At 37.5% G+C, this 144,179-nt stretch overlaps 1 protein-coding gene and 1 long non-coding RNA gene across 2 annotated transcripts; one reads left to right on the top strand and one right to left on the bottom strand.

The window, feature by feature from the left end:
• Positions 1-5,392: 5,392 nt before the first annotated feature.
• Positions 5,393-9,766, bottom strand: LOC125256733. Its single transcript, XR_007182171.1, has 3 exons — positions 9,725-9,766; positions 6,075-6,241; positions 5,393-5,945 (listed from the first exon to the last, which is right to left on the bottom strand). It is a non-coding gene; the product is annotated as an uncharacterized LOC125256733 (long non-coding RNA).
• Positions 9,767-47,657: 37,891 nt separating this feature from the next.
• pcdh17 (protocadherin 17) lies at positions 47,658-131,446 on the top strand. Its single transcript, XM_048172764.1, has 5 exons — positions 47,658-48,333; positions 49,058-51,851; positions 82,434-82,492; positions 82,621-82,793; positions 129,446-131,446. Exons 2-5 carry the CDS (start codon positions 49,371-49,373, stop codon positions 130,144-130,146), a joined length of 3,414 nt encoding a protein of 1,137 aa, XP_048028721.1. The 5' UTR covers positions 47,658-48,333; positions 49,058-49,370; the 3' UTR covers positions 130,147-131,446.
• The last annotated feature ends 12,733 nt before the right edge of the window (positions 131,447-144,179 follow it).

The following is a 144,179-nucleotide window of genomic DNA, read 5'->3' as shown; positions in this document are numbered from 1 at the left end:
ATCAAAATGCTGTGAAAAAACCATTCAGTTATCATCTGTGTCGTTAATGTTGTCATCATGTTAATGCCCAGATTAGCTCTAACATTTGTATGTCTCTGGTAGACATAGTAGAATTGTAATAGCAATGGTAGGCCTGTAACATAGCAAAATGTGGCCAATGATTTAAAAAAAAGAAGAAAAAAAGTGAACAGAGAGAGATACTGTACATTTTTATGTATACATTCTAATACATTTTAGAAATGGATATTTTTGCATACATCTTTACAAACTTTATGCAGTACAACAAAGTGAAATTATTTCAAGATTTCAAATTTTTTTTTTTCAAATTTTGAAATTGAGGAATGGGAAGATTATTTCAAAGCAACAAAAGAAGGACAAAGGGTAAGAGTGTAGGCTATATGGAGACTTGAGTTGTTTGAAGGATATACAGACAGTTTGGCGAGAAACAGTGACTGTAAGGACAGTTGAGGAACAGTCAGGGAAAAATCGGAGAAGGCCCGAGGCCTCTGTCGTCCTGGTTTAGTCTGTCCATCCGGTCAGAGTGGCGTCTGTTGGGAGGACAGTGATTGACATGTCCCTTTGCCTGTTCCACAGAGACTGTCTAAATGGTCACAGAAATTCAGATGAATGGCTGTTGTTATGTGGTTACGCTACACTACCATTTAAAAGTTTGTGGTAAGTAAGATTTATTTATTTATTTATTTATTTTTTGAAAGAAATTACACTTTCATTCTACATTAAATTGATCAAAAGTGACAGTAAAGACATTTATAATGTTACAAAAGATTTATATCTCAAATAAATGCTGTTTTTTACATTTATATCAATCAACGCACCCTGAAAAAAATGTTTCCACAAAAATATTAAGCGACACAACTGTTTTCAACATTTATAATAATAAGACGTTTTTTGAGCAGCAAATTAGAATATTAGAATCTTGTGACATTGAAGACTAGAGAAATGGCTTTGCCATCACTGGAATAAGTTACATTTTAAAATATATATTTAAATAAATAATAATAATGCTTCACAATATTTCCATTTCATTGTATTCTTGATCAAATAAATGCAGCTTGAATTTTTTTTTTAAAGGGTTAGTTCGCCCAAAAATGTCATTAATTACTCACCCTCATGTTGTTCCACACCCGTAAGACCTTTGGAACACAAATTAAGATATTTTTCATAAAATCCGATGGCTCAGTGAGGCCTGAAGCTTTACGAATCTTTTTTTTTCGAATCAGTGGTTCAGAGCGTGGATCAAACTGCCAAAGTCACGTGCTTTCAGTAAACGAGGCTTTGTTACATAAGTGTTTTGAAATTTCAATGGTTCACCACTGGGGGGCGTGACTTTGGCAGTTTGATCCACGCTCCAAACCACTGATTCGAAACAAAAGATTCGTAAAGCTTCATGAAGCAGTGTTTTGAAATCGCCCATCACTAGATATTGTTGAATAAAGTCGTTATTTTTTATTTTATTTTTTTGGCACACAAAAAGTATTCTCGTCGCTTCATAACATTAAGGTTGCAGTCACATGAACTGTTTTAAATACGTCTAGCTTTCTGGGCATTGAAAGTGTTAATTGAACTGTTGGCAATGCAGGCCTCACTGAGCCATTGGATATTATGAAAAATATCTTAATTTGTGTTCCTAAGACGAACGAAGGTCTTATGGGTGTGGAACGACATGAGGGTGAGTAATTAATGACAGAATTTTCATTTTTGGGAGAACTAACCCTTTAACATCTTCAGATTTTTTGAACAATAGTGTATGTCTGTGGTTCCTTCTTTTTCCATCCATTTTAGTGTCCACGAGGTGAAAATTATAAGTCTGGTCCCACTAAAAATAATAGCACAGCTCTCCTTGACAAGTCGCACAATCTGAAGTGTTAATCAAGTTCACGACACAAACAATGTGGAGTTTATTACTTAGATTTATTCAAATCCCTAACCTTAACTACAGTTTGAGCAGTAGTGTTAGCGAAGCTCGCTAATAATCTTCATCTTTCTCTCTCTTTTGTTCTCAGTGCTGGTGTTTTTTTCCTCTCGAAGTAACGGTTGCCAGGTTACGGCTTCTTGAAATGCACAGTCATAATTATTTTGAATAAATAACGAGAGGTCTATTCAGAATGGACTTGAAGGAAGATTGGGATTCAGCTCATGGAAGAATGCAGAGGTAGCCATGCTCCGGTGCCTGCTGTGTCTTTGTGTGTGTGTGTGTGTGTGTGTGTGTGTGTGTGTGTGTTACAGAGTCTATATCAGGATCCATTAATCATATCACCTCATTAAAACACAAGCGCAGGCAGGTCGGCAAGCGTGCGAGTGTGTATTTTACACGTGACTGCATATTACCTTAAATTTAAATCTTAATTTGTTTAGTGCAACAGCTTAATATGTGTGAACGGCTGTAAATCCCACCAACCTCCATTTGAGTAGCAGTGCAAAAAAGGTCATTGGGAGTGTATGAGTGTGTGTCCTTGTTTCAGATGAGTGCTCGAAGTGAACGATATTGGTAAACACATTGTCTATTAGAAGTCCTCCTCTGGACGGGGACGTGCTTGCAGATAATGTTCATTTGCAGCCTGCCAGTCCATAAACTCCAGCCATATCGCCACTGAAAGAGCTTTTCTTTTTCCAGATGGTCAGCTCCACTATTGAGTCCCACAGGCGTGCATATACAAACACAATCTGAAAAGCACTGTGTAAGCTTGCCCAGGCGTGGCCATTTTTCTGTGAAACAGAACAATTCAATTAGGAACAGAGAGCTCCCCTCCAAATTACTGATGGAGGATAAACAGGGTATTTAAAGGTCTCTCTTTTTCTCGGTGTGTATTTGTGTGTTTCCATAAAATCAGCTGTAATCTCTCTCCAACCTGCCCCCAACTGACTTTTTCTAATTATGTTATAACTTATTTTAACAAAGAAAAGGTCTCGTCTTCTGCTGTTTTGATTAATATTGTGTCATGCTGAGAGAGTAAAATGCCGCCGCCTGTGACAATTTAGGTCACTGCATAAATGAATACATTCCCACCAAAGTTTGAGCGGAGTTTGTTCATATAATTCATATCTTTTCCTGATGTTTTCTTTTCAATCCAATATCTTCATTTATGTTTCACATAAAAGTAAGTCACACCTATTTGGAATGACATGAGAGTGAGTAAATTGACTGTTTTTGTTTGTTTGTTTTTGGTGGGGTGGGTTGGGTTGGGTTGGGGTGGGGACTGTCCCTTTAAGATCCATAATTTATGTGAGAAGTGATCCTCTTCATACAACACAAACAGTGTCAATACTTCAGGATCAATCTGCCCATTCCCAGTATTCCTCCTACACCTGAAATTTTTCCTTTATTTTCTTGTAGGACAAAGATGTTTTTAATATTTCAGTTCTGTCATAGAACAGGATAATAAGCAGAGACTCTTGCTGAAGTTTGTCTTGTTTGTCTGAAGCTGTCTCCTGAGAAAAGATCCTAATAATCTCACTCGCGTCTCACTAGTTTAAAGAGAAATCTTAACAATGTCACCAAACAATGTTCATATTTGCCAAGATACTTGATTCACCTAATTTGGAATATTAATCATTATAATAGTATAAAAATAAAATAACAATAAAATAACACCATTTGACATTATACAATGATAATTCCAATGTTTTTGGACATGTATGAAAATGACAGTATAGTAAAGAATTTTTATATTAAAGGGGTCCTTGATTATGATTTCACTATTTTAACTTTAGTTAGTGTGTAATGTTGCTGTTTGAGCATAAACAACATCTGCAAAGTTACGATGCTGAAAGTTCAATGCAAATGGAGTTATTTTCTTTTACAGAAAACGCTTTTTAAGGACTACAACAAATGGCTGGTAAGGACTACAATAAGCTTCTTCCTGGGTTAAGGACATCACAAACCCCAACATTTACATAAACCCTGCCCCTGAGAACACGCAACAAAGGAGGTGAGGCCATGTTGGGCTGCTTCAGAGAAGAGGGTCAATTCAACGCTGGATTTGCACAAAAGATTAACATGACGGCACACACTAGTCGATGAGTTGAATCAACTCCACAGCAACTACATAAATTTATCCACTAACCATTCAGAAACATCCAGATGCATTCTAAAAGTTGTAACTTCTTACTGAGTCTCTCCGTCAGTGTCCAACTCCGGTTTGAACAATGTAAGGCTGAACATGTTAATGACAATCGTCATTTTGGCTGTGTGAGATTCTCCAGTTTTGTTGTTGTTGTTGAGCGACCGAAGTGCGAGCTGTTAAAGCTCCGCCTTCTTCTGGAAAGGGGGCCGGGAGCAGCAGCTCATTTACATTTAAAGGGCTCATTTACATTTATTTTGAGCTAAAACTTCATAGACACATTCTGGGGACACCAGAGACTTATATTACATCTTGTAAAAGGGGCATTATAGGTCCCCTTTAAAGTGGAATCAACTCTAGGGAAGCTTGTTTCAGCCACTGAATTAAACAATTTAAAAGATAATTGCGACATTTCATCTCAAAATTCTGACTTTTTTTCTTAGAATTCCGAGAAAGTTGCAATTGCGAGTTATAAAATGCAAATTCCGAGATATAAACTCGCAATTTAGAGAGTTTACATCTCGCAATTCTGACTTTTTTTCTCAGAATTGCGAGATATAAACTCAGTTCTGAATTTTTTTCTTGCAACTGTGAGTTTATATTTTTCCATTCTGACTTCTTTACTTGCAAAAAGTCAGAGATAAGAGTCATAGATAAAAAGTAGCAATTACCTTTTTTTTGTTTTTGTTTTGTTTTTTTAATTCAGTGGTGGAAAAAAGCTTCCATACTATCCGATACCATGACTGTACAATAGTAATTTTTTTGGAAGTTTTCTGTATTACAGGTAGCAGACCAAACCTGTGTACCTTCCACATCCCTTTTATACTCATGTTTAATCAAATATCATTGAGTGTAATAACAGAACCTGTCAGTTTTACACGAGTTGCATTCATAAAACTGATGTCAATATGACAGTTTGCATCTTGTATCATCTCATAACTCATACAGATCAGCTGAGGTCTTTAGGCCAGTTCTTTTTAGTTGTAGTTGTTCTTTTCATACTGTTGATTTTTGTCTGTGTGAGTGTTTACAAGTGTCTGAACACATGCACACATACAGTAGAGAGACAAATGTGTTTTGTTCAACTCAAGGTCAAGCATTAGGGTCAAAAGTTCCACTAGCAAGGTGCTAATCTGCTCAAAATGGAAACGTAGCAAGTGTACTTAGTTGCCACAAGGTCATAACCTTACTATTCAATAAAAAATGAGGTTACTGCTAGCAATAAGTTACAATCAGCATCATAATAAGTATTCAGGTGCCATGGGCTGCAAAAAAAGCAAATGTTATGCTCTCATTAAAGCACTAGAAGTACTTTATTCATCTCTACAATGGCTTTAAAAGAATAAAGCGCTTTAGAAATCCAGTAGTTTTCAGAAGCATATTGGCAACCTGTTATGTATTTATTTGTGCAAAAAAGAAAAAGACTTTGATTGTTGGATGAACGTAATATTTAAACAGGTAAAATTATAACGATGATGTTTCTCTATCATTTCAAAGAGACATAATGTTGGCAGATGGTGTTCGTTTTGAGATTATCAAAAATTCTCATGCTTATGTGTGCATACACAAATATCCCATCATGTTCACATTGATGTTTTTAACTAATTAAAAATCTCATTAGTAGAACTGTAATAATGATTTAATGATCCCTCCATTGGCATTTACTGTAAATCCGGTCATAGGGTCAATCAGATTTGCACTGATTATGACTCATTTCAATGTGAAGCAGGTCATAAACAAAGGATTCTTGATTTTTTTTTTAAACCTGGACATTTAATTTTATTATTTATCTTTCTGAATGCCATCTCAAATCCCTGTTTGACTTTTTCAACTTTTTCAAGATGCTGTCGGTCATGGCTTTTCCTTGGAGAGAGGGAGAGATGTGAGTGAGTATAATCCAGGATAAAGTTTAAAAGTCATTTTTTCAATTTTCTGGGCCAAGATTGTCTGCTAATCACAAATCCGAGATCCAATCTGGAATCTGTGGCTTACCCTGGTACGGTCTTGATGGATGCCGTTGCTACGGATTGTTCTAAAGCTCCCACGGCAACAGCCTCCATGCAACCTGCATGCAACCGGCCTGAGCAGAATTCCAAATTGACCTTGGAGCGAAGAGATTGCCATAGGCGTTTTTATCCCCCACCTGGCCAGAATTGGGCCTATAACAGGGCAGAGTGAGAAAATGCTTTGCTTTTGATCCACTGACACTGTCTGCCATGGCTTTGATCTCACTGTAATAATCTCATTGTTTATGGAGATGGAATTTTGTTTTCCAGGAAAGTTGTCACTGTGCTTTCAAATGAACTGCACAGAGAATGTGTGTCCTGGAGGTGCATGTACCGTATGCATGCGTGTTCTGAGAACAAACATTGGCTTGAATCTCATTACATTTGATTTTACATGAATTGACAAGGGTAATGCATAAGCTATGGGAATTACAACAAATAGAAATCTTGACAACGGAATCAATATAGTTCATAAATGAATTAGATTATTCCCCCTCAGCCATAGTTTCGGATACTGTACGATTCTACAGTCAACATCTGATTCAAGATAAGGCCTGATTTACCCACAATCCCGAGCAGATATTGACTGCTCACTGTTGTGTGATGAGTCATTCTTAACATATGGCGACAAACATGTCACCATATGTCCCCTGTCTTTTCAGTCACAGAAATTATTCAAGTGTTCAAATACCATGAACATTTTATTAAAAAATAATTCACAGGTATTTATTCATTTATTTTTATTTACTCATTTTCTGAGTTTAACAGGACTATATGTACAAATTTTCATGCATTAATCATTTTTTTATTGCCAATGTTTGAACAACTTATAACGAAACCTAAAAAAAACAAGACCTTCCCAGACTTACTAGGTTGTCTATTGAATACTGTAGACTAATTTTCATGTGAAGGACTTGGGATCAAAATCAAAAGGATGTGATGATTCAATGGCACATAAAATGAATGCTTATACAATGTTCAGGATAATGTTATCGGGTTTATCGATGACTTTAAACATTCATTTTGCAGTAATCCGATGACTTTAAACATTCAGCACATTCAGTCACATGTACGTGTGCACGAGGGCGAGCATGAGCAATAATGCCAGCTGCAGTTCACCGAACGGCCACCGGTGTCGCTAATAACAAGAATTTCTGATTTCTACATATGTAGCTCTTTTAAAGCCCAAAGTATATTTCGCTTTTTACGCGAAGGTCAGCATATAGTGCGTGACATGAATTCCGCCATCAGAAGAGTACCCGCGTACTTTACGCGCACCGCCAGATTTTTGTAACCGTGTGTGCTTTGTACGCGCATGTCGCACATGCGCATTTAAATTTTTTTGCAGTAATACGTTTATCCACAAGGTGGCAACCGTTCACAAGGTATTCGAAGAAAAACTGCATAAACAAAACAGACCGGAAAGCATGCAAGCTACAGCGACATATAGACGACAGATTGCGCAAAGATTGTGCATGAGTCAAGTGTGCAAATATCCATGAAGTACACCCAGAGTTTAAGTGTCCTTGCAAGGTGTACAATAGCAAAACAAAGTAACTATTATAATAATCTTATATAATTTTAAATTATTTTTTAAAAATGATGTGTTTTTCCCTTTATTTCAATGTTATTAAAATTGTATTTAAATGTGTCAGTGTTGAATGGATTTTTATTTTAAATAATTTAATAGTAGTGAATTTGAAACATGTCACATATTTTTTTTTTATTTTTTTTTTAAATAATAGATACTGCAACAGGAATAACTTCAGCGTGTGAATATAGATTTGAGAACATTTGAAATGCACAAATGATTCAGTCTATTATTTCACTTGACCTCTAAGGACAGGGCTGTAGTAATGTATTGAATATATGTTTACTAAGCGCCAACATGTTCTCAACAAAAGAATACTTTATTTATAAATGAGCATTGTTAACAGGCAGAAAGGAGAGAACTTGTTGATGCAGCTTTAACAAGCTTCAGGCTATTTAACAGTTCATCCTCTGAGGACTGGGCTGTTGTTACTTAGAATGCATGGAAATATTGTCAACAACACGATTTATTTATTTTATTTCTAAATTAACACTGTCAACAGGAAGAAAAGTTAAAGAAATTGACTAAACAAATTGCCTATGAAGGCTTTCAAGCATCTAGGTCACTGCAGAATGTCAGAAAAACATTATTAGAGCATTTTAATTTTCCATTTGTTGACAATGTTTTTGACACTCACGACTAGAGAATTTTTTAAAAAGTTTGTCAAAGGTCTACTCTGCGCACTGGAGCTATTGCTAGGACACTTTCTATGTTAATGGCCTCTTATACTGAGGGTAAAAATAGAACTTAAACTTCGTTAGTTTATGGGTTTATGTAGTGAATGTAAGCGCAAAAAGGCTTCATGTCAGCGTCAAAGCGCAAGATTAGCTCCAATCAGACAGAGAAGACACCTAAATAAAGCACGTCTGTTACTATAGCAAACTGAGGCGCCCAGTGAAGAAGTCATGCAGTGAAGTCCGCTGAAACGGTGACGCGCGAAGGAAGCGCGTCTCACACTCCTTGAGTGACGGATCCCCTGGAGCGCGCAAAACCGGCCAGAGAGCGCGTATGGCGGCGTGCGGAAGTGCGGTGACAGTTCCCCCGCTGGGTTAAAAGATGACAGAATGAAAGGAACACACATGCTGGGACATCTTGTGTGAAAGGCTCACCAAACTACTTAGACCATTTTTAAGGAAAAAAAGATAAAGAAGTGAAAATGGTGTTTTTCTTAAGCTCCCCAAGGATCTAAAAAGGACCCATGTGGCTCCTTGTTGTTCTTGCCTTTAATTTGAAATTGATCGCTTTGACATTTTAAATGCTGTTGCGTTTGCCAATAAGCCTGTGCCAAAAAACAAAGAAATAGAAATAAGCTGCAAACCATAGACCAAAGCATGTCGTTTTCCCCCACACGTTCTTTTTAGTCTGCATGTTACTATGACTTTTCTCCTCATTTTTGTCATTCTAAGTATGTTTAACTGCTCCTTAAAAAGTATTATATGGAGCCAAGTCCATTTTAGATGTTAAGTTTAAAACTTGAGGTTTTGTCCTGCTTCATATGCCGTTGACAGCATTCTCATGTTTCAGTATGCAAATACACCTGCCCGTTTCGGATAGACATAATACTGCATAATGCATAGACACTGACACTGGCGAATTTTAACGCGAGTGTCTTTTGGGACGTGCGCGATCCCGAGCTCACTGGGGTGAGACCTGTCAATCAAACACCACGCGAATCAGCATTCCTCTGTCCTCGCGACCTTGTCAAACGGCGGTTGATATCTCCCCGAGGAGTAGCGTTATTATCGTTACTCATTATCTCCCTGGTTTCGGAGTCGTTTGTTATGATGACTGATGGACCTTTTAATCAGAGGAACGAGAGGAAGTTGTTGGAAACAAACTGTGCAGGGTTTCTCTGAGGAAAAGCGGTATGTTAGCACGTATATATATGTACCCTGTCTCACACATCAACACATGATTATGATGTGAAGGGGCGCCGCTTACTCGATAATGTCAACCAGAGGACAACTGGCCTTATTCGTAGACCCAAAACCATAGTTAAAGGGTTAGCTCACCCAAAAATGAAATTTATGTCATTAAGTACTCACCCTCATGTCGTCCCATACCCGTAAGACCTTCGTTTGTCTTCGGAACACAAATTATGGTCTACTCACGTGACCAGAGCCGGCCAATACTGAGCCGCCATACGGACGTAAATTCTGCAACGAAAATAGCGTAGCAGTATGACAGGGGACAGACGAATTTGATGAATAAAAGTCGTTATTTTTTTGTTTGTTTGTTTGTTTGTTTGGTTTTTTTTTGCACAAAAAGTATTCTTGTCATTCATAATATTAAGGTTGAACCACTGTAGTCACATTGACGGTTTTAACACTGTCTTTAGTAGCCTAACAGTTACCTTTCTGGACCTCAAAAGATGCAATGTCGTTGCTGCCTATGTGTGGATCAGATACCCCTGGATTTCATCAAAAATATCTTATTTTGTGTTCCGAAGATAAACGAAGGTCTTATGGGTTTGGGACAACATGAGGGTGAGCACTTATAGAAATGTTTTTTGTAGCAAAGCCGTGGTTAATTTGTGGTTACCGTGGAATAACTACAAGAACCATGTTTTGTTTTTTTTTGTTTTTTTATTCGTAGTTATAGCCATGGTTATTTTTCATAAGGGTGTTTGACTAGTTCTATAGGCTACATAAAATGGCTAATTTTAACAGTCTTTTACTGTTAAAATTAAGATCTTTTTTTTACCGTGTTGCACTACTGCTTTACAAAATGACTAATAAATAATGAATTGCCTGTAAATGTCATGGAAGCTGTCCTAAAACAGGCATCTCTTCAATTTCATTTGATTTTGGGATGAAATATGACCTGAACCTGGTGAGATATGGGTGTATGCATTATCTTTTTGACATGACTTGGGGACAAAGTGCATTATTTATCTCTGTCCAAATCAGTCCGTCTGCTCAGGTTAAGAGGAGGGATGAGACAGGAGAAAGGGGGAGAGGCCAGTGGCCCATCTTAAGGTGTTACAGAGCTGCCATGATCCAATTAGGAGATGATTGTGTGTAAGCTTCTAATCCTGACTTAAGAGTGCTGAGCATGAGGGTGTGCTTAAACCAGCGTGAAAAACAAACATTACCCCATCACCAAAATCATGAGGTGGAAATTCCTTGTCTGTTACGCTGCTGTTGCACATCGTTCAGAACAACCTAACCAATCAGATCCCATTCTGTCTGAGCACAAAATGTAAGCAGTTCATCTACAGACTTTGCTCAAAGCAGCACACACACACACACACACACACAGATACCTTGATGCTGGCAGATGTTCCATTCGCTGGATGGTAGTTTGAAATCCTTGAAACAGCAGAGAGTAATGATGTCTAAAGATAGAAAGACACTATAGGCAGCTATTATCACCACACACACACACACACACACACACACACACACACACACACACACACACACACACACACACACACACACAGGTAGCTGTACTTAAATTTGCAGGATCTTTATGTGTCTATGTCATTTTAAATAGAAACAATTTTCACTCAAAAATTGATAGTAAACTTCACAAATTTTATTTACAGTTTCGATAAATCATTTTACAATACATTATTTTCTTTTAGTTTTAATAGTCTTATTTATGGCAATTATAGGAGGCTTAATTGATGAATCAACCAACCAATCAATCAATCAATCAATCAATCAAGTGAATAAATGAAAGTAACAAACCCATAATTTTCCAAGTACAAATATGAAGTTTTAATTTTTTTGGAAAAATGTCTCCTTGCTCTGTTCTGCTCATTTTTCGATTTGTTCCAGAACACTTCATTTCCAAAGAAAATGTTTGGAGCGTCCAGATATTTCCAAACAGCGCTCGTATGAGAATTGAATAATGGGTATACATAGAAAAGTGTGTGCGAGCGTGGTGTGTGTTTATGTGGCTTTGTGAGAGTTCTGTTTACCGTTAACTTGAATTAATTGTGTTGTTCTCGCTTGTGTTTGCTCATTCACACACTCACTCACTCAAACACACACACAGCCTCCCGAGAGCCATGTACCCAAACAGAAATGCATTTTTAATAAAACCACCTTGTGTGTCAGTCTGCATGTACATTGTCTGGAAAGAAAGTACTTCAGTTATAGTGTATATGTGCTTTCACAGGAAGTGCATGAGTGATTTATTTTAAGCTCTCCTACCAGCAATGTAGTTTTTGCAGCGAAGCAGCCACAAGCCAGACTCTTTAACCTGCGAGGTCCATATGGAACAATGCCTAATTAAGAGGGACTTTTTCCAAAGCATAGTTCAAAGACCAGCGGTCATGCTTAGCCATCTTATGTGCATTCTAAATGCCTAGAATAAGCAAGTAAGAGCACCTTTGGCATGCTTCAGGCAGGTATATCATACGCCTGTGTTCTTAGACACCATGTAAGCTCCTAAGCGGGTCCACTGAGTCCTAAACGCAGTGTTGTGCGCCACTGAGTATTGAATTTAGAATGCTTTTTAAATTCCAGTTCAGTCCCTGAATTTGAGTTTAATTTGAATTGAAAAGAATGCAAAAAATTGTAATTTAAATATACGGAAGTTCAAATGAAATTAAATTAAAAAAATAAGTTAAAGGGGTCCTTGATTATGATTTCACTTTTTTAACTTTAGTTAGTGTGTAATGTTGCTTTTTGAGCATAAAAAACATCTGAAAAGTTACGATGCTCAAAGTTCAATGCAAAGGGAGATATTTTCCTTTACAGAAATCGCTTTTTAAGAACTACAACAAACGGCTGGGAGGGACTGCAATGAGCTTCTTCCTGGGTTGGTGAAATCATAAAACCCAACATTTACATAAATCCTGCCCCCGGGAACACGCAACAAAGGGGCCATGTTGGGCTGCTTTATAGTTGTTGTAGTAGAGTGTTGTTACCATGCTGTCATTTTATGCCGGACTGCTTCACAAACGAGGGTCAGTTCAATGCTGGATTTGCACAAAAGATTAACATGACGGCACATGCTAGTCGATGAGTTAAATCAACTCCACAGCAACTACATAAATTTATCCACTACCCATTCAGAAATGTCTAGTTGCTTTCTAAATGTTGTAACTTCTTCCTGAGTCTCTCCATCAGTGTCGACTCAGGTTTGAACAATGTAAGGCTGAACACCATTACTGACAATCGTCATTTTGGCTGTGTGAGATTCTCCAGCTTTGTTGTTGTTGAGCAACCGAAGCGTGAGCTGACAGGGCACAAACAGGGCAGGGTGTGTCCAATTCAATTCAAATTCACAGTGAATTTAAAAGGAACCAGTTCACCAGGTCTGAATTTGGCCCAGCCCTGCTAACCGTAGAGGAACTTTCAACAGACCGCCATCCAATATGGCTGCCCCCTGTGACCACAGCGAAGCAGAACGGACACATCAGACTGGTCCATCTGAGAGATCATTTTAGATCTGCCACCTGTACTGCTGCTGAAACCGCCAGCAGACACAATGCCCTGTGAAGGACAGGCTCAAGGCGACCTGTCAGCCTCTGCTTACACCTCCTAGACGTCACACCTGACTGGCTTAGGGCCAGACAGAGGGTGCAATGGACTCGTCTGCAGTGGCATCGGGTCTTCTTCATAAATGAGTCACTCTTCAGCCAGCTCCCGAGAGGTGGAAGGGGAATGAGAGGTATGTTAATGCCTCTGTCTAGGAGACTAACCCCTGGGGTGGACCCATAAGAAACAATGGGTTGGTGTCTACCATACAGATGGGATGGGATGCAAGAGACATGCCACCCTAACCCATCATGCCAGGCCAGAAATAGATTCCTTAATCACAATAGAGAAAACAGTTTGCAGAAGTTAAATAGTTCCATTCAGCTTCACCATCTTTAAACAAAAATATTATTTAAATATCTGAATTCTTGGTGAAAACTACACAATGCCCATCTGATGCATATTGCGTACAGAAAGGGCAAGATTTTTCTCAATATGACAAGCTCTAATCTGATTGGCTGGCTTGGCTTCCTTCTTGATTGATTGATTGATTGATTGATTGACCAAGTCTTTCTTGCTCTATTTTTTGTTAAAAAATACAGTAAAAACAATAAATTTTGAAATTCTATTACAATTTAAAATAATTGATTCTATATTAAAGGTGCCCTAGAATCAAAAATTGAATTTACCTTGGCATAGTTAAATAACAAGAGTTCAGTACATGGAAAAGACATACATTGAGTTACAAACTCCATTGCTTCCTCCTTCTTTTATAAATCTAATTTGTTTAAAAGACCTCCGAAGAACAGGCGAATCTCAACATAACACAGACTGTTACATAACAGTCAGGATCATTAATATGTATGCCCCCGATATTTGCATATGCCAGCCCATGTTCAAGGCATTAGACAAGGGCAGCCAGTATTAACGTCTGGATCTGTGCACAGCTGAATCATCAGACTAGGTAAGCAAGCAAGGACAATAGCGAAAAATGGCAGATGGAGCAATAATAACTGACATGATCCATGATATCATGATATTTTTAGTGATATTTGTAAATTGTCTTTCTAAATTTTCGTTAGCATGTTGCTAATGTACTGTTAAAGGTGGTACAGAGGATGTTTTCGTCGACTGAGTTTTTGAAATGAGCGCATGCGGAAGAACAATCCACCTCCTTCACAGCTCATTTCAAGTGAACGCCTTCCAAAACTCGTGCACGAGTGTTTGTTTACCACCGGTATTAGCTGTGTTATTAAGTCGGGCACACATTTTACGACTAGCTAAAACATTCTGACTATGCTCAACATACAGCGATAGTTTCCTGCTCCTGAAGCAGATTTATATACTTTCACATGGAATTTGAACACCGACTGTAATCGCAGACTAAACGCAACTGGCACTGACTGGACGCGTTTGAGCGCGATCAGTCATAAGTATCAATTTACATTCATAATCGGCCTTACAATCGTTAAGCCGCGCACACACTTAGTGGATTCATTATGTCGGACTCACCGCAGGTGACTCATAATCTGCAGTTGTTACTCCTGTCTCCCGACAAAAACATTGCATGTGGCGCCTGTAGAGTGTGGAAAGTTACTAGAGCCGCGCGTCTCTCACAAGGAACGTCATGGCAGTGATTGACAAGCCAGAGGGCCAATCCGCGCACATCTCTCACAATGGCAGTGATTGACAAGCCAGAGGGCCAATCGTTTACGCGATGATCGCGTAAACGATTGGCTGATGTTTTTAAGGCCCTACCTCGTGCACAGATGATTTATATTAATAATATTCCTTTCAGTGCACCTAATAAATAGTCTTTTATCACTTAGTAAAGACAATTTCAAGTAATATTGTAAAAATGTATAAATCAAAACATCCTCTTTACCACCTTTAAACGTGGTTAAAGTTACCATCGTGTATAACTGTATTCGCGGTGACAAAAGCCGTTGCTATTTTCATTTTTAAACACTTGCAGTCTGTATAATTCATAAACACAACTTCATTCTTTATAAATCTCTTCAACAGTGTAGCATTAGCCCGTTAGCCATGGAGCACTATCAAACTCATTCAGAATCAAATGTAAACATACAAATAAATACTATACTCGAGAGCTCGGGAGGGCAGGAAGCGAGAGATTTAAAGGGGCCGCGCAGCCTGAATTGGTGCATAGTTAATGATGCCCGAAAATAGGCAGTTAAAAAAATTAATTAAAAAAAATCTATGGGGTATTTTGAGCTGAAACTTCACAGACACATTCAGGGGACATCTTAGACGTATATTAGATCTTTTGAAAAGATGTTCTAAGGCACCTTTAATATATTTTAAAATGTAATTTATTACTGTGATGCAACGATGAATTTTCAGCATCATTACTCCTGTCTTCATTGTCAAATGTCCTTCAGAAATCATTCTAATATGCTGATTTGGTGTCTGTTTGATAATCCCACCCCTAAATGTCTCTTACAAACAAAACAGGATGTCATTGGCTGCTTTAAATGTCAGTCAATCTCTTCCTGTTTAAGTTGGCAGTTCTTGGCCAGAATAAGCTATTAATCAAAACTCTGGCTCTACCAGAATTGTGTAGCAATGAGAGGCAGTCACAAAAGATAGTTAAAGTCTAATGCACTTTTTTTTCTGTTGTTTTCAGAGTTGTGTTTGTTAATTATCATTGCCAGCAACGAAGGCTGAAATTTCAGTCAGACAATGAGCATTGCATTTCTTTTATTCCATCAATATTTGCGTCTGTGTGTATATTATGGGTGTGTGTATCTTTGTTCAGACTGAAATTCCTTTCAGGTCAAGGGCTTGGTCCATTGATCTGGATATTTAATTTCATTCAGGAAAGCCCATTTGCAGAGGGATTCCATCTCTCTCTTTCTTTTTTCATTCAGCAGTGTTTAGCTCCTTAGTGTTGTTTTCAGAGGGGAGAATAGGCTGGTCTTCTCAATGACGATAAAGGGAAAATGAAAAAGAGAAGGAACAATGGAGAAAATAAGAGTGTGTGAAATGGCTTGAGTCAGTCTCTAGTGGATAGAGTTGCATCAGTAGGGTACCTGTCACTCAAGAAGGAGACACAGGAAGACTGTGAGAAAAACTAGCCTTTCTGAAAGCAGAAACCAATCAAAACTTCAGCACTATTATAGTGGACTCATTCTAGGAAACACTGCCCTATTCACATGCAAATGAGTTACTAATACAATTATCAAGAATTAACAGTTGACTAACAGAACTTAGTCAACTGTTTAGCATGTGTTGCAAAAGAAATGTATAACATAAAACATTTTCTGTTTAAATGTTTTTTTTTTTCTAAATAGCTGCCAAATAATAGTGCATTTTAATAGGTTATAATATAAATAAATAATTATACCTCTTAGTTTAAATTAAAATGGCATACTTGTATTTTTTTGTTTTCTAGGATGCTTTATGTATTCAGTGTTATTTTAGTATGATTTATTTACCACTAAATTGGCTTTTATTTTTATATTTTGTTATTTCAGTGTGATTTATTTACCATTATAGTAGTTCTTAATCTTTTGAATTAGCTTTTATATTCATATTTTAGTTTTCATTTTAATTTAAGTTTTACTAATTTTGTTATGTGCCATTTTCATTTGCCTCTTTTTATATTTCTATTTAGCCTTATTTTTTCAGTTTTAGTTGGCACCATTTATAATATTTGTTGTAGTATTTCAGCTTTATTTCAATCATCGATAATGATTTTAATAGTTACCAATAACAACACTGCATGCATTTTGTGAGAAAATTTCTGCTATGTTTACACTTGATAAGCTCAAAATTTATTTGGTAAATAATGAATATGCTAACTAAATTATTATATTAAATAATAAAATAATAAACTTCTTAAAAAAAAAAAAAATTAGAGATTTTTTTGGGCACGAAGTACAAAAAAAGTGTGAATGTATTGTGTGATTGTTAGTTATTTGTTTTTGCACTTTGCATCACTTTAACTTTGTAACATTCGGCACTGATGTGCGACAAATCCGTTTGTTTGTAGAAAATTGACAAACCTGGTGAGATTACAATGATTAATTTATGTATTTCAACAAAGCTGTAAATTGGTGAGAGCCATGGGTTTGTGCCGAGTGTTTACATGTTATCAAGCATCAGTGCAACTGGCAAGACAAGCTCAACCTTTCCAAACACTTCTGCTTGTCACAACATTCTCTGCTCTTATTTGTCTCAGCTAATGCTAATAAGCCTCATGTCTCACCTCTGTTCTAAACAAGGAACTGCAGAAAATACTCCGCTTGGTTTGTTGCCCGCTTTGCTGAAATCATGTGAAACCCACACATTTCATCTTGGCTGGTGCTCACTGACCTGTTTGCGAGTTGTAGCCCCAGACAGAAGCCAGTGCTAAAAGCTTTGGCCCTGCGGTGTTACGGGAGAGAGATTGTGGGGGAGTGCGTGTGAGATTGAGGTGTCTCGTCTCAGTTTAATTATGGCCTGGGATGTAATCCAGTGCAGAGTTTCTCTGCAAACTGCACTGCCCTCTGCCTCCTTGATTGACACTGGGGTTAAAATGAGTCTCATTCAGAGATAAAGATAGAAGGACTGAAATTGAGGGAAGGCAGGAGAGAGAAGAGTGCAAATTGTAGATGTTCACAAATCAGTGGCGTCTTTAGTGGCCACTTATGGACAGTGTTGGGGGTAATGCATTACAAGTATCAGATTACTTTTTCAAGCAACGAGTAAAGTAATGCATTACTCTTAAATTTGCAACAAAATATCAGTTATTTTTTCAAATGAGTAACGCAAGTAACTTTGTTTTCTCATTTACTGACATCTCTCCTGTCCCCATGTTGATAGAAATCGGGAGTAAATGCAGAGGCGTGGTTTGTATTATGCAAGAATATTATGCAAACATGCAATAATTAAATATGGTAACACAAATATACTTTATGTATTTAATCTCACTTTAACCAACGTCTTTGCTGCTGATCTTTGATGATCCGATTCAACCATAGGAACAAGCAAAATGGCTTTAGTTAAACATCTCTTTTGTGTTTATTTTTTTGAGCTGCACCCTCTACTGTACAGGTGTGGATTTGCACTTTCTTCAGTCAGAGACTTATTTCACTTTTGTCCTGAATGGGCCTTTACAGTGGGCAAAAATAGAACTTAGGTTTTTTTTGTTTGTTTTTTGTTATTAAACAAACAAACAAGCAAGCCCAGCCCAGGTGAGAAGTAACACAAAAATAACGTAAATTACTTCCCAAAAAAGTAACTAAGTAATGCAATTAGTTACTTTTTTAGGGAGTAACGCGATGTTGTAATGCATTACTTTTAAAAGTAACTTTCCCTAACGCTGCTTATGGATGTGTTTTGCTTCTTGTTAACATGATAAGCACCCTTTTAAGGGGTGTAATACTGTAAATAACCACAAATGTATTTGTTTTGTAGAGTAGAAACCAGAAGTCAAGTTGTTGCAGACTTTCTGGTAACAAACCCTTGTAACTGGTGAACTCTCAGGCGATACAGTGCCTTTTAGTGTATACTGTGAAGTTTACATGTGAATATAAAAAAGATTTACAGACATATTTCATCAAATTATTTCATCAAATAATAAAACTGAAAAAAAAAAAAAAAAATCACAAATGTAATTCAACACTGTTCAACAGCCTTCAAATTTAATCTGCAGGGTGTAATTTACCTTCATAAGTACTGGAGAGTTTACATTTACAGTCACTGCAAAACAATTAATTTGCATTTTAATTGCACTTTTTATTGCTAAGTATGTTTAGAAACATGTGTCGGTGACAGAAGCTTCCAGTTCATGGAATAACAACAGGACACAGTAAAAAAAAATAAATTAATAAATACATTTAAGTGAATTGTATTGGCAAATCAACTTAAAAGAGCAAACATGTCCTTCTCAGCAAATGATGCCAGAGTATGTGTGTGTGTGTATATATATATATATATATATATATATATATATATATATATATATATATATATATATATATATATAAATTCAGAAACCACTTAGGAGAAGTAGGCAGGCAATAAAAAAGTAATAAATAAATAAATGAAAATGAGCGGGCCATGAGGAAATCGCTAGCCCACTGAGATTTCTTCCTGTGCTCCCGATTTCAATCCAGGCCTGGTGATCTGCCTAAATTTGTGGATGAATGGGTCTGTCTGGATCACAAAATGAAAAACAAATACTGTGCAATTTATCGTCTTTTAGAAGCCATTATCACAAAAGAAGAAGATCAACAGGCTGAACTTTCTTCTTCTCTCACTGCTTCCGTGCTCTGTTTTACTATAAATGTCACTTATTCTGTTGGGATTCTGCCATTTGTCTTCTCAAGGTGAGAACAGGACACACATCCTCTTTCTTCCTCTCTCTCTCTCTCTCTCTCTCTCTCTCTCACACACACACACACACACACACACACACACACACACATGCTAACCTTCAGCAGTCCTCCTGTACTTTGGAATAGAATACTAACATACTATTCTTACTATGTCTGTAGTATATAGTAGTAGTATACTGTACACTGACCTTCCATTTTCAGTGTGATGAATGAATCAGATGTATTTATAGCTGCTATATATTAGATATCTCTCTCTCTCTGTCTGTCTTTTTTCTTTGAAATAACAGTTTTTATTTCCTAGAAACAATTCTGGAAGCCATTCACAAGCTTAAAGACTTCAAGCAACAACGATGCAGCATACTACTATTCGAAGTTTATCTTGGAATAATGCCTACTGTGCCTACTGCCTAATGCCTATCATGTCGAATACTGTTTATAAAAACACTATGCAGTGTTTACCACAGTAATCAGTAAGTATTAAAGGTCCCGTTTTTCGTGTTTTTTTTTTAAGCTTTGATTGTGTTTATAGTGTGCAATATAACATGTGTTCATGTTTCGCGTGTAAAAAAACACAGTATTTTTCACATAATTTACTTATCTGTATACCGCTGTTTCCACTGTCATAAAAACGGGCTGATGACTTCCTTGTTCTATGAAGTCCCTCCTTCAGAAATACGTAACGAGTTCTGATTGTGCCAGCGGTTCCTGTGTTGTGATTCGACAGCAGCTTAGCGAACCTTGCCCGGAAAGGTCACGCCTCTTACCATAACGTGGAGATGCATGTGCTCAGTGTTATTGTAAACATGTCTTTAATTTTACCCTATCAATTTGAGCCGGAATCAGACCCGGTGATTGGACTGCGGGATGAAAATAACAGCGTTTCGACGACATGGCGACAAACACACTCTACAAACGCAACTCTTGTGTATTCCTGTGGGCGGAGGTTAGTCAAAAAACTGTTTTAGTGACGTCATTAAAGAAGGAAGTAGAGGGATGTAGTCCAAACTGGCCGTTCGATGTAGGCGACTTCTGTTAAATAAAATATCTCGCTTGGCATTGAACTTTGAGCTTTAAAATTTTACAGATTTTATTTATACTCTAACAACAACATTACACACTAACTAAAGTTTGAAACATGGGATCACGAAGAACGGGACCTTTAAGGTAGTATTCCATTCTGAACATAGCTATGCAGTTTATATAGTTTTCTTTCCTGATGATGTTTTTCATGTTAAAATAAGAAGTTGGGGAGCTATATACTGAAGGGTTAAAAAAAAAGCTTAAAACACAAACACTAGCTAATTGTCTTTAGTACTTTCAAAATAGGTATGTTTTCTTTCTACTTCAGAATCTCATGTTTAATTCAATGTGTTACTTGGTTTTCTTTGTAATTATTTTTGACATTTACCAGCAATTTCTGAGTGAAAATAATTGTTATAACCTTTTTTTTTTTCTGAGTATGGAACAAGTTAAATTAAGAGCACAATTTTGCTATAGCCCCAAAAGTAACAGGCAGGACTAAAAGCCATTTTAAGTTGTCTTTAAAGTGCAGAGACAACTCTGAAAGTTGATTTCTGAAATAGTCTGAAAGAAATTGTAAGTGTTTAGGGCAAAATTTTTATTTTTTTCATTCTCTTTGCTGCTGCAGAAATTCAGGTCTCCATCTTTAAGCACTGTCCTTTTAGCAGACGAATGATATCATTCAGCCACCAAACAGCAGTGTCATGATCACACCATATTGCAGGTCTTCTAAAACGACCCTTAGCTGCAAAAAGAGACCGAGACACACCTAAAGATGATGAAGTGCTTCCACAGGCCCCGCTGATGGACTGGGGGTCAAAGGTTAGGCAGTAATGTGCTGTTTTCCCTCCTCTCTCCCTCCTGCCTTTCTCTCTCTTTCAAATTGTTACTCTCTGTACATCCCCACATCAAAGAGGACTGATAATTCTATCAATTCCAACCTGGGGAAATACCAAGATACAACAGAGCGAGCAAAGGAGATGAGAGAGCAAGAGGGAAACAGAGAGATGAGTGTGTTTGGTTGCTAAGGAACTGCTTGGTCGAGCTCAGATAGTACTGTCTGGTGTGTGTCAAAGTGATGGTGTGGAAACAGGAGGAACATGAAACCACTTTCTCTCCTTATTTTCATCTCCTGAAAAGAGAGATAACCTCCAATCAGACCACACACATCAGGTCCGAGACCTCTCTTTAAGGGGTTAGATTGTAGCCGGGCCGCTTTACCTCGCGGCTGTACCTCATCAAACTTTATGGTTAACCTCCCATCTCTGACTCAGCACACTACTGTTAACCTTGCATCTGTATCGGAGCGAACTTTACCGTTAACCTCTCATCTCCACCTTGGCAAGCTTTATTATTCATCTGTGTAGCAGACTGAAGCACGTGTTTCAAAGTGAATAAAAGTCATAAACGGAGAAAGTATGAGGAGGACTAGATATAGCGACTTGCAGAAAAGAAGGAAAGATATTCCCACCTTTCAGTTAAAAGAGCCAATCAGTTTATTGGTAGAGCGTGTTTGTGCATTAGCAGAGCCAGCCTGAAAACTAATTTTTTCCTGATTTTAGTTAAAGTCAAATTATAACATTTGGCCCAGATTTTATTGGTGATTCAAAATATGTCATTGGAGATTTCAGTCTATTCAAGTAGATAGGAGCCTGCATGTTTTTCAAAAATCGAACACAGAAATAGCTGCCAGGGACTTTGCTAAGATGGCCACCAAGACAAGTGAACTGACTTGCTTTAAATGGAACTAAATCAGTCTAATCTGATAAAGCAAGAAGCGTTTAAAGCTATAAAGTCCATGTAAATCTAACATTTTTTCCCCTAACCAGATACGGCAAGACATTTAGTCTTCTTCTTGGTAGTGCTTCATTGAATGACGTATTTTTAGCATCACCCAGATTCCCTCAACATAAAGACAACAGAATTTTTCCATTGGCTTTTGAATTAGTACAGAAAATAAGCTCTGCGTCCAACAAAAGTTTTTGATTCTTACATGTTTTATTCACAAATTAAAGCTAGGGTAGGCAATGTTTTTCATAAACACTTTTTTCTTATACTGGTTGAAATTCTCTTCACATCCTGATAGCAATCCATAATAGTAGAGCATGGTCTAAATATATATATATATAAAAAAAAATGTACATATATCCTCTGTGGAAGTCTCAGGACCAAAAATATTCACCCAATTATTGTATACAGTCCAGCCTGTCAACCTATTTCCATACCTCAGCGCACCCTACTCACGCAGACATCACAAGTCAGCAGCGCGTTCTGTAAGGCTATTCAGATTTGTAGACAGACAGTCGCAGAATGCCACAAACAAACAGCAGCCATCTTTTACAGTTCCTCCTGAACCAAAACAATGAGCTTTTGCTGTGTTCATCCCATATCATAACCGGAATTAACAGATGGCAAACCGTGATGTTTTGTTCATGTCCTTAGACTCAGAATTATGCCGTTCTACCAGAAAGACTCGGGAGGCAAGATAACTTAACAGCGATATGTACTAACAATCAGCAAGCAAAATATTGTAAGATAAAGTTCTTTGGCGTAGGCTCTGTCCGTAGCTCACATCCTAAAGGGTTGAGGATTCTGCATTTCCTGCTTGAAGATGAAGGCAGGGGCATAGCTGACCCCCTGGGAGGTATGGACAGGGACCATCCTGGTGGTGGTGGGGAGGATGGAGGTAAAGGTTGGCGTTAGCAGGTGGTACAACTAAAGCTCTAAGTTGTTTACGTTCATTATTATTGCAATGTTATGTGCTTTGAGACATGACGTCATTTAATGCTGTCTCTCGTGACACTTTGCAGACTCTGCTCAGGCTGTATGTATTTTTAAGGAGGCGTGGCATTGGAGAGCGCTCCGAAGGGAGGGTGGGATCTTATGCTTTCAAAGCTAGCTTGCTATTGCAAGCCCCTCTGAAATTGCCTACCCTACCTTTAATGAGTTTTGAAGCCTATATGCAGTCGGCAGAAATAAAAACCTAAAGTTTGGCTATAAACATTAGTGTCACCACCATTAACTCTTTCAATCTTTATTTAAAATCTACAAGTTGGAAAGTCTTGAGTTGGAATAGTTTGCACAATGAGACTTATGAGTAGATGACTTTGATACCGTTTAATGTCCCCGAGAACCTCTGTAGTTTTAGCCACTTATACACTCTAAAAAATGCTGGGTTAAAAACAACCCAAGTTGGGTTGAAAATGGACAAACCCAGCGATTGGGTTGTTTTAACCCAGCGGTTGGGTTAAATGTTTGCCCAACCTGCTGGGTAGTTTTATTTAAACCAACTATTGTTTAAAAATTGCTATATGGCTAGCTTAAAATGAACCCAAAATAGTTGGGAAATTAAAAACCAGATGCAATTAGAGGCAACAATAATAGACAAAAGGTGAATGTTTATTAATAAGCTTTAATATTTTATTAATATAAATTTAATAGTTTAATAGTTTATTAATATAAATTTATTAATAAGCAATTTAATAAATGTTTATTGTTTAATAATTATTCATTGAACATTAATAAATGTTCATTTCCAACATACTGGGGGTTCATTTTAATTTAGCAATACAGTAATTTTTAAACAATAGTTGAGTTAAATAAAACTACCCAGCAGGTTGGGCAAACATTTAACCCTACCGCTGGGTTAAAACAACCCAATTGCTGGGTTTGTCCTTTTTCAACCCAACTTGGGTTGTTTTTAACCCAGCATTTAGAGTGTAAGCATTCACCTTTTTCAAAACATAAGGTAAAATCTTTACAAAACAAAAAATGTCATTCCTTAAAACGTGAAAATATTTTGAGCTTACACTAACTACAAGACCTTATTTTAGGCATTTAACCAAAAGTCCACTGACATCAACAAAGACAAAATTGCAAAAAAATGCTTTCGGGCTTTAGGATTCATTCCTGCAGCTCTCATTAGTACCCTAATCCAAATAATGTAATTAATGGAATAGTTCTCCCAAAAAACGAAAATTCTGCCGTTATTGCGTCATTTTTGTAACTTTTATTATGCAAAACATTGTCTTTTGTGGGTCCCACTTTATATTAAGTGGCCTTAACTACTATGTACTTACATTTAAATTAATCATTTGATACAGTGCACTTATTGTGTACATACATGTTTTTACTTTGTACTTATATTTTAAAAATACCAGCATGTAATTACATCTGTAATTACATTTATAATTACACTGTTGACCCATCCCTTACACCTTACCCCTACCCTTAAGCCTACCCATACCACCAAAGCTTTCCACCTTACCCGTATCCACCTCAATAGCAGCAAAAGTGTTTTGCAATTCAATATGAACCCAGTAAATACATTGTACTTATTTTTTGATGTAAGTACATAGTAGTTAAGGCCACTTAATATAAAGTGGGACCCTTTTGTGTTCCACAGAAGAAAGTCATACAGGTTTGAAACGAGTAAATGATGACACAATCAAATATGTTCAGATTGGCTGCGATTGTGGTTTTGCACAGCGTTTTCAGTGTGGACAGACAAATGACTTGTTGCTGGAAGCCTGTAGAATCACACCTAGTTAGGATCTTCATAGGCTTTGAGAGCGACAGAAATACATTTGAACAGATTCAGCTAACTATATGCAATGTAAGGGCTTGAGGCCAGTGAGCTCTATGGATGTAATTATGGAGTAGGCGTGGTGGAGGGATGCCAAAAGAATTTTGTTAGGAGTGAGTTGAGAAGCCATGTATACAGTAATACATCCTTAGAGATGTGATTGGCAGAATTAGATGAACATACTTCTATGAACCTTTTTTTATTATTATTATTATTATTATTCTCAATTTTTCATGCCCCGGGATAAGAGTGAATAATTTTTTGGTATCGTTGTCCACATTCATTGTAGAGACTTCATTCATTTTTTACGGTACATGATGTCCATGAACATGTACAACACCATTCAAGTAATTATGTAATTCCTGTTCTTTTTTTCTTTCTTTTTTCCCCGCGCATGAATTCACACCTGGTTCCACGAGAGGCCAAAGCAAATAACAGCAATTACAATAATCACATTCACGCAAAATAACTGTGTTTATACCTGCTCCTTCTGGGCCGCACATACACACGCTCTGTTTGAGTTTGTGTGTGTATGAAAAGGCAGAAAGTTGGGGACCAGCAGAGAGGCCACTGGTTAAAATGGATAAATAAAAAGAATATGAACATGACAGAGTCAAGGTTGAGGGCAGAAGAAATAAATGACAAAAGGTTATAAATCATTTTTCACTGAAGAGGAATAAAATTAAGACCTTGTCGTTTGAGGTCAGCTCTCAGGCACCAAAATCTCCAAAAACTTAAATTTAAATTTCTACCAGGCTTGTTTATCTTTTAGACTGCCTTGTGAAAGAGGAAGTCATTGCAACGCTACATAAACAACAATATTGTGTTACAGACTTCATTTGCCTAATGCTTACTGATGAGATTTCATGTCCTTCATGCACAAACACTTTCACAGTGTCCTGGTCTTTGTCCTTAGTCTGTTAATAAGATCATGTTTTATTCCTTTTTTTTTTTTAATCTCAAAAACATACTTAGCATTGAAGTTTCAGATTAATACTTGACGATTTTTCTAATCTTATGAGAGCTGATTATGCATTTAGTTGACAGGCATTCTGTTCCTATGTATGATGTGTTGCACAGCAGCTTCAGATAGCCTATTTTCCCTTTACACATCCTCATGTCATTCCTAACCTCTATGACTTTCTTTCTTCCACAAAACACAAAAGATACTTTGTCTTGTTTAGACACCACTGACATTCAAAATAACTTATTTTGTGTTTCACAGGAGGGAAAAAAAGTCATACAGGTTTGTAATGAACACTGGTAGTGCAGATGACTAAATGCCATGCTTTTTTACATGCTGATTGAACTGTTGCATTTCACTCTAGATTTGTTTTATTCTATTTTTCTGCAAAGTTTTTTTGCTTACAATATTGGATAACAGCCAGATCTCTGAAAAGATCAAGTCTTTTTGATACCACAGAGGGTTAAAGTTTAAAGTTTTGAAGCAAACATAATATGTTGATTTTTAAATTATTGTTATTACTTAAACAGAATCATCTCAGTCTCTGAGACCCTAAATATAGAGACAGTAAAGTCAATCTAAAGTGAATATGAGTGTTAAATTATGCACAAGTGCACTGCCCTAAAACTCTTCTGTTCAAACACTCATTTGTTTTTCCACAATCTCTCAGACTGTTTAAAATGAGTGAGCAAGCTTTGAATATTTCATTACTTCACACGTATGAGTGCTCGAAATATCTAAAGTTAAGGTGCAATTAGTGCTGAGGCAATTTTGGAGGCACCACTAGGTGGGGCAAAAGAGCATATGAGAAGTGATTCATGTTGAACATAAATCATTACATTCACTGTCCCAGGACTATTAGCATTGAAATTGATTTTAAAATGAGCTATAATAGAAATAATTAAACCTAAATGGGGATAGGATGTAGGGCAAAAGAACAGTTTGCCCAGATGTCTGTTCAATTGTATGCAGGGCAACTACTAGGTCCAGTATAGGCAAGATGGGCTTTAAATTAACCTTATTTACTCTCTCAAAACATATTTTTCAAACATTTTCCTAGTTTTATTGTGATTTCAGTTTATGTTACACAAAAGCTTTATAATATTTTATCAAAATGTGATCTGTTCTTTCTTATATTTTTATGATCAAGTCAGGTGGCTCCCTACATCCTACTTCATTTGGAAATGTCACATTACTTTAAAAAGGACCTATTATACTCTTTAACAAAGTTTTTTTTTTTTTTTAAATCTATAGTAGGTTTTCATGTTTGAATGTTCAAAAAACACATTTATTTTTTTTTTTACATATTTTACATTGTTGCACCACCTCTCTTCCCAGTCTGTCGGTAACGCTTTGTTTAGTTCCTGTCTTTATGAAGCCTCTCCCTCCGGAAAGCAAAATTTGCTCTGATCGGTCGGCTAGACCAGTGAGTTGTGAATAGTCAGCCACTTCGAGCATGCTTTGGAAATGTCAGGCCCCTTACCACAACTGCAAGTTTCAACACACATTACTATAGCACTTCAACCAGGCCTTGTTCATTTTTTTGCGTATATGCCTTTGGCGGGAATTATTTAAAGGTGCCCTAGATTATGTTTTTAAAAGATGTAATATAAGTCTAAGGTGTCCCCTGAATGTGTCTGTGAAGTTTCAGATCAAAATACCCCATAGATTTTTTTTATTAATTTTTTTAACTGCCTATTTTGGGGCATCATTATAAACGCGCCGATTTTATGCTGCGGCCCCTTTAAATCCCGTGCTCTCCGCCCACAGAGCTCGCGCTTGCCTTGAACAGTGCCTTAACAAAGTTTACACAGCTAATATAACCCTCAAAATGGATCTTTACAAAGTGTTCGTCATGCATGCGGCATGCATGCGTCGGATTATGTGAGTATTGTATACTGTTATATTGTTTACTTCTGATTTTGAATGAGTTTGATAGTGCTCCGTGGCTAACGGCTAATGCTACACTGTTGGAGAGATTTATAAAGAATGAAGTTGTGTTTATGAATTATACAGACTGCAAGTGTTTAAAAATGAAAATAGCGATGGCTCTCTTGTCTCCGTGAATACAGTAATAACCGATGGTAACTTTAACCACATTTAACAGTACATTAGCAACATGCTAATGAAACATTTAGAAAGACAGTTTACAAATATCACTAAAAATATCATGTTATCATGGATCATGTCAGTTATTATTGCTCCATCTGCCATTTTTCGCTATTGTTCTTGCTTGCTTACCTAGTCTGATGATTTGGTTGTGCACATCTAGACGTTAATACTGGCTGCCCTTGTCTAATGCCTTTTATAATGTTGGAAACGTGGGCTGGCATATGCAAATATTGGTGGCGTACACCCCGTTAACTGTTACGTAACAGTCGGTGTTATGTTGAGATTCGCCTGTTCTTCGGAGGTCTTTTAAACAAATGAGATTTATATAAAAAGGAGGAAACAATTGAGTTTGAGACTCACTGTATGTCATTTCCATGTACTGAACTCTTGTTATTTAACAATGCCAAGATAAATTAAATTTTTCATTCGAGGGCACCTTTAAATGAGGAAATGCTGTGAAGTATACATTTCCGGAAGACACTGCAAGATCTGCTTGTCCATTTTTAAGAAGATATTTGGAAGAATGATTGTAACCAAGCAGATCTCACCCCCCATTGACTACCATAGTATTTTTTTCCCCTACTATGATAGTCAATGAGCGGCGAGATCTGCTTGGCTACAAACATTCTTCCAAATATCTTCCTTTGTGTACAGCAGAACAGAGAAATTTACACAGGTTTGGAACAACTTGAGGGTGAGTAAATGATGACAGAATTTTCATTTTTGGGTGAACTATCCCTTTAAGACTACAGTTGAGGAATTTGAGGGAGTTCAGAAACAATGCTTACTGATATAGAGAATAAATCCGCTTTAGAGTGGACTTTGTAACTTTGCAGACCCTTTTCATGCTTAAAAAGCAACATTACACACTTAAGAAAGTTGAAAATGTAAAAAAAGCAACCTGTGCCTAATTGTCTCTGTATTAAAAACTATACTAGTTCATACCGCTCATAAATACATACATACTCACCGCAAGCAATCTGACATGTTGCAACCTTACTGAGATACAACACGCTGTGAGGTAATGGGTAAATTTAAGTCGTCCTTGTATTTCCCGAGGGAATTAAAACACTGCTAAACATCCTTAACCACATAACACAGCTGACACTCAACAGTCATAAATAATAGAGACGGTAGAGTTTTGCTCTTTATAGACAGAACATTGGGTATGGAGGAATGGTGCGTCAGTAAGGAATACTGTTTATTTTACTCCACCTTGGCATAAAAGAGTGCAGAGCGATGGGAAGAGAGAGAGAGAGAGAGAGCACATGTGAGCGGGCAGAAAGAGTGAACGCAGCTCATGCATGAGGGGACACGACACTTCAAATGGGTTACATGCCTGACTTGGCTTTGTAGCTGAAGATAATAGCAGGAACCAGCTGTGAATTGCTGGTTCGATACCTGCACAAGCACGCTTCCATTTATACACTGCAGAAACACAAGCCGGCGCGTTGAACGAGGGAGAGCGAGGCAGAAGGAGAGCGAGAAAGAACAAACACTTAACAGCTATTTAGGGAGAGGATGAGAAGAGGAGAGAGGAAGGAGGGGGCAGAGAAAGTCAGAGAGAGAGTAAGAGTGATTTGTTTTATCTCAGTGGTGAGAAGCATCAATCTCTAATCATTGTCTCTTCGCTGGAGCATCAGTGGGACATAGATCCGTCTGACAGCTATTTAAATAGGTGCTATTTTAAGGGGCGGAAATACATCAAGAAAGATTGATCAATATGTTTGGATGCAGGCAAATTTGCCTTTGAAATCTTCCCAACAGCTGAATTCAAACAAATGTTTCTATATTCTATAATATTTTGACCAAACAGCATCCAGAACTGAAATTATCTGTTTTATAGTTAGCGATTGACTGATTAAGATTTGGGGCATTGGTTTTGTGTCAGTTCCAAAATCTGTTGGTAGCATATTGGAAGTCAGTGGGGTCCAAAACAACCATTGACTTTCATTGTATGGACAATCTTATTTCTTCAAAATATCTTTTATGTTCCACAGGGGGAAAAAAAAAAGAAGTCATACAGGTTTGGAATGACTTGAGGCATGGCAGAATGTTTTATTTATCAAATATGTCCTATAAGACCTCAGATGATAAATTTCTGCAGGGAATCCTGATGTATCTTCCTATTGAAAGTGTGCTGGGCTGAGTGGTATGTAAACCCCACCCTGTTAACTAACGTTGTCAACCCTTATTTCCATATCAAAGTGTGCGAGAAGGCATTGTGAGATCATAAGAGGCTGCTCTTAACGGAAAAGCACTGGCAAAAATACGAGTCAAGACGAGTTAGATGTGACTGAGTGTCTTATTCTCAAAGCTCCCTTTCCTCAGAAGTATTTTGGACAGGTTTATAACGTGATCCAGCAGTGCCTCAATGGAATTATGGCCTGGTTTTCATGGATTTCTGCCACTTCAGTCAGAAAAGCAGTGTGCACTTTGCTGATGCTCAATTCGTCCCTTCATAATATGAATCCAAGTTTTTTTCTAAATTCACAAAGAAATAGGTAACACTTTACTTAAAGCCTTTAGATGGTATGAAGGTATTTTTAATGCACTAATTATGCCCTGTAATGCACCTTATAATACATTGTATGTTCTGAATAATTGTAACCACAGTTATAATATACTTATCTATTCATAGTTACAATATTAGAAATCATGTTTTAAAACACCTTACAAACAACCAACTTCAATAGTATACTGCATTTTAACTTTGGTTACAATTATTTATAAAAAGATCAAATGTATTATAACATACATTATGAATATCTTTATAATGCATTATACATAAGGCTTTAAGTAAAGTGTTACAAAAAAATAACATAAAAAAAAAGGTCATGTTTCTTCCCATAATCAAAAGATGTAAATAATACATTTTAGTTTGCTTAAAGAAAATTTAGGCTATTTTAGGACAATGTATTTTTTACCGTATTTTTGTTACTCGTCAAATTCTCATTACTGTAATGTGAAAAAAAAAGATATTTTTAACCTGTGTTAGGGAAAGTTACTTTTAAAAGTAATGCATTACAATATTGCGTTACTCCCTAAAAAGTAACTAAATGTTACTTAGTTACTTTTTATGGAAAGTAATGTTACATTACTTTTGCTTTACTTTTTTAATAATAATAATAATAATTTGTTATATTTATAAAGCACTTTACATATGGAGGGGGGGAATCTCCTCAACCTTCACCAATGTGCAGCATCCACCTGGATGATGCGACGGCAGCCATATTGCGCCAGAACGCCCACCACACACCAGCTTATTGGTGGAGAGAAGATAGAGTGATGAAGACAATCAGTATATATGGTGATGATTAGGAGGCCGTGATGATGGACAGAAGCCAATAACAAATTTGGCCAGGATGCTGGGGTTACACCCCTACTCTTTTTCGTAGGACATTGTGACATTTTTAGAGCCAGGACCTCTGGACCTTTAATGTCTCATCAGAAAGACGGTGGCTTTTTCTCACCTGGCCTGGGCTTGCTTGCTTGTTTTTTAACAACAAAAAAGGTCTATTTTTGGCAAATGTAAAGGTCCTTTCACACTAAAAGGAAATGAATAAGCGTCAGGCTGACGAAAGTACAAATTCAAGCCTGTACAGTAGTAGGCGTAGCTCAAACAAACTTTTCAGCTGTGCTGACATTCTGGATTGCAGAAGAATAAGAAGAAAGTTCAATGCTCTTACTTCAGCAATACAAACAAAAAAAATGAAACACAAATGTGATGTTTATCCAAAGTCATTTTTGCTTATTGGTGTATTGAATTGGATCATCGAAGGTCAGCAGCAAAGACTTTGGTTAATAAAGTGAGATTAAATACATAAAGTATTAAATATTGCAGGTTTGCATAATATTCTGAGTTTGCATTTCAATGCTTTTATTCATTTTGAGGAATACTGAATCTGTTTTTGAGATGAGTAAATGCATTCTCACATTTAGTCTAGAGATACAATAACCATCATGTTTACACAGCGAATACAACACCTCTGCACTTACTCACGATTTCTATCAATATGGGGACAGGAGAGGTGTCAGTCAATAAATAGGAAAGCAAAGTAACTTGTATTACTTTTATATAAAAAAGCAACTCAGTTATTTTGTTGTAAATTTAAAAGTAATGCAGTATTTTACTAGTTACTTGGAAAAAGTAATCCGATTACTTGCATTACTTGTAATGCGTTTCCTTCAACACTGTTTGTAAAATATGTTTATGTAGTATTAATATAAAAATGTATTTAAATAATAATAATATTGAGAATAAATGGAATTAAAAAAAAATGATTCTAGTAATGATTCTTTTGGGCACAATTTTACTTAAAGGATTAGTCCACTTTTAAATACACTTTTCCTGATAAATTTACTCACCCCCATGTCATCCAAGATGTTCATGTCTTTCTTTCGTCAGTCGAAAAGAAATGAAGGTTTTTGAGGAAAACATTCCAGGATTATTCTCCTTACAGTGGATTTCAATGGCTACCAACAGATTGAAGGTCAAAATTACAGTTATGAATTACGTTAATTCAAAAGTACGTTATGAAGAATGCTGAAGCGGAAAGTACGTTCAAGGCGATATTTTGTTTATAAAGCATAAACGGTTGTATTTTTTTCGAAAATGACCGATCGATTCGCTAGATAAGACCCTTATTACTCCTCTGGTATCGTTTAAAGCCCTTGAAGTTGCACTGAAACTGTAATTTTGACCTTCAACCTGTTGGTAGCCATTGAAATCCACTGTAAGGAGAAAAATCCTGGAATGTTTTCCTCAAAAACCTTCATTTCTTTTCGACTGATGAAAGAAAGACATGAACATCTTGGATGACATGGGGGTGAGTAAATTTATCAGGAAAAGTGTATTTAAAAGTGGACTAATCCTTTAATTGTAATCAAAATAATAAAATAAAGTTTATTTTCTTTTTGCAAAATACAACTTATTTTTTAATCTGTACATATTGGAATGAAATGGTCCTTTTGCCCCAAATTTATCCTAAATTTGTTTCTTTAAAAATAAAAATAAAAATGTTTATAAGGCTTTTATATGAAAAGGTCTGTAATGGACTATAAACAAAAACCCATTTGAACAAAGATGATGTATCATTTTATTATTTTTCAATCTTCCAAAGTAACCAAAGATAAATAAATGGAGAAACCCAATAAATTGTTCTCCTCCACACTTCCTGCTCAGTCTCTTTCCTCCAAAATGACCCCTTGTCCTCGTCTCTTTCATTGGGTGAATAATAACAATAATTGGGGGCTAAATTGCAGCTTGAAAACAGAGTCGCCTGACAGTAGCTTCCTCAGGCACGATTCAGCCTCATCCTGGCCCTGTAATAGTCTCCAAATAGCCATCTAAAACATGTATACACATATACCTTTCATTGTTCAGTCTTTGATACTTTTTTTTAAAAATGCATGACTCTATCAGCCATAACTGGTTCTCTCATTTGATAGATGTACTGTAAAGACTCCAAGCAAAAAAACTCAAATAAAGAGTAATTGAAAGGACAAAAAAGTGAACTAGCTTGCGTGAATTAGTCAAGGACAAACTAAATTAAGAGCTAAGAAAAGAATTTCATCCTTGATAGAGTCTTTGACCTTGTTATAATTACTTTGTTGGTTGGAACGAAGAAAGAAGTGAATGTTTGGTTCTGTAGAGTAACCTGTGGGCCTGACGGAATATGGAACAAAATAATTTTAACCTCATTCATTTCGATTTTTGACACCAATAATTGCAATGTTACATTGAGAAATCATGGCATTCTCTGGGAGCGGATAGATTTTTCTGATTAAACGATGGATTTATTATAGATTTTGTGTTGATTCTGATTCACATTATTAATTCATGAGTCAGGCTGTCAGTCATGTGAAAACACTGCTGTGAGCTCTCAGCAGTCACTGACACACACACACACACACACTTGTCATACAGTAGATGTGAGAGCAGGGGATTTATTTACTGTGGATATGATGCTTCATCTACAAATATGCAACGAAGAGCATAAAAGGGATGAAAATATGAATAAAAGAGTGACTTTTTTTAAACGCTCTGCCTGATATTCTTTTGCAACTGGTAAAATATGAAACTAGCAACACCAAGGTTTGATTCCCTGCAGGGAAAACACAAACTGATCAAATCTATACATGCAGGTAAAGCCTCTGTTTATTTCATGACTCATGACTGCATTCATCACTTATCTATCAGTATTTTTCTGCATGTTGATAAAACAGAAAAGATGATCCACTGTTGCTTAGTGTTTCCAGCTGAATGCTATTATCAAGTCATTTATTATGAAGGCACCATAAACTCAGTGCATTTTGAGTATATATACATATACATATATATGTACATTCTTATTTTTATGGGATATTGCCGTATTAATTATAAACAATTCCTGTGCACATAATTTTTTTTATTATTATTCATGTGCTCTTGTAATCTTTAAGGGCACAATATGTAATTTTCGCGATTAGAGGTCGCCTATTTAAAACAAAGGCATAGCCTGATAATGCCGAGATTGAGCGCAGAATCATGGGAGGTGTTGTCTTCACCTCATAGCCAGCGGAAAAGAATCCGACTGGACTCGGACAGAAATCATGTTAAAGGATGAGATTATTAGCATTACTGCATTATGAAGCAGAGCAGGGTGAGATCTGTTGGAGCGATTGCTAATGAGAAACGAGCAAGAGACACGGCTCGAGAGCAGTGGAACTTTTATTATGCCGCAGTCGCTGCTTCCACTTCTTCCGGTCAAGCGTATATGGGGTAAAGCAGCACTGTTTTATCATATTAGATACATTTGTGTGTTGAAAATGGTTGAAAATGATGTCATTACATTACTCTGAGCGTATCTGCTATGAGACACAATATTAGAAAATAATTTTAATAAATGCTGGATGGCTTGTGTTGTTATCTCGTCACTTTGTAATATTAAGGTTGAACCACTGTAGTCACATGAACTGTTTTAAATATGTTTTTAGTACCTTTCTGGGTATCTGAAAGTGTTAATAACTTGCTGGTAATGGAGGCCTCACTGAGCCATCGGATTTAATCAAAAATATCTTAATTTGTGTTCCGAAGATGAACGAAGGTCTTACGGATGGAGAGGGTGAGTAATAAATGACATAATTTTCATTTTTTGGTGAACCCTTTAACATGGCATGAGCTAAAAAGGAAAATTTATATTGACAATTAAATTTTATATTATCTGAGGTTTGTTTTTGTTTTGTTTTTTCAAATCTCACTTGAATGAATTTTGATGAATATTTTCAGCAGCCACTAATTCACTACACAAAACACACTGTGGCTCAATGTTTATCCTCCTGGCAAGCAAACCTATATTTACTTTAGTCTGGGATGTACAGGTGCTGGTCATATAATTAGAATATCATCAAAAAGTTGATTTATTTCACTAATTCCATTCAAAAAGTGAAACTTGTATATTATATTTATTCATTACACACAGACTAATATATTTCAAATGTTTATTTCTTTTAATTTTGATGATTATAACTGACAACTAAGGAAAATCCCAAATTCAGTATCTCAGAAAATTTGAATATTGTGAAAAGGTTCAATATTGAAGACACCTGGTGCCACACTCTAATCAGCTAATTAACTCAAAACACCTGCAAATGCCTTTAAATGGTCTCTCAGTCTAGTTCTGTAGGCTACACAATCATGGGGAAGACTGCTGACTTGACAGTTGTACAAAAGACGACCATTGACACCTTGCACAAGGAGGGCAAGACACAAAAGGTCATTGCAAAAGAGGCTGGCTGTTCACAGAGCTCTGTGTCCAAGCACATTAATAGAGAGGCAAAGGGAAGCAAAAGATGTGGTAGAAAAAAAGTGTACAAGCAATAGGGATAACCGCACACTGGAGAGGATTGTGAAACAAAACCAATTCAAAAATGTGGAGGAGATTCACAAAGAGTGGACTGCAGCTGGAGTCAGTGCTTCAAGAACCACTACGTACAGACGTATGCAAGGCATGGGTTTCAGCTGTCGCATTCCTTGTGTCAAGCCACTCTTGAACAACAGACAGCGTCAGAAGCGTCTCGCCTGGGCTAACGACAAAAAGGACTGGACTGCTGCTGAGTGGTCCAAAGTTATGTTCTCTGATGAAAGTAAATTTAGCAGTTTTAGAGCACTTCATGCTTCCTGCTGCTGACCAACTTTATTGAGATGCGGATTTCATTTTCCAACAGGACTTGGCACCTGCACACAGTGCCAAAGCTACCAGAACCTTGTTTAAGGACCATGGTATCCCTGTTCTTAATTGGCCAGCAAACTCGCCTGAACTTAACCCCATAGAAAATCTATGGGGTATTGTGAAGAGGAAGATGCGATATGCCAGACCCAACAACGCAGAAGAGCTGAAGGCCACTATCAGAGCAACCTGGGCTCTCATAACACCTGAGCAGTGCCACAGACCGATCGACTCCATGCCACGCCGCATTGCTGCAGTAATTCAGGCAAAAGGAGCCCCAACTAAGTATTGAGTGCTGTACATGCTCATACTTTTCATGTTCATACTTTTCAGTTGGCCAAGATTTCTAAAAAGCCTTTCTTTGTATTAGTCTTAAGTAATATTCTAATTTTCTGAGATACTGAATTTGGGATTTTCTTCCCAGTTATAATCATCAAAAAGAAATAAACATTTGAAATATATCAGTCTGTGTGTAATGAATGAATATAATATACAAGTTTCACTTTTTGAATGGACTTAACTTTTTGATGATATTCTAATTACATGACCAGCACCTGTATTTTCTCTCACTTTGTGTAGTTTTGTTCATAGATGTCGAGGATGGCGGCATCATGGCTTTTTGTTACATGCGTTTCAATCAATCTCAGACTTTTCCCAGTGAAGTATTAGGGCGCCTTCATTAAAAACTTTAACAATTTAAAACAATTTCTTTACATCTTTAGGGCTCATGTGCTTTGCCTGAAATCATGTGCTGACCCAACTCCCCAGAACAGAGAAAAAAATCCCTTTTTAGTGACCCATTTTAGTGTGAAGTAGTGCAAGTTTCTATTCCGTCCTTACGGCTGAGATGAACAAATGAGAGCGCGGAGGCCATCCCCACCGTCTATAAAGAGCATTGTCTCACACAAACCAATTTATTGCAATTCCCACTAGGACAGAAATAGATTTGAGTATAGTGATTGTGCGCTGTTTTCATATAGACAATGATCATGCCCGTAGGGCTAGAAAATTAGAGAAATACAGAGAGGGGTAGAGAAAAGGGATGTAAAAGTGCTGAGATGTTGGGCTGTGGAGATGGGTTAACTATCCCACGTCTACAATGAACGCACTCAATGGGTTTGTACTGCAACAGCCCGTCTACACTGCAAGCGCAAAACACAACAAAACCAGGAAGCGTGTTATATGGAGTGTTTCTCAATGTGGCTTACTTGCAGTGTTGACACTTCAAAGTTGGCTGTGCTTCAGGGCTGATCAATAATCACATGTAGAGCATTAGTTTCTCCTGCCAAGTCTGTGTCCTGTTTAGATATATACACCAACCCTGTAGAGACCTAAAACAACGGGCAACTCAATATGATGAATGCAGAACAACAGCATTACACACCAATTACAGTGAATGGAAAATGTGGGTGTTTGTGTTCAAGTGGGTGTTGGTTTAAAGGAGCAAAAACAATATTCTGATGGGTAGATGAACAGTCTACGTGTGGGAAATCATTTGAGTTAAGCTGAATAGAGCTTTTAAAGGAATGTTCCAGGTTAAATACAGTATCTGAGGCATAAAACTCATGTAGAGTTCAAAAATCAAGCTAAAAAAAAATAAAAATTCATATACAGTAATGAACATGAAATAAAAAGTTTATGGGGCAAGGCATGATTTAGGATGAAATAGACAACTTTATAGCACATACCTTATTTGGTACCAAATAATTCATCTGTACCAAATAATTCATATTTGGTATACCAAATAAATAATAAGTACATTAACAATAAATACAAGCTTTCTTTTTGGCCCATAGACTTCCAGTAAGTGCCTCACCTCAACAGATGCCGTCGATAGTTGATACCATTAATTATATTTTACTTAAGTTTGTTTATGGGTAGATCTTTGATAGATACTACCACAGTATAAAAGCTTGATTAATGCAAATGTTGCATGCCGCACATATTTATTTATTCATTTTAAATTTTCTAATTTATACTTTATCATTTATTAGAAACAATGCATAGCGGAAATTAGCAATTAACTGTAAATAATGAGTTGGGCACATTGTCATTATTTGGTGAGCTTGGGTTTAGCTAGGATTAAGGTTAGCGGAATGATTTCACTAATGATTGATGTCATATGTAACTTCCTGTCATCTTCTGCATTATGAGAGTTGTTAGTCTCATAATACAGTGGCAATTACAGTTAAGTGGTTTGTCTGTCTGATGTTTATAAGGCAGAAGAAAAAAATGAGTCAATTATCTATGTGGAAGAAAGCAAGGGATTGAATGTGTTTTTATATGGCTACAATGGCTGCTTGTAACATTATCTCAAGAAACTTTCAGCTGTTTATTTCTTAATTTAGTCTTCGAAACATTAATTAAAATGGTATATTTGTATATGCGTGCAGTGCAAATCACTGTCGTCCACTGATCTCATGTTTCTCAGGGTGTTTCAGACTGACAAAACATTAATTAGAATTTCGCCTTTGTCAGCTTATCTCACACCTGCAGGACAGAAGCGAAAGAGAGAGAAAGAAAGAGAAGTTTGGCTCCACTGGGAGCAGGTGGATGAAAAAGAAGAAGAAAATGAAGAGAGAGAGAGAACCCTCAGGTTCATCAATGTGCTCCCAATCTAGCAGCAGGGCGAGTTTAACTAAGACTGAATCAATGCATGCAAATTAGAAATAAAGGTAAAGTGTGATTTTTGTTTTATCGACAAGGTCCATTTATGCAGAAAGCATTATTGTGCTTAAAAGGTCTATAGATGTGTTTAGGTTGAACTACTTTAACTTGAGTGCTGCATTTTGAGAACACGGTTTCACAACAGTCAAAAAACGTCCATCTACTCTAGCGCATGTTTACATTCAAAACAACTCTAAACTTAACTAATTCTACAAGAATAGATAGATAGATAGATAGATAGATAGATAGATAGATAGATAGATAGATAGATAGATAGATAGATAGATAGATAGATAGATAGATAATCAGTGTTTTAAACAAATGGGTTAAGTGAATGATTCAGTGACTCATTCATAATGACACTTGTTTCATACCTGAATGAATCAGTGTATTGAACTAACTGGTTAAAGGTGCCCTCGGATGAAAAATTGAATTTATCTTGGCATAGTTAAATAACAAGAGTTCAGTACATGGAAATGACATACAGTGAGTCTCAAACTCCATTGTTTCCTCCTTCTTATATAAATCTCATTTGTTTAAAAGACCTTCGAAGAACAGGCGAATCTCAACATAACACCGACTGTTACGTAACAGTCGGGGTGTACGCCCCCAATATTTTTATATGCCAGCCCATGTTCCCAACATTATGAAAGGCATTAGACAAGGGCAGCCAGTATTAACGTCTGGATGTGCACAACCAAATCATCAGACTAAGCAAGCAAGAACAATAGCGAAAAATGGCAGATGGAGCAATAATAACTGACATGATCCATGATAACATGATATTTTTAGTGATATTTGTATACTGTCTTTCTAAATGTTTCATTAGCATGTTGCTAATGTACAGTTAAATGTGGTTAAAGTTACCATCGGTTATTACTGTATTCATGGAGACAAGAGAGCCGTCGCTATTTTCATCTTTAAACACTTGCAGTCTGTATAATTCATAAACACAACTTCATTCTTTATAAATCTCTCCAACAGTGTAGCATTACCCGTTAGCCACGGAGCACTATCAAACTCATTCAAAATCAGAAGTAAACAATATAACAGTATACAATACTCACATAATCCGACGCATGCATGTCGCATGCTTGACAAACACTTTGTAAAGATCCATTTTGAGGGTTATATTAGCTGTGTAAACTTTGTTAAGGCACTGTTTAAGGCAAGCGCGAGCTTTGTGGGCGGAGAGCACGGGATTTAAAGGGGCCGCAGCATAAAATCGGCGCGTTTATAATGATGCCCCAAAATAGGCAGTTAAAAAAATTTATTAAAAAAAATCTATGGGGTATTTTGAGCTGAAACTTCACAGACACATTCAGGGGACACCTTAGACTTATCTAGGGCACCTTTAAGTGAATGAGTCTAGCTAGATAATGTGTCTTAGTCTAACATCACCTGCTAAATTAATAAATGTAAACCTAGCTCTAAAATCTAATTGGTTGCTAGCCATGCTGTTTCATATGCAAGAACATATATAAGGATGTAAGAGCATACCATATGTTGACAGTGGCATGTGATATCCAATTCTGGGCTCTAAAATGATAGTCTAACCCACATCTGTCCTCCTCACAACAACAGCGCAGACACACAAACACATATAGAGCTGTCAAGCGATTACATTTTTTTAATCTAATGAATTACACTATGTGGCGATTAATCTAATTAATCGCAAAATGATCCCACATCAAAAGAAATTACGCCCAAAAGATCACTTAAAGTCTTCATTGAGTTAAATGAGAAAAGAGTCAAATAGACATTACAACATGTAACTTTAGGGGGAAAAAAAATATTTGATTCAACATAGAATTTAATAGAACTCAAAATACCCCATAGATTTTTTTTTATTAATTAAAACTGCCTATTTTGGGGCATCATTAACTATGCACTGATTTTTTCAGCACGGCCCCTTTAAGAGATGCGCTTCCTCTGCCCCACGAGCTCTCGAGTATAATACAGTGCATTTACAAAGTTCACACAGCTAATATAACCCTAAAAAGGATCTTTACAAGATGTTCGTCATGCATGCTGTATGCATGCTTCGAATTATGTGAGTAAAGTATTTATTTAGATGGTTACGTTTGATTCTGTGTGAGTTTGAGGCTATGCTCTGTGGCTAAAGCTAACATTACACACTGTTGGAGAGATTTATAAAGAATGAAGTTGTGTTTATGAATTATACAGACTGCAAGTGTTTAAAAATGAAAATAGCAACGACTCTCGTCTCCGTGAATACAGTAAGAAACGATGGTAACTTTAACCACATTTAACAGTATATTAGCAACATGCTAATGAAACATTTAGAAAGACAATTTACAAATATCACTAAAAATATCATGATATCATGGATCAAATCAGTTATTATTGCTCCATCTGCCATTTTTCGCTGTTGTTCTTGCTTGCTTACCTTGTCTGTGCACAGATCCAGCCATTAATACTGCCTTTCCTTGTCTAATGCGTCGAATGGGCTGGCATTATGCAAATACTGGGGTCATACATATTAATGGTGTTATGTTGAGATCCGAGTGTTTTCCGGAAGTCTTTTAAACAAATGAGATTTACATAAGGAGGAGGAAACAATGGGGTTTGAAACTCAATGTATGTCTTTTCCATGTACTGAACTCTTGTTATTCAACTCTGCCGAGATAAATTCACCTTTAGCACCTTTAATGAAATGGTACTCTAAATAAGAAATTAAAACTGCCAGTAGGTGGCGGTAAATGTCTAAATGAGTAAGTCATTGAGTCATTCATTTGAAACGGCTGATTCATTCAGGAATTAAGTAAATGGCTCTCTTTATGAATGGGCCATTGAATCATTGGTTCACCCAACTGATTCGCTCAAAACTCGTATTCATTTGGAAACAAAGGGCCGCTGTGTTGCTCGGAAACACAAGTTCTTCTCTGGCTTTTATAGGTAATATTTTCATTGACAAAATTGAGCAAAAGCAGACAATATTGTCTAAAATATGACTCAATATTAACTTCTTATTGAACTGTTGTATAGGCTAAAATCAATATCACATTTGCACTCGCTATTTGGAACAAAAACATCACTCATGTGACATTGCACTCAGTACTCGTGTGATTACTTACCTATATCATGGTATAAATATGAGTCAAAAACTCATACGGGGCATTTTTGCCCCAGTATCATGAATTTTAGAGGCATGAATTTGAACCCTAACCCCATGGGCTCCATCACGCAGTGAGCAGCTGACCTGCTTCATGTTCAACTGAATGAACTGCATAGGTCTGGGGTTGGTGCTTTTAATAATTTTAACGTGTTATTTTTTCCTATTATTAATTAATCAAATTAACAGCCCTAATTCTAACACATTCATGATTCAAATAATATGCCCTGGCCTGAACGAAAAGTCCAAATTTATTCTGTTTGTTCAGTGTAAATGAGTGAGATCTCTTTAAACATCCAGCAACTCACGGTCTGGTACAAGAAAACATACATGCGCTCAGATTTTTGCACTTTTTCTTAGAATCCATAATGGCACACAAACACCTCAGTGCCATGTCTCTGAATCCAGCTTGGCAAGGTTCTCACAGACAGACATCACCCCAGCACCATTACCAGTCCTCTGAATGAAGCATGGCAGGGACTCCACACAGACAGAGAGAATGAAGCCAGCAGACCTGTCGCTCTCTCCTCCTCCGCTCAGCCAAGGCCCCCTGCTGTAAGGCGGATTGAGGGTGGCTAGCAGGGTAAAGTGGAAACCTTCTTCTCTCAAACCGCCCCAGGTCTGACCCAAACATTTCTTGCTTGGCTCACGGTGAGATGGAGCCGCACACTGGGGCTTTTTCTTGAGTTGTTGTGGTGTCTGAGCTGAAAGCCTGCTTAACTGTTCTCAACACTGAATGTCCAGCAGGGGTGGGTGGGTGATACCTACCGCTGTGTACTTGTTTCACAAGTTTATTGACCTTCCACTGTGTGGGTGGCCTGTGAAGAAAGTCATGACAGATAGACAGAAAGACAGACAGACAGACAGACAGATAGATAGATACATAGATAGATACATAGATAGATAGATAGATTCTAACGCATCCTTTCATTCCTGCAAAACAGAACTAGGGGAGAACAGAGCAAACGCAGATGAAAATGTTACTGGAAAGGGCAGCTACACTGAAAAACTGCCTCCTCTGAGAATTGTCCTCGGCAGACATTAAAAAAATTGCATTTTGTAGCACATAAAAGCCTCATCTCCATAGAAGGAAGAGAGAATGAGACAGAGACGCTGCTTTTCAGGCAGCCAGTCCAAAAAGGCCCTCGCAAAGTCTTATTACCTGATGAAAAACTGTGCCATTAAATTGAAATTTAATTTGTAAAATTGTGTTTTAATGTAGCTATTTGCTTCCATCCATCGAAATGTGGCTTCTGTTGCGAGCGTTTCTTAAGGCCGTTTAATTGGACTAATAGAGACAGCTGTTAATAACAGGGCTTATATTGTGTGGCTTTGGTGGTTTTCCATCATGGCTGGACCCTCAGGACACACTGATAGAGTTTCAAGTAGATTCAGTTGGAATCCAGAAGGGAGCTTTCGGCTTCTGCAAGCTACAAGGAGAGAGATTTGATTCAACACACACGCAAACACATGTGCCGTATGGCTTCTCTCATGAAGTCTCTCAAAATCCACTGAAGTAATTCACATGTGAGCTTCAGCTTGCCAGTAATGCCATATGCATCATCTATGTAGTCAAGAAGAGGCATAAGAGGAAAGATGCAAAAAAGACGGATATACACCCCCACACTACAACACCTCATGATCAAGACATATGTGCGGCACTTCCCAGAGGATGGCAAAACCTCATAATCGACGTCAAGAGGAAAGGTCACATCCAAGGTCAAGGTTACGGCAGCCCATATTGAGCCTGAACGGGAAGATTTACAGCTGAAGCACTATCAAACGCAGCTCTATCTGTGCATAATCAAAGGGCATTAGAGACAGAGAAGCTTCAAACGGCCTGCATTACAGAGGCAGCCCTGTAATGATATGACAATGGAGAAGCACCTCTAGAATATTAAGGGACCTTGTGCCGGTATTCACTATGAATTCAGACAGCGGCTCCAATCCCCATGTTGGCCGATGATGAGTCAGGCCCATGCGAACAGCAAATGAAATCTTGCGTCAGACAAAGGCAGCGGATCTGGAATCGGTTTTTATTACGTGCCATATCAAAGAGGATTACGGCGCATGACTGACACTAGATCGGTGGATGGGGTGAGTGCTACTTAGATATCTTAATTTTTGTTCAGAGAATTGCACTACATTACATATTTATTAAATATATAATTATTATTAAATATATTAAACTGATTATATACATTTAAAATTTTTATAATTAATATTTTGTTTTATATGTAAGCAATGAGGTACTAGTGCTGTATTGTGAATAAGTCACGGCTGAAGGGCGTTGTGCTAATGCTTACATAAAAGGGTTACCACACACAATATAAATATTAAAGCCAAAAAATATGTATCAATGCAACTTTTATTAAGTCACTAAAAGCCTTCCTTCCAACGGAAAAAATAGTCCCTGACCGTGAGCAGCAACAGAAGTTACATTATCACGCCATTAGATGGCAGCAAAGACTGTCTTTATGAGTGAGTCGCAGTAGTGAAGACTTTTATATTGAAAAGACTCTTACACGGGACAAATGCTTTGACTAGTGCTGTCTGTCACGGGAAAACCCCTGTTAAAAGGACAATATATTGCAGCGGACATTTAAACATATTTCTATTATGAACATAGGACTGACCTGAAGGAAAATGCTAAACCTGAATGCAGGTAATAAACTCGCTCACTCGATCTCTTTCTCACAATACTCCTCTACATAATACAGTAAGCCTCAATGAACAATATCAATAGAGGGTATGCACGTGACGTCACCGTCGACCGTTACGACTGCGGTCACGCCCACTGAGTGGCACAAAGACTGAGCGGCAGCATTGGTTTTCTGCGTGAATGCCGCGAAAAACACACAAACACATCCAAAACGGGACAAGGCTTTGCGACTGACTGTACAAATAGTTCTGACACAAAACCTGAAGTATATATTTAAAGACTGCTGAAGGCAACAGAAAGAAAAGCAAATGGATCACTGCAATTCACAGAAACAGCTGGACTCCAGCAGAGAAACATGGATTTGCAGTTATCATTTTGTGTCAAATTGTTGGATTTTGAGGTAAAATCATACTGTATATTTTGTATTGTTATATATTATGTTGACAACTCATCAATTAAATATTTTCCATTTTATATTCTGCATAATTGTGTGTTTTTAAATAAACAACACTGACAAAAACTATACTATAAAACTATATATGTTTTAGGGCTGGATAATATGACGATATAACATTGATATAAGTGATTACGCGGATTTAAACCTACCTATGTTGTAGTTATATAAAATATTCACAGGCAGATTTGCTTTATGTATTTCCCCGGCGTCAAATCAGACACATATAAATGTCAGGAAACACGATTCCTGGCTGCATGTCAATATCCATGGATTAGGTTTATTTGACAAGTTGTAAAGAACACTTTCCAGTCCAACCTTTAGTGTAATCATTTGTTTTACCTGCGTTTTCGCAGTTTCCTCTATTAAATCCAGTCACACAGCAGGTTCTTTTGCCACTCAGTCCAGCTGAGGGAGCGCGCTTTCGGCGGGAAAGTGACGTCGATGCATACCCTCTAGTCTATTGAGAACAAACAATTTACGTTGCTAAGACTGATTGCTAAGAGTGTTGTGTAGTGATACACAGAACCGTTGGGTGAAGCGGTCATGACCCTGTTTTATCGTGAATAAAACACAGCTATTGACCAATCAGAATCAAGGACAGGAACTAACCGTTTTATAAATATATATATTTGTTATTATAAACAATTATTATCAAATGATATTAAACTATAATTATATACATTTTAAAATTTTATAAGTTATTTAATATATTTTTTATAATTAATTTTTTATAATTAATTAATATAATTATATATATATTAAAAACAAATATATATTGTGCAAATATATATTTAATAAATATGCAATAAATAATATTACATGTGTTTCGTATGGATAATGATAAATACTTTGTTTAATAAAATATTTAATAAAATATATACACAAATACATTTAATATTAAAAAATACAATATATAATAAAGTATATACGTAATAATAACAATATATAACATTAAATATATTATAAATGTGCTATATACAGTAAATTTACACACACACACACACACACACACACGTAATGTGCAGTCATGAACTTCACAGTGAAAAACGAGGGAACTCTAGTTGAGGGTTCAAAGATGTCCACTAGAGGGCCTAATGAGCTGATGGAAGCGTCTTGTGTTTTCTGTTACTTTTTCATCCTTCAACTGCTTGGCTCAGCTCATAAAGCATTTATATAGCATTCAAAAGCATTTATATCTTTGCTTTTTATATTTTGGTGTTCCTGAGTGTAGACTAGTCTGAAAACCTTGAACATTTTCACTGTTTTGAAGTGTGCAAACCTATAAAGTATTCTAAATTATTTAAAACATGGCTGTCTGTCTTTAAAAAAAATTCTATAAACTGTTTTATAGTCCCTCTTTCTACCAGACATAATTGATAAACATATAGTAAACACATAGATGCTACTCCTCATATCATAATTTTACCCCTACCAAATCATTACAGATACATTTATTGAGATTTACTTTACACACCAAGCTAATCGACAGCTCATATAGTGACTCTTTAGAACTCTTGGTGAGTTCTAACAATATCCTTTACTGTTTACTTTTATTTCCTTCTTTAGAGCTGAAGGCCAAATTTAAAGTTACAAGACCAGAACCAAAATTCTGAGAAAAAGTATAGAAACAAGAAAGGCATGCAGCTTCAACCTATGAAACTGCCAACTGAATTATAAAACTCAGTGAATAAGACCAAACTATGATCTTGTATAGCCTACAGGCAAAAAAAAAGTAAGTTTTTACTTGTTCATTCATCAAGCTGTGTGTGTGTGTGTGTGTGTGTGTGTGTGTGTGTGTGTGTGTGTGTGTGTGTGTGTGTGTGTGTGTGTACACTTGTTTTGACTATACTTGTGAGGACCAAATGCCCTCACTTATATTGTAAAGTACTTTGACAACCCACTAGTGAGGAAATCTGACTAGATAAGAAGGCTTATAAATCAGCCAAAAGATGTTTTTATTTAAATCTGGTGTTTTGCACATGTTTCTGTGATGGGAAGGTTTGGGAGTTGGTTTGGGAGTTGGGTTAGGTGATAGAAAATATCACTGACTTTATATAAAATCAATGGAAGTCTAGGCAATGTTGTCCACACTAAGATAGCAAAACAAACCGTGTGTTTGTGTTTGAACATTTTTAGTAGGCTACCTCTTCATCAACTCCAAACCATAAATATATTTCTTTTTAACTTATGTTATACTGGATATGATTTAGTATTAATAAAACAAAGCAAAGGGGTGGGAAACAGACTGACAGACAGCGATTATATTCCGCCATGAGTTTCTTTAACGTAAAAATTCCCAACCCCGCTTTGTAGCTCTCAAAGTACAAGAGTCTTTTATAAACTCCCGTCTGCGCTTAGAAACGCGTCCACATCACTCACATAAAGGACCTCTTGGAAAGCCCCGCCTACAATTTGAATTCCGAGAAGCTGATTGGCTGCGTTACCTCCTCCTCCTTCATCCATTGGTTGGCGGCGGATCAGTAACAATGTTTAATGCACTATGAGACGGAGTGAGACAGTCAGAGAGAGAAACGCACAGAGGAGGCAGAAGGGACACCGGCACACCACAGTGCATTTATTCCCGTACCGTTATTGACAGCTGGTTGTAGTGACAGTCGGATTGGACAAAACACTTTCGGTTGATTTCCATATTTAAACTTTGGACTCTCTTGTTTTTCCTCTTTTCGGTTATTTTTTTTTTTACTAGGGACTGGACGGATAGCCTCCTGAGGGGCCAGGACCCATTTATCACGGGGATGTCTCACCCCGCATCAATGCAGTATAAGAGGCTGTTCGCGCTGGTGATGTCAACGGTTGTGGATGTACATTTTACGCCTGGGTCAAGATATCTATCCTGAAGCGTCTGCAGCCAAGAGTCTATGAGCGCAGGAGAGTCACTGCATCCTAATCAGCCTCATTGACATTACAAGCGCACTTTTGGGGAGCACTTTCTTTTTCCATACAGTCTAGTTGGAGTTTTTTTTTCACTCATTGGAAAGGTGCATGAAGGATGTAACTCGTTTTTGGTGATGGTTGTGTTTAGACTGGATAGCAGGCTACAGGTAAGTCTGTGCGATGTTGCTCATCATCATTCTGTTTCAAAGTGTCATCCTGAAAAAAAGATGAGGCGACATGTCATATATGCTCCTGGAGCTACTGGATGCGCACAGTGTCAGTGAGGATGCAACAGCTTCTTCTCGTATTTATTCAAGAAGCGCAGTATAAATAACCATCTAGGATTGTGTTTCATTTGCTCTGCTTTATGCGACTATGTAAGAATTGCATTTAACAGCAGGATTATGCCGGTTAAGAGGCTTATTTCAACGCATTTGTATTCAAGGGACTGCCTTAAGACAGCAAGGTAGGCTATAGCATCAGTTAAGCAGCTGTTTCAGGACGCAGGGACACAGAAAGAGATTTGTCCGTTTTTATTTGCTCACCACCTTTATCCATAATTGCGCGTTTGATGCGCGTAATGCTCTTCGTGCCACATGGCGCATCCTCGACGCATTGCTTAGCCTACATGTTGAGAGTAGAATAACACAAACATCCACCTGTGTTCAGTGGTAAAGCTCTCGACGCATCTCAAGGTTAGATTGACATGCCATCCACGTCGTTCGCCAGGGAATGAGGAATTACGCATTAGAATTACGCGGTCACAGTTCAGAGAAAAAAAGCGCGACACGAGGTGTTTGTTTAAATCATTATGTCAGAATTTAAATGATTAAGTGTAATATTACATGGAATAATCTGAAACAGAAATGTTTTTTTTCTTTTTCATTACAGGCGAAGAGGCTGGGAAAGGCTATTTCTTTGTGGAAACTGGATTGTGATTATGCCTCCAATGCGCCTGGGCGTTCAGCAGAATATAAATTAGCTGTACAGCCTCACCGTTTGTTGTAAAAACTCAGGATAAAGGGAGCTCTGCTAAGAAAAGAGCATTTAAAGGAAAAGCGCACATAATGACTTTATACATATTTTATCATGAATCAGAATGTGTGCTCAATAATTGAAAGTATAAATTGTGATATTGCTGGGAAGATCAACAGGTCGGAGGCGTAAAACGCATCAGAAACCTAAGACACTCTCACTGAAAGGGATGCATCTTTCTGTTTTCCTTTTCCTACTTTTATGGGCGCAAGCCCTGACGTTGAAAAACTTGAACTACTCAATACCTGAGGAGAAAATTCAGGGTGTCATTGGAAACATTGCCAAGGATGCGGAGCTTGAACTGGGAGAGCAGGGGAAAAAATCCAACTTCAGGGTGTTGGAGAACTCCGCCCCACACCTTATTGATGTGGATCCCGAAAGTGGGCTATTATACACTAAGCAGCGGATCGACAGGGAAACACTGTGCAGACAAAACTCCAAGTGCCAGCTCTCCATGGAAGTGTTTGCCAATGACAAGGAGATCTGCATGATTAAAGTTGAGATACAGGACATAAATGACAACGCACCGAGCTTTCCTTCTGATCAGATCGATATTGACATATCTGAGAATGCAGCCCCAGGCACACGTTTCCCCTTGGCTGCTGCCTACGACCCTGACACTAGGGAAAATGGCCTGAAAACATATCAGATCACGCGGGATGATTACAGTATATTCTCTTTGGATGTCAAGTCCAGAGGGGATGGAACTAAGTTCCCTGAATTGGTCGTTCAGAGGTCCTTAGATAGAGAGGAACGTAGCCATCACACTTTAATTATAACCGCCACAGATGGTGGGGAATATCCCAAATCAGGCACAATGCAAATCAATGTTAAAGTCACTGATTCCAATGACAACAGCCCTGTGTTTGATCAGCCCTCATATGTAGTCGAGATTCCTGAGAATTCACCCCCAGGCATGGTACTGATAAATTTAAATGCTACAGATCCTGATGAAGGCATTAATGGCCAGGTCACTTATTCCTTTAGCTGTTATGTCCCAGACAGGATCAAAGAGTTGTTCTCAATAGACCCCCGAACGGGCATCATAAAGATTCAGGGTAAAATCGACTTTGAGGAGAACCCAATTATAGAGATTGATGTTCAGGCAAAGGATCAAGGCCCCAACCCAATTCCTGGCCATTGTAAAGTCACAGTTAAAGTGCTTGACAGGAATGACAACTGGCCGTCAATAGGTTTCGTAGCAGTTCGTCAGGGGGCGGTTAGTGAAGCAGCAACTCCTGGGACAGTGATTGCGCTTGTCAGAGTCACAGACAAAGACTCAGGCCGCAATGGGCAGCTCCAGTGTAGGATTTTGGGGAACGTTCCCTTCAAACTAGAGGAGAACTATGATAACTTCTATACAGTAGTGACTGACAGACCTCTGGACAGGGAGGTAAAAGATGAGTATAACATTACTATTGTGGCCAAAGACAATGGAAACCCTCCCCTGAACTCGACAAAGTCTTTCACTGTTAAGATTTTAGATGAAAATGACAATGCACCCCGCTTCACAAAAATGGTCTACCTTCTCCAGGTGCCTGAAAACAACATCCCAGGGGAATACTTGGGTTCTGTTCTGGCCCATGACCCAGATTTAGGCCAAAACGGTACTGTGTCCTATTCCCTCCTTCCCTCTAATGTAAGCGAGGAATCTATTACTACATATGTTAACATCAAACCAACTGATGGTGCAATTTATGCCCTGAGGAGTTTTAACTATGAACAAACCAAGTATTTTGACTTTAAGGTCCAGGCGAAGGATTCAGGAAACCCTCACCTGGAGAGCAACACCACTGTCCGTGTGAGTGTGCTGGATGTTAATGATAACATTCCTGTCATTGTCCTTCCATTACTTCAGAATGACACTGCTGAGATCCATGTACCTCGGAATGTGGGAGTCGGACACATTATCACCACCGTGAGAGCGGTGGACAACGACTTTGGTGAGAGTGGTCGGCTCACCTACGAGATCTCGGATGGGAATGAGGAACACCTGTTCGAGATTGATTCGGTGACAGGCGAGGTACGGACAGCACAGCCACTGTGGGAGGAGGTGGCACCTGTTGTGGAACTCATCATCAAGGTCACTGACCATGGCAAGCCGTCACTTTCCGCCATGGCGAAGCTTATCGTCAAAGCCTACTCGGGTCCCTTACCGGAGGGTGAACCACGCATCAACGCGGAACACCACAACTGGGACATGTCGCTTCCGCTAATAGTAACTCTGAGTATAATCTCGATCATGCTCCTTGCGGCCATGATCACCATCGCAGTCAAGTGCAAACGGGAGAACAAGGAGATCCGCACATACAACTGTCGCATCGCTGAGTACACTCACCCGCAACTCGGCAAGGGCAAGAAGAAGAAGATCAACAAGAACGACATCATGCTGGTGCAGAGCGAAGTGGAGGAACGGGACACCATGAACGTGATGAACGTTGTTAGCAGTCCATCTCTGGCCACCTCGCCCATGTACTTTGACTACCAAACTCGTCTGCCCCTCAGCTCTCCAAGGTCAGAGGTCATGTACCTCAAACCCAATGCCAACAACCTCAGCGTTCCTCAAGGACATGTTGGCTGTCACACCAGCTTCACCGGACCTGTTACAAACACCACTGAGACGCCAGTGAACAGGATGTCAATAATACAGGTAGGAACGACAACTTGTATTCTTCTTCCTGCTTACCCTCCATCCCCCTCTCATCCTGCTCTGTCTCACTAGGTCAATACATGAATGGATGAGTAGATGTGTGTGCATACAAAGCAGAGAGTGAATCATAATATGGGGGAAAGGAAGCGTATCACAACCGGTGATAATATGAAACACAAGTCGCTTTCCACTCCACGCCAGATGCCGAAGAGCACCTTGCTATCTTTTTTGAAATCTAGCTTTGCTCATATTGTTTCAGGTAATGCGTTAAGAGGAAATTGAGTATGGAACATAATTCTGTTCTGGAGATATTGTTTTGATGTTACCTCTGGTGTGGAGAGATTCGATGCACTGACAGGTTTAGCCCTAAAGGTTTGTTATTTCATAATGGCCATACCGTTATGATTTGCTGCTCTTGCCTAGAATATCTTTCCAACTACCATATTGCAAATGAATAGAGCTTCAATCAATATGTAGTTTCCTGTGGCGCTTTGAATGTAATGTTCCTACTGTTTGCCTCTTACAATGACAGAATTAATGTTCTTCTTTTTTTTCATTTCTGCTATTGCTTACAGGCAAGGTCAAATTAATACATAAAAATGTGTTTTTATACAGCATAATGTAATTTTTCTTGACCTCAGACATTTCAATTTTCAGCCTTGGCATTGTAACACCAATGTGTTACTTACTCAGCAGGTTTGTCACCTTCATACTCAAGAACGTTGTGACAATCCTCTCTCTATTAAAGACGTTCAGAGCGCATTTCATCAAAAGAAAGAAAAAGCTTTCCTAGATTTCCTCATTCCTTGCTAATGCGTCTTTGTGTGGAGCGATTTGGTTAAGCCAGTGACAACTTATGTGTGTCTGTGCTGCTAAGCCAGTTTAAAGTCATTTGAAATCTGTCGTGTCAGATGAGGCTAAAGTCACCTCTTTAAACTCTGTACATCAGGTGCGCGTGTATGTGCAGCGTTTGAGATTACAGCTGGCAAAAATTAATTTAGCTCTCTCTCTCTTGCTTTTTTAGCGCTAACTGCTGAATGTGTATCACATGCTAATGTTGCTATTGCTTATATTTAGGGTTAGTGATTTGAACAAATCTCCAACATTAAGTATTTAGCCTAACTTTGGCGTAAAACTCATCCCACAATGTTCCTACAGAAATGTTACAAGTAGACAACCACCTAGAGCACGTTAGCATTGTGGCTAATTAAAGCACATACTGCATGTGTCAGTGATTTCAGGGATTTGAAGCTGGTGATTTTGTGAATAAGCATGAATTTGTGGGAGCGAGTATTGATAGTAAAAATCATGTAATTCTCAACAGTGCATCTTGAATCATGGGTATCTTGTGTGATTAACATTCTCTAGATCTGTGTGTTCGCTGCTGCATGTGCCTATCCATAATTGTGTGAGTGAGTGCGTTGCTATTCATTCCGTCCCAGCTGCAGGTCAAAGTTCAGAGTGAGGCCCATTATTCTGGGCCCTTTAATAATGAGCAGAATAACTGCAGATGCCTCATCAAATCACAGACGCAGGCACTACGGCATAGATACATGCTCTTCTCTCTCACTACCTTCACTCTGTCACTGAAAACAAACAAGCCCCAAAACACATACATAGAGTGCATGCTGTGTTTACACAGATCCATACAGTACAGGATATACTCTCCATTATTTACAGCAGAAGTGTGGCAGGAGGCAGATCTGCTATCCTGTTACTGAGCCCGTAAAACAATCTGGCTCTCCTCTCCCCTGGCCTGGAACAGAGAGAGAGAGTGGGATTAAAAGAGAGCCATAGAAATGTGAATCCCAGTTGAGAGGTTATAAAAAATGTTAGAAATCTCTCCCTTTCCAGTCCCTGTCGATCAGTGTGTTCGGGGGCTGTCATCTGCATCTGTCATCGGAGCTAGAGGTAGCCTGAAAGGTGAAAATAAATGGATGATAAACAAATATATACATAAAAAAAAACAGGCAGTCCCCACTGCTTGCCACACAGCTGTGCAAGGGCATTTTAAATGGTTTCCATCAGACCCGGCGACAACAGCGGCAACAAGAGGGTAAGACCCGGGGCTCCTTAATGGTGTTTTATAGTAGCTGATCCAGAGGTTGCGAACAGCTGGCCGTTGAAGTAATATGTCTGAAATGAAAAGAGGTTTAGGGTCAATTACAGTGCCAAGGCTGTCTGCTCTCAGAGAACACAACAGAATGAGGGGTGTAATTCGATTGGCCGAGAAAAGTTTCCTGGATAAGGGATGTAATAACGCTTAATTGCACCACAGGCGTCTGGATCTATTACTTAATGGTGAAGTGAGGTTTAAGAAAATCTTCAGTGGTATCCTTCTAACCCTAGATCAGGGAATTTTCTTATTTTTTTCATCTAGAGAGCATTTAATATTCGTCCTTCTGTCTTAAACATACTTAACAGCAGACCTGAGGCCAGAAAAAAGCAAATATATAGTCAGACTTTTTATTGCATCCTTAAAAAAATACACTCAGGAAAATTAATTTCCTTGCTTTATTTGGGCTTAATTTGCTGTTAAGGTAAAGATAATGTTTACTTACCTCAGTTTGAGAGAGTGGAAATGTGTGTGAGGATGAGCCAGAGGCTGATGTGTTGGTGATCCAGACTATAAAAGTGTCCCCTAGGTGGCGACAGTCTGCCTTCAGAGTACTGCAAGCACATAGCAGTGAATGAAGCTTGAATGCACATGCAGTGTTGGCTTTCAGATTTATGTTTTTTTTTTCTCTCTCTGTGCATGACTATGAAATGTTTATGAAGTGAAAATTTCATGCAATTGAAAATCTTTTGATGCTTCCATCTGTCTTTTTTTTTTTGTGTTTGTTTATCCTAAATAAAGAGGTCAAATGAGCCACTTAAGGTCAAACCGGTAAGGCAGGAGTAGCAATTCATGTAGCGCTGGGGGAGGACACACACTCAACTTGTAAAGGTCAGCGGTTGGAGGGAGTTTTCAGCTGGGCATTAGTGAAGCCTCTCCAGGGATTGTCCATCTGAGCTGTTTCTTTCCATTAAATGCACCTAAAACAGAAAGAGAGGAGTGGAAAATGATGACAACAGATCATGCTGTTGAGTAACTGCCTTGATACAAGGGCTGTAGTTGTGCTTGTGGCATAATGTTGTTGTGTTGTGCAGTGAAGTCGCAGTGTTTCATAGAGATTGGGTTTCTGTCAACTTGTTTTTGCAAAATTGTGCGATAAAAGCGGCTGTCAGGTAATCAGATTGCTGCACGAGCTCTAAATGTATTGCTTTGGGAACTGAAGCGAAATACTGTCAAATGGCAAGGCATGAGAGAGTCAATGTCTGACAATCTGTTTAGTGTCCTCTTTCTCTCTCTCTCTCTCTCTCTCTCTCTCTTGCTGTGTGTGTGTTTTGCAGTGGGACAGCAGGAGTGTGAGCACAGTCATGCATGCTAATGGTTCTGTCCTTGCATGCTGCATTATACGGTATGTTGTGTGTGTGCAGTGTGGGAGGGGGTATTAGTGTGTGTGTGTGTGTGTATGTGTATGTGTGTGCAGGCAAATTGAGTCATAACAATTCCCCTTGATGGGTGTAACAGCCCATTGTTTGTCCTTCAGTTCTTCTCTTCTCTTCTCTTCTCTTCTCTTCTCTTCTCTTCTCTTCTCTTCTCTTCTCTTCTCTTCTCTTCTCTTCTCTTCTCTTCTCTTCTCTTCTCTTCTCTTCTCACTTGTAGTTTGGACTGAGACATTTTCGATTGTCAACATTAAATTGCAATTTCTGCTATACTTCAGTGGGAGTCTACATTTTAGTCTATACATAAAATGTTTCTCAAGCATCCCTGAGAAATCCTGAGAAATAGAGCATTTAAAAGGTTCTGAGTTAAAGGGGACCTATAATGCCCCTTTTACAAGATGTAATATAAGTCTCTGTACGAAAGTAATATACCGAAGTAATATAAGTCTCTGGTGTCCCCAGAATGTGTCTGTGAAGTTTCAGCTCAAAATACCCCACAGATCATTTATTATAGCTTGTCAAATTTGCCCCTATTTGGGTGTGAGCAAAAACATGCCGTTTTTGTGTGTATCCCTTTAAATGCAAATGAGCTGCTGCTCCCGGCCCCCCCTTTCCAGAAGAGGGTGGAGCTTTAACAGCTCTCGCTTCGGTTGCTCAACAACAACAAAGCTACTAGAGTTACTAAAAGTTGTTAAAAGTTACATCTTTTAGAATGCATCTGGACGTTTCTGAATGGTTAGTGGATAATTTTATGTAGTTGCTGTAGATTTGATTCAACTCATCGACTACCATGTGCCGTCATGTTAATCTTTTGTGCAAATTCAGCATTGAATTGTGAAGCAGTCCGGCGTAAAATGACGGCATGCTAACAACACTCTACTAGAACAACACTTCCTCTTCTCTAAAGCAGCCCAACATGGCCTCACCCCCTTTGTTGCGTGTTCACGGGGGCAGGGTTTATGTAAATTTTGGGGTTTGTGATGTCACCAACCCAGGAAGAAGCTCATTGTAGTCCATACCAGCCGTTTGTTGTAGTCTTTAAAAAGCGATTTCTGTAAAGAAAAATATCTCCCTTTGCATTGAACTTTGAGCATGTAACTTTGCAGATGTTGTTTATGCTCAAGCAGCAACATTACACACTAACTTAAGTTTAAAAAGTGAAATCATAATCAAAGACCCCTTTAAAGACAAAAGACCAAGAGAGAGAGATCGGGATGGAGGAAAGATAATCATGATTTATAACAGTTTTGAAAAGAGTTTTTCTCCTTTTTCTGTCCCAGCTTGTCCTTCTTTAGCTATTGCGTATTAAATTTGTTCTTTCTTCTGCCCTTGGTGTCTTGTTCATATTTTCAGATGGTGTGTTTGCACTGAATTATTGATAGCCGGTTTTGATATACGCATGTGATCGATGTGTTCTCCAGTATATGAGGGAAATCTAAACAGCACTTGTCTGCTAGGCTTAAACGGTGCACATGAGACCCTACAGTAAATCCTGTCTTTGTTTGTTTGATTTCTCCAGGCTTTAGTCCTTCTAGAGTTGCAGGGGTTTTATTTCTTTACCTCGTGATTTGTGTGGCTGTTTATTGCGCGTGTGTGTATTCCACACTCATACGATCCCCTGCTATATTTACTCGCTCATTAATAAATCATCAGATTTAACAGAACAAGACAAGACCAGACTGTCACGATAAACGTCTGAAATTTCTCTCACCACTTCATGTTAACTGCAGAGAATGTGACCACAAAACCTCACTTTTTTTAAATCTTAATGAGAATGTGTTCATATTTTGGATAAAATGCTGTTCATAAGAGTGCCTTCATCCGGGATAGATAGACGCAGAATTGTCTATGTTGCACAAGCAGACACTTGTTTGTTTTTTTATTCATCTGCGAAGAAGCCTTAGGTTTCAAGTGCTTTAAACACAGATTAGAAGAAGGATTGAGATTAGCCCAGTTCTTCGGGAGATGAAAATCAATCCTGCAAAGCCAGAAACAACAAAAAAATCCATCCGTCTGTCCTCCCCTGCCTTCCTCCTTCACGTGGTCGCTGATTTTCTTTGGGTGCACTGGAGTGTGTCAAAACCTCGGCATGAAAAATGTAGCAGGGAGGGTGAAAAGATCTCTGTAGTTTTTTGGCACACATTTAGGCGATTAATTACTGCACAGCTGAAGTGTACAGATATGTGTATAATAGCAGAGACATTTGTTGAACTGCATGTATAATGTATGGCAATTCTGGAAATCCAAGTAATGCCGTTGAATTATTTATTTGAGTTGTATAGCTCTATAACCCAGCTCCGTCCGACCTGCGTGGTTTGGAACCCCAGACCCGTTTGGGGACCAGCGGGCCGAGGCCATTAATAACTCATAAACGCATTCGTAATTTTACCCCGCCCTTGTACAGTTCCGCTTGAACGATGGAATTAATCTCCAGAAAGTCATTGTGCCGGAGTCGTTTGGCTAGATTGACGACGTGGCTCCAAATGCACAGACGAATGAATGGATGGATGAATGAATGATACATATGGTCTGGAGAAATGAACGGATATGAGAGGCTGTCGGATTTCTTCCTATTCTTCTTCGTGACTAAATACATCTTATCTCAGTGAATTTGGAGCCAGAGACATTGCTATAGTTTACAGTGTTCCAAATGTGCTGATATTTTATATTTTCTTTAACTGTAGGCATTCTTTAACTGAGAACATTCAGAAAAAAAGTTAAATATCTTAAATATAAATCAAATAAAGGTAACACTTTATTTTAAGGTGACGTAGGTACACATTACTACGTGTACTAACCTAAACCAAACCCTAACCCTAACTAGTAAGTACATGTAGTTTACTAATAGTACTCAGTACTTATTTGAGGAAGTACAATGTAACTATATCACCTTAAAATAAAGTGTAACTTATTTTAGATATTCTAGATAAAATGTTATTATATTATCGAAATTATCGAAAAGGAATGCAATAATTTACAAATCTCATAAACTTATATTTTATTCACAATAGAATATAGATAACATATCAAATGTTGAAAGTGAGACATTTTGAAATGTCATGCCAAATATTGGCTCATTTTGGATTTCATTAGAGCTACACATTCCAAAAAAGTTGGGACAGGTAGCAATAAGAGGCCGGAAAAGTTAAATGGACAACCCAAGTTGTTATCAGTGCTCAGTTCAGAAGCCTATATCTCTGATGGTATGGGGTTGCATGAGTGCATGTGGCATGGGCAGCTTACACATCTGTAAAGGCACCATCAATGCTGAAAGGTATATCCAATTTCTAGAACAACATATGCTCCCATTCAGACGTCGTCTCTTTCAGGGAAGACCTTGCATTTTCCAACATGACAATGCCAGACCACATACTGCATCAATTTACAACATCATGGCTGCGTAGAAGAAGGATTCGGGTACTGAAATGGCCAGCCTGCAGTCCAGATCTTTCACCCATAGAATACATTTGGGGCATCATAAAGAGGAAGATGCGACAAAGAAGACCTAAGACAGTTGAGGAACTAGAAGCCTGTATTAGACAAGAATGGGACAACATTCCTATTCCTAAACTTGAGCAACTTGTCTCCTCAGTCCCCAGACGTTTGCAGAAGCGGGGATGCCACACAGTGGTAAACATGGTCTTGTCCCAACTTTTTTGAGATGTGTTGATGCCATGAAATTTAAAATCAACTTATTTTTCCCTTAAAATGAAACATTTTCTCAGTTTAAACATTTGATATGTCATCTATGTTGTATTCTGAATAAAATATTGAAATTTGAAAACTTCCACATCATTGCATTCAGTTTTTATTAACAATTTGTGAATTTGTTTTGTTTTTATTCACTGTATATATATATATATATATATATATATATATATATATATATATATATATATATATATATATATATTTTTTTTTTTTTTTTTTTTTTTTTTTTTTTTTTGTCTAGATAATCATAATTTTAAGGTTTTAATAATTCATATTTTTATGATGGATTTTCATATTTTAAGATTGAAAGTCTGAGTCTGGGACAAGAACCGTGTTCATCAAGGATAGAAGTATAGTTTGTGATGTTATGTCATTTTTGAGAAGGGTAGCAAGTCATGCTCCCATAGTGCAGAGGTTATTTAATTACTTAAGCAAGCACCAAAACCTATTAGTGTTGAATGTGAAAAGGAGAAATATTCCAGCAAGAGATATAAGACCACAAGATTTGACCCTCGAGGTAGAAAACATTGAGGCACTTAAACTAATTTGCTTGGTTAATGGAAAGAAACTCATAGAAGCACATAATGCTGTGGATTTTTTTTGAGGACTCGAACGGCCAAAACTGTTTTATGTTCAAGTTTTTAAATCATATATTGAGCATTACATAGTCAGGATTCTTTCGGAGTAAATTAAATACCTGCATTAAAATGATCTCACTCTATTGATTTCACCGTAAACACCATGTTCCTCTTTCCTTGCCCACAAGGACGTTACACGTTGGGGTGTTTGGGAAACAAGTCCCAGTAACTCACTGTCAATATTTGTTCTGGCTCCTCCACGCGAGCAGTAATGGCTAAAGCTAGCCTTGCTAATGCTTCAGGGCATTGGCGTTGGAGTTACTGTCAAAGGTTTGGTTGCTTATGTACTTGTTTGTTTTGGATGGTGGGATAATCTAACCCTGATGTACATGGTTTAGACTGTGTCAGTGATGTCGGGCAGAGTGACGCCCACATTTCAGATGGTTTATGGTTGTGCGTACACTTCCCTCTCTCTCTTTCTGGCACCATTTTTATAGCTAGCCTTTTTAGCCATGTGGCGCTTAGTTTTTGAGTTGAGACACTCAATCAGACAAGTGCTCTTTAATTAGAAACGAAAACATCATCTGCATGTTTAAATGATGCAGATGCTAAGCTAGCAATCTGCTAGGTTACACGTGTCAAATGGCTGACCTTTGCCCTTGTTCCTTCAGTCTGAATGCTAGAGCAACTTGTAAATAGTTGATGCTAGCCGTGTGAACAATGTGGCGGCTAAACACAAAGTCAAATCAAATTACAAGTCCTGAATAAATGAATCCAACACTGACAGGGGACCAAATAATTAAACACAAGAACTAAGTTTGTTCTGGATTTAATGAATGAAAAGAAATCCCACACATCAGTGGATAGTGAAAGGCTGCTTTTACAACATAATATAACAGAATAGATTAGACCTGTTTTAGAGTGTTTTGTGCTGTTTTTTAAATTGTTTTCTACATAAACATACACTAGAGCAACACTCTTTACACTTCTCACTGCTTTCAAGCATTTTGCACATGAACATTGTGTTTTTAAGATTCTGTCAAGTAAAAATATGTTTAACTTTTAAAATGTTTCTCAATTGGACTAATTCTTTTTTAATTGTGAAAAGATGTTTAGGTGTTAAAAGTCACCATGTTTGATATTTACTTAAGTTGCTGTGGTTACTACAGGTGTTTCCATCAAGTTTTTTGTGTCCCTGATCCGGTCCGAGTCATTGAATATGGAGTCCTGATCTGATACTTGTATTTATCTTGTACTAGGTACACATTCCAAGTACATTAGTTATTAAAAGTTATTCTAGTTATTCAATCCAATATACAGGGATGTGCAGAGAGTTTCTCAGGGGCTCAAAATGGAAAAAAGGGGGCATCTATCACTACAGAGTCATTTCAATTTAACAATTACTATTAATTATAGTAATTATAGTATAGTAATTATATTTATAGGCCTATATAAAGACATTGTAAACTGTATAAAGACATTGGCAGATGTAAACATATTACAATGATAGACATTGTAAACAGACTGTGTGGTCCACAGTTATGAATATGTCACTATTGTTATAAATGTCTTGTGTTTTATATGTACAATAAGCAGAATAATTGCAACAAAGAAAGCATTAAGCTTGCGCCTCGTAGTATCAGAATGCCTGTCAGTCAAGTCCAAAGCAAGACGCAACCCATAGCAATGCGTTATAACAACGATGCCTCATATAGTCTGACGGCAGATAACAAATAAAAGACTTTTGAGTGATTCCTTACAAAAGTGTGTATCAACTATGCCAAAGTTCGAATGTCTGTGTGAACCGCTAGAACAAACCTCATTGGTTCTTGGGTGTCACGCACATACATTAAGCTTCTTCTTTTCTTTTTGTAAACACACTTAAAGGAGCATACCGCCACCTACTGCTCGACATCTGTGTGACAGCTGATGTAAAATAAATGATCGGGCTTAAAGGGGCTATATGTAATATTTTTACTTTAATGAAGCAAATAAAAAATTCCCCAATATGTTTGGAGATATTTAGGAAACATGCTAAGTTCACCTACTTGTTTCTCAGAAAAACAATGGTACAGCCAGATATTCTACTTTGAAATGTGCGTTCCGTGTCGGAATGTCTGTCTTTGTTTTGGTCTGTGCGAAACCGCGTGCTGCCAGTTTATCCAATAGTATTCCGACATCGCAGGTTGCCAGTTGGCGGAAAACACCGCGTATTGCAGTCATGGAAACCAGCAAGTAAGTCTCCTTAGCTTTCATTGTCAATTGTGCTCCCTCATGTTGCGTGTCAAGCTGGCCACCTGCGTCTTTGAACGAGGGGGCGGGGCAAACAATATTTTGAATTTGGACTGCAGTACCTATTTCGACCACTGGGTGTCATTCCTACATAGAGCCCCTTTAAGCCCAAAGTATATTTCACTTTTTACGCATACGCGAGGGTCAGCGTATAATGTGCATGACGCGAATTTCGTCATCAGAAGAGTACGCGCGTACTCTACGCACACGGCAGGATTTTTGTAACAGGTCACACATGCGCATTTAATTTTTTTTGCAGTAATTAATTTATCCACAAGGTGGCAACTGTGCCCTGGGGGCATTGATTCACAAGGTGGTTGAAGAAAAACTGCATAGGCAGAACAGAACGGAACGCATGCAAGCTACAGCGAAAATGGGGGCCTACATAGACGAGAGATTGTGCAAAGAGGTTAAAAAGTACCCTCATTTATACAACTCTAGCATGAAAGAATACAAAGATGTTTACATGGGTTGTAACTCATGGCGAGAGATTGCTCAAAACTGCGCATGCATCAAACGCCTATGTACGCTTAAGAGTGAAATGAAATATACTTAAAAAAAATACACTTTGGGCTTTTGGATAGCTGATACGATCAGTTAAAAACATGCTTAGTCAGCCCCGATACTGATCCTTGAGATCGACTCGGGGCATACCTAGTGGTTACAGATGTTCATACAGAAAATGGGTCTCATTCACTAATATTTGTGTGGATTATTCGTATCTATATGCACAGAAACTTTTGAGAAAAATTTCTTCCTAATTCACAACACATGCGTACACACATGAAAGTGTTCCTAAACTCGTTATGTGAATAAATGCAGAGTATTCTAAATTAACAACTATGTACACAAAGTTAGAAATTTGCATAAATCACATCCAAACCATTTCCATATAAAGTCTTTCTGCACAACCTCTCCTTTACAGTGCTTCGTCACTCTCAACAAACGTATGACACTCTCTAAAGACTTTCAGTTCAGTTGTTCCTACATTTTTTATTTGTCAATTTACAATGAATTTTAGTACGAAGGTGATTGAGAATCACTATTGTAAGATATTGTATGAACAGGCACACCGCGAGACACACCTGTTAGTAAAAAACAGCAGCAATTTGCTTTTAAATTCTCTCAATCAATGTGAAGGTTTTCTTTGCATCTTCATGGCAAAAACACACACAGCTGTCTGTTGTGCCACAGGGAAGCGAGTCCTCACAGCTCTCTACCGCGTCCTTTCTCTGTGTGTTAGAAATCGTGAAGCATTGTTCAATCACAAGCTGTGCTTTCAAGCACCATCTCTCCTTTTATTATTTGCAGATTGCGTCAGTTCCCCTGCAGGGCCACTCTAGACCCCGAAGGGTTCTTGGTATACCTCCCACGGGGCTACTTCTGCTAAACTGTTTAAATGGCAGTATCCACTTAAGGATGTTTGTTTGCTTCTTTTTATTTACTTCTTTCATTCTCTTCTTTTCCCCTTGTTTATTTATCAAAAGATAAAGTTCCTACATTAGCATTAAGATTCACAGAGCGCACATCTGGGAATTTAGGTGTAGATATTGTAGAAGGTAATGATAAAAACGGCATCCTGTTTCAAAGTCAAACGATGTGGAACATGTTTTATTAAGTGTTGGCAGTTGTCCAATCAACAGATCTTCTTTTCTTTCAACAGATGTTTTCTCAGGTACTTTATCACACTGGGAATTGTGGCCTTTTTTTTCTGCGAACTAAAGAGAGATCCATTTTCCACCTCTTAACTTTCTCCTTTTACTTGCACCATGTCATTTTACAATTTGAGGAACTCTTTGCAAATTTTCCAACGGACATGTTGCTGGTTGCCAACGTACATGTTCCGATGCCATAAATGTTGTCAGAGAAAATAAGTAATTAAAGAATTCCCGGTAGCATAAACAATACATTTTCACAGTTCTCGTCCGCCTCAGGGTGATGTTCGAACAAGTTCTTCGTACTCCTCTCGTCTCTTATTCCTCACGCTATCCACTAGCTTTAGTGAAATACCTAAAGATAGCTCCTGGCTCTAGGCCTGTCTTTCCAGTGAGATGTTGGGCACGGAGAGATGGCTCTCTTTCGAGATATCGGATTGCCATGTGACAGGACCGGCTGGTAACATAAACCCTGCAACTGTGGCCTGGTCAAGTTTAATGAGTGAGCTTGTCAGCACTCATGTTTTGTACACAGTCTTATCTGTCTACAGTTACATCTTTTCACCTGCAGCCCTGCAATGAAGGGCTGAGGGCTGTCAGCACCTAAAGAAAATGGCTGGCGGTTTTTATGGGGCTCTTATTTCTGTTTGTTTTTCTTAATCCTTGTAAATACGATGTGAAAATGCTTGACTGACAGAAAGCTTCTATCTGTTTATGGTTATTATCTTCTGTCTGTTTGTGTTTTTTTTCTTCTCTTTATCTCTCTGTCTTTGAGAGTGATGTCTTTACCTGTTTGCTTGGGTTCAATAATGCAGCCTTCAAGCAGAGACATACAGCAAGAGATATTTATAAGGTGACAGATGACAGGCTACTCATAGGAAAATGAATGGGAGAAACCGTAATGCTCATTATGGTGGCTGTAGGAAGGGAAGTTCTGCCTTTCCATTATTTTATTTTAGTTTAGTTTATTTGCTCTAGAACACCAGTTCACTTTAGACGGATATGAGTGTTATTTGTCAGATTTTATTTGCTAATTTTAAGTATTTTATTAAAAATATAATCTTAAAAACAATTTTGGAGATTTTAGTCTTTCCTTATTCAAGTTTAAAGCTGTACTTAAACAGAAAAGAATTGCATGGGACCTCTACCAAGATTTTTTATTTTATTTTGTATACTGTTCATACAGCAATTAAGACAAAAAGTACTACTACTTTTATTAATTAACGATTTAAGGTTTAGTTTATGATAGTTAGCTAGTCTTTGAGGTGACAGGCTTGTGACAAAATTACATTTCCCAGCATTCTCGGTAACAACACAAAAATGATAAAATAAATTGATAAAGCATCAGTTCTACTCTCTTTTTTTTTTTTTTTTTGCTTGCTTTATAAAAAAATATGAATGCACACAACTGTATTCATACCAAAATTCCTTGAACAGTAGAATCTTTATTTCATAATTTCATTTAATGTAAAAGGTGCTGATATATTATGAAACATTGACTCAGAAATCAGGCAGATAATGTTAAACTTTTAATGACTGTTCATCATTTTAGTATAGACAAATGCAAGCTTTCTGAAAGTAGATTGTAAATCAATGCCGCACTCAAGTATCTGTATTATATCACAGCACTTAAACACCAGACTAAAGATTACCGTGTAGCCGTCCACTTATATTTACAAAAACAGTATATCAAAACATGCTCACGTTACAAGCAAATATCGAAATTAATGTCTTGAAGGCCGCCCCATCTTCCGTCTTTAAGAGAGTCATCTTTGGCGCCCTTTTAAAGTTGGATCAATCCACAGTCTCTGCACGATTGATTGATCCAAAGCGTGAGAGGTTCATAAAGGCCCTGTCCAGTCTGAGAGTTGTTTTCTAAGAGACCACTAACACACTTGGAGCTGATAATTACAGCCTCACTTTCTCCTACATGCTCTCTCTATGCTCTTGTCATTTCATATCAGAGGTGCAATGGCTCATGTCGCTGACAACTAAATCCAAATTTCTGACAATTAGATTATCTTGTCACCATAGCAAACTTCACACCTTTCAGTCAATTGATTTGTTATTAAATGAAGTGGTGCTCTCAAAATCTGTTACCTCCCTTCTGAGCCAGATCTAAGGTCAGTGAATATTCAGGGCTTAGAGATGTCTTTCTGGCTGGTCATTTTTAAAGGGATAGTTCAGCCAAAAATGAAAATTCTGTCAACATTTACTCATGTCATTCCAAACCTCCAAAGAATTCCAAAGAATTTATTTCTTCTATTGAACACAAATTAAGAAAAATGTGAAAAATGTCTCAGTGTATTTTTGTCAAAACAATAAAAGTCAATTCTTCTGACTTTCATTGTATGGGCAAACACATTCTTCAAAATATCTTTTTTTATAAGAGAATTTTCTTTTTTTCCCCTTTTTTTTATGTGTGAACTATCTCTTCAAGTAAAGTTGGAAGGGTAAAATATAGTTGCTGGTAGTGTTGTCAAAAGTACCGACTTCGATACGAAGTCTTTACTGAAATTTTAAAAATGTGACGTTTTGAGTGCTGTTGAGCGGATTGGCCTCTGATTGGCCATTGTGTTCAAGCGCTCAACATATATGTCTGTGATTGGCTACAATGAGCACACAGAAGTGTTTGACGCCTGCTTTCAAACATTCGAAGCTTTACGAATCTTTTGTTTCGAACCAGTGGTTCGGGGCGTGTATCAAACTGCCAAAGTCACGCCCCCCAGTGGTGAACCATTGAAATTTCAAAACACTTATGACAATACAAAGCCTCGGTTACTGAAATCACGTGACTTTTGGCAGTTTGATCCGCGCTCTAATCCACTGATTCGAAACAAAATATTTGTAAAGCTTCAAAGCTTCATGAAGCAGTGTTTTGAAATCGCCCATCACTAGATATTGTTGAATAAAGTCGTTATTTTGTTTTTTTGGCACACAAAAAGTATTCTCGTTGCTTCATAACATTAAGGTTAAACCACTGAACTCACATGAACTGTTTTAAATATGTTTTTAGTAGCTTTCTGGGCATATGAAAGTGTTAATTATGTTGCTGGCAATGGAGGCCTCATTGAGCCATCGGATTTAATCAAAAATATCTTTTATCATTTGTGTTCTGAAGATGAACGAAGGTCTTACGGGTGTGGAACGACATGAGGGTGAGTAATTAATGACAGAATTTAAATTTTTGGGTGAACTAACCCTTTAATAAAAGAGGAAAGAATCATAAATGGCTTCTCTTAGTTTGCCATCAGAATCCTCGAGCACATCTGTGTGGATGAATAGAAAATTAGACCAAAAAAAGCAGGTTTCATTTCTTTGGTGTTGTCTGCAGAACATAACGCTGCACGATAATTTATACAAGCTTCAATAATGATATTGTAATTTATGCCGATAGTCAAAAGTCTGTCTTGTCTTAATTATAGAACATAATTACAGACCTAAATGGATTTAATAGTGACAAAATTGATGGCATGAAAAGTAGTAAAGACAATTCAGGCCATAATCCCACCTTTAGAGCTGCCATTATGAGGAATCCAAGGTAGTGTTTTCATAACAAACACAAGGTATAGCAAAGCCAAAGCGGAGGTCACATTCAAAAAAAAAAAAAAAAAACCACTCATATGGAATTGTATTCAGAACTGTTGAAGGCGAGAGGAGCAGTCAATCATTCCTCTTTATAGGAAGAAAAGATTGGAGGGCAGAAAGGAGAGAGAAATCTATTGACTCAGACCCTTTAGCTCCCTCAATCTCCCGTTTGAAGGTGGAAATTTAAGCGCGTTTGAAGGCAAGGTCGGCCGAGTTTATAGCTTTAGATTATACAATTGTTTCTTCAGGGGTTTGCTGATTAATTCCATACTCTGGCTGACAGCTTCTTAATGCACAGCGGACAGGGCTGCAGCGGGACGTTCTGACAGCATTGCATTAAGCAAACCATGCTTTTCTCAATTTATACGCACACATAAATAGAGATGCACATAGCTGACCCTGAGAGAAATGGAAATGGAAAGAGAGCGAGTCACCTTGGAGTGAAAGACAATTGTTCTGAGCGCTGCCACAACAGTAATGCGTGCAGGCTTTTATGTGCGAACGTGTGTGTGTTTTTGTGTGTGAGGCATCTCTTCCTGGAGTTGTTTGGAGAGCAGTCTAGCGGCTTAACAATGCTTTCTTTCATTACTATATTGAATCATATTATATATTTAATTTTCTGCTTTGCTTATGAATTGTTTATCATCTCCCCGTGACCTAAATTCAAGGCTCTGTTGCTCTGTTGAGTCATTTGGCAACATTTTAATCTTTATCAAAGCATGTTGGATTGCAGAGGAAAGCTGCTGCGCTAATGAATGGAGTCTAATGGAGTCTGGTCTCACAGTTTCTGTATTCTATGCCTGGCTCGTGGGAACCACTTTATGTGATCTTTGGTCTGGTATAGATTATATCATGTGTTTGTAAAAAAAAAAAAAAAAAAAAATGTGTTGAAGTGGTATGCTTTAAACTAATTTGGGAAGAGATCTGAAACTCATTTGCTTATCTTGTTTCCAGAATGCTCCAGGAGTGGAGATGTTTAACCACCCCCCTTTCATTACACATCATAAAAAGCTGTAGCTACTTTGGCGTTTTGTAATTAGTGGTGCTTGCTCTAAGGCTCATGCTATCCTTCATGCTTAGGGATATGAACAGACCATGATAACTGCATCTCGGCATAGACGTGACCCCCTGGAAACAGCTTAACAACCACTTAGAACACCCTAGCAACCACCTCACCCTAGAAACCATGTAAAAATCCCCTTGCAACCCCCTCAAAATCTCCTAGCAATCACACCAAATGCCCTATCAATCACCAAAAAGCACACACCAGCACCCAATTTGAAACATGACAGCAGCTTTTGCATGGGTAAGCAACGTGTTTTCGAGAAAAAAAAAAAAAAAAAAAAAAGTTAAAATCTGGTTCAAAAATCATTTGCAAGTTTATCACAAAGCGTATGTTTAAAAAAGCGGGAACATGAATGTTTTCGAGTTCAACGGCTACACACAGTCTCTCATTCTTATCTCCTTTGAAACTGCTACTAATTAATCTTTTGCTGTTCACATGGATTACAGGGTTGAGGTCGGGAGCCTTCAAGAGCCAATCAGAGATTAACACCTAGCTTCTCATCTCCTGCACTCCTTTAAGCATTGTGTTGGACATAACAAACTCTGAATTGAGTTTTCAACTCCATTACTTTGTTTTCAAGCTACCTAGTTATTTAATACATTTTTTAAACCGATTTCACACGGCAGCCTGACGGTCTGTGGAGATTTTTCCTGCGTGACGGCGGGAAGCGGTTTGGCGTGAAACTGCCTCTATTTTGAGAGAGCGTGTGAACTGCTGTGTTAGGGATTTCAGGGAGAAGGGGAGGAGAAAAGCTATATTTCATTCCCCGAGGCTGAACATGTCACAGATGCGGTTTGGTGATACCAACACAAACGGTCCAGTGACATAGCCAGCGTCCCGTTTTAAACTTCTCATCTTCTTTGAAGAAAAAAAAAACCCTCCATTAACAATAGCTGTGCTCATAAAAGCATACTCATATGAGAGATGAGAGGCCAGCTCATATACTCATCACTGCGCGTTGATGCATTAGTATTTTCAGCATTCAGACCTCTGAGAGGGTTGCACATAAATAATCCATCATTTCTCCTGCAGAGATCAGGTTCGTTCGTTCATTCACATCAGATTTCCCGATAAGTGCATAAGGTTTCTTAATATACACAACACTTTTAAGGTCAGTGGTTCTAAACAGGTCCTTCACATTCTGAAATGTTCTGATAATCATGCATATTTACTAGGATATCAATATATCTATCATATATCATATATCATATATCTATCTATCTATATATATAGTAGTAGTAGTAGTACGGTAGAAAACACTTCTTTTGTATATAAAATGAAAATCTTAATATATAAAAATATATAATAATTTAATTTTAATTATATATAAATTATTATTATTATTATTAATATAATTTAATAAAAATCTGTAATACATCATTTTAATATATTACAGCTGCATGATTCTGGATAAATTGAGAATCACTTCTTTTTTTTTTTTTTTTTAATACAGATCACAATTTTACCATGATTCTGAAAAGACAACTAAATAAAATAGCATGTAAATTACTAGAGGTTCTGATAAAGTATTAATTGCTGCAGTCTATTTAAAAATGTTTAACTAATTAGAATTAATATTTTTTTTAAAAATGGTTTGAATGAATGATTCAATGACTCACTCATAAAGACTTCACTTGTTTCATTACTGGATGAATCAACATTTTTGAACAAATCTCTTGAATGAACAATTCAATGACTCATAAATACTTCAATTGTTTCATTACTGAATGGATTAGCATTTTTGAACAAATCTCTCGAATGAACGATTCAATGACTCACTTATGAAGACTTTACTTGTTTCATTAATGGATGAATTTGCGTTTTTGAACAAATCTTTTGAATGAACGATTCAATGACTCACTCAAAAATACTTCACTTGTTTCATTACTGAATGACTTTGCGTTTTTGAATGAATCTCTTGAATTAATAATTCAGTGACTCACTCATAAAGACTTCACTTGTTTCATTACTGGATGAATTAGTGTTTTTGAACAAATCTCTTGAATGAACGATTCAATTACTCACTCATAAATATTCATAAATATTGAAGTGCCATGTTACTTTCAAAAGGATATTTTCTCTATTTTTAGACATCAGTGTTTATACCTGACTATAAACGTTTATCCCAGTACGATAATTTGAATCATTGTAAGACAGAAAAAACAATACTGTGTGGTTGAAAAGACTGTTTGTGAAGATTTTTTATACCTAAACATGACAAATGCTCTCTCTGACTCAGCTGCAGTGCGAATTCGAATGATCCGGTATGATTTTGTCAGTTTTTATAGACATAGGCAAATCATTGTCATTTTTTATAATAAGGTCGCATGGGTGTTTGAATCGAGATCGCACACTTTTTTAACAAAAAATCATGCATCTCTAAAATATTTTTCATTATTTTTTATATATTTTAATTATGTAATTGTATTTATATATAAAATATATAATGCTTATTTAGAATTTTTATCAAATACAATAACGCCGATTATGCAGTTCACAGCGAATAACGGAATACATTTGAAAACATTATATATATATATATATATATATATATATATATATATATATATATTACAATGTTGTGATGACATCCAGTGTAAAATCTTGAACCTGAAGCAAAACCAGATTAGAAATACTAATTTATCTAGTTTCTTCCACACACACCCACGTCGCAAAGGCCAAACGCAGCATGCCTGCATGACACCTGGGGGTGGCTTAGGCAAAGCTGATGATAGCCTCAGCTCCCAAATCACTAACAGGTGGTCAAAGACTGGGCTGTGCTCATCGCCTGTAAACTGCATGGGGTGTTTTTCAGTGGATGTCTTTTCTAAGGAAAGATTAAGAGGTCTTTGACCTGGTGCACACTAGTTTTAACACCTTCTTTAGCAGAGTTAACCCTATTGGTGAGAGCTGTAAGGCTATTGGCAGAGGGGTTATCGTGCTTAAATAGGTTTAGCTTGGCGTGCCCGTTATCTGTTTTCCGTTTGAAAGACGACCAAGTGTCGTTACCTCAGCTCAACTCAACTTCCAGCACGCTCCCACACGCAACCTTTCAGATACTTATCCAGCGATAATTTGATCTCCTGCGTCGAGGCCGGAGAATCCCGACCACAGCTCCATTTAAGTTCCCAGCTCCAGCCTTTTAACAGCGAGCAGATAGGGCCAATATCGAGGACCGACGTCTAGTTGGATGTGTTTTGTGGTTTGGCTTGAAGTTTTCAAAAGGCCTCCGTTATGTAAAATGGAAAAACTAATAACGGAGGCTCCAGCAACACAGAGAATTGCTTCGTGCACTTCTCACCATGTTGGGCTGTAAAAGTTTGATGCACAAGTTGAGGGTTTGTAGGGCTTAGGTTACAGTTTGTCTCTCAATCTCATTTTCATGTCATGCCTCATTGTCTTTAATGAGGAGATATGTTTGGGAAGAAGCAGGTTGATATAGCTAGCTCCTAAGAAGCTTGGACAGATTTGAGTGTATTGATTTTTCCAGTTCTAACTCTGTTGACTCCATCTTATGTTCCTTAATGTTCAAATTCTTCTGTTCATATTTTGTGCCTTCTCCATATGCATTATATTTGTTGTTCCCTTTCAATTAAATGTCACGTGGAGTCCATCTCTTCCCTTAGCAAGCTAGTTGCTCAAACAGTAGAGCATGGTGCTAGTAAAGTCATGAGTTTGATTCTCTGTGAATGCTTGAATATTGCATTCAGGGCATTCATTTTAGGATGATTTGAGTCTGAATGCATAAATGTAAAACTTAAATGTTTATGATTATCTTTGGGTTTTGTGTGTGAAATGTTAAGGACTGCTATCTTGATTCATTATTAGATGCATATGTCTTCTGATTCTGCAGAGATCCTCATTTTAAAATATTGCTTGCAGTAACATCTCCCCATTCATAAAAAATGTTTATTCTGATAGCAAAAAGCAACAAAAAACTGTACTGCGAGGTTCAGTTGGATTGTTTGGATTCCCATACAGCTCATAACTAAATAATAATACAAAAAAATAAATAAATAAACAGGCTGTATGATTATGAGGAACCGAAGAAGAAAAAAGGAACAAAGAATATCTGGGTTTGGAGCTATGTAAAAAAAAGAAAAAGAAAAAAAAAATATATATTTTTTTATCATTACAGACAATTTATTTTTTATAGATCTTGACATATACCCCATAACATTTATCATTATAAAATATAGATTGGAACAGAGGTCAAACACTTCAGAAGACTATCGTTCATTTGAAAAGCCATGGAGAGGCAGCAGAGCACAGCATTTTGTAGGTTTTTAAAAGTGTGTCGATGTTTATGAATATGAGAGGCCGCAGTGGACCAGATCTTTGGCGTGTGTCGGAGAATGTTTGTTTTTGAAGTGCTCTAAAAGCTTTGTGTTCTTCTGTGAGGTGTCCTCGGGGAGGTCTGGACCACCAGTGGTGGAGAATCAGAAGGAATCCACAGTCTGTTGTGTGAGGCTCTGGGCTTTCGGGAGCAACCTCGGACGATTAACAAATCAATTACACGCCGCTGCATTTCGTAACAGAGGAACATGTGCCATGGCTCTGTAACCTCAGCATGAAGCCTTGCCGATTCGAGACACCCTGCACTCTGACCGACCCCTGACGGCACTGCTCCAGCCGTGAACCCAACGGGTGACCTTATCCAATAATAGAGAGAGCAGATTGCACATGTGTTTGTTTGTCTTCACGTTCACTGAAGCAGAAGTGCTTGACATTTCCAAAGCAGTGCCTCGACTCTCAAATCCACCAGCGGAAACTCTAACACCCTTCCGCTTAAGAAACACGTTCAAGAATCGGAGTCATAGACCCAGAACCGCTCTTAATTAGTGCACGGTCCACAGTTAGTGTGGATGCTTCTTTTTCTAATACACTTACATTATCTCAAGTATCATGTTTGCGTTTGTAGAAACCACTGAGCTTTTTTTCCGAGCTACAGGGTTCAGATAAGGATTAACTGTCACGCTGTTTGATGCTAACCGTCTCATCCGGGGTTCTCTTCCATGTAACACCTTTTTGAAATTCTAATTAGTCCCAGACACTTCATCCAAACGAAATCAAATTATGTGGGAGATTTCTGCACAAGTAAAACATGCAGTGCAACGTGGGAAGTGAGGTTGTTAAACTGTCGGTGGAATCGCTGGGCACATTTTGGCCGAACCGCGGGGCTCACTACTTGAAAGGGAATAATACAGGAACAAGAGGTGCATTTCTTTGAACAAATTAGATTTGAGCAGGATTCCCCCCCTCACACATTTTCATATCTTTGAATATATCTCAGATTCTGATTCTCCATCTATTGCTCTATTTCCCTCAGTTTCCTTTACTCTTCCAAGGCCCATTGTATAATATATATGTATATAATATAGGCCTATTCTATATGTGTGACATTTTTTGTGTGTGTGTTTATATATATATATATGTGTGTGTGTGTAAGGGAGGCCAGCTAGTAGTTGCTGTGCAAGTAAACCTCACTTCTCTGATCTCAAAAGATGCTCTAGCGACTAATGCTAGAGGTTGCAGCCTTTAGCCTCCTTGTTAGAGCATCTAACTCACACACCGGAGACCTGGGTTCGAGGCCCACGCATCGCGGTGCGAGTAGGACCTGAGTAGACGGGTTACATATATATATATATATATATATATATACATACACACACACACATGTTTATTATAAAAATACTTTCTGTAAATGAAATGAAAATTATTTTAAAATGATATTATTGTATATTATTGTGTATTGTATATTATCTTTGTATTTTTTTTTTATTTCTTCATATTGTTTAGCATGAGATGGCATAGAACAGTTTATAAACACATTATTTATTGTAATATTTAAAGGTGCCGTAGAACTTCTTTTCAAAAGATGTAATATAAGTCTAAGGTGTCCCCTGAATGTGTCTGTGAAGTTTCAGCTCAAAATACCCTATAGATTTTTTTTTTGCTATTTTGGGCAGTTAAAATCATTAAATATGCGCCGATTCAGGCTGCGCGGCCCCTTTAAATTCTAGTGCTCCCCGCCCCAGGAGCTCGCGCTTGCCTTAAACAGCATAAACAAAGTTCACACAGCTAATATAACCCTCAAAATGGATCTTTACAAAGTGTTCGTCATGCAACATGTCTAATCGAGTAAGTATGGTATTTATTTGGATGTTTACATTTGATTCTGAATGAGTTTGATGATGCTCCGTGACTAAAGCTAACATTACACACTGTTGGAGAGATTTATAAAGAATGAAGTTGTGTTTATGAATTATACAGACTGCAAGTGTTTAAAAAATTAAAGTAACGATAGTCTTGTCTCCGTGAATACAGTAAGAAACGATGGTAACTTTAACCACATTTAACAGTACAACATGCTAACGAAACATTTAGAAAGACAATTAACAAATATCACTAAAAATATCATGTTATCATGGATCATGTCAGTTATTATTGCTCCATCTGCCATTTTTTACTATTGTCCTTGCTTGCTTACCTAGTCTGTTGATTCAGCTGTGCACAGATCCAGACGTTAATACTGGCTGACCTTGTCTAATGACTTGAACATGGGCTGGCATATGCAAATATTGGGGTTGTGCATATTAATGATCCCGACTGTTACGTAACAGTCGGTGTTATGTTGAGATTCGCCTGTTCTTCGGAGATCTTTTAAACAAATGAGATTTATATAAGAAGGAGGAAACAATGGTGTTTTAGACTCACTGTATGTCATTTCCATGTACTGAACTCTTGTTATTCAACTATGCCAAGGTAAATTCAATTTTTAATTCTAGGGCACCTTTAAGTTCATATAGATAGTCTTATCAACTGGAAAAGCCACCCTTTTCCTAAAATAACCCTTTTGCTCTCTCTTTCACAAGTCTTTCTCCCTAAAGCCCCAGAACGGTTAAACCATCCACCATGTTTCAATTCAGAGAGGTTATCCCTTGTATCACACCTCTAATGTGCTTAACTGGAAAGCCATGCCTCCTCCTCTCTCTCTCTCCCTCTCTATCTCAAGCTCTCGTTCTCACTTTGTCCCTCTATCCTTGACATCTGCCTCAGGTCTCACCGTTGTAAGTTTCCTTGAGGGTCTGAGCATGAAAAATGACACTGCAAAGAGCCTTTTATATGTCATAATGAGCTTAAGAAATTTATTTTCCACTTCGCTTGTTTTAAGAACAACGACCAGAGCTGTAAGGACGTGTTGAATGTCAGAACGCCTTTTGTTTCTCACTCAACAAACCTGAGAGGCTTCGATAAAGCAAAACACAAGGTTTGCAATGTGAATTATCCAGTGTACTCATACTAGAAAAGGACAGCCGCCATCTTTTCTGTTAACATACTTAGTTATGGGATTATGTTCTGCTTTACTCCCAAGAGAAAATTGGGTCTTATCTGGTCTGTATGACAGTTGCCACTGTCTGCATCCGTGTCAGCCGGACACAGGCGGTTGGGAGATAGAAGCAGGTCTGCCCTGAAGCACTTATAATCCCACCCGGGATTACTGTAATCTCCCTCTCTTCATTTTCGAAATCGGGATTTGTGAAAAGAAATGGTGAGTAGATGCGGTTATTGCCACTGAGATACACTGTGTGGCTTAAATATACATAAGGGCTTCTTTTGTGGCTCAGATCACTTGATCTGTAGTTATGACGAGCGTTGGAACTGAAAATCGCTGTAATTGCTCTCAGAAAGGATTTCATGTATTCCAAGCACAAAAGAACAGACATATAAAAATTGTACTGCAGATTTTAGCCTAATTTGCCCAGTGTTCTTGTTCATGCATTAAAATAGCTTTTATTCCAAAAGGCTATATGGTCTCAGAAAACTGTGTGAGGGGAGACATAATATAATTATTATTAGCTTTGCTTATGAATTGTTAAGTAAGTCGCATGACAATTGTCCGATACTACCCTCCCACCCTTATTTTGTTCCAAACCTGTATGACTTTCTTTCTTTTGTGGAAATCAAAAGAATGTGTTTTTTTTTTTTTGCCCATTGAATAAACGTCAGTAGGGACCAGTGTTGTTTTCGACACCATTGACTTGCATTGTATGGATAAAAACAGTTGAAATAAGGATAAGAACAGTCTCCAAAATATCTTCTTTTGTGTTCCCCAGAAGAATGAGGGTGAGTAAATGATGAGATTTTTGTTCGGCTGCATTTTTTGTCTTTGGATTGTGACCAAACCAATCATGAGGAAACTATTAAATTTAGAGATTTTTAAAGGAAGGGGGATAGTCACAATGGTTGTTATGCACCAGACCATTTTAGGACAGTGATATCCACTCATAAGTGGACATTTGGGACATACACAGATTAGACTTAAACCCTTAAACAACAGAATGCGGTGTGTCGTGGCTATTATATTTAAAAGGTTCCTGTCAAATCCAGGCTTAGATAAAAACGGATGACCTGCGGTGTCTGTTGAGCTCCCTGTAATTAATCTCGATGAATATAACTCTGACCACAAACGTCTAGAGTCATGTGGTGTTAATTTCAAAGGAAGCAATTAATTTTTCAAAACTTTTAACTGGGGGTCTGGGGCTGGGAGCAGGAAATGAGCGGGTATGGCATTTGGTTCGTTAAGGCTAGACGATTGATAGGCTCAGTAACCACAGGAAAACATGACCGACTAATTGAATTTGATCACTTGGTAATGCACCAGAGAAATGACCTAATCAATGCTCGTGCCATTGAATAGGCCATTCTTTGTCTCTGCCCCTATAATGAATACATCGCTTGAGAGTCCGAGTATTCTCTTATTCATTTGAGTCTGCTCGGCACGCACAGGGGTAACTTGTTCTGGTCTTGTTTGTTATGTAGTTGTAAACATCGATCGCTCTTTGTTTATGAAGCTTTATTGTGTACATTTCGCAAATGCGATTCCACCCATGGGCCTGGTGTTCAAACAGCCAAACAAACAGACGCAAAAAACGGCTTGTTTGCCCTTGAAACCTTTGATTCTCGATAGCCCGTCATGTCAGATGGCTGTTTTACACTCAATTAGGGAGCTATTGGACCCCAGTCTGTTTGCAGTCTGAGTTTGGTTTGTTTAGTTGCTGTGAAAGTTTTCTTCTGGGGTGCGGTTAATGTGGATGGAAGTGGAAGTGAGCTATTGACGTTCATTTTTGGTCTCATTTATCATAGTTTAATGCATTTCTTATAGCTGCTTGTCTCAAAGTTTTGGTGATAAATCCAATGCAACAAAATATGAGTAAATCAGTAAAGCTGTCATCTGTTTAATACCTACACTGTAAAAATTATTTTCATGATTTGTTATCACAACATTTTTTCTTTTGTCAAATCAACTTAGATAATTAACGTAGGTCAGATAACATAATATTTTGAGTTTCTGTTGATTAAATCAATGGCCTTCATTGTATGAACTCAAATTTTTAATTTCAGTGAACTCATCATTTTAAGACAACCAGGTAACTTACTTTTTTTTAAGTTAAACCAACAATTATTTTTTAGAGTGTATTTATGGTGGCAGCCACATTAAAATAAAATTTAAAAATCTAATATTTTAAGTATAAAGTCATAACATTACAAAATAAAAGTAGCTAGTACTATTTTGAGAATAAAGTTAAAATAATGAGAATAGATTTTTTTTTTTTTTTTTTTTTTTTTTTTTTTTTATTTAATTAAAAACTCAGTTGCCACTGATACTTCTTGTGGTACTGACATTGATGATGAAAAAAAAAACAACAACTAAAAAGTACAAACAGCATTAGTTTTACATTGCTATGGTCTGCTATAACCTTTACTAATATATCAAATTGCAATTGTACACTACTGAAAATTTTTTCTGTATATGACATGGTATACCTATGCTAAGTATAGCCACCATCTCAAAAAGTGAAGAGTTTGTCAGAAAAATATGTATATTTGTCCACTTGGCAGACTTACAAGGTGGAATTGAATGTAATGCACACACATGCTCTTCTCCACGTCCTGTTTGTATTGTCAGACAGCAGAGGGCACATATCTGGCACAGCGAAATGCCCAGATGCATTTCACAATCCGGAGAGCTCCAATGACGTTCGAAAGGCAGATGGGCATCTATGCTGCATAAGCATCCCTTCCTTTCCCTCATGACATATTCCCCCTCACCTCCATACCTCTCGCTTACTGTGCCTCTATATTTCTCTCACTGTTTGTCCTGTAAACACGCTGTCTTTTGTTCATTTGTCTCTATTGAAAGGAGGCATCTGGCTGGTCACCGTGAAAACACTCAAGAGAGGGTAGTGAGGATTCCTTGAAATAGATGAGCCATTTTTTGCCTCTCTCTTGAGAGAGTCTGTTTTTTCTCCCACACACTCCCTTAGACATGCAAAGTCCATCTCATTTTGTTGCTTCGCTTCAGACTGGGAGCTTAAGAAACTTTACAGCTTGTAATGAGTACTGTGAGATTGTGAGTTTGCTGACCTGTTGTTTGGGGAGTTTAAAGTTTGTTTAAAAGTATTATAGGTGTATAGGTACATAATTTTTTAGGTGTATGTCCTCATTTAGATAAATGTGTGTGTTTATCTTTTTTAATATAATTATTTTATTAAATAACTGGACCTGCATTTAAACTAGATTTGCCTGTACAGAAGCACCACTGTGCAAATGTTGGTGAGAGTTTGTATAAATATTCAGTTTTACAAATATTCAGTAAGGTTCTCTTTGAAATGTTAAATGTAGGAGTTAGCTGTTAGCAATTAGCATTTGTCTTTATTAATGAAGAAGCATCTGGCAACTTTGAAAAGTCTATGTTAAAGATAAAAGAATGGTAGAAGTTACAAAACAGCTTAATCACTTACACCAAAGAAAAATCTAGAAGTCAGTCAAGGAAAGTCGAAAGTATTTTTGCTAATGGCTCCAGCCGAAAACATGCAGATGGAAGCTAAGCCTGTTGTTAATACTCGTTTGATGCATTAACACAATTGACGGTCCAATGCCCTCAATTAGAACATAAATACTCAATTAAAACAAGCGTAAGTTTAGTAACAGTGATAAGTAGTGTTGGTCGTTAGCCTTCTGCTAGCCTGTAGCATGTAACAGCTGGACTGGAAATGAAAATAGCAGAAACGCTGAGCTATTTTCACCTGATGGCTACCTGATGCCATACACCTCCGCGTCTCATTAAAGCCAGGACCCAGAGTTGTAAAAAATTGCTATGTGCTAATTGGCAGGAGAATGTGTGATCTGTACTGTACTTTTTATTAGCTTTTAGTTGTTGATACAAAGCGTTTATTTATAGCGGCTCACAGCAAAACCGTTGGAACGAACAGCCGACGTTGGCTGCCAACATGCAAGATTGTGTTGTGTTTTTCATGATTGTGGATATTTGCAATTTGGATGCTTCTGATGAAGTTTTTGCGAAAGACACATGGTATGCAAAGAAAAGATAAATAAGCAGGCTGTGTGGAGCCGTGCATGACCCAGTGCTGCCACGGCCAGCGGACACAGCTTGCGTAATCTCAGAAAAGCCTCATGAATCTCGATTGAGAACGGCACTATCCTCCTCGTTCTCTCACTCAGACGTTCTCTCCAGGGGCAGTTTGCATACAGGCAGGATGTTGTAAAACACTTCCTCTGAAAGTGCTCTTATCAACCTTTTAAAACGCAGACGTGTGTGCTGTGATTCCTGTCGCTGCCAAGGGCACATTGGCGCTGCTATCAAAACGAACCATCATCCTCCATTCTGGTACGCCTGCGATTATTTCATTAATAGATGGTGCCTTTTTTAACTCATCTTTTGTAATAGCTGATTTTTGCACTTTTTTTTTTTCTTTTTTTTTTACCTTGAAATAGCATAGTTACATGCATCAATGCTGTACAAAAGGTTGATTTGTCCCCGACTCCTGAAAGGTGCTTAAAAATTCTCTTTTTTTTCTCTCAGGAAATAAAGTTACAGAAGTCAAAATGAACCAGAGTTCGACTTGAATTTTTAAAAGACTCGTGGCAATTACAACTTTAGCTGTAAAGCATTCCGATCGCTGATTTAGCCTTTGATTCGGCTTCTGCATCTGAGCTTTTTATCTGCGGCTGGAGTTGAAAGACGCACTCCGTACTGCGATAGAGAGTCTCAACAAAGCTCCATAAAGGTCACGAGGGTACAGGGAGGCCTACGTGACCTTTCACACAATCCCACAATCCCCTCCTGCTGTGGCTTTACCGTCTCGTTTCATCATTTCAGCCGTCGGTGACATTGCGTACCATTCAAATATCTCCTTTTGAAGTCCAACAGTGCGTTGAAGAAAAATATTATATCTCTCTCCAGCAAATAGACATTGCTTTATGGTGTAAGGTTTCAGAAGCGAAAAAGAAAATTGAAAAGATAAACATTGCTATCACACTTTGATTATATAGCAGTTCTTTTTTATCTAAAAGACTGAGATCGGTTTGCCTGGATCTTTTCCTGGTCGCATCTTTCAAATGTCTTTGAAACAACAGGTGCGATAACACTTTTATACACCGAGTACATGTGGTAATGTCAGGCATAAAAGCGTATGTTAGTAATAAAGAATGTTTCTGCACTGCATTACTGTACCATCAAGATGTCTGAGAGGTTTTATGATGGTGAGAGAGAGAGAGAGAGAGAGAGAAGGGGGGGTTGGATGTGGACGGTAGGCAGAAGAGAAAGAAACCAGTGCATTAGTCTCTCTCAGTCTCGCGTTTAGCCGTGTCAATATTGTCTGGACCACAGCTGAGTCCAGATTCTCTTCCGTTCCACTCCGTATTGACTCTGAGTTAGTGCGCAAACACATTGTGGCAACATTGATGTAACATTGAGTTGAGTAATTGAAACCTATAGCAGAGAGATCAGAGAGGGACTATCGGTTTTTCGTTCATTCGTTCAAGAGAGAGAGAGCGAGAGAGACGGGAATGGATATTACTCTGTAAAGAATGACAAATTGGTGAAGTTTACTCAATAAAGCACTTCTTATTACTCAACTCTGTCCTTATGTAGTGGATCTGATTGGTAGACATTGAGACATTCTCTCTTTTGTCACATATGCAAAGCTTAATTTGAATTTATTTAAAATATAAATATTTTGTAACAATGTACGATACCGTTCAAAAGTAAATTTTTTAGAATTTGTTTGTTTGTTTGTTTTTTTTGAAGGAAATTAATTTTATTCAGCAAGGATGAGTTAAAATGATTAAAAAAAATTCTATTTTGAATAAATGCTGTTCTTTTTAACTTTTTATTCATCAATGAATCCCGAAAAATGTAAAAAAGGGTACCAAAAAAAAAACAGGGCAACTGTTTCCAACATTGATAATAACTGTGTATGAAATGATTTCTGAAGGATCGTGTGACACTGAAGACTGGAGTAATTACTGATGAAAATTCAGCTTAGCGTCACAGAAATAAATTATATTTTAAAGTATATTAAAATTGAAAACCCTTTATTTTAAACTGTAATAATATTTCAAAATATTACTGTTTTTTTCTGTATTTTTGATCAAATAAATACAGGCTAGATGAGCATAAGAGGCTTCTTAAAAAAAAAAGGTTCTTAAAAATAGTAATGTATGGATTTGGATTTTTTTATTGGATTGTTTTTGTGAGTTTCACACATAAAGAAAAAAAAATTATAATTTGACATGATTTTTTTCAATTCAATATTAGCAAAACATTAATACACACAGAAGATCTAAAATAAAACATAATGCTGTAAACTCTCAGCAAGACATTAATGAGCATTAAGATGCTGGCAGATCACATTGCATCACTGTAATACTGTTTATTTCTTTATTTTATACTTAGAGTCAGTCTAAAAACAAAATACAATTAGCTTCTATTAAGAGCAGTAGTTGTGAATGGAGGTTCCCAGATGGATTGAGAAGGTTGTGCATGTGTGGGTGACTGTGCAAAGCCTTTAACAACTCATCCTCTCATTTTCTCATACCAACACACTCCCTCCTCTTCATTCCATTTTCTGCTCCGCTCCTCCACTCTTATTTGTAACTAACAGGTCATTAAGTTCACAAATGTGCAATTGAGTGTTTTGGATGTTTAATTAGTGTGTTTCCTTGACTAATTAAAATGCACAAATCTAAGGATTAAAGCCCCCCTCATTTTCTCCTTCTCTCCCACCCCCCTTTTATGAATAATTAATCAATCTCTTTAACCAGGAGATTCTGTTGCACACCAGGACACATTTCAGTGTCGTGCAAGACGTAAACTCTTTTCCTTTTTCCTTCACAGACAGACAATTTTCCTGCTGAGCCCAATTACATGGGTAACAGGCAGCAGTTTGTTCAAAGGTAAGGCCTATTTAACAGTTTTCTCAGCTTTATTTGTCTTAAACTCCTCTGCACATAAACGTTCTCCAGATTAGAACTAAAAACCCATGCCCGTTTGATCAGTTTCGTCTTGTTTATTCGACTTGTAGCAGCTCCACGTTCAAAGATCCAGAGCGAGCCAGTCTCAGAGACAGCGGGCACGGGGACAGCGACCAAGCGGACAGCGATCAGGACACTAATAAAGGCTCCTGCTGTGACATGTCCGCTAAAGAAGCTCTCAAGATGAAGGCTACTGGCCTCAAGCCTCAACCACTTGAGCAGGGTGAGTCCTTCAACATCAGGAACTTTATTTAGAACCAAAGATTGAGTTGTTTAGAGTCTATCTCTCTTCTTGCAAGCTTTCTTACAGTCTTTCTTTTTGAAGTTGCGGGTGGATTTCAGCAGTGGTGTGTAACGCAGTCACTCCTACTAGCCAATTTGGCGAGTTGAGTTTTATATATATAATATATACATTTTTCAGTTGTAGTCTTTTAAAAAGGCATCTGAAATAATAAACTAAGTGCAATGTAGTGTTGTCAAAAATATCGATTTTTCGATACATGTCGATACTGAAATATCTGAAACGCTTCAACACTCATTTTTCGCAGAATAGAAACGTGATAGTTGCGCTTTCTTGCTCTTTCATCTCTCCAACAGCGAGTTGACACAAAAACACACCTGCCTTCCCTCACTCACTTAATATTGTTGGTATTACAGGGCTTAAATTTGAATAATTTTACTCATTCCTGCAGATTCTGTGCTCACACCCAAAGTGCGCACACATAAAGCCACCTCTCAGTACTAAATTAAGTTCTTTTTCGACGCTTAAACAGTCAAATACACACAAAATAATGTCAAAATACTAGTCTTGGCGATTATTCACGTAAACCTAGTCGGTTTTAAGTGAACGTAAACAGTTGAGAAAGAACTGTAACAGTAGAATGGATCCGTGCGTCTGCTCTTAAAGTAACAGCAGCCTAATATACCTGCTACCAAATTTTGAGATAATATTAAAAATATCTATATGGCAGTTTTACCCCTATGATATCAAAGTCAAAATTTTGGCCAGTGAAAATGCTGAGTGGCTAGTAACTTTGGAAAACCACTAACCACAGTATGTAGTGAGCAAAAAAAGTTAATGTCAAGCCCTGGTCGTAACGATTTTTAATTATTCGTTATTTATAATGCATATATGTTTATAATTATTTAAATGTAATATGCCTTACAAATATACCAAAAAGTAACAATATTCTTATTTGTGGGAAGCGTCATCTTTCTCTTTGCTGTTTTTCTCTGCATGTCCCTTCCTCAAATGAAACGAAAGCTTTCAGTTAGAGGTCTCAATCGGTTATTCGTTTGCTGACCTCACTGCAGTTGAATCTTTATGCTGTCTCGCTCTCATTTTCGTAACAGCTCATCTCTCGCTCCCACTCTTTCGCTCTCTTTTGCTTTTCAAACTATCTTCCATCCTTTAGACTCCCTATTTTCCTTGTCCTCTTTCCTCCATCTTTCATTTTCTCCCTCTCCCTCTCTCTCTCTCTTGTATTCCAGCCACGTTCTCAGTTTATCAAAGCAGGCAGGCACATTATGATTTTATAAGCCAAACCACTCTAGCCGTTCCATTTAGTGAGTGCTGGTTAGGCGCTGGTAGGCGCTTCCTTAAAATTTTGATAATGGAACATGGAAAATGACTTATCATCCAGCAGGCCATGTCACATTCTCAACCTGATTAAATATGAATAATTATTCCGGGTCTCTCTTGGTAGGACAAATTACTCGTGACATGTTAGAACAATAACTTCAGATAAGAAAGCAGTCCCATACTCCCTTTCCATTGCACTCGTTCACAAAGGAAGCATGTAAAGATGGTTTTATTCATCTATACCCAGGTCTGCTGGGCCATGTTGAAGACTATTACACTGGGGCCGTATCCCTCAAACGACAATCTGAGGAAGAAAAAAACAAAACATGAGGGAAAGAAAGAGAATAAATGGGCCACAGAAAGCAATACATCAAATATAATGGCACAATTAATCAATAGAACAGAGGGGAATCTACCGCTATCTGAGCCGAGGCAGTGGACGAGTACGCCAAGCCTGTCTGCCTTGATTTGGCTTGTGTGTGTATGTGTGTGTGTGTGTTTTCATTTGGATTCAGGAATAGTCTGAATGCACTGGCAAGAGAAATTGGCCAATTAAAGAGGCCCATATGTTTCATATTTTGAGAATGTTGTCATTTAATGGTGCATGGGAATGGTTGGAGAATGGCTGAAATTAGCTAGTTTAACAGTGTGACTCACTTACACATACAAAGACAAGAGCCGCAGCTACAATAGTCGCATGTCCAACAAGCTTTATATTAACCTGAGCCACGAGACAATGAAAACCTGACCGTCAATCGTGATTTCTTTATTTGTAGTTATCGTCGAGTCCTTCTACGTTACAGTGATACGGCAATAAGTGGCGACAAGGCACTGAGTGAGTCAATAATTTACTCAACAAATTTGTTAATAGGTGGTGACAAGCGACTGTCTGAGTGAGTCAATCATTCATTTAACTAATTTGTTAAAAAAACGTTGATTCATTCAGGCACAAAACAACTGACTATGAGTAAATCATTGAATTATTTACTCAACTGAAACAATTTGCTTGAAAACTCAGATTCATTTAGGAATTAAATGACTGACTGTCTAGTGAATCATCTGAATTGTTTTGCTCAGAAACACTGATTCATTCAGGAACTAAGCTGCTGACTTGTCTAGTGAATCATTTACTCAATCAAATTGTTTCGCTCAAAAACACTGATCCATTCAGAAATGAATCAGCTGACTTTCTACTGAATCATTTACTCGGACTGAATTGTTTCGCTCAGAAACACTGAAGCATTCAGGAACAAAGTGGCTAACTGTCTAGTGAATCATCAAACCAAATTGATTCGTTCAAAAACTATGATTCATTCAGGAACAAAACACTAGTGCTTTGCACAGAGGCGCAAAACAATTTCTGTTTTGACTTCGATTCAAATTTTTTCCATTTAAAGAGGAAAAATGCACAAATTATCTGTGAAGATTGTGCCTAAAATACATGTTCCTAAATATTTTCTTTGTGTTAATTGAACTCTTATATAAAAGTCGTCACTTTTTTTCACGCTTTTTCTGCATGGAAAGATATAGGCTGTAATCCATGAAACACTGAGCAGTGTTAGTATGATTAACTCACAGCTTTATGTTTGCGTTAAGTTAAATATGTCTACTCTGAATAGTATATTTAGTGTAGTTATCCTCTCAAACAGGTCGGGTTTTGATGGCCAAACTTACTTTTCTCCCATTCCTCATTCTTTTCTCTTTTATTGAGTATTGAAATCAATAATTAAGCTACAAGACAGTTAACTGGGAATGGCTGTCTGTTTTGCCAATATCACTCCAGAGGGCTGGGTATATCTTCTCTCAGACAGGCACACTTTAAACTCTCTTTCACACATAGATGACACATGACAGTCTAGAGAAAGCCCAGGCTAGCCTAGAGATCCCCTGTGTCCTCTTGTAAGCATTATCACATTCAACATTAGACTGTCTCCACTACCACCAGCTTCTAAATCTGTGTTAAAAGCCTTTGAAATGGATATTTTACTGTGTAGTGAACGTTATGTTTCCCTGCATATGCAGCGTGTTATAGTGGTGTCTTTAACAGTGGAGTATTATAGCTTTTTATGGCAGCAGGTTGTGGTCAGTGGATATTAGTCTGTGTGTGCGTGTATGTGTGTACACAAGGAGCAACTTGGGTTTGATGCATCATTTAGGAAATGGGAACTTCCCTTTTTCTGTCTGCTTTTCCCTACTATATCACCCTCTCTAATCTATCATTCCTTGGTTTTCACTCATATTACACTAGATATTGTTTAGAATTATCATTAAAGTTATTAAAGTGTCCATTATTTGCTTTTAAACTTAAAAAACAATCAACACTGTGGGTGAAAAAACAGACTTACCAAGTAGCTCCTGTTCCTTTAATAAGATGTATTTGACGTTGTGAAGAATAGAAGTGTGGGTGAGACACTGCTGCACAAATCAACAAATCATATTATTATTATTAATTTATTTTTTATTTTTTTACATGTTTGTTACTTTTAAAGGGGACCTATAATGCCCCTTTTACAAGATGTAATATAAGTCTCTGGTGTCCCCAGGATGTGTCTGTGAAGTTTCAGCTCAAATCATCACACAGATCATTTATTTTAGCTTGTCAAATTTGCCCCTATTTGGGTGTGAGCAAAAACACAGCATTTTTTTTTTCCCTTTAAATGCAAATGAGCTGCTGCTCCCGGCCCCCTTTGCAGAAGAGCTTTAACAGCTCACGCTTCGGTTGCTCAACAACAACAAAGCTGGAGAATCTCACGCAGCCAAAATGACGATGGTCAGTAACAGTGTTCAGCCTTACATTGTTCAAACCGGAGTCGGACACTGATGGAGAGACTCAGGAAGAAGTTACAACTTTTAGAACGCATCTGGATGTTTCTTAATGGTTAGTGGATAAATATATGTATTAGATTAGATTGAGTTGATTCAACTCATCATTTGTGAAGCAGTCCGACGTAAAATGGCGGTATGGTAACAACACTCTACTACAACAACTCTTCCTCTTCTCTAAAGCAGCCCAACGTGACCTCATCCCCTTTGTTGCATGTTCTCGGGGACAGGATTTATGTAAATTTTGGGGTTTGTGATGTCACCAACCCGGAAAGAAACCCTACCATCCCTTTGTTATAGTCCTTAAAAAGCAATTTCTGTAAAAGAAAATATCTCCCTTTGCATTAAAGTTTGAGCGTCATAACTTCGCAGATGTTTTTATGCTCAAACAGCAACATTACACACTAACTAAAGTTAAAATAGTGAAATCATAATCAAGGACCCCTTTAAGAGTAATGAATATTATTTAGCTTCCTACACTCAAAAAAATGCTGGGTTAAAAACAACCCAAGTTGGGTTGAAAATGGACAAACCCAGTGATTGGGTTGTTTTAACCCAGCGGTTGGGTTAAATGTTTGCCCAACCTGCTGGGTAGTTTTTTGCTATATGGCTAGCTTAAAATGAACCCAAAATAGTTGGGAAATTAAAAACCAGATGCAATTAGAGGCAACAATAATAGACAAAAGGTGAATGATTATTAATAAGCTTTAATATTTTATTAATATAAATGTAATAGTTTAATGGTTTATTAATAGAAATTTATTAATAAGCAATTTAATAAATGTTTATTGTTTAATAACTATTCATTGAACATTAATAAATGTTCATTTCCAACATACTTTGGGTTAATTTTAATTAAGCAATACAGTAATTTTTAAACAATAGTTGAGTTAAATAAAACTACCCAGCAGGTTGGGCAAACATTTAACCCTACCGCTGGGTTAAAACAACCCAATTGCTGGGTTTGTCCATTTTCAACCCAACTTGGGTTGTTTTTAACCCAGCATTTTTTAGAGTGTATCTTTTAAAGGATCCATCCATTGTTTGTGCTACCAAAGGGTTTGTATTTGTTTCAGCATTGTGTAGGCAATCAGCACTGTGATTAATGACCAACGAAATATTTATAATTGGCTGCGGGGTGAGGTTTGCACTTGGTTTTGTTGATCTGCCTCTGAAACAACATTCCTTGGATCATATCATCAAGAGGGAAGAGTATTATGATAACCAATAGCCAGACACTGAGGTTGCCTTCACTCTGGTATAGAATGCCCACTTTTCAGTCAATTCCTGCCTGAAAAAAGTCCCATCCTACAAGTTTTTTTCTCATTAAACATGAAATACGTCACATTACGGAAATAAAATGATATTTCATGTTGACTTTAAGTACCCCCTGGGGTGCACTGTGAGTTCAATCTCTAGATGTGTTTCTAGATACGCATCCATGCTTAGAATATTAACTAGCTGTTGTACCAACAACTGTTATAGCTGATGGCAAATTGTGTATTCATAAGGGCAAAATTAAATACAGAGATACGGATGAGAAGAGAAACAGAATAAGATCTTAATCGCTGGACATAGTTTTTGTTATTATCGCAGGCATACACATGTGTGTTTTCACTTCCTTTCGGACATCCACCCTAGCTACTCGCACAGGTTGTGAGAATTTAATGCCCGTATAAGTGTGCGTGTGTGTGTTTGCGATTTTTCCTTGGGCTGTGTATTAAGTCATAATTCAGTCGAGCAGAGAAAGACCAGACCCTGTTCACGCAGACATAAACAACAGAGGGTAGTAGAAGACAATACTCGTTTTCCTCTCTTTCTCTCTCTCTCTCTTTCGCCATCTACTCTAATTATGCTCACCCTCTAGCACAAACACATTTATAGGAATCATAACTGGAAAGACATACGCATTGTGAATAGAACTGCAGTCTCACATGGATCCAGTGTCATGTTTTGATCCCTGTAGAGAAGAGTTAGTGTTATCTGCCATGTTCCTCTCACTCTCTCGGTCTCTCTGCTCTTAATTGGATCAGAACCAAGTTGTTCTTAGAACAAACACAAGCTCTGTTCCAGAACCTAGTAAGCTGCCTACCTAGACAGTGTTTTAAGGCATCGTGTTCCCAATGGGAATGCTGTTCTAAAAGCATGGAAGCAATTTGAGATGTTGTTTTGTCCCAAATTGAAGTATCCTTTGTAGACAAGGCAATGCCAGCTTGAATGACGACTAATTAATTTTTTTTTAATGTGATTTATAAACTATTTATTCAATATTGGTGTGTGCGATGTATTTTTTTGTTAATTATTTAATACACACTCTTTTTTCTTTCTGTTTCTGTATGTTTTCTTTCACTCCCCTCTTTTCCTCTCTCTATTCTTTTTGTCGCCCGGCGCGTGTGCAATCGTGAAATTGATTAATTAGGCTCTCTAAATTGGGAGCTGTGTATTAATTAAGCAGAAAAGTATTTTTTGTATTAATTGGTGATTAATTGATGTAAAGTTTTGCCTGCAGCAAAGGCTAATCCTGGAATGTGTTCATCAGCGGCCATCACACGGTCCGATACGCACGTATACGAGATACGAACACCGGGCCATTACGCAAGCACCGAGATGTGTACCTGCGATAATGTGTACGTGTGTGTGCGTGAAAAGGTCCCATTAGATTGCTGTGTAAGTGTTCAAGATGACCTCCCTTAATTGTGTTTGATTGGAGCGCGATAATCAAATTGTCTCACCTCTTTTCCACTGTAATGCTTCAGATTATTCGTCTGAAGGAACAAAATGGAAGAGAAAAATGGAGAAACTGAAATAGAAAAAGTAATTATTGTTATAACTGAACCAGTGTCTACCAATCTACCAAGTTTAGCTGGTTAGCTTTGGTTGGGGTTCAGGGTTTTAGCTGGTTAGCTTGGGTTAGGGTTCAGGGTTATTTTGGTGTCAGCGATTATAGTTTCTAGGGTTACACTTCTTATACTGTGCCGTAGTTACATTGTAATTACTCAAATTAGTACTGAGTACTATTAATTAAAGGGTTAGTTCACCCAAAAATCTGTCATTTATTACTCACCTTCATGCCGTTCCACACCTGTAAGACCTTCGTTAATCTTCGGAACGCAAATTAAGATATTTTTGTTGAAATCTGATGTCTCCGTGAGGCCTTCATAGCCAGCGTAGGTCTTATGGGTGTGGAACGGCATGAGGGTGAGTAATAAATGACATTATTTTATTTTTTTTTCATTTTTGGGTGAACTAACCCTTTAACTACATGTACATACTATAGAGTTACAGTTAGGGATAGAGTTTGGTTTAGGGTTAGTTACTTGTAATTATCCATAATTTTTGTTATTACTATCTTAAGTATGTGTAACTACAGCACTGTAAAATAAAGTGTCACTGTTTCTATAAATATTTAAAATTAGTTTTTATTTTTAGATTTTCCATATTCATTTTCATTTTAAAGTTTTAGTATTTTTTGTGTGCTTTGTCATTTTTATTATTATTTTTTATTTTTTTATTTCAGTTTTAGTTTTAATTATTTTAGTACTTCAAATTAAACTAAACAGAAATAAAAAATGTTGCAAAATAAAATAAGCTAAAAATAAGTTTAGTTTTTTATGTGCTATTTTATTTTTAATAAAAGTAATGCTTTTTGTGGTTTTAGTTTAGTTTTAGTTAACCATAACTCTGGTCCAGTTAACCCCTGATATGACTGCACCATTATGGTTGCAAAAAGAAAATATTTTTCAAATATTTCATTCATATATATATATATATATATATATATATATATATATATATATATATATGTTTAAAGGACTCTTAACTCTTTCCCCACCATTGATGGCATTTTCTGGCTTTATCCTCTCCATCTATGTTTTGATCATCGTTGTGAATCCAATCCATACGTATTCTTTGACAAAATCGCGATTTTCTTAGCTTTTTGCTCAAAATGTTGCTTTTTTTTAATTAATCTTAGCCACATTCAAATGCTGATTAAAAAAGAATGCATGAAGCTAGAATAAAACATCTGATCTTTCTTTTGATATATTGCATGTTCAGATATTTATACAAGAAAATGTTCTGGGGGCCATAACTTTTGTGAAAATGATCAAAAATGCTGCCGCTTGCGGGCAACTTTTTTCAAAAACGCTGGTGGGGAAGAAAGAGTTAAAAGCGTGAATGGGTTTCTATTTTTACCCTTCTGCATTCTGCATGACGTCACAGCACAGAATAATCAATAACGAAGGATTAATCGGCATCATTGTAATGTCATTAGGTGTGTTTGACTTGATGTGAAGACCGATCAACGTATGACATCAAAGTACAGCGAGAACGATTAGAAAACAGATGGCTCTTTTTGCTTTCGAACCGCTCTCGTGGTACTTTGATGTCATACACTGATCGGCCTGTGCAGCGCCACTTCAAGTCAAACACAACTATTTCTGTAAGGCTTCAGAGAGATTAGTCACATGACATTTACTCAGCTGATTGGTCTGAAATAAAAAGTTAGCAAGCCAAGCAACTGCCATCAAGATGAATGAGAATGCTAATGGATAGATTTCTCCAGACACAAACCCAGTCACCCGTTTCCCACTCTCTTCTCTTTTTTTTGGCGTGGTAATCAAGTCTCTTTTACCCACTTTATCTGTTGGAACAAAGCGATGTGATGCTTGGTCACACACACATTATAGTTTTGAGACTACCTGAAAGTGACGGCTGATTGATTCTCCGTAGCCGCTGAGATGCTTTGAATCGAATAGTCAGGTGGAGGCAGAGCTCTGGGAAACAACAGACGCTCTAGCAAGACTCCAAAATGCGTCACAGCACCACACAGGCAAAAGGTCTGATCAGACATATTGATTAAGATCCCGATTCTACAAGCCTTATTTAACTTCTCTGCCAGCAACATGATTCATTCATCAATACATGATTCTTTCAGCATGGCCTTCGTTAACGGAACAGGTGCATGTGTTTAAGGACCACATGAAGTGGTATTCTTAAAGCACGTGACTTAGTGAATAGTTCACTTAAATATGAAATCATTACACACCATTTAAAGATGAAAATTTCACCCTCCATCATAGCTCATATGCAAGATGCATCCTGTGAAAGTTGATGTCAATAATGGTGTTGCATCTCGTTGACATCAAACCTGGTGTGTTTAATGTTTAATGTGGATGAAAATATTCAGTGGGCATAATGTTATCCATCGGGATGTGATTGAATCAGACTCATTAAGCTATGATATTATTAATTTACATTAGTTTTCCCTGCCTACGCAGGTTATGTTTGCATTAGACATTTTCAGAAGCAGAGAAGGTTATTACATTTTCCTTCGGAATATGCACCGATAATTTGTGCACATTAAGATCAAGGACATTTGTTTCGAATTTAATGTCACGTTGTCTTTAAGACCAATGCATTACTTCCTGGCACCTGTTTTGTACATGACATCAAACGCTTCAGTGAAAAGCACAGAAAAATGGGTACACCATTCGTCTGGTGAGCAATAAAGGGGCTGAGATGATATTTCTTCAGGTGGGAAATAAATCAAGAAGCGAAGAGCACTCTGAAAATATACCTAAAGGGATTGATATATTTTTTGTGCATATCCCTCTTTGTGATCCTTAAACACATCCACTTCAAAAGAGCAAAATCAGTTAATTAATGACATCCTAACTGATGCCCTTTTCCAACTTGTTGCCTAGGTAACCTCCTCTTCCTGGCACTCAGGCATTAGCAGAACCCATGTTGACTGATTTGAATGTTTTTTTGCACCTTTTTCCACCAAAAAAGGTCATTTCCTGTCATTCGTATTTTATGCCCATATAATGCAGACGTGTTTAGACGACGATGTTGTGTTTGAAATGGCTCTACACTTCTTCGGGGTTATTCATCCACACTCTCAATGGAACATATAAGCACTCTTAGCTTTCTTCTTGTCAATTCTTTTCAGAACGCTTCATTCAACTCTTTTCCGTAAGTTCCACATCTGTTTTATTCTTTCTTTGCTGCTAAGAAAAGCGGGTCTGTGTAATACAGATAAAGAATTATGTGTGTAAATGACTGCCACAAGACATCAGGCTGTTTTCTAAGGTGGTAGATCTGCAGTACACACACACACACACACACAAGTTGGAGGGTTTTCATGTTTTATGGGGACTTTCCATGTGCGTAATTATTTTTATACTGTACAAACAATCCCCTAAATCTACCCACCACAGAAAACCTTCTGCATTTTTACATTTTCAAAAAAAACATAATTCCGCAAAGACAAGGATTTCGGATATTGCCATCTTTGTGGGGACATTTTGTCCCCATAATTTAGGGGAAATCCCGAACCACACACACACACACACACACACACACACATATACCCACACCACACAATAGTGATTCAAATGTCTTTTCAGTTATAGTATTGGCTTGTGGAGAAAATGTGCAGTTTTCAAATGTTGTATTAATACTGCAGTTGATAACCTTGACTTATAGGTTTAATTATGACCTTGATTTTGTCAGACACAAGATATTGACAAACATATATAGTAAGCATTGGCATTTTAGTATTATTTATATAAATAGTATACGGTATGACTTATTATATATTATTTATAATATTTAATTTTTATATCTAAATATAAATATATTTTATATCTAAAAAATAAATATATTTTATATCTAAAAAATAAATATATTTTATATTTAGATATTATATATTTATATTTATTTTATTATATTTTTTATTTTCAGTTTTCATTTTAATTTTAGATTAAGTTTTAGTAATTTTGTTATGTGCTTTTGTCATTTTCATCCCTTTTTTTTTTTTTTTATATTTCTCTAATATTTCAACTTTTATTTCAGTTAATCTCCAAGGCAACACTTCATTTTCATTTAAGTTTAAATTTACATGTTAAATTTAAAATGACATATTTTGATGGTTCAGTCAAACTTGTAGGGTCATTAAAAACAAATATCCCCATATCTCCTACAATTTTTAATAGTTTTAGTGAACAAAAAAAAAAATATTGATTATATATTGATATCAGATAATATTTCGGTTGATAATGTTGCTCAAGCTTCATCTCTATCCTTACAGTTGATCCACATCCTACTTTGTGAAGTCATGGTAAATATGCATGGATCCTTTCATTTCTGTAAAGCAGTTCTGTATGAATTCCACTCTTGCACAACTCCATAATCTCCAAAATTTATCTTACTGAAGTTTATATTGCAGAAACTCTGGAAGCAGGGCTTTTTTTTTTGAGTTTCACAGGAATAGACTCAGCTCTGTCATCAATGCTTTCATGAGTCGACTGTCAGTAAGAGTAATCACTGTCATTGTCTCACTTTAAAGTGACTCAAATATGCATTAATATCACATAAATCTTACAGTTTTAGACGTCAGTGTATTTTTCATGTTTGACAAGTTTCGTATTTCTTTTTTTATTTCGAGGTAGAGCTGTCACCGCACATCTGATTTAGCCATATAAGCTCTCGAATTTGTTCTCTATCAATTCCGACAATAACAGACATGTCGCAATAATGTAATTGATTTGTAGTCGAGAGAAAAACGCAACTAACAAATTGAAGGGTCAGCAAATCTCTTCTGATTTATTTTGTTCATTTTTTTGATACCTCTCAGCAGTGGTGCGGTGATTCATCAGTCAAAATCACTGAATAGTTAATCACTTTCTTTTCTTTATTTTTTCACACTTGTAAATGAACTTTGTGCAAATGAGATTTTGATCAGAACATACATCAAAACTGATCATCTGTTTTCATGAGTCATGTTTCTAGAGATGTGTGGGCGAGAGATATGGCTTTAAAAAAAAAAAAAAAAAAACGTCTCTCAGGCACGTGAGCACCAGCTCGGCCGTAGCAGATATATAGCCTGTGACTGTGTGAGCATGAAAGCGGCTGACCTGCCGAGTCCCGTGGGGAAGAGCGGCTTTTCCCTCATAACGATTACAAATCGCCAGCAATGCAATTACCAGGGGCTAAGCAATGACTTTCGTGACTTAAACAATGGTAGCAGGTCTCGGACAGCATTGTTCAATAGCAGAATAAAGCTGGAGATTTGTTGCTCTCTCAAACTCAATAAGACACCATGTTCATTCACTTCTGCAGAGCTTCTAGGACCACTGAAGGCTGTTTTCAGGGACCATCAAAGTAATATTCATGCTATTAAGATACTTATCTAAACATTTAGCATACTGAATGCTACCTCAGGCTTTCCAGTGGAGATATATGTCTGCATTACACTGTAAGAAAAGAAATCTCTTGGAAAATGGAAAAGGTAATTTGATGCCAGGACATTATTCGCTATGTTTACGAGGAAGTTATTATCTATTTAATGGAATATTATTAATTAAATTCAACATAAGAATTGAGTAAGAATTAAGTCCTTGAGTAACAAATTAATTCCTTAAAAGTCAACCATTTAAAATGTGTAAAATTAGCAAACACCATTACGAGAACCACAAAGTGACATAAAAAGCAAAGAGTCAAACTGCCCAACTAAATAAAACACTGATCACCATAACGATGACCAAACATTTTCAATAAAATCAACATCAAAATGTCTGTTATTCAGATATTTTTGTTTAAATTTTACTTAAATTTGACTAGTTTTAAATGGTTGACATTTAAGGAATTAATTTTATTAATTCTAACTCAATTCTTTAATTAATCATATTGCTTGTAATCTGTTGCCAAAATTTTATGGAGTAGAAATAGGGTGTTACTTTTTACGGTGTTTAAAGGGTTAGTTCACCCAAAAATGAAAATTCTGTCATCATTTACTCACTTTAATGTCCAGAGATTTCTGTCCCCCCATTGACAGTCCACTCAAGTACCACTTTGACACATCAAAAAGTTCATAAGGAAATTGTAAAACGAATCCATATAAATAAAGTGGTTCAGTCCAATTTTTCTCAATCGCTTTATATGATTTATATATATAATTTAGGCTTGTATTCACACATAAACATTCATCAGTGCACACATCAGATATGGTAAACAGAAGCGCAAGCATGATCTCATGAAGTGCGAGAACCAATGAGGTTCATTCTCGTGCGTTACGCAGCATGTTTGAGCTTCCGCAAAAACCAATGAGGTTCTCGTGCATCAAGCCGGTTCGTTGAGCTTTTGTTATCTGTTCATCATATAAAGCGATGAAAATTTGAACTAAACCCCTTTATTCATATGGATTAGTTTTACAATCTCTTTATTAACCTTTTGAAGCTTCAAAGTGGTAGTTGCATACCTGTCTATGGGGGGACAGAAATTTTCTCAGAATTCATTCAGAATATCTTCATTTGCATTACGAACGTTATCAAAGGTCTTACGGGTTTGGAACGACATGAAGGTGAGTAAATGATGATATTTTTGGGTGAACTATCCCTTTAACTCTAAAACACAACACAATGCAATGCGTAATTCAAAACCCATTGTGGATCAAGTCGAGTCATCTTTATTTCTATAGCATTTTATACAATACAGATTGTTTCAAAGCAGCTTCAAAGTAATAAACAGAATCAATGATGCAAACTTCATCGAATATAAGAAAAAACAAGCTGTAAAGGAGCTTTGAAATGGTGACAATCTTTTCAAAGTTGCTTCAGTTTGGTTCAAAAACAGTACTCATTTGTCAATTCAGAAACTAATTTGATTAAGCTATGAAGCAGCTCTACAGAAGACAGTTGTGTCATCATCCAGCTCAGTTATGTTGTCATCCGATAGCGTCAGTGATAATATTACTAAATATTAAGTGTTTTTCAGAATGCAGACTTTTCTTAGATTGTATGACAAAATGTTGTCTTGCACTTAACTGACTTCCTGTTTGTTTGTAAAACTCACATTAACGTTGTATTTCTGTTAAGAACAACAGCTGGTACGACTAGCCTCGGCGGAGAACTCTAATTAACGTGTTCGTACGCATAGGACCTAAACAGGTACCATATGGGAGATTGTTGGTTCATATTTCTATATCACATCTGTCTGGTAAATGTGATTAATTGATGTTTAATGGCTTGCATCTCAATTCTATTGATCCAAAAAGATGTCTCAGGAATGTTTCAATTCAGTGGCGTCAATAGAATCGACTGAGGAAGTGAACTGTTCTTATACAATTTCTGTAAAAACCTGCTCTTTTGCACTGGAAGTGTAAAACTCTTGCTGTCAGATGGCAGCCTTTTGGTGATGTTTCAGATAATTATTTCATCACCCCGAAATCGATGTTTTTTTCGCCCTCATTAATAGTCCCTCTCCCGCAACAGCCTTTGTTCTCTAACTGAATAAGCACGACCCAGTTGATGCATGCGAATGTCAGAAGAAACATTTGGAGAGGGAAATTAGAAGCCTGAGCAATCTGGAGTAGCACGAGTCTTATCATTCATGTATCACTCTTGTTGTTGTTGTTTTGTGTCCTCACCTCACTCGTTCACACTCTCGAACATGCACACTTAAAGCAATTTAGTCTACTAAGCTAGCGCAATCCCACGGAAAGGCTGCAAATCTTTTTAAGGGCAATATCAGGAGCTTAGGATTTTGTTTCCTTTATTATAGGAGATTTAAGGGATTAGCTTTCACTCTAAATACACAAAGTTTCATTTTGTTCCACTTTGTGAGTATATTTGTGTGGTAACAGAAGCATTGTGGACCTTGAGATTAAGAAAAGATGTCTTGTGTCCGCCATCCTACTTTTGTCTCATGACGAGCGTCAAGATCTTTTAACCCTACAAAGCCTGATGTATCGTATTCTAGGTGTTGGAGGGAAATCTCCATATTCCATCATTTTTAGTCAAGTCAAGTCAAGTCACCCTTATTTATATAGCGCTTTTTACAATGCAGATTGTGTCAAAGCAGCTTTACATTGATAATTGGTATATAATTTTCCTTTTAAAGAATAGTGTCAATGCAGGCAGATCAAAAGCACTGTTGAATAAATGTCAAGAATACTGTTGAATATCAAATGTCAAGTCAAATTAAATTAAATTAGGGCTGCACGATTAATCGTATTTTAATCACGATAACGATATCTGCTTCTCCCGATTGATTTTAAATAATCGTCACGATATTGGCCCACTCTATGAAAATGAACATAATTTGGAAATATTGGAAGTAATATTAGGAGTTTCGCTGTTTTATCTTTTGAAGTTCCTAAAGGTTTCACCAGTTTTCATAATGTTGATCAGCTAGAAATGATTGTTCTTTGCTTTACAAATTTGCCGGGCAATTTGAATCTAGTTTGTCTTATTGCAAACGAATTTTGTTGCTTTAAAATCTAATGTGAATACATATTACAAAGCGCTCACCAAAACCATGTTTTGTATTGATTTACCATCTAACGAAGTTATCATAGTTGGTTAAATTAAGTCGTTGTGCCACCTACAGGCCTTTTGGGTGAATTGTAGGTTGGTAAAGAACTTGCAAAATAGCCATAATTACATTACTCTTTTTGATAGAATAAACGTAATTAATAATCGTGATTATAATTTTGAGGAAACTGTGGCTGTCGTGTCGATGGATGATCTAGTCGACTCGATCTCGGCTGATACTTCAGGGCTGCGTTGTGGTCGTATCAAGGCGCCGGTCCTCGGTCTCATCTGGATACGGCCCGAATCCGGTTGACTACGGTAAACCTCGGGATAAACAGAAAGACTAATATTAGCGTAGATGCCATTCTTTTTCTGATGTAACGAGTACATCTGGTGTTATAGGAAGTGTTCCCGGTTCCGGCTGAACTAATTTATGCAGCCTAATAATCCTTTAACGGATTTAAAATATAAATTTATAATGTGTTATGTGTATGCCAGGTTAAAGAGATGCGTTTTTAGTCTAGATTTAAACTGACAGAGTGTGTCTGCATCCCGAACAATGCTAGGAAGATTGTTCCACAGTTTAGGTGCCAAATAGGAGAAGGATCTACCACCTGCGGTTGATTTTGATATTCTAGGTATTATCAGCTGGCCTGAATTCTGAGATCGCAATAAACATGAAGGACTATAATGCATTAAGATTTTTTTAGAATGCATTAAATTTTTATTTTGTTTTAGTAAAAATATATGTAGATAAACAATACCCCTTTAATTATTTCCTTTCATCTTTCCTTGTTCATTTAGTAAAAGAACTTGGTAGATTGGTAGAAAACACTGATTACTTTTAACTAGATTTTAGTACTCACATTTAGTTCTCTATTTCTATGCCCAGCCCTTTTGCATATATCCACATACCTCTGTTTCATGTAATTAAGCTGGAACCTCGTTAGCCCCGGGTATCGCGGTTATGATATTTGAGAGTCATAACGACACTGTGTCCTCTGCCTTCTGAGGGAGCAAACCATAAATCTGTGACATTAGCCCGCCGCCCCTGTCGCCGTGGTGACTAATTATGCTCTGTTTGTATAAGTAATGGCTTATTCTTCACACGGTACGGCGTGATCATGATTAAGAAGGGACCCGCCGGAGCCGTAGACTAATTTTCCTTTGCTCTCATTGGCCGCTCGCTCATCATCTCCCTCTCCCCTTAAATGAAAACTCATTATTTGACGTGTGCTAAATGCTATTCGGGGTGTTTCTCCCACTAGCCCGTACTGGAATGAAGAAATTAGGAGGTATTAATCCATAAGGAGCTAATTTATACCTCACAAGAGAAGTGGACAAGGACTCGTTTCAGAGAGGAACTTTAGCGGTGGTAATTGGAGACTAGTCGCAGTGCGGAGCAGCTGAAGTGCGACTCGCACGCTTGTTCTTTATGATCTTTTGCATCTGACCTTATCATTTGTTCAAACGCTTTGACATAAAGGTTGGAAAAAATGTTTTGGGTAAAAAAAAGGCAGCCTTTAGAAAAGTGATTTTTTTTTTTTTTCTTCCCTAAAGGCTAAGCCTGGGAAACAATGCTGTTTCTTTAATTTTCTTAGACCACAGTCTTATTTTAGTGTCTAAGACTAGAAAAATGTTTTATGAAAGCAATCAAATTTGAGTACAGACAGCGTTTAAACTGGGCACAATGGCTGTGAAGCATTACATCCAATATCCAAGAACATCAGCAGTAGATTAATATACTTTAACAGTGCTTGAGAGATTTTCACATATGAGTTCATAAAACAAGCTTGACAGCTCCAGATGTAGGCTGCAGTATTAATGCAAAAATCAGCCTCTTTGTTTTCTGTCATACGTGACCCGTGGTACTTTATTGTAGTTTACACAGTTACGGACAGATGGAAATGCCCAAACCGTGTCTGATGATGTATGTTATAAGCCTCATTGTCAGGGCTGGTTTTTTTTGTGGTATTTCTCACCAAACAGTCAGGTAGTACAGTATGCAGTGTCTGTCGTTTTCTGTTTATGTCACCGCAATTTCTGACAAATATTTGCTCAGGGTCACTGACTGGTTTACATTTATTGCGTTTTCACGTGGCCTTTTTTGTGTGTAGGTCAAAAACAAATGTAATATCCTTTTTCAGACAGAATTAGGAGGAAGATTAGACATAAAAGGTGAGATTTATAATGGTGTCACCAGCCAAGTGTCAAGTACAGCACTTTCAACTTGAAGGAATTCAAACTGACCCCATTTACTTTCTTAAAGGGATAGTTCACCTTAAAGGTGCTAAAGAGGATGTTTTGTTTTATAAATTTTTGCAATATTACTTGAAACTGTCTTTACTAACTAATAAAAGACTATTTATTAGGTGCACTGAAAGGAATAATATTAATATACATCATCTGTGCACGAGGTAGGGCCTTAAAAACATCAGCCGATCATCGCGTAAACGATTGGCCCTCTAGCTTGTCAATCACTGCCATGACGTTCCTTGTGCGAGACGTGCGCGGCTGCGCTCCAGTAACTTTCCACACTCCACAGGCGCCGCATGCAGTGTTTTTGTCAGGAGACAGGAGTAACAACTGCAGATTATGAGTTACCTGCGGTGAGTCCGACATAATGAATCCACTAACACGACACAGCGAATGCCGGTGGTAAACACTCGTGTTCCAATACTCGTGCACGAGTTTTGGGAGGCGTTCCCTCGAGGGGGGGGGTTGTTCTTACACATGCGCTCATTTCAAAAACTCACTAACAATCTTTGGTTTCTCAGTCGACGAAAAGATCCTCTTTAGCACCTTTAAAATAAAAATTCTGGGTTACACTTTATTTGGTAACACTTTATTTTACAGTGTCCTTGTTACACGTTACATGTAGTTACTGTAGTAATAACTATAAATTATGCATAATTACATGCAACTAACCCTAAACCAAACCCCAATCCTAACCCTAACTGTATAGTACATAGTTAATTATTATTACACAGTAATTAAATGTGTAATTACATTGTAACACCGACACTAAAGTGTAACACTTTATTTTAAGGTGTCTTTGTTACAGTGTAATTATACATGTAAGTATTGAGTAGTATTAATATACTTACTATAGGGTTAGGGTTTAATTATGCACAATTTATAGTTATTACTACAGTAACTACATGTAACATGTGTAACAAGGACACTGTAAAATAAAGTGTTACCAAATTCTGTTGTCATTTATTCACCCTTATGTCATTCCAAAACTGTTTGACTTTCTTTCTTCTAGGGAACACAAAAGAAAGGAAGGTAAACAAGAGAAAAGGTTATTCCTGTTCATAATCCGATCAATTCCCGATGGATAAAATCTCACCATCCATTTCAGTCTGAAGTATGTCACTTTAGGGAAGTAAATGTTATAAGCAGTCTATTTTGGGGATTCAAAGTAGAAGTAGATCATTTTCTCCATCCCTTTCTCTTCTTTCCTTCTCTCGGTTGATGTCACTTAAACTGATTATTAAGTTTGATAAGCACACATATGTTGGATTAATTAATGCGTCGAGTCTAGTCCCCGGGTGATTCGGCTCACATTTTAGTTCTAACCTTTTACTTTAAGGCATTGTTGGGTATATAATTACGCTTGGCTTAATTAGTGAGTTATTAAGACCTGTGATGAGATATGACAGGATCTAATGGACTTAAGAAAAAAACTGTCAGAAAGTAGGATTATAAAGGTTGTGTTGAAACTTACTTGAACTGCCACAATTTTAACTTAGTTAACTTAGTTAATTTTAACTTAGTTAAAATTGTCTCGTGAATGGTATTAAATGGCCAAACGACTAGCTGTTATTTTGGACTGTGTCATCTGTTTTCACAGACAATGCCTATGTGCACGCTCCATTTCTGAGGAGGAGAATTTGATTGGGCCTATCAAATAATAATCGGGTCTTATTGTTTGTTTCCTGAAGTTTTTATTCGTAAGGAGGGCTTTTGAAAAGAAACAAATTGGAGACCTTGGTTCGAGTGTCCAATCATCTACACAGCCACCCTTCCTCATCAAGTCTATCAAAATCGCAATCTCAATATTTCTGTCCTCTCTCTCTCTCTCTCTCCATCCGTCTCTCTGCGGTAATGAATTATCCATTATTTCCCTTTTATCCACGCCGGCCTCTTCTGCGATAAACAGCTTGTGCCAAATGTGACCGCATGCTCGCAGTGATTCGCAAGAACCTTGTTCTCTGTGATGTCCTCCATCTGGAAACAGTCTCACCCATATATATATTTCGTTCCATGTCTGTGTCAGATTGGGAGCAGGTTAGAAATAATTCATGGTCATGTCCACTTTCCTCAGGCACGGCTCCATTTCAGATCGCAATGTCTTACCGGAGAACCAGGGAATGTTTTATGAATCATTAAGAACTGTAGAACATTTATGCTAATGACTTTGAACTAATTTTAACTCTTTCCTCAAGGCAATCTAAACCACTTTAAGTTCTGTTAGGCGTAAAGCTGAGCATCAGATATTTATTGGTTAAAGGAATAGTTCAACTGTAAATTCATTTTTTTTCCCTAGGAACATAAGAGGAGACATTTCTAGCCACTTCTAGTTACACATACCGTTTGTGCGTATAAAATAAAGTCTGACTTAAGATTTCCTGCTCTCTGCCAATTTGAGGGGAACTTGTTGCCATTAAAGCGCTTGTTGGCCATTGTTTTGCCATTAATGGAAGTTTAACATGACCCTGGTCTCATATGGGAGTCATGAAGTGAGCGATTAATTTGATGAATCGTGCTGCGATGGAGTGTGTTGTGTGGGTACGGAAAGGCAGGGCAGAGGAGCGAGGCAGCCTTCAGGCCTACAGATGGCCTCCTGACCCGTCTTTGGCACATTGCTCTACTTTAGCATGTATATTATGTGCACGCGCTTGAATGAATCTGCAACTCTGCGTTAGTTTAAACTTGCGTGTGTCCGCCTCTCAAACTCTGTGGGGGAAACATGTTGTCCGGCATCGCGATAGCAATGATGCCCCAGGAGGAGATTATGATGATGCATGCGCACTTCCTGGCTCTCTGCCACTCCTTCCCATCTGTGCTCTGTCTTCAGCGAGCGTTTCCAGTGCGCTCGTGTAGTAGTGGCATTTTTAGAAGGAAGTACACAAGAAAACATAATGTGTTCCAAAAAAAAAAAAAATCCTTTTATTAGTCAATATATTAGCATTAATGGAATAGTTCAGAAACAGGTTTGGATGAGTAAATGATGACAGAATTTTATTTTTGTGTGAACTATTCTACAGTGAACTAACAAGTAGATTTGCATAATTCAATACTGTCATCTTGCATATTTATTGTTATATAAAGCTCGGTGCTCTACACTCTTGCTTTTGTCGGCCTATTCTGTTCTATAAATGATGACTTCCTGTTCTGACAGCTATGGAAGATTCTCGAAGGTTCTGCTCTTTAAGTGACATCTTCTGTCCTTCATCCTCAAGCTGTGTTTAAGCGAGCCGAGCAAAGGGATTTGAGAGAGACGCACATGAAAGCTGTTTGTACCCGTTGGGCTTATCGCGGTGTGCTTGTATGTATAGGTTTTTCTCCACAATGGGAAATATTTTGTCTAAGTTTAGTGGGTTTAAAATGCTCAAAACCTTTACCTTTTTCATTTGTAAGTCATTTGGTAACACTTTACTTGGGTGGTGCTTATTTAGGCTCTCCAACCGTTCTCAGGAAAACAACACAGGTTTGTGAGATAAGAAAAGGAAAAAACAAGAATAGTGCAAAATAAAAAAGAGGTCAGAGCCATGGACTAGTCCGTACTTTTTTTTTTTTTTTTTTTTTTTTGTTAGTAATGACAACTTCAAAGCTATATTGAGTTAGAGGAACTTAATAATTAGTAGCATAAACAGAGTTTATGGTTGATTACTCAAAAAAATTAAGTCGCTTCAACTACCTGAGTTGTAGCCCTGGAGACAATTAATCTAATCTATTTCATTTCAAATCAACAGCTATCATAGCACCTGCTAACATAAGTTAAATGTAAGTAAAATGGCTTTCTCTCTAGACTTCAGTATGGCTGAAATAACATGCTGACATTTATTGTTGTAATTAAGACAGCATTAATTAAATTGCTGACTATTTGACCTTTAAGGCTTAATATTGTAAAATTTAAAGGTGCCCAAGAATACTTTTTCACAAGATGTAATATAAGTCTAAAGTGTCCCCTGAATGTGTCTGTGAAGTTTCAGCTCAAAATACCCCATAGAACTGCCTATTTTGGGGCATCATTAACTATGCACTGATTTTTTCAGCGCGCCGCCCCTTTAATTCGCGTGCTCCCTGCCACACGAGCTCTCGATTATATTACAGCACATTTACAAAGTTCACACAGCTAATATAACCCTCAAATGGATCTTTACAAGATGTTCGTCATGCATGCTGTGTGCATGCTTCGAATTATGTGAGTAAAGTATTTATTTTGATGTTTATATTTGATTCTCTATGAGTTTGAGGCTATATACTCTGTGGCTAACGGCTAATGCTACACTGTTGGAGAGATTTATAAAGAATGAAGTTGTGTTTATGAATTATACAGACTGCAAGTGTTTAAAAATGAAAATAACGACGGCTCTTGTCTCCGTGAATTCAGTAAGAAACTATGGTAACTTTAACCTCATTTAACAGTACATTAGCAACATGCTAACGAAACATTTAGAAAGACAATTTACAAATATCACTAAAAATATCATGCTATCATGGATCATGTCAGTTATTATTGCTCCATCTGCCATTTTCGCTGTTGTTCTTGCTTGCTTACCTAGTCTGTTGATTCACCTGTGCAGATCCAGACGTTACTGGCTGTCCTTGTCTAATGCCTTTCATAATGTTGGGAACATGGGCTGGCATACGTAAGAGTCGGTGTTATGTTGAGATCCGCATGTTTTCTGGAAGTCTTTTAAACAAATGAGATTTACATAAGAAAGAAAAAGCAATGGAGTTTGAAACTCAATGTATGTCTTTTCCATGTACTGAACTCTTGTTATTCATCTATGCCAAGGTAAATTCAAATTTTGAATCTAGGGCACCTTTAAGACATTTTAAGACCAAAAAACTGCAGGAAAACAGACAATGCTTCAGCAAAGGTGTTTAACAAAGTTTAATAAACATTGAAACATTTTCACTAACTATATATAATTAAAAATATTTCAAATTGAAAATATTTAAATTATTAATTATATATTCATTATTGTCATTGACAAGATCATAAATAAAATAGTCGATCATGAGGTTTCTAACAAACATCAAGTTGTGTGGAGTTATTTAGTTTTCTCTTCACTGATTTAGTGTTTTCCGCCATCTTTTCCGCTGTCACGGCGCATTCCAGTGGCATGACAAAGAAAGCCGATCCTGATTGGTCCTCGTGTGTGCATTCAAAGTGCTGATTGGCTCACAGATAGAGCCTTGTAGAACCAAGTTAGAGTTCGACTTTGTAGATAGAACCTTTTTGTTTAAAAAAAAAAAAAAAAAAAGTCCCAAAATATACACAACTTAAAAAAAGAAACATCACATAATGTAAATAAGTTGTCACAGAATAAGAATACGTGAATAACTCAATTTTGACAAAAATATAATTCCATGGGGATGATATCTTGTAGTATCAGAAAGGCATGTGCTGCCGTTTGCATGTTTGAGTAACTGTTGCTCTCCGGTAACGAAAAAAGGCAATGAAAATAATGGAGAAAATGTCAAACAGTGTAGTAATTATGATCATGTGTGAGAAATGAAGTCATTAATACTTCATTAAAGCACTGGCAACCCATTTTAAGTCTATAATGCAACATATTTTCAAGTGAAATTGAGTCAATGGCGGACAAAAATTATTGTATAAAAATATGTATTATTTTACTGTATATAAAAATAATTATATATTTAAATGTATACATTTATTAAAATATTATTTATAGAAATATGTATTTCATAAAAAATTTACATTACAATAAATTTAACATCACAGTATAGGTACCATAAAGCAAAACGATCACAGTAAGTATCACGGTAGGTGATGCAAATTATCATAAAGCACACAGACTCAGTAACTCAACAGCTTGTCTTTTGATTATTATTTGAACTGTAGGTGGCTTATAGCCCTCAGGAAACAACAGAACTGTACTTAAACTCACCTCCTGAGGGGAGACAGCACGTCTCCCCTTCCTCGCTCAGCCCGTTCATCTCTGTCTATCCTCCATCTAGAAATAGTCTGAGAGCAGACAGGAAACGATAGCAACAGGAGGATGAAGTGGGATGGGAATATGACCTGAGTCAGACTCGAACCTTGGTCGCCCACACATAAAAGCACATCTATGCAATACACTAGAGCATGTACACGATTTTTAGTATAATCTGGTCTTTTATGATTTTTATTTATATAGGAAATGGTGGTGAGAAGTAGGGAACTGGATCAAGCTGGATTCAAACTCACATCAGTGTTATTTTAGTACTATTGCTGTATTTATTCACATTTTGAATTAGCTTCATTTTAATTTTAGTCATTTTGCAGTATGTGCTTTTGTCATTTTAATATTTCTATTTAGCTTTAAATTTTTTTTTTTTTTTTTTTTTTCCGATTTTAGTTTTAGTAATTATTTTTGTACTTCAACTTTTTTCAGTTTAAACTAACATGAAGTACAAAGTACAAAAATTACCCATGCTCATAATTACTACACTATTTGACATTTTCCTCATTATTCTCATTAACTTTTTTTTCTTTAGCAGACACTGACAGTTACTCAAACGGCTGCACAGGCCTTTCTGATACTACAAGATATATAGAGTATAGTGTTTGAATGTGTGTGTGATCATTAGTGTAAATGTTGGGAGTGTTTTTCCTCGATAACCTCAGCTTGTTGCGGATTTTTTTCTCCTGCTAAATTAAGATAAGAAGGTTTGTTAATTAAACTGTCACATGGCAGCACCTTGAGGAATCGCGGTAGAAGAGCCGCTTTAATTGGGAAGCTATTGTCTCACTACACACACTCATCTTATCCAGTGACTATCATTGCAGAGGGCAGGGAGGAAGTGTCACCCAAGACAACAGGAAGTCGAGGAGCAAAGGGATGCTGTTCCTTATATATGTTTTGTTGAAATGTGTTACCTTGTCAAAATATGGTTGTTTTTTTTTCCCACCAATCTCTCGCCTTCTTTTTTAGAAAGTGTTCCTGTTACTATTGCTTATACCTAAACGAAACTCGATGTGTACACTGTGAAAATTGCTTTTTTTTCAGTCGTTCTCCTTAAAAATTCACATTTAATTCACTTGTCATTTCTTTGTAATTTTTTTTTTTTTTTTATGAAAATCCTACCCCATTTTTTTTTTTAAGTGTACCATCATAAGAATGATAGCTTAAATCGTGCAACTTGTTCTATTATGCTTATGTTTTTTTATAGTGGATAAACAAAAAGATTGTTAAAAAAAAAAAAAAAAAAGTCTCATAGTCTTACATTTGAATATCACATAGATATTGGGATGGGAATTTTGAATTTTGCACTAACAAGCACCACCAATTTTTTCATAAAATGTACCTCTCGCTTTTTTATTCTCTCATTATCTGAGGAGTGTGCTTAGGGGATCAATGCTGTTAGGTGATAAACCGCCTTGGCCAGGGCTTCCACTGTAAATACCATCAGCAATTAACACTGATCAGAGAGAGAGAGAGAGAAAGAGAGAGCAATTTAGCATCAGAGTCCTGCATGGAGGATCAATTATTGAGATTCTCTATCTCTGAAATTTACATCCCCTGGTGCTCATTACATATGTGGCTATATTGGGTTGTGTGTGTGAATGTGTTTCGTAAGGCGGTTATTTTGGAGCTGTAGATCCACAGTCGCATGCAGGCTTTTTCCTCTAGTCTCTAAAAATTGTCTGGCCATCTGGGCTGAAGGTGTTCAAAATCCGCGTTGATTAAAAAGTGCAAATCTGGAGATCACAGGCCCACTGATCTTCTCCTTCGCCTGCACGAGCCGAGCCCAGGCTGGATACAGGAGTGACCCCTCCAATGATCTCATCTGGAGATTATGATGATGCTTCTTTAGATGAGGGTGTTTTTAAATAGGGGGGAAACAAGACAAAACTGTTGTTGTTGTTGTTGTTGTTGTTGTTGTTGTTGTTGTTGTTGTTGTTGTTGTTGTTGTTGTTGTTGTTGTTGTTGTTGTTGTTGTTGCAACAGCTAATGCATTTGAATGAGATCTCAACAGGTAAACCAATGTTCACATATTATATTTGGAAATTTCCAAATTTAAACTGTAATTGAATGAACCACATTTAAAGCCATTATGATTTTTTTTTTCTTTTTCAAACAGTGCGAAAAATAATTTTCTTGGTCAGTTTTTTGTCTTCAGATGCGCACTTGTTTAATCAAGGTAGAAGTTGTATTATCTTATACATTATTAGATAAGAAAAACTGTGTAAGATAAGATTTGTTTTCAATCAAATGTGTGTCATATATATGTAACAGACGTAGGCCAGTAAGAACTGTGCATGTAAACCTCATTCCCCTGAGTTCGAGTCCCGCTTAGAGCGGGTGGTTCGAACAGGAGGGGTTTCATTGGTGCCGTGACCCGGATGGGAGTGAGATTTAGGGGGTTATTGTAACGGACGTAGGCCGGTAAGAGCTATGTGTGTAAACTTCACTCCCCTGATCTCAAGAGGTGCTCAAGCGACTGATGCTAGAAACTGCGGTCTTTAGCCTACTTGTTAGAGCGCCTGACTCCCATGCCTGCGAACCAGGGTTCGAGTCCCACTTAGAGCGGGTGGTTCGAACAGGAGGGGTTTCGTTGGTGCCGTGACCCGGATGGGAGTGAGATTTAGGGGGTTATTGTAACGGACGTAGGCCGGTAAGAGCTATGTGTGTAAACCTCACTGCCCCGATCTAAAGAGGTGCTCAAGCGACTGACGCTAGAGACTGTGATCTTTAGCCTCCTTGTTAGAGCACCTGACTCCCATGCCTGCGAACCAGGGTTCGAGTCCCGCTTAGAGCGGGTGGTTCGAACAGGAGGGGTTTCGTTGGTGCCGTGACCCGGATGGGAGTGAGATTTAGGGGTTTATTGTAACGGACGTAGGCCAGTAAGAGCTATGTGTGTAAATCTCACTCCCCTGATCTCAAGAGGCGCTCAAGCGACTGATGCTAGAAACTGCGGTCTTTAGCCTACTTGTTAGAGCGCCTGACTCCCGTGCCTGCGAACCAGGGTTCGAGTCCCACTTAGAGCGGGTGGTTCGAACAGGAAGGGTTTCGTTGGTGCCGTGACATGGGTGGGAGTGAGATTTAGGGGGTTATTGTAACGGACGTAGGCCGGTAAGAGCTATGTGTGTAAACCTCAGTCCCCCGATCTCAAGAGGTGCTCAAGCGACTGACGCTAGAGACTGTGATCTTTAGCCTCCCTGTTAGAGCGCTTGACTCCCATGCCTGCGAACCAGGGTTCGAGTCCCGCTTAGAGCGGGTGGTTCGAACAGGAAGGGTTTCGTTGGTGCCGTGACCCGGATGGGAGTGAGATTTAGGGGGTTATTGTAACGGACGTAGGCCAGTAAGAGCTATGTGTGTAAACTTCAGTCCCCCGATCTCAAGAGGTGCTCAAGCGACTGACGCTAGAGACTGTGATCTTTAGCCTCCCTGTTAGAGCGCCTGACTCCCATGCCTGCGAACCAGGGTTCGAGTCCCGCTTAGAGCGGGTGGTTCGAACAGGAAGGGTTTCGTTGGTGCCGTGACCCGGATGGGAGTGAGATTTAGGGGGTTATTGTAACGGACGTAGGCCGGTAAGAGCTATGTGTATAAACCTCACTCCCCTGATCTCAAGAGGTGCTCTAGCAACTGATGCTAGAGATTTCGGTCTTTAAGGCTGATTTATACTTCTGCATCGAGTGCACGCTGTAGCTACAATGTTGGATGTGTGTAGCACGCATAGTTTATGACGTAGCCTGACGTGCACCTCTTCAAAAATGTAACAACGCGTCAATTTTACGTGGACCGCAAGCGCTGTGATTGGTCTGCTAGAACCCCTCCCTCAGGTCAAAAAACATATGCGGAGCAAGAGTAGAAGAGCAAGCGTTTTCAAATTCCATGAGAATGAAAAAACACACTTTTTCAAACTGCAACAAAAGTCATTTTTTTCTATTTTTTTCTGTCATGTGGTGGAAGAAAAAAAATATATATATTTAAGTATTTACTGACACGATCATCTATCATATTGCTGATGCCACCATTTTATAAAAACAATAAGCCGCTCAAGTTTTAATGTTGTGCCTAAAAGCATTTGGTAAAATCACAGCAACATGGGCCTCTTGTGGCAATTCTGCTTTATTGACCAACTGTGTTTATGAAATCACGTGTTCGTAAACTGGTTTCCACTGCTTAATGCAGAATGGAACAAACATTCAGTTCATGCTTCGTTATCACTGCAGCCAATTACGGCCCTGTCTCCGAAAATCGTTTTTGCACAGATTCGTGAGCTGCCTATCTGAGTATTTGCCTCCGAGCTTTGGTTTCCCACCAGCCGTTCACAATCACCTCACCCCATCGCCTCTCGTAGGCACGTTGTGCGTGCAGCTGCTACATCAACATGACAAGTGTTTCTAGAACATTCTTCATTGTTCACTGACCAGTAATCGAAGTGCAATGGCGGCCGTCGGGGGATATTTTCTGCTGTTGGGCTCTGAAGAGCGAGCACCTGGGCCTGCACTGAGGGAAGAGAGATAGTCATGCTCAAACACACCACCTCATTGTGATTTCACCTCAGGCTTCGTCGCTCTGAAAGAACTTGTGGCCAGCTTGAAATCAGTTGTGTTTGCTCGTTCATTTGAATTCACTGTAAACCTCACACTCCAGTGGTGGGGAGGGACACATTCTTTTAAATTAGCTTCAGCTCAGTAAGTGCAAATACATTTATGACCTCTCTCAGACTGTGACCAAAATGAGTTTTATTGCTTAAAGGAGAAACTGAGACCAATTACGCACTGCTTTTTGCCTGGTTGTAATCTACAACACTCAGTATTTGCAGTATTCCTCAATAACATCAAGTTTCTCACTATTGATATCTAATATTAGCATTTTTGTCACCCTTCATTTACTCACCCTTATGTTGCTCCAAACTGGTATGACTTTTTTCTATGAAAGTTATTTTGACAAATATCAGTTTTTTGGCTCCAGTGTTGTTTTAGACCCCACTGACTTTCATTGAATGGACAAACATTTCTTCAAAATATCTTCTTTGTGATTCGGAATAAGTCCCGCCTTCTAAATAAGAGCCAATCGCCAACTGGTAAAGTCATCGCGTCACTTCAGCTGCCGTTAGAATCACCGGTTTCTATAGAAACAGTCAGATGCGCGCCTCCAAAGAGACGCGCATTTAGGTCTGCGCATGCGCATTAGCTTGATCCAGCCTGAAAAATACAGTTTTTTTTGTCATGATTTGAGCGTTTAGAAACTAAATTTATGAGCCGGTTGTTATTAAATTTCATTGGTGATTTCAAATATGAAATTTAATCGTAAGGTTGGCGAACAGTTTTGGAGAATTTGATGTTTCCCCATTCAAAGAGATTGCATGATGCCCAGGATACCCGAGAGGCGTTTCAAAGATGGCCGCCGAGTGAAATGACTTGTCATAAAGGGACTTTGGTATAAGTCAGCCTCCTTGTTAGAGTGCCCGACACTCATGCCTGCGGACCTGGGTTAGAGTCCCGCTTAATCAAGTTATGAAGTTTTTCTAAGAATTATGAGTTTGTATTTTGCAATTCTGACTTTTTTCTCAGTTGCGAGTTTATATCTCACAATTCTGAGAAAAGAAGTCAGAATTGCGTGATATAAACTCACAGATGTGAAAAAAAAAGTCAGAATTGTGAGGAAAAAATAATTGTGTGATATAAACTTGCAGTGGCGTGTTATGATGGGTTTTTTTCTCGCAATTCTGACTTTATAACAATTGCGAGTTTATATCACACAGTTCTGACTTTATAACTCGCAATTGTGAGTTTATATCTTTTTTTTTTTGCAGTTTTAGATGAGAATGCATGATTTGTATGGCTAAAAAAGTGTTTTAAGGTGCTTTTTACAGTGAAACTCAGCTCTGCTTTACTCTGATTCCAGAGAAAACATGAGGACACTCATAAATCTAATCTGTAATTCAGAACAGAGAAGCCCGTGGAGCATATCTAATCCCAGTGAACCGGCTTTACTATGACCACAGTCTGTCATCAGCCGTGAATGTCCTTTCAGGAGCATGTCACTTCCTCTCCTGTTACTACAGCAACTTTGCTTTTAAATACACGTAGTTGCTTTGAGATGTACATGTGTTATCAGGTTGTTTACAAGCCAGGTGTTTTGATGAAATCTCAGATCTGTGTTTTAACATTGTTGAGCGTATATAATCCCTTTCTCATCCTGTATAAACCCGCTAATCTTTGACCTTAATCTTAAAGTGCCACATTGAATCAGAGATGATTTTTTTTCTTCCACCCCTTTAAACACCGAAAGAAAAAAAATCATCCGTTGATATCATTTTACTTTCATGGAGAGGAGTCAATAAAAAGTAATTTGAGTTTATAATGCTTAAAATTGTATTCTTCATAAATGGCATTATAAATTACCAAACCTGCAAATGTGGAAAAATAAATAAATTAGCAGCTAAAAACAGCTGAAAACTGATATTGAAGTGAGACCTCCAAATGGGTGTCCCTCAACAACACAAAGGCTAAGCGTCTCTTATTGCATTTCAGTCAAACATCTCTTTGTAATTTGATCAAATTTATGAAGCAGAGAGTAAATATGTATTTATACGAAAGCTACAGAAGCGTTGGGGCTCTAGACGGCGCAGTGCTGTGCCTGTCGGAGAAGGAAAGGTCAATGCTAATGTAATAAAGTGAAACGGAAATCTGCTAGCATGCTAAGCCTGGTAGCACGGCAGGATATGGAGGCAGGAGATGCAGGATAAGAGCTGGGCAGACATGTTCCTTTGCTTTGTAACCAGGTTAGGACCAGGATTCAGACACTTGATACTTTAAACCGAGAGACCACTCTCACTTTAGTCACGCTTTTCTTGCTTGTTCCATTTTATGGTTGTAGTCATTTAACTCATATTTAAACCATTCTTGCATTCAGTTGATCAAAAATGACAGTAAAGACTTTTATAGTGTTACAAAAGATTTCAATTTCAAATAAATGCTGTTCTTTTGAACATTGTATTCATCAAAAAGTGTTTAAGCTGCACAATGTTTTCAACATTGATAATAATGAGAAATGTTTTACCAAATCAGCATATTAGAAAGATTTCTGAAGTATACTGAAGTAATGGCTGCTGAAAATAGATAACAAAATCAAAATAATATTTCGCAGTATTACTGTTTTGCTGTATTTCGATCAAAGTGAGGATAAAGGCAATACAAATTCTTACCAACCACAACCATGTGAACAATGTGTGTGTATGTGTGTACATATATAATAGGACTAATATATAATGTTTTACATTAAATTTAAATTGTTTTTAATTATCATAAGTTGAACATCAGTGTCAATTACATTGCCATTTTATAAAAGCAGTAGATTATCAAGAGTGTGCAAGTCCCAATGAATAGAAATACAATTCATTTTGCTTCAAAAAATGTACTGTTAACCATTCTTTCTACCAAAATGGCTGCTCCAGTTTAAAATACTCCAGTAAAACCACTGTCTTCCATGAGTGAATGATTGAAACAGAATTAAATACAAAAATATATGATTTATTTGCAGTAATTACAGTAATTATTGTATTTTGACCTTTTGGTTGCCATGGTAACTCTTTTGAAGTGCTTCTTGAAAGCATTTCAAGGAGTCTAGTCCTCTATTGAACCTGAACGGTTCCATTCGTAGGCTTTCAAGATGCTCAGTTCCTAGATATGCGCTTTCTTCATGTCACATTTTTTAATAATATTCCTTGAGCTGCATGTCTGCGGACAGTGTGTGTGTGTGTGTTCTTGTATGCATGGTTTATAAGGACACAAATGTAAACCGTAAACCACATATTAAAGTATGTGTGTGTGTGTGTGTGTGTGTGTGGACCCCTGGTGTCAGCTGCAGAGATTGGCCCTTTTGTCAATGGAACACTTACTTATGGTGGGGGCCCTGCAGCTGTTGCTAAAGAGACGGAGGGCATTGCAACACTGTCCACAATTGCTTTGATCACAGAAACACGGAAAATCTTCTTTCTAAAATGAACTGCATTTATTTATTCTTTTCAGTAATGTGTAAATTAGGACTGTTAATAGATTATCAAAATTAATTAATTATATGACATGCCAGTAATTCATCAAAATAACAGCAAGTTGTTTTACATATATCAATATTTTCTGGGAAAACCCCACATTGCATAACAAAAAATCACAAATAGTAGCTTTAGAAGTCAGTATATGTGCTTTATTTCTGTATCATTGATCTTTCACTTTTTAAGATGCCTAAGTAATTTAGCTCATCGCTTACTGTGGATTCGCAAAACATGAAGTGTCACTTCAAGCTTGAATTGCTTAGATGGTAGGAAATCCCTTATTACAACATTAACAGGAGGCATAATTAATAGCATAACATTTTTATTGCATTTTTTTATACTAATCACACTAAATTAAATTGACAGCCTCGGTTTAAATGCATCATCTCAGCCACTCTCAATATCTCAATTTGTGAATTAGAATGAGGACGAAACGAGTGGACGGTGCAATAGAGAGGGAGATTAGGAGAGATGCGAGGAAGCCAACGCAAAATTAAAGGACTGGAACAGCTGTGTGTCAAGCTGTGTGAATAGAGAGGGATCTGGCTGCACTCTCTTCCTGTCCCACTGAAAGCCACTCATGAGATTCAACAGCTTTCTCCCCATGACCCTCAATGTTCACACTGAGAGGGCCGGCTTCAATGGATCAATTACCCAAATGATTACATTCATCAAATACTTGATTGAAACTCAAATCCCCTTACAGAATTAAAAGTTTCTTTCGCACACGCACTCTTTCTGATAAGATTAAAGATGCATTTGGTCTGTCAATCCATTGGTCCTACTTCACTTATCTCCCTCCTCCATCTTCCTGTCTATTGTTCACTCGTCTTCATTAAAAGGTCACACCTTATCTCTTCAAGTTGATTCCTGATTTTTTTCTCCCCTCTCTCTCTCTCTTTTTTTTTTCTCCCTGCATCCTTCCCTCCCATTCCGCCACTTAATGGGGTGAAAGCCGTCTCCATTACTGTGAAGTTGTACACACGAGTATAGATAACACCCGCTGTGTCTAGTAATGAGTGATTGGACATCATCGAGCGCGGCTGTTTAGTTAGCTCACCGTACTGCCGCGATCCGCCTGCATCTCGGAGAAAAGGAGATAATTGACAGACGTATAATCCTCTTCCTCCGCATGGGACTCCGGGGAACCGGCGCAGTGACAAAGTGATGACACGTAGAAAAAGTATTAAATTCAATTGTGGGAAAACAGCGGGAGAAGGAAGGAGCGCAGACCGAGAGTGACATTTACATTACAGGAAGTGATTTAAAAAGAGAGTTGCTTACTGCCAGTCACCATTCCGGTCGAATCACCTCGATTTAGACTCATGTAGGGCAACGTTTTGGTGTTTGTTAGCCTTTAAGAGATGTAAAAATACTTGTTTACAGGCCTGGTTAGCATTAGCCAGTTAGCTTTGTTTGGTCATGATGCTATTTTCCTGCACTTCCATTGTAATTAGTCCAGTGTTTTTAGTGTAAACTAAAACTATTCAAAAAAAAAAAAAAAAAATGTTTTCGGTCACACTTTATATTAGGTGTCCTTAATTACTATGTACTTACATCAAAAAATAAGTACAATGTACTTATTGTGTTCATACTGTATTGCAAAACACTTGTGCTGCTATTGAGGTGGGATAATAGGGGCAGGTTTGCTGGTATGGTTAAGTTTAACGGGGTAGTTCACCCAAAAATTAATATTCTGTCATCATTTATTAACCCTTTAAAGTTGCTTTAAACCTCTATAAATGTATTTGTTCGGCTGTACACAAAGGAGGATATTTCGAAGAATGTTTGTAACCAAGCAGATCTCACCCCCCATTGACTATCATAGTAGGGGGAAAAAATACTATGGTAGTCAATGGGGGGTGAGTCCTGCTTGGTTACAAACATTCTTCCAAATATCTTCCTTAGTATAGTATACAGCCAAACAAAGACAGGTTTGGAATAAATGATGACAGAATATTAATTTGTGGGTGAACTATCCCTTTAAGGGTGGGTTAAAAGGGAAGGGAAGGGTCAACTGTGTAATTATAGATGTAATTACAGGAATTAATTACAGCTGTAATTACATGCTGGTATTTTTAAAATATACTGTAAGTACAATGTAAAAACATGTATACACAATAAGTGCATTGTATCAAATATAGTCTACAAATCTATAAAAATGTGTAAACGTGTACAGATATACATATAATTCAATATATTAATATAAATACTAAGATTACACTAAATTAGTCATGTAGCATTTACATCTCAGGAGATTTGTGGTTCCTGTGGGGAAATATGACAAATAAAAAATATGATTCTTTTGTGGTGTCATGCGGCAGCCGATCAAGATAAATGGAAATGCTAACGGCTAGCTTTATATTATAAATTCAGGTATTCTAGACTTCCTTGGTCAACACTAATATGATGTTTCCAGATGATTTAGTAATTGTCAAGTGAGAACAGTCCCCTTTTTCCACCCTCTGGGGTTTTTTTTTTTTTTGTCACTGAAAAACTGGTGGGTTGCTTTTGTAATTACTAGATGTCATGAGTCATAGCTTTCCAGGCTTAACATTAGTTTATTATTGTAGAAAATAGAATACAAAGGTAAACAGAGAGGGAAAAAAAGAGAAAAAAACAATACTGTACAAAAGCCATTTGGGGAAATTAAAACAGATTAATACAACTTATGAAAAGGCCGTTTTGTGCATTTGTTAGCGTAATTAGTTGTAGTTATTATAGAAGCAAGTGGGACTTGATTCACAGTAGCGTGTGTGTGTGTGCACCTGCTATCCAGTTCTTTCCCACCTGTGGAATCCTGCAGTGGATTTTCAAGCTTTCCAAGAATGAACTTTGGCTGACGCGGCAGGCAATCACAGCACAAAGACCAAAGGAGAGCTTGAATTTGAACTGGCACGCTCGCTAGGAAGATATCACAAAAACTTCACCCAGCATGAACGTGACTTCCTCCATTCTTAATTACAAAGGCGTAAATGACACAAGAGGACTTCATTTGGACTTTTCCACCATTTCCTCGTCTTTCACGCGGCCGTGTAATGGGCTGAATTTTTTTGAATGCAAACACAGGTGAAGAGCTGCACCTGTGTGTCCACCAGTCACAGCGGCTCTTGAATATTTACAGCACACATGAAAGACGTACCACAGAGAGTGTGTGTGAATGAATAGAACTCTCTTACTGTTCTATCCGGTTTCTTTTTTTTTAAATTCTTTTTAGGTACACATTATTAGAAATCATTTTCTGCCCTCGTGTCGCCTCTGTGGTGCAAAGGTTCTTTTGTGTTCACCTCCCTTCCTCTCTAGTTTCCTTTCAGCCATTGAACCTCATTAGTGCTATACACCAATATTGAGTACACAAGGTCTCTTTAAGGCTTTTAAAGCATTTTTAATAGGCAGGCAGTAGTTTTCTGGATAATTTTTGATAAACTCACCATAATAGGCACAGGCTTCACCTGATGAGCTGGTGTATATGGGATGTCAATACAGATAAATAGCTAAAAGGACAGGATGTGTTTTCTTTCTATCAGATAACAAAGAGAGCGGCGATATAATCAGTTAATGAGTAGCTGAAGTGCTGTAAGGAGAAAGACGGGACATTGAACAGTGTACTTTTTGATGATTGAGCATCTTTGTGTGCAGTTATACAACATAAAAGGTGTACAGAGTGTAATTTTCACACATTTTTATAATGCAGTCCTGTTGCATTACTGATATGCTTAAGTTTTGTTTTTGTTTTTATATATATATATATATATATATATATATGGGTCATTGATGAATAAGGTTTTTAAAAGTGTAAAAAACATAATGGAGATATAATTCATTTTGAAGTTTTATTAAGTGTTAACAATGAGAGTATGTAGTTTTTATAATCAATTAACACTGCTTTTGTCATTTTTTACAAGATGAACAAAATTTGTCACCAAAAAAGTCGGTTTTACCAAATGACACTTTTGGTTATACCGAATGACGATATTTTCAAACAGTGCTAACAGGCTGATAGCTAGCAAAAGGACAAACAAGAATCAAACATTTTATATTTAGTACAAGTTTTTAAAACATTACAAAATTTTCCATGTTTTATAACGGTTGTACCAAATGACCTGATGTTTCAGCAAGTGAAAACATGAATTAGTTAGTTACTTTGCTTCACGACCATGTGGTCCTTTGCAGGTGTCTGAATGATGTCACATCCTGTCACATGATATTGACCGCATGACATGATTCAAAATGTTCCCTTTATATTGGTTACTCCGAATGACATCAATGAAATTCATTTTTCCGGACATTCTTTCTCATAACAAAGCAACGACTTCTACACATAATTTTAATACCATTTTGCACTATGTTAATATATATATTTTATAACATCATGCCAGAAAAGATATATTTAAGATATTTTAATCACAAATGAAATGGCTGTATTGGCCTTTGGACGGTTAAACCAAATGACCTTTTGACACTTCAAAATCTTTAAAATACCTTTATATGTAGCAAAACATCATTTTAAATATAATAACATCCTTTTGGATTCAATAAAAGAGATCTAGTTGTACTGCCTTACATACTTTGGATGTCATAGCTTTGTTTTTTATTATTTTTAAGGCTTTTGGACAAAAAATGAACCATCACATCATTGACATCATTGATATATATATATAGGAATTGGTTTAAATAAAAAACAATGCCAGGTGAATGAGCAGATTTTGTGATGTGAGTTCAATCTTTTGAAGTGTGTGTAAACTCATCTAGAGCATAGAGGACAGATCTGAGTGTGAACACTGAGATCAAAGATCCTGAGATGCTAAGTCCTCTTTTGCAGCCCAATGATGCTTTTAGAAACTAGCCGCTAGCCAACACATAAACACACGAAACTATACAGCACAGAATTGAGTTAATTTCACCCCATTCGAATCCACACGGGAACACTCGCACAAGCAAGTCTGCTTTGTTGAAATGCAACATCCAGCGATCCATAAAAGTAGCCCCGGCCCTCCACCCCCATAGTACCTTTCATGTGTGTGTTGTGAAGGTTAGCACATTTACTTTGAAAGGCCAACAGATCTTTCCCCCGCAGGTGAGCACTAAAGACCGTAAACCCTGCGTTGAGCCCCTGCTGTGCCAGGAGAAAAACATTTCTCGCTAACCTCTCTCCTCCACTCAGCACCCATTCTCTCCCTTGCACTTTTGTCTCGTTTCACCAACTTCCATCTTCGAGGAGGTCCTGCATGTGAATGGCCATTGATTCGGCTTTGTGTGTTTGTTTGGAGTCATCTCCTTCGCCGTCTACTCCGGAGGCGGGCTACCCTGAGGCCTCGGCTTAGAGCAACTTAACCAGGCATTAGCTGCCTGCTGCTCGGCTGAGAATGCATAATGAAAAGGAGCGTTTGATCGAAAGACATTTGTCCTTGGCTTAGTTAAAGCGTCTCTGCGTTCCCTTGCCGTTTTCGAGAGGCTTGTCGATGTGCCTCCCTGGAGTCCATCGGTATTTGCCGCCATACCACCTCTCTCAACTTATCCTGGATCAAAGTGGTCTCTACAAAGAACTTTGGTGAAACAGCTTCTAGGTACCTTAAAAATAAAGGTTCCAAAAGGAGGGTTTCGCAGTGATACCATTGAAGAACCATTTTTGTTTCCCCAACTTTCAGTGAACGGTTCTTAAAAGGACCTTCTTTTCTTAGGGTGTGTTCACACTTGCATTTCGGCTCTTTTGGTCTGTAGCAAAAAAGAAAATGATACATTTAACCCTGGCTCATAGAGTTCACTCTGTCATTTTACCACCAAACCAAAAGGCATGAGGATAAGGTCTCAACTTGATTTCACAACTTTTATATATATAGGTATATTTTGTGACGGAACTTACCGAACATCCAAAACAATGCTGTGTGCTAAATGAACTGGTTGTATATATGTACATACACTCTCAGAAAAAAATGTGCAAAACTTCTACCCTTGGGGGTACAACAGATTACCACTGGGGCTTTACCCTTAAAGGGATATTTGTGTTTGCCTGGAAAATCCAGCCTCACCACTGTACCAGCGGATGAGTCTGGTCGGCCATTGAATCAATTCAATTTCTAGGGCGGAGCAAATCCGAGCAAACAGGAAGCGGAGTAAACCAATCAGAGAAGGGCAGTTATGACGTTAGCAAAGCGCCAAGAGAGTCAACAGCGAAAAGTAAATAATTCATGTGTTTTTGGTCATTTAAAACTGAATTCACAGCTGAACAGAACAAACTCTCGGGTCTCCCCTATGCAATCTTTGTTGATATTGAAGAGACTTACGCCGCACTTGAGTGACGCTGTTTGCGTCACTGAAATAAACAAATCTGATTGCACGGTATGGTTTGGAGTTGACTCGAATCACGACAGAGGGCGGACTGACCAGACTGATATATCTTGTAGAAGATATATCAGTCCGGCCTTGCCAGGCAATATTTGTGTACCTTATTTACCCATAAAAGTACATAGTAGCACCTTAAACGTACATATTATTACTCTAAGGTAATGAAATTCAGCTTTTAGGGGTTGATAAGATACAAAGTTGTCCTTTTAAAGGTACTGCCCCATTGACAAGCTGTTGTACCCCTAAAGCTAAAAGTTTTGCACCTTTCTTCTGACAGTGTATGGTGGTATTTTTAATAGTTGAGAACTCACAAAAGAGCTTATAAAATGTGTAGTCAAAACAGCACCAGGAATTCCTCCGTTGCAAACACAAAAGAGATCTGCTGCAAAGAGATGGCGGTTTCAACACCTGTACCCAACCACCAAGGTGAACATGATTTCAGCAAGTGCAACATGATCCTGGATTAACATCTTTGTTGATCGTGGAACAACTTTCCAAACAACCAATCAGATTTGAGGGATAAGTTTACATTTTATGTCAAGTTTAGGCTTACAACCAGGATTATGTTGTTATCGGTTCCCTCTGATTTTAGGAATAAGTTATGGGTAGGGTTAGGTTTAGGGGTAGGGGTAGGGATATGGTTATGATTACATTTTTGGACAGGAATGTCTTACTTGGCAAAATCACCGAACTGTAATGGGCAACGTAGCTCCCATTCTGTCTTTTTTATGATCTTATATTGTGACATCACATCCTGTTTTTGGTTCGTTTAGAAGTCTTTGGTCTGTGTTGTGTTCCTATTTCAGTCGAACTGCACCAGAGTTTGCTTGGAAGTGGAAGCAGTCCAATTGTTTGGTGCGCAATAAGGTTCAGATGGCAGTGTTCACACTTTTTCAAGTGAAACACACTAACAGAGCGATCACTAGAGTTCCTATGTGAACAGTGTGAAGAAAATGTTAAAATCCTAAAGAATGTTTTTTTCACTATAAAGAACCTTTTGTGGAATTGAAAGGTTTAATGGATGGTAAAGGTTCTTCATTGACCATAGATGCCAATAAAGAACCTTTATTTTTAACTGTATATTTACATATTTAGCAGCGATTTAGACCTGAGAAGAAGAGAGTGATCTGCGTTGAAATGTTCAACCGCACAAACACGCACACAGGTGCGGCAGCAGCCTGTCATGAAGGCCTTGAGGCCTGTTCCAGCTGTCCTCTGAGCCTTTAAGGTACAAGGCCGACTACACACACTCACACACACGTACATCCCCTACCAACTGCGCCCCAGTCTGCCAGGGCACAGGTGCGAGCGCTCTGATGCTACCCTGCTCACGCTGAGCGGCCGTATCACACTTTCTACACAAAGCCTGTGTTCACGATCCCCACCCCACTGCGACTGTGCCCTCTCATGTACCCTCACTCGACATCACTCCCAATGTCACACCTTTTTAGATGTAAGGCCAATGCACGCGGCCTACATGAATCCTAGCTGTTAACATCATATTTAATGTTTGATGTAACGTTCAACAGAATATCGCTTTTTTTTTTATCACCAATTAAGTATCATAAACAGCTCGGTCTACAGTTAGTAATTTTTTTTTTTATCATTTACAATTTATTATTTTATTTTCTATGATTTTAATGGACTGATTCCTTTTACCTCATGGCCTAACGATATTTCTTAATGATGACATCAGGGCAGATTTATAACTGCTGCCTTGGACTATCAACCTCTGTTTGCGCCCGCTGGTGGCATACAGCAGATTGAGAGAGGGAGGGAAGGAAGGAGAAGAGGAAATTGATGTTGGCTGCGAGACACGCTGCGGACCAAGGAAAGCAGGAAGCTGCATGGTAGTGTGGTGCTGAGATCGGGAGGGGTCACTGGCGAACGAGCACAGAGAAACGGAACGACGGGACTGAAAAACGAGATGCTAATAAAAGATTTGGCAGGAGGCCTTAATGCACTGAGTCAGAATATACTATCTGTCTCTCTTTCTGTCTCCCTCATTTTGTTTCCCAGCTGGAGAATCACATAAAGCACCCAGCCACCCAAATTCTTCTGAGAGATGGAGTGAGGAAAGAAAGAAACCCTGGCATTTGAAAGCTTCCTCCTTAACTGAGAGTGCAAGGTGTTTGTTAAATGGCTTTTGAACTCTTAAGTGGTCTGGATTCTCCTTCCTGTCTTTTTCACTCTTTCTTTCACCCGCCCACTCAGAGGGAAGTTCTCCATCTGCCAAATTCTTATGCCATCATACAATATATATAAAAAAAAAAGACAAAATTTTTTTTTAAAAATTAAAATAAATAGTTATATATATATTTTAATAATTGTATGACATCATAATTCAATTTGCACTGTTTTCATTAAAAATATAATGTCATACATATGTGTATATTTGTTGATTATAGATTGTAAAATATAGTTTACTTTTACAATTTTTTTGGAATATATTGTACAATATATTGCAAGAAATAAAGTATAATTTATTAAAAAAAATAATAATGGTATTTTTTAAATTTTATGACATTTCAGTTTTTTATTAAAATATATTACAAACTGAATTATGATTATGTCATACATATACACGCATATTTGTTGTTGTAAATATATTTTATTTCCTTTTGGAATATTTGGGGGAAAAAACTGTATCACAATATATTGCAAAATATATTTTAAAAAGACAAATAATGATTTTTTAAAGATTTTATGATATCATTATTCAGTTTGTAATTTTAAATATTTATATACTGAATTATGATGATGACACACACACACACACACACATATATATATATATATATATATATATATATATATATATATATACACACACACACACACACACATATTTAATTTTTTTGCAATATGTTGCATTGATCTCATAAGAATTTATATATTACTTTATTTTACAAAGTCACCTCAAAGCACTGTTGTTAATCGCATGACATTCATTTTAGGCATTTCAAGGTTTTTTATGATTATAATTAAAACATAATTAAGATGTGAGAGGTTGTGCTAATATTATGAATACAGTCAGACCTTAAGGCCATTGTTAAGCAAGCCATGCAGTACCTACAACCCTTTCAGACGTGACTATATTCATAATATGACATCTCAACTCTCTTTTTTCCAGACGCAGCAGGGAACAAACCAAAAAGTAGTGAATATGTTATGATGTGACCTTCTGTTAGGACTGTCACATAAATATGGCGTCATCTCGAGTTGCTGCTCTGCCTTTGGGACTTTGTGTGCAAAGTAAAATGAGATTTGCCGTACACACATCATTAGCTTGATGAGTGGGACAAGCGCTGTGCTTGCAGAAGCCTCCCGCTCTGAAACTGAAGTCTGCGATTCCCAGTAAATGGTGCACAGAGCCGAGCGTGTGCTGCTTGTGATAATAATTGGGCAGTTGATGTGACATTCCTGCAGAGTGGCCAATGAGCAGCCCATAGCTCATGAAGAGCCATTCGATATATAGATCTGTGCGCGGACTGTCAAGAAAACACAGGCATGTCACACAATACAGTTATAATGAAGTGTCCCCAAAACAGCTTGCAACCTTGTGTGCCGACTACGTGACGGGGGTTGGGGGTGGCAATAATTCACACCGTGCCTCCTGCTTTGTATCTGGCGACGAATTAGTGGCCTCAGCCGGTGTCACATGTCTTATTGTTAGTCATGGCGACCCTGCCAAGTCTCAAGGTCACCTGTTCCGCCCAGGCATGAATAATCTATTGAAGGATTGGTTCCTCCTGACTGGCTGCTTGGAGATGTGTCAGCATGGATTATTTATGCTTTATTGTGCCTCCACTCATTGAACGAGCAGTCGGTACTGAGCATGCTGGAGAAGGCAAGTCTAATTTGCTTTCTTAGCGTACCTGGTTACTAGCAACATTTTTCTGTTGGTTTCTTTTCTGCTTGAAACACCCTTCAAAATATTTGTGGTTGGTATTTTTTTTATTTTTTTTTTAATCGCCATTTATTTGATCAAAAGTTCAGTAAAAACAGCAATATTGTGAAATATTATTTCAATGTAAAATAGCTATTTATGTCAATATATTTTAAAATGTAATTTATTCCTGTGACAGCAAAGCTGAATTTTCAGCAGTCATTACTGCAGTCTTCGGTCACATGATCCTTCAGAAATCATCAATGTTTTTGCTGCTTAAAGGGTTAGTTCACCCAAAAATGAAAACTCACCCTCGTGTCATTCCACACCCGTATGACTTTCGTTCATCTTGGGAACACAAATTAAGATATTTTTGATAAAATCTGATGGCTCAGTGAGGCCTCCATTGCCAGAAAGCTAATTAACACTTTCAGATGCCCAGAAAGCTACTAAAAACATATTTAAAACAGTTCATGTGATTACAGTGGTTCAAGATTAATGTTATGAAGCGATGAGAATACTTTTTGTGCGCCAAAAAAACAAAATAATGACTTTATTCAACAATATCTATGGGCAATTTCAAAACACTCCTTCATGAAGCTTCGAAGCTTTACGGATCTTTTGTTTCGAATCAGAGCATGTATCAAACTTCAGAACCACTGATTCGAAACAAAAGATTCGTAAAGCTTCGAAGCTTCATGAAGCAGTGTTTTGAAATCGCCCATCACTAGATATTGTTGAATAAAGTCATTATTTAGTTTTTTTAGCACACAAAAAGTATACTTGTTGCTTCATAACATCAAGGTTGAACCACTGTAGTCGCATGTCCAGTACCTTTCTGGGCATCTGAAAGTGTTAATTATCTTGCTGTCAATTAAGGCCTCACTGAGCCATCGGATTTCATCAAAAATATCTTAATTTGTGTTCTGAAGATGATGGGCATGAGGGTGAATAATTAATGATATCCCCCTATAATGAAATAAAATGTTCATTTTTGGGTGAACTAACCATTTAATATTTGTTTATAAGTATTATTTGATGAATAAAATTTTTTTTTTTAACCCCAAATTTGAACAGTTGTGTAAATGTTTGTTTTGCTAGTCTTGCATCTAAAAGTGACATTAAAATGCGAGGCAGAAAGATATTCACGCACGCTTACGCTGTTTAGCATGCATAGCCACGTTAATTTATATTTAGGGAAGATAAACAGCTGCCAAAACTAACAAAACAGCTCGGATTCAAAGCCTATGCGGAGTCTCTCTCTGTGTTTGTGTGTGTGTGCGCGCGTGGGAGGTCTCATTATTTAAAGTGGACAGCATGTTCTTCCTCACCTTGTCATGCATGCTAGTTTGTGCCACTCAGGACTAGCCCTCATCTTCCTCTTGCACAACACAAGAGCACCACATGCTAAATGTCAAGCTCTCTCTCCCCTCTCATGTGGTACTTACCCCTGTCCTCACACACTCTTGCAAAAAGCGTCCCTGAGGACATACAAGCCCGCTGACCCTCCAAATGCACAAACAAACGTCATGCATGGCGCAAAACCCTAGGTGTCCCCCTAGTCTCGGTCTTAGGCCCGCTACAGAACTCAACTTTCTCGAGTAGCTTTCTCTCTGCTCGGTCCACAGATGCACCGCAGATGTCCGTGTGTGTGTTTGTTAAAAAGACATATTTTGACCTCAGGAGAGGCAGGTGCAGTGTACCGTTACCATTGAGAATGGGTAGGGGAGTTTGAAAACTTTTTCAAGGTTAGCAGAAACCCCACAGACCAGAAACAAACTGAACGGAACCCCAGGGATAGGCCTTTGTTGGCTAGACACACACACAGTGAAATCAGGAACAATAGGGACTCAGGAGCCGAGTTGCAGAGGATCATTTTTCATGACATGGCTTGGCCTTTAGCGGAGAAACATCTGAAAGAGCAATTTAAAATATGATTAATGATGATAATAAGGTCAAGTGGTCATCATTTATACACGCCGCGCTTTGCTCATCGTGTGAAGAAAGAAAACCAATTGACTACACTTCTGCGAAAGTAAACACAGATATCAATTTGACTATGAACGCTTTAGCACTGACAATTGATGCGCTTTCACTGAATGAGGAGAAGTGATTTCTTTCCACGGAGAAAGAGTACTATCTGGATCAGTTTCCAAATCACACTGCTCTCATAAAAAAAAAAAAAAAAAAAAGAAAGAAAGAAAACATAAGCGACGTGAAATAGAGCAAGAAACAAATGAGAAGAGTGAGATAAAACTGACATTTTCATAAGAAGAAAGTTTCTAATCTGATCATGAACTGGTTTGAGGTGAAGAAGAGATTAATATTTTTGGGAATTACAGTTCGGGAAATCAGTAACACAAATGAAGATTATTCCACTAGTCATTTTCCGATCTCGTCTGTTATTCCGAGACACGTTATGGGGTCTTGAATGGGTGACTGATGACTGTTAGATTATTGAAAACATTTCTTCTTATAAATTCATGAGGTTGTTTGTATTTCCGTGTTTTTTGTCTCCCAAAAGACAGACATCATCAAACTATTAAATATGGATGGAAAACTTTTGTTTGTTTCTGCTCAAATCACTGCACATCTCTTGTCAAACGCGCATAGAACCGATGGCACGGGTCCCTGTCCGTGAGGTCTGCGTATGTTCACGACCCGGGTCTCAGCTTTACCTGAGCTCTCTGAGCATTTATATTCACAGGACAGCAGCTGTGCTTTCCTTTTCGCTTTTTTAACTTTTATTTTTCATGTTTTCCCTTTTGTTCCCTTTTTCACCCTTTCTTTCATTTCCCATTTTAAAATACATTATTTTTTTTATCCTCTTCACAATCCTGGACCCATTTGACACACCATCAGAACAGCCCACAATAATCCAAAATGTGGTTTCTTCTGAGCTGAGATGAAAGGAGGGAAGACGCACAGCCACACACACACACACACACACACACACACACACACATATATGCAGTGCCGCACTAGACACTTGGCTCTGTGATATGGCAGGACTGCCTTGGGATAGCTTCAAAGCCCAGTGACATAAATTTATGATAGCAGCACCACACTTTTTGCCAAAACTGAGCTGTTGTTGTTCTACTGAGCGGTGGGGTGAGGAGAGAGAGAGAATGTACTGTCGAATCCATGAGCATGATGGTGGGGAAACGGGTGGATTCTTTGCCATCTTTTTGATCATGTTCATGGAAAACTCACTTATTTAGCCAGATAGTTCTCATTCTCCCCTCTGAAAGAATTTTATATAATTTATGAAGACTCTGAAACTGTAAAAATAGGAATACTGTGAAATACTGACCCCAATGGTAGTGTACACTACCATTCAGAAGTTTGGGATCGGTAAGATTTTTAATATTTTTAAAAGAAGTTTTATCTGCTCACCAAGATTGCATTTATTTAATTAAAAATACAGTAAAAACAGTAATATTGTGAAATATTATTACAATTTAAAATAACTGTGTACTATTTAAATATATTTGACAAAGTAATTTATTCCTATGATGCAAAGTTGAATTTTCAGCATCATTACTCCAGTCTTCAGTGTCACATGATCCTTCAGAAATCATTTTAATATGATGATTTGCTGCTCAAGAAACATTTATGATTATTTTCAATGTTAAAAACAGTTGTGTACTTTTTTTTTTTTCAGGATTCCTTGATGAATAGAAAGTTCAAAAGAACAGCATTTATCTGAAATACAAAGCTTTTGTAACATTTTACACTACCGTTCAAAAGTTTGGGGTCAGTAAGAATTTTTATTTTATTTTTTTGAGAAGAATTTAAAGAAATTAATATTTTTATTTCAGCAAGGATGCATTAAATCGATCAAAAGTGGCAGTAAAGACATTTAAAATGTAACAAAAGATTAGATTTCAGATAAACGCTGTTCTTTTGAACTTTCTATTCATCAAAGAATCCTGAAAAAAAAATATTGTACACAATAACTGTTTCTTGAGCAGCAAATCATCATATTAGAATGATTTCTGAAGGATCATGTGACACTGAAGACTGGAGTAATGATGCTGAAAATTCAGCTTTGACGACACAAGAATAAATTACATTTTCAAATATTTTCAAATAGAAAACAGTTATTTTAAATTGTAATAATATTTCACAATATTGCTGATTTTACTGTATTTTTAATTAAATAAATGCAGCCTTGGTGAGCAGACGAAACTTCTTTTAAAGACATTAAAAATCTTACCGATCCCAAACTTTTGAACGGTAGTTTATATAATGATAATATATATCTTTTTGAATGATTCATTAAAAGCACCAGCTCAAAAGAGAGTTCATGCATCAGATTACATTGGTTGTTCTGTATATGAATGTTCATTGTGCCGGTACAGTGTTTTTTTATCTCACCAAATTCAATTTAGACTGCAAATTTAGATTCACAACTCAATGTGATTTCTTTTGACGTGGCTCTGGTGATTTAGCTCTGCTGAAACACTGACTCAAGCGTTACGTTATCTCAAGATGTTTATCCACCGATGACAGATTTGTTCATTTGTGACAAATAATCTTTCAGCTGAATTACCTTTCATTTGTGATGTTTTTACTTCACGTAATTATCCAAAATTAGTCAGAATTTCCATATGGATTTGTAGATTTTCCAGCAAAATCAATCTTTTTCTCTCTTTTTATTCCAGAGGAGGATTGTGTGAACTGCACAGAGGAGTGTCGAGTGCTGGGTCACTCTGACCGTTGTTGGATGCCCCAGTTTCCCGTGGGGGCCGGAGGAGCAGGAACTCCCCAAGCCGAGGGCTCCGACTACCGCACCAATCTCTTCGTCCCTGCCGGCATGGAAGCGGTCGCAGTGGAGACCGAGACTTACGAGACTGTTTGCAACCCCAACGGCAAAAAAACTTTCTGCACATTTGGAAAGGAGCGTCGGGACCACACCATCCTGGTGGCGAATGTTAAACCCTACCTAAAGACCAAACGTGCTCTCAGCCCTCTCTTGCAGGAGGTCCCGTCTGCCTCATGTAGTCCCACCAAAGGCTGCAGTACAGGTTCCCCGTGCTCTTCGGCCAAAGGCATGGGCGACGGAGCAGAGGGCAAGCCCAGCACCAGCCACTACGGACCCCCAGACGGACAGTACATCTCCCCGAACAAGCAGAACAAAGAGCAGGGCTACTCCACGCTGCCTCCCTCTGACCCCGTGGCCAAAGTCCTGGCTGAAGCACGTTCACGGATCAGCCAGGAGACGGCAGTGGAAATGGACTGCGTCTTGGAGCAGGGCGGAGGAGAGATGGGCCGAGGCACCATGGACGCAGACCAGGTGGTCAGAGACATCGACAAACTCCTGCAGGATTGTCGAGGAAACGAAAACACCCCTATCAGAAAGTAAAACGGCCTTTGAGCGAGCATAAGAAACTACATCGGAGGTAACACGGACCAAGTCGAGACGCTCTCCGAGAGAGTGCGGCGCGGATGGAGACATTTTGCGAGAACAAAAAACATGCGTACTTGAATATCTTGACAAAAAAAAAAAAAAAAAAAAAAAAAACATAAGGAGCAAAAAAACTGTTCGCTTTTTTTCGTCTGGACGCTGTGTTGTGTTTTGGGGGGCAGGGGAATTCCTTTGGAGTTGCAGAAGTTGCTGCTTCTGGCTTCTTGCGAGCTTTTTCTTCTTCTTCAAGTGCCCACCAGCTTCAAACTCTTTCTTACGGTGACGTCTTTCTGTCACTCACCCGCAAGATGGAGCGTCCCACCCTTCTCCTCCAGGGACTTTTGGAGGTGAAGCGGGTGGACGAAAATGGTTTGTTATGACAATCGCAAATCACAAGGCTTCGGGGTGCATCGGACGCCCCAGAACGGTTGGACCACACCAAGACAGAGACTCTCTCTTTAACTTTTATTGGCTTTGTAATATCAGCATAAGAAGTGCAAAATGATATCAGCAAACTCTGTGTGTGGGGTCATGAATCTTTAGGGTGGGGTGGGGAGGGTTGATTATGAAATGTAACCATTCTTCACCTGTCATTTCTAGTCACGTGTAAACTTGTGTCCTCCCCCCATGTATACGTACATATGGAACATTCCAGAACGGTGAACCTGTTACTCTCACTTTATTGGTCCTCTGTGATCATCTGTCTTCAGCTTTTCACTACTTTTAAAGTGACTCTTCACGTGTCTGACGTTAAGTTATAACAGTCACTCTCTTGTATATTAGGGACATTTTTCCTCAACTGTGAAAAGATATATCTATATATGCATATAGATAAATATATATAAATATATGAACTTATGTATAGTGTCCAGATAACAATGAAAATATTTATACATTTTGTAAAAAAAGATGGAAAAAACATTAATCTCAGAAAAAAATGAGGGAGCGCACAGGATGACAATGCGGTTGAAGATATTTATTAAACTGCAAAGGACACTGTTTTCGATTTCAGAAAAACTACATTAACAACAACAACAACTACAAAAAGATTTTAAAAAAGGAAATGTCCCTTCACGTTGTCACTTATACACAAAATCATTTTAATGTGTAAAATGTATCCAATTTAATGTGTTTACATCAAAACGACATATTTTTATTGATTTTTCTGCAGTTTCTGTGCATTTGAGCCAAATTGTTACGTGTACAAGAGCTATATTGTGTATTTTATTAAATTAATATATGGTTGTGTTGTAATATACATGGGCTTATATTGTACTTGGCAACTGATGCCTTAGTAGTCGTCAAACTCTATGAGTTTAATTTCCATTCGGTTTCATGCTTGGTTCACTCTTCCGCTCTCGCTTTCTGCTTCGCCCCGCTGCTGTGCGTTTGGACAGGTTATGTTGTTTTAAACACGTGTTGGAAAAGACTGCTTACATGACATGTTCACTACTTGCTGAGCAACTTGTTTTTGTCTACAAGAAACAAAACTAAAAAACAGCCACACACGACTACAGTTTGCTTAGTTTTTTTTTACAATACCAACCAACACTGTTTTACGGGCAGCTAATTTTACAAAAAAAAATGTCCATTGTTCGGGTTCATTGCAAGTGTTTTTTTCCTGCCTTTTTGCTCTATTTCGATTTGATGAGCAGAAACAAGTCCTTTGTGAACATTTAGTGATGCTGTCTAGTCTTTTTAAGGTCATGTGTACTGCAGAGGTTTGGAAGGATTCAGAAGAATCTGTTCATTTCAAAAGGACCAAAAAGAGTTTCCCTCTGAGGAGTTCATGAAACAAATCAGAATTCATTAATCTATCTTTCTCTCAACGCATAAAACCTGCCACTTTTGAAACAAAAATTACTTTTGTTGTGACTTTTGTACTGTTCCACAACCCAGTAAGCTGCCTTTTTGCATACTGTCATAATAAGAATGAAACGAAAACAGATCATTCTTATTGACTACGTATTATAAATTATTTATCCATGCACATCATATGCCCTCTTAATTTTTGTTCAAAATAACCCCCCTTACTGAATGAGTACAGCAACGTAAAACATGTAACTTACCTGCTCTCAAACCAAGCAGTATGCACCACTTGTCACCATGATGGTAACTCTCAAAAAACCAACATTAACAGAAACTCTTCTAAAGTAGCATAACAACATTAATCACTACTAAATCTCCCTTACCATTAATCTTGCACAAAAAAAATCATTATAAAACACTTTAGCATTTACTCTCCCTTTCGAGTGCCATGGGCAAAGCATGCTGGGAAATAGAAATCCCAGCCCAGTTTCAGCTAAACTTAAGTTAGTCTAACTTAAAAGAAATGAGTTCATACAACTCAAAACAATGAAACAGTTCAGTTTACTTGAGATATGTCAGTGCTGTGAACTCAAAAGAAAAAGAAAGTACTCATAACAGTTAATTTAACTGAACTTTAAGTTTGTCCTACTCAAACCAATTAAGTATTTTGAGCATTAGGGTTTACAGTGATAGGCTTTTGAAAAAAAGTCTCAAAAAAGGCAGGGAAGTCGCTAAATTTAGCAACAAAATCACTAAATTGGCAGTACTGGATGACATTCTTTTCGGCTCAAAGGTGGGACAACCTGTCACTCACATGGGATCAACCAATAGCAAACCACAATGATCCAACCATCCAATCAATTCCTGCCAAAATCAAGCACTTATTTGAGAAGTCGTTTCACTCTGATATACCTCAAAATAGGGAAGAAAAGTCTGGCAACTTTCATTTCTTGCCGACTTTAATATGACGTAAGAGGGACAACAAAATATTTTGAAAGCATGCGCATGTCCATTTTAATATTGAATCAACATTTCTCTCATATCATCCACCATCTTGTTCATCCACCGAGCTTATTGCAATGTATTCTGCAGAGTTTTCTTATTTGATGCCTTTGAATATGGCCAAAAGCGAAAGGAACTTAAAAGACAACATAATTAAACCTATCTTTTGAAACAACCTTTGTTCACTAGGGGTTTTTTTTTTTTTTTTTGGAAATAACTCTTTCCCGCATCAAATGGAGCTCAGTTGTATCAGTAGCCTATCGGTAGCTCAAGCTATCCATCCAGTTTAGCTTATAATGCTTATAATGACCTTGTGCACCCTCCTCATCATATCATAGAATATGAGAATATAAACAATGAATACATGAATATATATATACCGTCTATATATGTCTATATGTTATTAGAACGGTACCCTGCCCACACAATGTACTCTGAGATTTGAACTATTCCCAGGCACAGCAATTAAATGAAAAAGCACTCCTCGTAAACGAACTGCAGTTATATGTTGTTTCCAAAGTTTTGCCGCATTGTGACTAAAATGAGCTGCCACAATCACAAAAGAAGCAGAAAAAAAAACTCAAGGGGAAGAAAACCATTTTCATGATCGGCTATTTATGTCATCAGAAAGCGTTGCCCGCGGTGTGCGTTAAACACAGGTCGCCCTGCACAGCTGCCACAGGGAAGGGAAAAAAACCTCTCTCATCTTCCGTAAAGACACAATCGCGTCTGTTCCATTATTTATTTATATATTTGTTGGGTTTATTTATTTATTTATTTATTGTTCTATCCATGCATGTATTCCTGCTTCAAAGGAGGCTCTCCTAGACGTTCTCTTTGTTTTGTTTTTTCTCGTTTCATTCTCTATTTTCCACACAGTGGGTTTATCAGTACCCGGGAAAAAGAGATAGCACAAAAACAGTTTGTTGTGAGAAAGTGAAAACGAAGCACTGTGTTCATATATCTAAATTAGTTTTTTTTTTTTTTCTTCTAAACACAGTGATGAGTCTGACATGCCGACACACTTGACACAACCGCAACAAATAACAATACACAGCACGGCGTTTGTGTCTCAGATCTCGCTGTGGTGTGTGACACAAGCACTTTTTATTTTCAACTGAGCCGATTCTCCGTGATCAGCGCACTGCCATGCTTCAGTCTGTTTCATTTACACAAACAACGCCTTCAAAAGACATCAAGGTTCTTAAGAACGCTTTAACCTGAAGCCACACAGATAGAAATAACTTCCCTGCTTGTCGCTCGTCTCAGTTTGTTGCCTTTTTATACCTTTGGTTAAAGTTAATTTTTTATTGCTCTTGAATGTGCGAGTTGAGCGCCGGTAGATGCCTCCATGTCTATATGTGTGTATGAGAGAGCTATTTGTGCGTTAAATCTAATAGTTACCCAAAATTCAGTCTCTCTACTATGACTGCCTGTAAACACTGGTTATGTTTGCAATAGCATATATATAGGCCTACTGCAGGTGAGTAAGCACAGGTTTCTGCCTGATGCACATCCAAAAGTGTCACCTTTCACTGATGTTTCGCTCCTTTATAAACCCGGAACAGCGGAACCACTCCCAACCACTCCCTGCAGCCAGCTCTAGGATTCCTGCTTTCCCCATGTTCTATCCTTTCTTCTGAGCCAAAAGCTCCCTTGTTCTGCATCCTCGGCCAAGTCTTTGAGAGCCTTCCTCAGGTTTGAGCCTGAGATTCCAAGTGACTTCAGAAAAGTAGTATGTATCACTTGAGCTGCAAATGTCAGGGAAAAATCGTGACAAACCTTTACTAGCAATTACCCAGAGATGTTACATCAAAGGCTGAAGAGAAGGGAAATATGCCCAGTTCATACTTAAAAACCCCAATAAAAATATCTACTATAATAAAGTATAATATATAATAAAATATCTGTGATTATGGGTACGTTTACACGACAACTATGTACTAAAACGCTGTCAAAACTATCCCCGTTCACACAGATCCGCGGAAATGCTTAAAAACTCTGTATTCTACCTCCAGGCCAGTAGTTGGCGATGTCACTTTGCGCCTGTAGACTGAACACGTAAAACGCATGTGCATGAGGTCATCGTTTTCACAAATTTGCGTTTTTGTAGTTTACATGGAGAAAAACGTGCACTTTGAAACCCGTTTTCAGGCCCCCAAAACGCCACTGTAGTGTAAAACGCGTAAAAAGTTTTTCGTTTTTTGTTAAAAACGGTGTCGTGTAAACGGACCCTCATTTTCTGCTACTTGAAAAAAAAATCAGCACTAAATCTGAATACAACAGAGCACACTGCACACTATACTTTTTAACCCACAATGCAATGCACCTTAGTTGATTGAACAAGCCAGAAGCGAATGACATTGTTTAACTGGACTGCCAAATGTTATGACAGTTTTACACAAAATTGGATTAAAATGCAAAATCATTTTAATTTTTAAAAATAAATATTATTTTCAAGATAATTGGCTCTCAGTCACTGAAATAAACATGCAATATGAGTCATGTAGCATACTATTTTTGAAACAATTAAGTTAATTTATTTAAAAGTAACATTTCACATACTTGTTTTGAATAGCAGCCGGTATAAAGTATATACTGTGCAGTATTTGGTAATTAGTACGCTAGTATTCTATTCTTAACAGTCATATTGGTTTATTTGCTGGGGTCACATAAGGCCCCCAATTCTAGCACAGCCTGTACATGCAATGCTTTAGTCCTCAGCTGAAGTGGAAGGCATGGTTTATTATGCCAGCCTTGTGAGCTATTTGCTGTCTAATGGACTATAAGTTGCTGAGGTCAACACATAGTCTGAGATCCAGCATAAAGCAGTTTCCTCATTATTGTCTAATTACACTCAGTAGGCATGGAGAGAGATTGATTGCAGTATTAGTGAACAGGGGTATTTTTGGCTATCAAAGTCTAATGTGTAAATCCATAATTGAATGAGACTTTACCCCATCGCTCACAACACGCACACAAAAAAACAAAGTATAGGCTATTTGGATGAGTTGCCATTGTCTACGGCTGTATTCTATGTGACCTATGATATTAAAAACAAAATAATCTTATTAATAGATGCGTCTCCTTGCTTCTTGTCATTGTTATGCCATGGTACACATTCAAAAGATTAAAAAAAACACCTGCTCCGCCTAGGTCTCGTGTTGACGAAGATGGCGTTTTTATTACAATCATCAAACATTGAGGCGAGGAAATATATAATGTATCGCAAATCTGCAGTGAATTTCCATAGTATTGGTTGACGCTTTTCATTCCCGCCTCTTTTACTCCATTGCTTTGGGTTGAAGGAATCTGTTTTTTTTTTTTTTTTTTTTTTTTTTGCAGAACATGGATGGTATCTTTTAAGTTTAGCTCCGGGCTAATGATTCTTAATTTATCTCATTAGTTCACATTCCCACCACTCAGAGAGATTAAAGCGCGAAGGTAGCCGACAGGCACGAGTCAGGCAGCGGTTTAAGTCGAGCGTGAGGATGCTCTGAATCACAGCGATGGCACTTCTGCACAGTTCAGCTGCTCCAGGCGCCCGGCCAGAGGAACCTACAGGCAGGTTTATACACGAGAGCAGCTTTACTAAAATGACAGACAAGGCTTATAACATAAACATCATCCCTCTTTGCATAATGCGGGATGTGTTTTTTTTTTTTTTTTTTTTGGCCCATTAAAGATAGTAGCTTTTGCTTACTTGTACAAAGTGTTCTGGTTCCAGGTGGTCTAGAACATAATGCTAAGCAAAAAGAGTTTGATTGTTGGAATGTTTTTTTTTTTTTTTAAGGTCTAAGGAAAAGAACAAACCAAAGCCAATCTGTGTAACATTTATACACTAACAGAATTTTATGCTTTGGATCAAAATAAATAACAATTTACATTAAATATATTTCAAATATTTAGTGATATTTTAGTAAAAGTCTTAGGCACGTCAGTATTTTCAACTACGGTGGCCCAGTAGTGCACAACACAACGAAATTAAAAAAGCAAACATAAGTTCACAACACAACGAAATCGAGCCACAACACAACGGAAATGCTCCCAACCACTAGGGGGCTCTCAGAGCTCGGTATTGTTAGTATTCCTTGCCAATGTTTTATAGAGTCAGCAGTGATATGAATACCACGGTTAGTTTCAACAGAATATAACCACTGTATATCGACATGAAATATTAATTCAGAATCACTTGAGTGCACAATAGCTTCATATTTATACCTGTGAATGATTTGACGCGCTACCACGGCGAATGATGAAGGGAACGTCTAACAATTCCACCAAGTGGTTAAAACGTATAATTTGTATTCATTAAAATTACTTTTAACATTTAAAAACAGACATGTTCAAATTACAAAGCTTGTTACTTCCTGTTGGTAACACTGACAAGCTTTGTAATTTGAAAATGTCTGTTTTTAAATGTTAAAAGTTTTATAATTTATAGTTATACGTTTTAACCACTTGGTGGAATTGTCAGACGTTCCCTTCATCATTCGCCGTGCGTCAAATCATTCACAGGTATAAATATGAAGCTATTGTGCACTCAAGTGATTCTGAATTAATATTTCATGTCGATATACAACGTTTACATACTTAAAACTAATCATGGTATTGATATCTTTGTAAGACTGTCGACAGACTTATTGTGCATTCAAAAATCTTGCTGGATTATTACAATTAATGGCAAAATGAATGTTTGGAAATGTGAACTGATATTTCCTACTGATTCACTACAGAAAAAGATATAAATAACTGACTTAAAACCTTTTTTGGGAGGTGAAAATAGTGACATGCCTAAGACTTTTATTTAATAGTATATTTTTAATAATATACTGTCCTACACAGCAAAATCTCCAGGGTTAAATCAACTCTGCTCAGAGTACATATGGTCCCTCTCTAAATAGTGTTAAAATAACACTAAAGCAGAGTTAAAGTTAATGAGATAATTAAGCAATTAATTAAGTGATGATTGTGCAGTAGTGATGAACACTTGCTGTTAACAAGCAGAATCACTGAAGAAAAGAGAAACACAAGAACTACAACTGACTTCAGTCACAGCCTTAATAATTGCTTAATTATCTCATTAACTTTAACTCTGCTTCAGTGTTACTTTAACACTATTTAGAGAGGGACCATATGTACTCTGAGCAGAGTTGATTTAACTCTGGGGATTTTACTGTGTAACTATAAGCTATTCAGGGATTCCAAGCAATTTTCACAAAACCAGTCATAAGTGGTTAATAATAATCATCTGAATGCTGAATAAATAAGCTTTCCATTGATGTATAGTTTGTTAGGATAGGACAATATAGGACAATATTTCCCCGAGATACAACTATTTGAAAATCTGGAATCTGAGGGTGCAAAAAAATCTAAATACTGAGAAAATCACCTTTAAAGTTGTCCTTAGCAATGCATATCAAATATTTGTTTTTGACATATTTATGGTAGGAAATTTACAAAATATCTTCATGGAACATGATCTCTCTTAATATCCTAATGATTTTCGGCATAAAAGAAAAATCGATCATTTTGACCCATACAATGTATTGTTGGCTATTGCTACAAATATACCTGTGTGACTTATGACTGGTTTTGTGCTCCAGGGTCACATTAATATAGAATATTAACACATTAATTTGATATATTTTATGACAACATAATATATAAAAAATTATTGTACTTAAATATATTTATATATAAAGTTCAGCAATATTTAGCACATATTAACACATTAAAATAAGACTAAACTGAAGATGTGCTTAAATCGGTCATTTGAAAATGCTTTTGTGGATCATTCTGTCAGATTTGAGAGTTTTATAAAACTGTATTTATTCAGTACCCAGCAGACAATTTTACCCAGATTGGGAATATTTGCCATGGGCAAAAAGATTTGCAGCTGAATAAATTCAATTGGACACTGATATCAGTAGCCCTGTGAAATTAAACACAAAAGTAACTCACTTTCCTGCTTCTAAGCCAATTAAGAATTTCATGAAAATGCGTAATGCATGGTACAATATTTATTTTTTAAAATAACGTTGGATAAAAATTAATTTCCATCTCTTATCTTGTATTTGCTTCAATTTACAGGCGCATTTCATGTGCATTCCTTCTTGTTTGTATATATCAGTAGCTTGGGGGCAGGTATTAATTAATGAGAGGGAGGATTCTGGGAGAAATAAAGTCTGGCCTTTTGCACAGTGCTTTCCAGTGCCAAGCTCATTTACCTCTGAGCTTTTTCTCAGGGTGCCTGTCCGCCGTAAGCTAGACAGACCTCAGGCTTAAACACTGGGGCAACTAACAAGCATCACTATCTGAACTGTGCAAGAACTGCTTAACTTTACAAGTCATTAACAACATAGCAGATTTGGCAAATTTATTTAAATAAGATCAAGTCTTATTAGTAATCCACTGTGAAGTTCGCAACAGTGCAGGCTTGGCAAATGGGCAAATAAAAGAAGCAAAAATGGCCTTGTGGACATACACGAAAGTGCACCAATTAGGACAGAACCATATTTGCATCAGTTTGAACATAAAACTAATTTCCTGCAACAGTTTTATATTGATATACACTAATGCACAGTATAAGAATGGATTTAAGTCAAAAATGCCATCACGAAGCAACCACAGACATGAAATGATGCTGTCAGCTTCATAAAAGGCAACCCGTATGACCTTGTTTTGCACACCAAGGTGACACACCACACCACACCCACCACGAAGATGCTAACACAGGAAGTAATTGTAGCCACTCGCTTGCTCAAGTGCTGAAACCCCCATGTCATCAAACGGCCGTAACAGAAGCAAGCGGAAAGCCGATATGCCTCAGTGTGAGAGAATGAGAATCTGCATTCATGGCCTCTTTGTGTATGATTGGGTGAGACCTTGATTAAACCAGATGAGGAAAATTCCCTCCGTGTGTCCTTTGAGAAGAGCCGTGTCTTGTTTTGCTGGAGAAATTTTTAATGATATCTCTACAGGCGTCAAAATGAAGCAAAAGCAGAACAGAGATGGACAACAGCAGAAAAAAAAAGTTCCAATTACCAATATCAGATCATCGCACAGCGGCCATGTTGTTTTTTATTGGATTAAGTGAAATGTCAGGCAGCTAATTAGAGAAGTCGAACGCGCTCTGCCCTGGTAGAGGAGGGGCGTCATATCCCCAACATTACATTCAAAAGGTTAATCTCCAAACCCTTCGAAAATATTGTAACCTGAGTGTAAAGTGCATTATCTGTCTGTCTGCCTGTCTATGTGCTTTATTTAGAAAATGTCTTCTATTACTGATGTCTCTGAGCTCTCATTCTGCTATGCAAGAAAAGCAATAAATGGGACTCTTTTTAGTAAAAGAGTCAGGGCTGTAACCGCCACAGACATTGTGGGGGACGAATCCCCCCATTGAGTAGAAATGGCCAAACTGTCCCCCCTAATATTTGATATTTTTGATGCTGCTCTGCTGCACACCATTACGCACCACTCTGTTTGTTTTTATGATGACAGAAAGTTACATTTTTAGGCTGGTCTGCCTCAGCGGTCTAACAGCGCTCGTCAAAATGATTGAGATGGCCAATCAAATCAAAGAGGGCAAGCCTTACTGTTCACAGAAGACTAGTGTGAATTCCAACGCTACACTTGGTACAGTGCATGGTAAGGAGTAAGAGGCTAAACATTTAATATTTGACAACTGTTTTACGATAAAAATGTTTAACAACTGACAGGCCTAATATCCTGTAATGCAAAATACTCAACTGTTTCATCAAATTTCACCATTTTGAATTGAAAATATGTTATCATTTACATGATTCATGTAATTAATAACTGGGTCCCACTTTATATTAAGTGGCCTTAAAGGATTAGTCCACTTTTAAATACACTATTCCTGATAAATTTACTCACCCCCATGTCATCCAAGATGTTCATGTCTTTCTTTCATCAGTCGAAAAGAAATGAAGGTTTTTGAGGAAAACATTCCAGGATTAACGTTATTCTCCTTACACAGTGGATTTCAATGGCTACCAACAGGTTGAAGGTCAAAATTACAGTTTCAGTGCAGCTTCAAGGGCTTTAAACGATACCAGATGAGGAATAAGGATCTTATCTAGCGAATCGATCGGTCATTTTCGAAAAAAATACAACCGTTTATGCTTTATACACAAAATATCGCCTTGAACGTACTTTCCGCTTCCGCATTCTTCATAACGCTTACGCTGAATGTCCTACGCCTTCCCTATTCTACTTACGGAAAAAAACGAAACTGGCGCCGCGTTCGTTCCGTAAGTAGAATAGGGAAGGCGTAGGACATTCAGCGTAAGCGTTATGAAGAATGCGGAAGCGGAAAGTACGTTCAATGCGATATTTTGTTTATAAAGCATAAACGGTTGTATTTTTTTTTAAAATGACCGATCGATTCGCTAGATAAGACCCTTAATTACTCATCTGGTATCGTTTAAAGCCCAATTGCAAAACACTTTTGCTGCTATTGAGGTGGGATATGGGTAAGGTTAGGGAAAGCTTTGGTGGTATGGGTAGGATTCAGGGTAGGGGTCAGGTGTAAGGGATGGGTCAACAGTGTAATTATAAATGTAATTACAGAAATTAATAATAGATGTAATTACATGCAGGTGTTTTAAAATATAAGTACAATGTAAAAACATGTATGTACACACTGAAAAAAAATTATTTTTTTGATGCTGTTCACTTTATTTAAACAACTTATTTTGATTCAACACCATTGTATCAGGTTTCTGGTTCACATTCAATTGCTTCATGTTAAATTAAGTTGAAACAATTACTTTTTGACTTAACTTTATGTTTTTATATTAAAAAAACATGTTTCAATCAAGTAAACCCAACCAGGACTCAATCAAACAGGATTTTCACTTCCCATCATGCTTTGCAAAGGGGCTGAACTAGGAGTGTAAATGTTGAAATAAAGTGTTATTTTAAGCAGTTTTATTATGTTCTATTATGTTGGTATTTAAAAGTTTCTGTTAATTAATAGTTTTGGGGTTACCATTGTGGTGAATTGTTGCACTTGTGCTTGGGTTAAGGACCTGCTAACAAACTATCAAATTACTTTAATAAGAAAGTAATCACTGTGGTAGTGCTTTGTGTTGCATTTCCCAAAAGCATTGTAAGCCTATGTTGATTGTAAAACCATTGCCACCAATGGACTTATGATCAATTTAGACTCTACAATGTTTTTAGTTAAGGCAATTTAGGATGAATCCAGTATCACATCTAGATTTCTAGCAGAGCATCACAAAAGTTATGTAAATCACAAAATTAAACAAGAAGAATTAATTGTAAAAATCAATGTATATGAAAACAATTTATTTTTTATTTATTTATTTATTGCTTTTTATTTATTTTATTTTAAATGAACACAATTGATTCTAGTTCATTTAACATGGTTGATTCTATTGGACTTATCTCAATCATGTGGAACCACTGTCCATGATTGAATTGAGTAAGTTGGACATAACTATTTTACATAGATTCTTCCTTAGTCAGTTGTTTTGTCACAACTCAAGGATTTTGCATAGAGTAAAAATAAACCTTTAATGTTAATAAAAACTAAGTTGGTTGTGTGGAAACACTGTCCATAATTGACTTGAGTTAGTTTAAAGTGTCTTTTTTTTTTTTGAGTGTATGGTAAAAAGTTTTTAATTTATTAACACTCAAAAGCTAATCTTTGAATTAATGTAATTAAATCATGGAAAGGATTTCCACGTGATTAAATGGCTTTCTTTCAGCATTAAGCACTTTTGTTAGGCTAACTTAAATTGCATAGATTGGATCAACTTAAGTAAATGAGTTGGTCCAAAGCATTGCAAATTAGTTGGGCTGACACTATTAAATTAAGCTGTGCCCAATCATAGTAAATAAGTTGAATCAACCTATTTTGACGTAAAAAGTAATTTGGAATAACGGAATTGCATAATGCTGAAATAAAGCAACTTAATCATGTGGAAATCCTTTCCATGATTTTTTTTATGTTCATTCAAAGAGTTATTTTTTTGAGTGCACAATAAGTGCATTGTATCAAATGATTAATTTAAATGTAAGTACATAGTAGTTAAGGCCACTTAATATAAAGTGGGACCATTTTTTTAAAAATTGATTACTATAGCACTACAATTAGAACTAGTACTTCTTTTTACCATTTTTATTTGTGTTTCTTTATTCCCTTTTTTAACCTAATTTAATTTCTTTAAATAAAAAGACCAAAATCTTGTCAAACACACATGCAAACTTAAAAAATGTAACACTCAAAGTTTAATCGAAATTGAAGACTTGTCATCTGAATCATCCAAGGAACATGTATAGTTTCATTATTCAGAGTTTCAAAGTCAAAAACTCTGTCAAATGTTGTTGGTTTTTTTGTAAGGTTTTTTTTTTTTTGGATCTTAATTACTAGACTGTAGCAGCACTGAAAAGTCTGAGAAACCCATTTTACCCTCACATGCGTTTGAAAACAAGACATAAAAAAGCAGAGGCTATTTACACTCAGTATATAGCAATAAATACGACTTACACAATACTGTTATATTTATACTTGTAGCTATAGTAGAGCCAATGTTGCTGTTTTGAGCTGATCAGGATCCTCAAACAAATATAGCAATGATGGCAGCTCAGAGCCCATGTTACGCTTTAGGGGGAATTCTTAGTATCAAATTTGCTGCTTCAGTCTCATATTCTTTCAAATACAAAAGGAAAAAAATCACAAACATTTCCTCTTCCATTGCACAAGGTTTCCAAAAATGTATTTACCATGATTTGTGCTTGTAATTCTACAATCACATACAATTTAGGATGGTTTAGCATGCAAATTTGGACACAAATGTTGCTTTCAGACATCTTTCTATCCATCTATGAATCCATTTATCAGCTAAATGATGTGCGCTTGCTTTGATGGGAAGGCAAAACCGCTGAACCTGAGGGCTATTATGACTGCCGTCTCCACCCAGTCGCTCAACACACACAGCAGCGATCCATGACAAACAGGGTGTGCTCCTGTGCCACCCCAGGCTTCTATTTTTTATGCCTTTGTTTTACAGACTATAAACGACAGCCAGCACACACACACACACACACACACACACACATCTGCTTGGTAAAAGATGCTCTCTCTCCTAACAAAGCAGCAGTCAGAACATAATGAGTCCTGACAAGTC

This window comes from Megalobrama amblycephala, linkage group LG21, assembly GCF_018812025.1.
Source record: "Megalobrama amblycephala isolate DHTTF-2021 linkage group LG21, ASM1881202v1, whole genome shotgun sequence".
Lineage (NCBI taxonomy): Eukaryota > Metazoa > Chordata > Actinopteri > Cypriniformes > Xenocyprididae > Megalobrama > Megalobrama amblycephala.
Note: the sequence above shows the minus strand (reverse complement) of the source record. Positions and strands in the feature narration are given on the sequence as shown.

Coding starts and splice junctions, on each gene's coding strand:
- pcdh17 (XM_048172764.1), top strand. CDS start 49,371: ATGCATCTTTCTGTTTTCCTTTTCCTACTTTTATGGGCGCAAGCCCTG. Junction 82,493..82,620: donor AGGCAGCAGTTTGTTCAAAG/GTAAGGCCTATT, acceptor TTCGACTTGTAG/CAGCTCCACGTTCAAAGATC. Junction 82,794..129,445: donor GCCTCAACCACTTGAGCAGG/GTGAGTCCTTCA, acceptor TTTTTATTCCAG/AGGAGGATTGTGTGAACTGC.